The 144179-nt window shown below is 46.7% G+C and overlaps 1 protein-coding gene and 1 long non-coding RNA gene across 2 annotated transcripts; one reads left to right on the top strand and one right to left on the bottom strand.

Annotated features, from left to right (window-relative positions):
- Positions 1-68745: 68745 nt before the first annotated feature.
- On the bottom strand, positions 68746-78824 carry SLC61A1 (solute carrier family 61 member 1). The gene is made up of 2 exons (XM_078687579.1): positions 78711-78824; positions 68746-70413 (listed from the first exon to the last, which is right to left on the bottom strand). The coding sequence occupies exon 2, from the start codon at positions 70367-70369 to the stop codon at positions 68999-69001; it is 1371 nt and encodes a 456-aa protein (XP_078543705.1). The 5' UTR covers positions 70370-70413; positions 78711-78824; the 3' UTR covers positions 68746-68998.
- A 422-nt stretch (positions 78825-79246) lies between these two features.
- On the top strand, positions 79247-128285 carry LOC144773572 (uncharacterized). The gene is made up of 3 exons (XR_013600012.1): positions 79247-79469; positions 126933-127286; positions 127922-128285. It is a non-coding gene; the product is annotated as an uncharacterized LOC144773572 (long non-coding RNA).
- The last annotated feature ends 15894 nt before the right edge of the window (positions 128286-144179 follow it).

Raw genomic sequence — 144179 nt, 5'->3', positions numbered from 1 at the left:
TATATGGTTTTGTTTCCCCATGGAGCCCACTGTGTATTGTGCTACTTACAACTGTTCTATTGACTTCGTATTGTGTGCTTTGTGTTCTATCTTCAGGTAGACGATACTAGAGAGTGTTATATAAATAAATACATATTTTTATATAACTACTGTGTGGTTCTCTTTTCATGTAATTAATGCAAGAGGTGATATTCTGGTAAAACAAGCTGCTTCTTTGGCCTCAAACATCATAAGAGTCTTTTGGACTGGTGCAAGAGGCCCACTTTAGTTAGTGAACAGCATATACCAGGCCAACTTCTCACAGGTATATTTCACCCTATATAACCGTTATAGATTAGAATTGTATAATAGGTACATCTAGCTACAGTGAGCTGGAAAGTGCTCATGCATTGTCTCAACAAATGATGTTAGTTCAGAGAGGAATGGTACCTAGTGGCCGTGGCCAATTAAATGCTGGGATCCAACCCACTGCGTTGTGCGGTACTTCTCATGTGGGCCTTTCTCCTGGTTTCCCACATATGACCCAGGAACGTAGCTACTGCAACAACGAACAGGGGTCTAGTCTCTGTCCTAACGATGCGAAAGACGTCCCGGTAGTTCCGGGAGCCCACTTGCTGAAGATGGGTTTTATCCATTTAGATATTAGCCACTCATATCCTGGACATGCGAACAGCACGTGGGTGGTGTTCGCAGAGTTGCACTACGCGAAGCTATGCAAAGTGCAAAAAAACCTCTGCCGCACTACGGGGAGCTCCGCGAGCTGCGGAGTATGGTAGAAAAATGCAGCTTGCGGTAATTGCATAGTGCCGGATGCTTGTCCTCACTGTACAATCATTGTGAACGGCACCATGCACAGCGCAAGCTTACCTTTTCTGTAGAGTAGATTTTTACTTGAGCGGCAGCTTTATCATGGCGAACGGGCAGTTTCTCAACACGAGCGGTCGCGAGCATAGGCGACCGCTCGCAATGAGAAATCTGATCCCCCACTTTGAGAAATCTCGCCAGGAGGTTTGTTTTCCATGCTTGAGCTCGCCAACTTGGTGTTGGGCATCACGAACGAGGAAAAATCTCGCCGGGAAGTGGATTTTCCTCGCTCGCCAACTTGAAGTTGGTGAACACGAGCGAGGAAAAAAACTCCGCTCCGCTGCTCGAAGCGGAGTTTTTCAGAACCCTGCGAGCTCCGCGTAAAACGGAGTGCCGGAAACTCTGCAAACTCCGCAAGTAGAGTTCACTGCCCAGGGTTACTCTACGGGTGCCTTGCATCCCGGGCAGTGGCTAAAGCTCGGTTTGCTAGTATGCTATTTATCTGTTATCTCGTTAACAGGCAAAGTGCTGAACCTGAATTGTATGTAAAGTTTCCTAACCTTGGGAACCTGGTTAGGTCGAGATAGGGTTCCAGGAGTCTGCTTTGCTTATGCATTGAGAATTCCACAGTGAGATTCCCCTGATCAGATCTAATAAAATCTTGTTGTGCAGCCCACTCCCAGTAGTGGCGCTTTACTATATCTTTTTGAAGTAGGGGTGAGTCTGCTTTTTCCTACGCTTCACATAGCCCTACTTCGCACACAAGCTTTTTCATGTTTCTTATCCATCCCACCTTATTGCAGATGTCCAAACGAGTAACCTTGGACAAGGCTTTAGCATAAGATGGTAGCTCAGGAGTCCTCCGGATTCTTACCCAAAATAATAATGGGCAGAGTTTGGCAATGTCATTTATGGGACGATGTCCCATGTCTAAAAAAAGAGGGACTAATGGGGTACTTTGGGGCAATAGCATTAAGCTCCTCAGAAATTTGTACTCTGCTCAACTCAGCTTGGAGGTGTTGTCAGAGCCCCATAGGTCTGCCCCATACAGGGCAGAGCTAACAGCTTTAAGGTCAAAGACCTGTAGAGCAGCAGCAACAGGTCTACTGTGACAGAAGCGATGTTCTTTCGCTAAAACCCCAGTAATGCATTTGTGGCTCAAAATCATCTTTGTGAGATAGGACTTCCAGGACATTCTCTCGGAGAGTCTAACTCCCAGGTAGTCAAAAGTATTGACTCTTTCCAGGGAAGCTCCTCCCAAGGTTGGTCTGCCTTTATATGACTTATGCGGATTAAAGGCCATGTATTTTGTTTTTGAGGTATTTATTACCAGGCCTCTGTTGCACAAAATATTTTGAATCTGTTTAGTAGTATCTGGAGCCCCCTCGGGGTTTTAGAAGCCAACAAGGTGTCATCTGAAAATAAAAGGGTTACTACCTTTTCCCTACACAGGAATGGAGCATCGGCAGGTTCCTATGATAGAAAAGCTACCACTCCATTCATGTACAGGGAAAAGAGCATAGAGGCCAGGACACAGCCTTGCCGGACTCGCCTATTGACTGGTATATGGTCCGTGAGCTGGCCCTGCGAGCCCCATCTTATCCGGGCAATGTTGTCTTCATGCAGACTGACGACCAGATTAAGGATGGACATCAGAATTCCCATTTATTTTAAAACGTGCCACAACCTCTGTCTGGGAACTAAGATGAAGGCGGTCTTTAGATCGATAAAGCCTAGATATAGGCTGCCCTGAACAATCACTACAGCTTTCCAGTAGAGGAGCAGAAGACAGAACACCTGGTTGATCGTCCCTGTCTTTTCACTGAACCCAGCTTGGTATTGCGATAGAATTGCATTATCTTCCACCCAGGCTTGAATCTTAAAAAGCAGGACTCTGCAAAAACCTTTTGAAGTGCATCTATCAGGCTAATTGGCCTGTAATTGCAGGGCTCACCTCTGTCCCCTTTTTTAAAAATGGGGACCACCTCTGCCCCCTTCCAAGACCCTAGACTGGGGCACCGCCCACTACAGCATTAGAAAGGAGAAGAATATAGCGCGCCCAGTTTCCGATATCGGAAAGGAAGAGATCCCCCGGGATACCATCAGGCCCTGGGGCTTTGGACTGTTCAACCGATAGAGCCCTCCATCTTGCTAAAGGTGAAGAAGTTGCCTCCCGAAAGGTGAGTGGGTCAGACAGCTTTCTCCAGCGAGAGCGGATTGACAGTTTCAGAGTAGAGCTTTTTGAAGTGGTCGTACCAGGCTTGGGCTGTGATATAACTGGGCGGAGGTTGAGCCCCAAATTTTTCGCCCCAAGTAAATAGGGCCCAGAAGGATCTTAAATCTTTATCAGCACAAGCTTCCTTAAGTTGTTGCCAGTGGGACTCATCCCATGCCCTTTTCGCATAATGTAAAGTTGCCTTATACTGATGTGAGAAAGGACCCCTTTTGAGACACCATAGACATGAACTACCTCTCCGGGTGAAACCTACGCCACGGACGCATCAACACCCCAACAACCACGTCTCCCAACCGAAGAGGGAAGACCAACGCTGGCAACGTCACTTAACCCCTCAGGAAGCGAGAAGACCCGAGAAGAAGAGAATTTTGACCCTGTAGAAAAACCTAAATCTGTGTCAACTGACAATAAAGAATCTCCTATTCGTCAATACATCCAGCCTCCGCATCTGTATATCCGCCCTGCCCTCCCACAACTGCCTTCTAGCGACTCTAATTTTGTCCCTGTCTTTGGATTTAATGGCAGGGCTAGGTTTTGACGTTCAATTCTACAGTCCCTTGTGTACCAGGAAGCTGGTCCCCTTTTTGGTTTGCTGACCCTTTAGATGCTTCCGGTTGCAATGAAGTAAGCACTTATTCTATCAAAAAGACAGGAGTTGGACAAATCAACCTTTGCCATTTCCCCTGTACTTTGGAGAAGATGCTGTAGTTCAGATGTACCTGCCATCAGATCTTGCAGTATGGTTTTAATCTTATCTTCTTGTAAGGCTACCTTCCGTCATTTTACCCTGCGGTGATCATTAGATGGCAACATTTCCATGGAAATACTCGAGAAATGGTTTGCAGTTGATTGACCACCCGTAGAAGGCTTCATGCTTAGGCAGAGTGGGTAATGATCACTGTCCATTGTAAAACACACATTCATATCGACCACACTTCTCCAAAGCCTTAGGTCTAAAAGGATGTAGTCTATGCGAGATGGGCTACTTATCCTGTTGAAAGTGTTTGCACCCTGACTATCTGATGGCGTTCTTCCATTCACATCCCTTTGTCCATACTCTAGGTTTAGGGTGTTTACCTGAAGCGACAACTGCGTCCATTTCTTGACTGGGGAAAGATCTTGGGGAGGAACAGCACACTTCAGATCATTTTCACTTGTCCCCACTATGTCATCTTTATCTAAAGATTCGAATGTGGTGTTAAAGTCACTCACTATTATTAATGTAGAATGACCGGAGCTCCTATCCAGTAGCCTCTCCAATTGTGTGAGTGTAGTGTTCCCCTCGCATATATGTTGTAAAACTCATCGAATTTTTCTGGGAGCCCTCAATGCGGATCCCCAAAATTCCTGGGCTGCCGGTGACAAGGGGGTGATTAGGCCTCCCAATGCGATCTTAGCCTATATTATCAAACCCCTGCTGGTCGGCCTGTCCCCCTAGTTGTTGCTGAGGGGGCAATAACAAACATACCATGGCTTTATATAAGGGGACAAGGCTCCAGGTCTCCTGGAAGCAGTATATGTGAAATCCTTCCATAAAGTTGTTCCAATGGGGAAGGGACGATTTACTGACTAACCCTGCCACATTCCAGGATATTTTATTGAGCTGGCAATTGGGTTTGGGGCTACTGTGCAGTATGATACTCAGAGTGACTTGGGAGGAGCAAATAGGGGCCTGGATCATAGCTGTTATGTTTGTACCAGAGTCTGCCCCCGTGGGTGTTTTCTAAACCATGCCCTTCTATTTCATACACCATGCCTGGCTCCCCCTTATGAGTGCCCTCTTGTCTGGGATTAGCGATGACATTTGGAAGATAAATGGAAGAGTACCTCTCCTGCTGGTGATACTTCCCCAAAAGTCAATCAACGGCCGCCAAATGTGAGCTACAAGTTGTCCCATCGATGGTAAGGGGCAAATTAGTATTTGACTAAGCCAGTGGGATGTCACGTTTGAATTGGATAAGGGAGGGGTCTTGAGGGCAACTTCAATATTCTAGGGCAAGTAGATTTTCAGCTAGCTTGTCTCCTTTATGGGTTAATTCAATGCAATCGGTAGGCTGGTCATAAGCTTTACATCTTCTTGCCCTTACAATGTCATCACATATCACAGAGCGACATCCCCTAACATGGCGAATCCAGCGGATTGCTTTGTTGGTTAGTGAATCTTCTCCCTCAAACCCCTTACTCCCATGAAGTTTGGGGATGTTTATCATGTAGATTTTCTGGCCAGGCAACATGAAATGGGGGGCTAATTATGGCATCTGCGGCCTGCGTGGTCGTGGGGGGGTTATCATCCGGTGCGTGTTGTTACTTGATACCCCAAAGTGGTTGTGTCAACCCCTCCCTACCATAATATTGGGGTGGGGGTTAGTTTTAGGGATGTTGTTTTCTAGTTACGCTTGGGCTCCGCCTATGTGAAGGGGGAGCCCTTATAGGTATTTATTTATTTATTTAGAAAGTTTTATATAGCGCGAACAAGATCCTTGCGGATATCAGAGCGCTTTACAGTAGGTGAGGTTCTTTCTACATCAAATAAATGCAAGTTAAACACGTATACATAACATCTTGTAAAAGTAAAGCAGTAAGGTACAACAAAGAACAATCCCTTTGAGTCAGGTATGGTGACGGATGTGAATTTGAGGGGGTATGGTATAATTGATTATCTGCTCTCGGGGCGGACTCGATAGAGGGAGATGGTGGTTGGTTTCTGTCCATGTATTGCTCCAATAGCCTTGTTTGGCCTTCAATCATAGACCTCATTGCCACCACTTCTGCCCTTAACTCTTTAATAAGCTCTTGTGCCAGCGGTGAGAGCTTGATGTAGGATTATTCACTGTCACTAATGGCTGGTTAATGTTGTCAATCGCCGGGTCATCTGTTATATCTAAAAGGGGGGTGAATCTATTGCTACATAAAAGTACTTGGTCAGGCTGGCTCGCAGAATAGGGTTCGGATGGGGGCAGTTGGACCCTTGCAGTGTTACATCGTCCTGTTCACCATGGGGGGATGCTCTTAATCTTATTTCTACATCTTTTTAACATGTCCGGAACGACTGGCAAACATAGAGGGCTTGGCCAAGTGGTACTGATAGAAGTCTGATTAACCACAATACATGGGGAAATTGCTGGTTCGTTGTTTCGGATGCCCTCGCATTCCTCTAGCAGGGAATCATTGTGGGCTATAACACAGTTATGACCTGCATATTTCGCAGATTTCTTAACTTTTTTTCCCTTGCCCACCACTCCGCCCTCCACTGCTTTCCTGGTTTCCATCACTTTTTTTAACCAGTTCGAAAATAAATGATAAGGTATATATTAGTCTGTGTGTATGCGTCGCAATGCGCAGGCCAGCCCAGGGGGTCTTGACCTATTGAGGATCTGTTCAACCTCGACAATGCAGCAGGTATGGGTCCGCCTAAGATCTTATGTAATAGGTCATAGAAGCAGTCCACTTAGACCACCTGGGCTGTGTAACGTTCGCAACATAGGGTGAAAAAAAGAGACTAATGATCAGGAGCATTAAACCACAACATCTGGCAGAGAATGTCCAACTGTCCTTGTGCCGTGTAGGCTACCAGGTTGCGTGGCTACTTAGAAGCTTCTTCGGTATTTTAAAAGTCTACAAAGAGTAGCAGCCCAAGCCCAAAGCTAAGCAAAAAAGGCAAAATTACAGTACCTCTTGTAGCGCATTCTGTGATCCGGGATCTCCCGAAAGCAAGGCGCAAGGGGGTAGCTCGGCCCTGCCTCTTCCTGGCAATGGCGGGCAAGGACGGGCCTGCCCTTGGCCCGGGCTTCACCCAGGCGCGGCCCAAGCGCTTCATGCATATCAGGACCTCTTGATGCCTTAAATCGACACCTGGCGCAGAAAAGTGGTAGAGCCTGGGGGCTGTGGTCTCCTGCCAAGCTCAGGTGTCTGCAATTATGAGTCCCGCGGAGTGGGACCTCGCGGTGCCTTGATTGAGCCTCCTGGCGCTGGAAAACGATGGAGCCTGGGGGCTATGGTTTCCTGCCCTGGCTCTGGTGTCTGCAATTAAGGGTCCCACAGAGCGGGACCTCGCGGTGCCTTAAATGCGCCTTCTGTTGCGGGAAAGCAGTGGAGCCTGGGGGCTGTAGTCCCCTGCCCCAGCTCGGGTGTCTGCAATGACTGGTCCCGCAGAGCAGGATGTTGCAATGCCTTTAATGCTCCTCTTGGTGTGGGAAAGTGGTGGAGCCTGGGGGATGTGGTCTTCTGCCCAGGCTTGGGTGTCTGCAATTACGGGTCCTGCAGAGCGGGGCCTTGCGATGCCTTAAATGCGCCTCCTAGGGTGGGAAAGCGGTGGCGCTGGAGCCTGGGGGTTGTGGTCTCCTGCCTCGGCTCGGGTGTGTGCAATTACGGGTTCCTATATCCAATGCAGTGTCTATCAGCATGGCTCTTCAGTTTTGTCTGCACCAAGACATGCAGGCTGCCGTGGCAGTGTGCATGTGCTTGGTGAGGGGTCTCTTATGGGGGCACAATTTGTGCTGCAGCCCTTAGGTACCCTCTTTAACCACAAGGCTCTTGGTATCAGAGGTACCTTTTACTGGGGACTTATATGTGAGCTAAAGGGGTGACAATTGTGGTATAGTTTTAGGGAAAAAACACTGGTACTGGGTGCCTGGCTAGCAGGGACCCTGTACTCTACAGTCAAGGTTGCATCAAAAGCCAGGTGTAGGATCTACTTCTATGGTTACCCCTACTTTTTGCTTGGTGCTAAGCTGTATTTTGACTAGGGCTCGTTCCTAATTGCGGTCTTTTTGTCACATCACCTACCTGTGGTTCCTGGCAGCCTCTCCTGCAGCGCAACGCTCCCTGACCCTAACGCTGGTCTCCCCCCTCCGCCGCAGCCGATTGACGACCTCGGCGCGGCCGCAGGGAGGGGGAGAACTACATCTCCCAGCATCACCGGCGGCAGGAAGCCGCACCCGCCTGGGACGAGCCCGGAGGCGCATAAAATCAAGGAGAGCCCCGGTGGAGCGGGGGCTCTTTCCTAATTGCGGTCTTTTTGTCACATCACCTACCTGTCGTTCCTGACAGCCTCTCCTGCAGCGCAACACTCCCTGACCCTAACGCTGGTCTCACCCCGCCGCCGCAGCCGATTGAAGACCTCAGCGCGGCCGCAGGGAGGGGGAGAACTACATCTCCCAGCATCACGGGCGGCAGGAAGCCGCACCCACCTGGGACGCACCCGGAGGCGCATAAAATCAAGGAGAGCCCCGGTGGAGCTGGGGCTCGTTCCTAATTGCGGTCTTTTTGTCACATCACTTACCTGTGGTTCCTGGCAGCCTCTCCTGCAGCGCAACGCTCCCTGACCCTAACGCTGGTCTCCCCCCGCCGCCGCAGCCGATTGAAGCCCTCGGCGCGGCCGCAGGGAGGGGGAGAACTACATCTCCCAGCATCACTGGCGGCAGGAAGCCGCACCCGCCTGGGACGCGCCCGGAGGCGCATAAAATCAAGGAGAGCCCCCGCGTCGCGGGACACGCGCGCGGGCTAAGCCCGGGCAAAGGGCGGGCCGTACAAGGCTGGGCTGGGCCACCTCCACAAAGTTAACCTTAGACTGGTAAGAACACAAATGTTTACGTGGTACCCAGAGGGATTCCTGCCTTAAAGCAACCAGTCCTATTGGTCACATTAAACCTAAACATGGCGAACCATGCTGGGAAGGGGAGAAAATGCATACCGAGTATAACTAGGACTCTTGATAATTTCATCACGAGAGCAGCTGTGGTGCTAGAGCGAGAAATAGCCCTCACGGAGAAACGGCTATCCCTGGAACTCATAGGATCAAAGCGATCCTCCCTGGGCGATTTAAAGAATGCTGTTACACCGGATCATGTTGACTGCTAAAGACTAAGCACAACTAGCCCAAGCTCTCTAGGTAAATGAATAGAAAGGGGAACTGGCATAACTTTCGTGAATACATCTTCTTGTACTAGTCTATCTTCTGAGGATTTTCACCCTATAGTTATTACCACCAAGAATATACAGGCTGCTGAAACGCCTAAAAATACAGCCACATGTCCCAAACAAATGGGTAAAAGAAAGAGGGAAGGGGGTCGTCAAATAGGTAGAAAACCAAAAGTTTCAAAAATATCAGACAAACCTGCAAAAGCGGTGCCTACTAAAGTAATCACTACATCTAATACCCCCACCATATATTTGCCTGCCCCAATAAGACTCTCACATAACATGGGTCCCCAGCCTCCAACTAATATTCAAGCTGCACCTGGCGACGTGGAACTCACTGTATCCCATATGGAACAGTTACTTAAATCATTTACGCTCCCTCTCATTGAGAGATTAAAGGTAATTAACGATAAATTGGACATCTTGTATGAGGCTACTGCAGAGAATACTCTTAAACTGGCGAACCTTACATTTAATGGCAAAAATAGGGGTACCTCTGTAGATTTAAGTAATCAGGCTGAAATACCACTATTTACCACTTGCCTGATACCAAAGATCGTAGTCCACGATCTGAGGCCATCTAAAAATAAGGAGGAGCTGACGAAAGAAGGACAAGGGAAAAAAACTATTGATGAGGAAATAAATTTAAAAAATAGACAGAACATCTCTTTACCAACCTCATCATCATAAAAGGGCAAGGAGGTTGGAGACCGGGCCGATTCTATTAAAAATGTGGTCACTCTCCCTGTTATTGACTTACCGCCCCAATCTGCACCCCTGGTATTGGTGTTAGGAAATGTCCCACCACTTGGTGAGGGAGTAAAGGAGGACTATAGCCAGTTAAAAAAATAAGGTGGCCCACTGGCTATCATGTAACACTTCAGAAGGCGGTAGGGTATAGTGTTATAATGGCCCGACGGGGGTCTTGGTTGGGCAGGAAGAGAAAATCTAAAAGTGGCGACTGTATTGTAATCAATTTTAACAGTCCAGCCCCAGTAGAAAGGGTACTAAGTGAAGTTATGTACGGTGAGGGGCCAAGGGGACAGGCTATTGAGATCTTACCACTAGAGTTTTTTATGGGGAACAGAAACGTCCAAGATTTGATAAATGGAACGGGTGGAAACACACCCGGATGCCGCATTATCAAGCACAACAGGCTCAGGGTCAACTAAGGATGAGGCCACCAGGTGAAATTAGCTGGGGCGGTGAGGGGTTTTCTTCCTTCTTTGAAGGGCAAAATAGATTCGCAGCACTCTCTGGTCTGAACGACTGCGATTGACTGTGTGGTAAAACTGTAGTAGCCAATGACTATAACTGCAGTTACGGCCTGTTCTCAAATCAGATGTTAGTACACAAAGTGAATAAAGAAGGAGGAGCCCAGGTAGAAAAGGTCCCATTGGAAGCCCAAAATGTGTCTGATTTAGTATGGCAGAAAGGTCCTTTGCCTACTAAAAGCGCACCAGATCACGACATAAATAGGAATGCTGATACAATTTTGATAAATAGCTGTAATATACTAGCCAGCCCTGAAGCAGATGTCCGTGAGGTAAAGAAGGATGCAGAATGTATGGATATTGCTGTTAATGTGGAGACTTCCATGCTCCCTATTGATAATGTTTGCTCTATACCAGTTAGCCCCCCACCTGCTCGAGGACAAGTAAGGGTTGTCTCATGTAACATTTGTGGCCTGGAGAGCAAGGTGTCTACCAGTGTTTGGGGAGAGTTCATGCAAAATGTTGATATACTATGCGTTCAGGAAACCTGGCTTCTAACCGAAAAGCATCTGGATGTTTATAAGACCTTTCACATCCCAGCGGTACGCTCTGTGCACGTTAGACACAAAGGGGGTATTTGTGTATAATTATCTAATCTGTTCAAGGTCCAGAGAATTGAAAGGAAAAATTGCTCATCTTATTACCAAATGGTATCTGTTATACTATACTCAGGTCTAGAGTTAGTGGTGGTAAACTTCTACAACAATATTAAAAATGCTGATTTTATAGAAGTGTTAAATAACTTGCATGCAGATTTAAACTACCTAAACTCAGCCAAAGGAAGAGATGTAATTTTAGTTTGGGTGGGTGATTTCAACATAAATGTATGTAATTTGGCTGTATGTGGATCCCGGGAAAATGTCGGGGAAGAAAGTGATGGCATGAATCATTTCATACACGATAGAGGGGAAAAAATAAATGATATCATGGCCACTTTTGATCTTGGCTTTGCCAATATGATGTGTTCTCCAGAGGTCAAATTTAGTTCGACCTTTATGGCCAGGGGTTTTCAATCTGTTATTGACTTTATTATTCTCCGCATTAGATATTCTAAATTGGTGGGAAAATTTGTGATCCATCCAAATGGCCTTAGTGACCATTTGCCCCTTAGCGTGTATCTAAATTTACCTGACTGTAATAATTCTGCCACCATCGAGTCCCTGGCTTGGTCACAAGATATAGTATTGGCACGCAAGATTGGGTTTACATTAAAGTGGAGTAGAATGGACTCCGTGAAAACTACTAATGATATAATATCTAAGGCTCTGACACCGATCCTGGTTTTCTTAGATGAGGAAACCACCAACGATGAAATCCTGGATGCCTTTGGGCATGTTACCACTGTCATTCAGGATTTACTTACCAAAACAAACACAAAGAGATGCAATAAGAATAATGGTTGGTTTGATTCCCAATGTACTGAAGTACCGGGTTATTTAGAACCCAGCGGTGCCAGGGGACACACCCGAAGACTTCGGATTCTCCTGTCTCAGACTACAGAAACACAGAAACTTCTTGGTGACGTCAAAGACCAAATGTATTGGCTGCAGCCAGTAACGGGTATCCTAGAAGTACAACACGGTGTATGTTCTCAGGAGACTGCTCAACTTTACAAAGCTAGCCATCCCTTTTTATACCAAATATTATGCTTCAGGCAAACATTCCTTATTTTACAGTTGGCCATTCACATGTTTTCACGACAAAAAAAAACGCAGAATCATGATGACAAGCCCTTTTTTCAGTTTGTCCAGCCCACAATCAATTTTTGCTCAAACCCAACATTCTTCATCAGACAAGTCGATCGAACCCACCATAAAAACGGGCACATCCCCATCGTAAACGGACCATAAAGAAAGGAGCAGAGACAGGTGTGAGCAAGATAGGACATAGCTGTGCGCAATAAAAGGTTTGATGGTGTCTTGTGTCTTGATCAGCAATCTTGATCAGTTACTGAGAAAGGAACTAGCTTAACAAGTTTGGCTTCAGGCAAGAGGGTCGCTCGCTCAGGTCATTCAGAAGTCAGCTAAAGTGTACGTGTGCTTGGAGACTCGTTCGGCCACTGTCATCGGCCGATGTGAGGGCAACCACAAAATGGCTGCCGTACACAAAATGGAAACTCTGATTTCACGGTGATCTCGTCACTCGAATATGACGAAAATACTTGTACACCTTACACTCGCCATTTTTGGTCTGATGCTACCAAAATCGTCATGATACGACGACTTATGAAACAGGTTCAGAATTTCAGTACCTCAGCCCCTCCTTTTGCCCTTACATAGGCAATAATCTAAACCCATGTTAGTCTGAGTCCAGGTCTATAGTCATCAGGTCATCAAGATGTTGCTGTAGCATCATCCTATTACTTAGCATGTCGCTTGATATAGGTTTCCTTACACACGATGTAGCATAGAGGCCACATATAGCAGGAGCACACTGTATGCACAGACAGAACAGGAAAAGAATGGCTAAGATCATCCCAATGACCATCAGAAACCTCCATCCCCACGTGGATAACAGTTCCCAGAACCATCCCATCAACGACCAATCTCCTTTATCCACATGTATAGATTCGGAGATCTTATGCAGTTTGGAAATGGCCTGGTACACTGTCGGAGCATTATCTAGAATGAAAACACATTAACTTGATTGGATCACTTTACATACCCCACCTCGATCTGCAAGTATGACATCTAATGCAACTCTGTTCTGGAGAGTCATAAGACGATCCGACTGGAGCTCAGCAGTCAAGTTACTAAGGGCACCGGCAGTTTCAACTACAGTGGACTCAACCACCCTCGTCAATTGCCGTATGTTCCTGCTGTTAACCATAGGTCCCCAAAACGGCAGAAAACCCTTCAAGAAATCTCTCAATTCTTGTCCTGCAGTATCTTCCTTGCTGAAGACACCTCTAACTACCCTTGTCTTGTGGTAATCTGCCGCAGCTGTGTAGGTGGGAGGCAACAGGAACGAGACAAAACATGTGCCCGAGAAATCAGGGGGCAATCATGTGTATGCTCTGTCATAACAGATGAAATAGGTACCCTTAGCTGCTAGGAACGATGGGGAAGTCTGAGACGCAAAAACATACGTCTCAGTGCAGATACTCTTCCCTAACTGAGCTCTTGGATTCTTGTCATTACCTTGCAGACATAGATGGCCCTGATGGGGTACAATCCAAATCGGAGAGGATCTTTTTGCTCGCTGGTTCTCGCTCAGACTCGCTCCATATCCAGTCACGTTCCATCCAATATACGCTAGTGTTTCATCTTTCGGGATAGCCTCATAGGAACTAGCTCCCTTTATCATGTCGACTATTCCCTTGACTAGAGCACTATTCTTTGGGTTGTCTTTCACAGAACGTAGGGGGTGGACTTCACGAGCATAAATGAACATCGTTTGGTATGCCCACACAGAACCATTATAGCTGAATGGCAGGACTAGGTAAGGAATACCTTTATCAGTAGTATGAGGCATAAAACCACACACCCAACAGTTAGTTGTGTTCACTACTAATTGGTGTTGGTGCAGAAGCTGAACAAAGGAGTTATTGATAAACTCCAATCTTCTAACGGACTCATGTTCAGGTAGAGGGTGAAAAGAATGTGAGGAAACAGTAGAAGGAGGTATGGGCTGTGTAGTGGGTGCAAACGTCACTCGAAAAGAGAATAAAACATATCCCATTAAAAACATCATTACGCTAAGCAACATGAAAATGCATAATATCAGAAAACGTTTTTCTAGTCATTATTGTACACAGTTTGGCTCTAAAATTCATCTCTTTGGCAGGTCTCTCCATCTCGAAGAACTCCATCCTCTAACCTTGCTGCTCGCGGAGGTAGGGTGTTCCGTGCTAAGGAATGCGCCTGTCAGTCCAGGGAACTCCCACAGACCAACCAGAACCGTCGACCTTGTGTCTTTGGCTTGCACTCCAAAGACTTTGACGCCGCGACCCTACAGCTGAACCCGGATGGCGGTTCGAAAAACAAAAATCGGTCAAAACAGTTTCTCAGATGGGAGAGCTGAACTTTAAAAAAAAAAAACAGTAAAAAGAATTTTTTTATTTGTCCATGATTCTTGGTCTCAAATTATAACGGCTTTTTCCAGGTAACGTCTGGTCTTGGAATAGGAGTTCAGGCCCGGTAGTGTCCACTCGAACTGGCGGTGGCACGGCTTCTTGCAAAAGGTCGTCGCTTTCATGCTCAGAACTTGTCCCAATTAAACGTGCATCGCTGAAAGGTAGAAAACGAGGCACGGTCTCAGTTTCAGAATCTGCAATACCCTCCTGGACCCACCGGTCGTACGACAGAGGCAAAGGGACCCTCTTACAGTGTACGCCGTGGATCCAGTTCTTTTTTCCTTGCACTCGCACTGCAGATCTCGTGGACAAAAGTACCAAGTATGGGCCGATCCAGCGGGGCTGATCGTTCTTTGTCCGCTTGAAGTTTTTGATCAACACCCATGAGCCAGGATCGATGACATGTCCTGGATCTTCAGAAGCCTGAGGCAAAGTATCGTGAACCTGTTGGTGTAAAACACGCAATTTAGCCGTCAAATCATATAAGTAATCAAGCAGTACAGGGTGTTCAATCTCGCTGAATTTCGTCGGCCTCGGCACTCCCCATATGTTGGCCGGGCGACCAAACACAATTTCATAAGGACTAAGTCCTACTCGGGAATGTACAGTCATCCTAGTTGACAAAAGTGCTAATGGCAAAGCATCAGGCCATTTAAGGCCAGAGCTTGCTTGTATCTTAGCCAGTTTTAGTTTAAGAGTGCCATTATAGCACTCTACTAGTCCAGCTGATTGGGGGTGATTTGCAGCATGGAACTTCTGGCGGATTCCTAGCCCTTCACACACTCTCTTCATCACTTGACCCACAAATTCACTCCCATTATCACTCCAAACCATTCTCGGCAAACCAAACCTAGGGAAGAACTCTTTGAGAAGGGCTTTCGCTGTGGACAAGGCAGTATTATCTTTTAGGGGATATGCTTCTACCCATCTCGAAAAGGCACAAACAACAACGAGTACGTATTTCAAGTTGTTGCACCTCTCCATGTGGATGAAATCTAGCTGCAAAACCTCGAACGGATACGTTGGAGGCGCAAAATGACCAGCTGGAGTTGGAGTTCCCTTACCAGGATTGTATTTCAGACAAACCATACAATTTTTAACCACATTCTCTGCACACTTAGGAATTCCAGCATTTTGCCATACTGGAGCCAACAACTTACAGATCCCTTTCACACTGATGTGAGCCATTCCATGCGCCATCATAACCACTGCAAGCACGTACGCATCGGGTAACAACCATCGCTGATGCTCTGACAACTCAACCCAACAACCATTCGCATCCAGTTTACCCGTACTCTCTCTCCACACACTCAATTCTTTCTCTGTATCTTCAGCTTGAATAGACTTCACACTCTCTATCGTATCTTCACACATTCCAACGTCACCAATCCATCTTGCAGGGCTCGCAACATACATTCGACCCATCACATCTCTTGCTGTTTCTTTTGCAACTTCATCAGCGAACGCATTACCCCGACCAACATCATCGGTAACCTTCTTATGTGCACTGCATTTCACAATCGTGACTTGCAACGGCAAAGTAAGTGACTCAAGAAGCTCATTCACCAACTGACCATGCTGTATCTTGGTTCCATGCGAAGTCAGAAACCCACTCTCTTTCCACAATCGTCCAAAACTATGAGCCACACCAAACGCATACTGGCTGTCAGCATATATGGTCACTTTCATTCCTTTTGATAATACACACGCTCTTGTAAGTGCAATCAATTCTGCTGCTTGAGCTGAATTATGTGGGATACGTGCAGCTTCAACAATCGTATGCTAAGTCGTAACAGCATATGCCGCAGTCGTATCACCATTCGGAAGCTTGAAGCACGAACCATCCACCCATAAGGTACCATCGCACTTCACAAGAGGAGTGTCCCTAAGTTCTACTCTCGCTTTCGTTTCTTCTTCTGTCCTGAGGAAACAATCATGCTGTTCAGAAACATCTGTCTTTGTTAAAATCGGCAACAACATAGCTGGATTCAACGTGTTGCATCTTTTTATGTGCACATGACTCTCTAAAAGTGTCAACTCATAACCTGACAACCGAGCACTAGTTAAGTGCTGTGTCTTGGTCCTGTTTAGCAAAGTGTCCACTGCATGTGGAACCATTACGATCAACGTATTGTTCATCACCAAACCAGCAGACTGCCGAATAGAAACAGCTGCTGCCGCTGTAGCTCTCAAACAACCCGGCAACGCTCTAGCTACCGGATCCAAAGTCGACGAGAAATACGCACATGGACGCTGCTTGTCCCCAAAAGATTGTGTCAACACTGACAACGCACATCCTTCTTTCTCATGGACATACAGTGTAAAGGGCTTACTGTAGTCGGGGGTACCCAACACAGGTGCCGAACACAATGCATCGCGCAATTCCGAAAAACTTTTCTGACAATCATCAGGCCATGGAAGAGGATTTGGTGTATCTTTACAAGTTAATGCCACCAAAGGTTTGGCCAGTAGGGAAAAATTCGGTATCCATAGTCTGCAATATGTCGTGATACCAAAGAAAGCACGCACTTCTCTCTGTGTAACTGGCACACTCATTTTTGCAATTGCTTGAATTCGTTCTGGGGTCAATCTTCTTCCCTCCTTCGATAAGAAATGACCTAAGTAGGTCACTTCTTGTCGACAATGCTGTAATTTGGAAAGAGACACTTTATGATGCAAATTAGACAAATGACGTAACAACAACAAGGTGGCTTCTTTACAAATCTCCTCAGTATCTGCAGCGATTAACAAATCGTCGACGTACTGAATAAGAGCAGCACCATCAGGTAAAACAATCATATCAAGTTGTGTTTTCAAAGCCTGACTATAGATTGATGGACTCTCACAATAGCCTTGAGGAGCGCGCTTGAACCGGAAGCTTCGACCTCCTAGAGAGAATCCAAAAATATCCCCACTCTCCTCGGCAATTGGGATGCTGAAGAAGGCATTTTTCAAATCAATCACTGAAAACCAAGTGGCGGAAGCTGGAATCATAGTTAATAAGGCAGTGATATCAGGAACAACAGGAAATTGTGGCACAACGATTTTATTCACCTCTCTAAGATCGATCACAAACCTGTAAACGGGTGGCTGAGAAGAGTCAGTGCGTTTTAAGACAGGCAAAACAGGGCTATTGCAAACATTACCTCTTGTTTCTTCAATCACATCCTTTTCAATCAAATCATAAATGATCGCTAGCAACGCCTTTTCACCTTCATTAGAGATCTTGTATTGGGGAATGCGCAGCATTTTACCATTCGCTTTCAACGTCACAACATATGGCGGTGTTTCCAAAAGACCCACATCATTAGGACCAGTAGCCCACAGAATTCTCAGGAAGAGATGACAATTCTGCCGGAAGTTTATCCTTCGACAAATACATCGGGGAGACCACTTTCTTACCCAATGTGAGTTGTACTCCCGAAGGAGAACAATACAATGTCGCATACAATCTTTTCAACAGATCCAATCCTAACAAGTTCTCACCACAACCTGTCGTCAGAATAAGGGGTGCTTCGAATTCACAAGGTCCAACAGAAAGAGACATAGGACTAGAAATCGGGTTCCTAACCGGGGCGCCAGAAAAACCTACTGAAACATTCGTCTCGCCAGACAAAGGTGCGCCAGGGAGTTTAGAGTGCATAATAGAACTCTTCGTAGCACCAGTATCCAACAGAAAAGGCTCTGACACACCTGATGTAATCACCTCAACATAAGGTCCACTCTGATCTACTGGAACTGAAACAACTCCCTCTCTTTGTCTATGGCTGTCCTAGCAATCATCACCTTCCATATTCTCACCTTCTGCATAGTAGTCATCAGCATAGTACTGAGTCGTCCTACCAGACGCGTTATTCTGCTGATCAAAACTATTCATTGAATTTTGAGGAGGAAATGGACGCGCGTTGTGGGGGAAACCTCCACGTCCTCTACCTCTAGAAGCTTGTGGAACGCCCCGACCTCTTGCGCTAGAAACACCATTCATGCGCTGTAACAACACAGGGCAGCTACTTTTAAAATGACCCTCTTCTTTGCAATATGCACACTGATTAGGGCCTACAGGAAAACGTTGTTGAGAATGCTCGAACCTTTGTGAATTGCGCTGAAACTGCTGAGGTTGCTGATAGTCACGCTGGTTACTACGGGGCGGATACGCTTGCTGTAAAAGAACCTTCGTCTTTAACTCTTTAGTTTTCTTGTCTGCTCTGTCCTTCGCATCCTTATCCCTATTTTCGTAGTATTGTGCAGTAGCCAATATCTGTGCTGAAGAGGAAACGGCCCAAGAACTCTCTGAATCTTGCAATTTCTTACACAACTCGGGAAGCAAATTGTGCACAAACTTGTCAACGAACAACCGTTGACCGCCTTCTGTACTCATGTCTTGACCACTGTGGTCGATAAACGTTTCTTCAAACCTAGTGAAGAAATCAGACATGGTTTCCTCTTTCTTCTGCTTGCATGCAGACAATTTATTCCAATTTACACGCATCGCAGGCATTAAAGTCTTCATGTAAGTAACGATCTTACCAGGGAGTTCTGCTACTAAAGGCTCAGGTTTAGCACCGCCTACTTGTCTGTCATTTGCCGCACTAATATTAGCCCATGTGTCCCCTAACTCCTGCGCATGATCCGTGTGACGAATCAAACCCCATAAAGGCTGTGGGACCACATTTCCAAACAACATGTCTATATCAGCTAAATTCATAACACATGAGTCTGCAGTCTGTGATAATTCGTTATAATAACCTGCAGGATTTTTACGGGGGTCAGGTAAGGTCTGTTTAAGAGCCAAGACTTCAGCTCGCTTCCATGGAACATGTACCCAAACACGCTGAAAATGAGGCTGAACAGGTGGATTAGCGGTTAGATCCCCTTCTTTCCAAACTGGGGGAACTTCTCTCATGGGATACTGTCTCATTTTCCTCCTAACAGAGGGATCAGGCTCGAACAAAGACCGAGAAATAGTCTCACTCCTAAAGGACAACAATGTTGCAACTGCTTTCTCAACATCGGAACCCACAATCGTTCCTTTCGCAAACTCGAACCGTACGCGGCACAACTCAGGCGGCTTGGATTCCAAATCATTATCCTCCAATTCTTCACAAAGAAAAGCACACATTTTGTCAAAAACATATCTCTGCTTCGGTGCTTCCCATTGGCGGAAGACATCCATAACAGACTCTAACTCATATTTGTAGGGTCGGTAACCCATCTATGCGCCAAATGATCCAATACTCCCTTCTCTCTAGAATCAGGCAGTTGGCTACGCAACTGTTTATGCTCTGAAACGGGGGTCGTGCTCAATGACCCAAAGAAAGGAGACAGAAGACTAGTAACAGTATCCGTCATTCTCTGTCGGACAGAAGGAGAAGTTGACAGAACAGGAGATAGAGCGGACTGAGAAGAAGCTAATGTAGGAGCAGTGGCAGAGGAGGCAGCGAGAACAGGTGGAAAAGTCATAGGAATTAAAGACGGAACACGTAGCAAAGTCGGCAGCCCTTGAGGAGGCTGCACCAGAGGAGTAGGAGCCAGCTGAGGAGGAGCTGGCGGCTGTGCAATAGCAAGAGGCAAAGCAACCAGAGGTTGCGCCACTAAAGGTTGCGAAGGTGCTGTAGCACTCTGCGCATAAGGGGGTGGCGAACTCAACAAATGTGACATTAAAGGATCTTTCTCGAGTTCCTTCGCTGCATCTTGCTGAAGAAGCGGCAGAACTGGATAGCATTTATCAATTGCCATTTTACGTTGCCTGTGCAACTGCTCACTCGCTTGTTCTTCTTCGTTATCTTTATACTGCATAGCAGCTTGCATTATCGAGATACCCTTCTCTCTTTTATTTCTCTTCGCTAATTTAATTTCTTTCTGTTTGGCTTCCTTTCGCCATAGGCGGAAAGAGTCAAACATCGCCGGCCGGGCTTTCTTCTTAAAAAGTCTGACCTCCAGATTAGCTAGAATTTCTGTGTCAAAACTACCATATCGGGGCCATTGTAGGACACCGTCCTTTTTTGTGTAACGAATCCACACTTCGGTATATGTGATGGGGCCCACGCCATGCTTCACATAGAGTTCATAGGTTGGAGTTCCAATTGGAGGAACCGGACACGAGTCCTCCAATCGGGAATCCCTATTTCGACCACAACAAAACAAATTTCCAAGTCTGCTAAGACCAGGCATCTTCGCTCTCTAGTCTAGCTTCAAACTTCAAGGGAATATCAAGAAACGATTGTCTCGTGAATACACGAGTCCCTCGGCTTTGGTACTTGCAAGTTCCAAATCAAAGATCCCAAGGGGATACCCAAAAACTAAGGACTGGGAGACCCTCCACTCATACTTAACTGAGGTATCGATGACGTCACCAGAAGACTCGTCTATCGTCTCACTCTACAAATCATCAAAGGCTCCAAGACAGGGCGATAGTCAGGGCAGCAGTCCTTCGTAGCCGTCGGAAAGCGGGGAACCTCGCAGCAAAGACTTTCGGACCACGACGACATACAGGGGTCGATGAAGTGGTTGGCCTTCCTCCAGAATTTTCACACGAAGCTCCTCACGAACCTTAGGCTTGGACCGGTACCGCTGAAATCGCCCCACGTGGGGCGCCAAATGAAGTACCGGGTTATTTAGAACCCAGCGGTGCCAGGGGACACACCCGAAGACTTCGGATTCTCCTGTCTCAGACTACAGAAACACAGAAACTTCTTAGTGACGTAAAAGATCAAATTTATTGGCTGCAGCCAGTAACAGGTATCCTAGAAGTACAACACTGTGTATGTTCTCAGGAGACTGCTCAACTTTACAAAGCTAGCCATCCCTTTTTATACCAAATATTATGCTTCAGGCAAACATTCCTTATTTTACAGTTGGCCATTCACATGTTTTCACGAACCAAAAAAAAAACGCAGAATCATGATGACAAGCCCATTTTTCAGTTTGTCCAGCCCACAATGAATTTTTGCTCAAACCCAACATTTTTCATCAGACAAGTCGATCAAACCCACCATAAAAACGGGCACATACCCATCGTAAACGGACCATAAAGAAAGGAGCAGAGACAGGTGTGAGCAAGATAGGACATAGCTGTGCGCAATAAAAGGTTTGATGGTGTCTTGTGTCTTGATCAGCAATCTTGATCAGTTACTGGGAAAGGAACTGGCTTAACAAGTTTGGCTTCAGGCAAGAGGGTCGCTCGCTCAGGTCATTCAGAAGTCAGCTAAAGTGTACGTGTGCTTGGAGACTCGTTCGGCCACTGTCATCGGCCTATGTGAGGGCAACCACAAAATGGCTGCCGTACACAAAATGGAACCCGAGGGTTCAGAACGGAAACTCTGATTTCACGGTGATCTCGTCACTCGAATATGACGAAAATACTTGTATACCTTACACTCGCCATTTTTGGTCTGATGCTACCAAAATCGTCATGATATGGGATATGGGAAAATTCTTTCGTAAAATTAGGCTCCACTATCTGTTTGCTAACAAACAGGGTTGCCTGCAAAGGGAAGAGACAGAGAATACTGGACTTAAGAGACCCTCTACCTTTAACCCGACAACTATTGGGTTAACAGCTAAAGTCTTGACTTTTGAGGAGGCGGTAGATCACGATCTGAGACAATTGTATCACCAACCATGTAACTATTTTGTGAACCTGTCTAAACAGGAACAAGAGGCAGTGAAGACCTTGGCCAATCTGGAGTCTTTGACAGTCAAGCCAGCCGATAAAGGCGGGGCGATTGTATTGATGGATTCGGACTCCTATCGAGACAAATGCCTGTGCCAACTTAATGACACTAGGGCTTATTGCAAATTGGACAATGATCCTACGGAGAGACTCACCACTGTCATTGGGCATATAGTGGAGGAAGCACTGGCTGAGGGGTGGATTACCCAAAAAGAATCCAATAGCTTTGTACTGTGAACCCCAAAATGCCGTACTTTTACATATTACCAAAAGTACACAAGACCCAACGACCCCCACCTGGTAGACCTATTATATCAGGCATTGGTTCATTGCTTGAACCCTTGTCTACCTTTGTAGATTTTTTCTTGCAACCAATAGTGAGGGAGATGCCTACCTTCCTAAAGGATACAAAGGATGTCTTGAGGATTCTCCCTGACATGGAGTTCAATGAAGACTTGGACCTCTTAGTGTCATTTGATGTGGAAAGTCTCTACACTTCAATCCCACAGACAGAGACGTTGGAGGTAATTGAAGAACTGCTTACCAATAGAGACCTTAATTCCATCACGCCTGTCAGATTCATTATGGCCTTGGCCACTGTGGCCATGACTGAGAATTTTTTGCAGTTTGAGGATTCGATCTATCTGCAGGTTAGCGGGACCAGCATGGGCAGTGTTTTTGCTCCGAGTCTCGCTAACCTGTATGTTCATAAATTTGAACAAACGTACATACTCGCAGACACCAATCCCCATCTTCGGTGTCTGCGAGTATGGAAAAGGTATATAGACGACATCCTGGTGGTGTGGCGTGGCATGGCTGATGAACTCCACCAATTTCATGCGTGGTTAAATGATAGGAATCGATATCTTAGATTCACTATAGAATTTGATAAACATCAACTACCATTTTTAGATCTACTGATCTCTGCATCTGGAGGGGGATTACAATCGGAGTTATACCGTAAGCCAATGGCAAGGAATTCCTTGTTAAACTACGAATGTTTTCACCCAAAAGCACTTAGGGACAACCTGCCCTTTGGGCAATTCCTCCGTATTCAGAGGAATTGTTCCACAAAATCTGCTTTCCATGAACATTCACAAGTACTTGAGAAAAATCTGCTGGTCAAGAAATATCCGAAACATCTGATCCGACATGCCAAGAAAAGGGCCTCCAATAATAACAGGGAGGGTCTCTTGGAATTGGCACCTCCAAAACCCAAACAGGAGAGAATCACTTGCGTAAATACGTATTGTACTTACTCCAACAAGATTAAAAAAATTGTAAAAAAAACATTGGAAAATTCTAAACACGGGCGCGGACACGTTGCCCCTCCCTTTGTTTGCATTTAAAAGAGGGCAGAATTTGAAGGACCAGCTGGTACATACCAGACCAAAGACAGATATTCCACGAGCAGTCAGTACCTTATGGGACTTGCCTGCTGTTATGGGACATCATCCATGTGGTAACTGTGCGGCCTGCCCGCAAACGACCAAGACACTCACAATCGACATAGGCACTGGCCGACCGTGGCAACTCAGAAGGTTTACGAACTGTAACAGTTCGAATCTAATTTACTTAATTACATGTCCTTGCAAATTGAACTACGTAGGGATGACTACAAGAAAAATTAAGTTGAGAATCTCTGAGCATAAAAGCTCTATTCGCTGTTGTAAACAAGCGACAAAATTGACTAACCACTTCTTGCAAGTAGGTCATCAACCCTCTGATCTGTCTTGGACAGTACTTGACCAACCATGGATTCCTCCAACAATCACTGATGTCTCTAAATTTCTTCTTAAATGTGAACAAAGATGGGTTTTTAGACTCAAGACAGACAAATCAGGGCTGAATGAAGATATCCCCTGGATGTCACTCTGAAGATCTATCATATTGTTTGTCATCCTAGCATGGCGCTCAGAACTGTTTGCGTATTTGATCTTTTGGGATCCAACCATTTAGTTTTGGATCACCAGTGTTACAATCTATACATCAGAATTGACATCTTTTCTGTATTGTAGAAACACTGATACTATGTCATGCGGAGCGTGGATTGGAACTTAGTGTTTCTATTGTAAATATGGGCACTACAGCTATTACATGTCATGACGCCATTGCAGGGCGTTTAAAATGAAATATATTAATTTTATAATCTTACGCACTGTTGCTCATTCAAAAAATATGGTCTTAAATGTGGGACATAGCGGGGATTCGAACCAGGTCTCTGCTTGCCAAAACGGGAACTACACCTCCCGAAGGCCGCTATATGTCACGACGTCATCACGTGCCGTGTACGCATGCAGCACCCGCCCAACACGGAAGTAATGAACTTATTTATCCACCGCCGGTACACCGAGTCGGTACCTCCCCACGAAACAGCTTCAGAGGGACGACCGGTGTACCGACGGAGAGGTAAGGGGCAAACAATAGCAGTGCTGTGCGGGCTTTGGAATACATGTCGGTGGAATTCCAAAAATGGGGGATGCTTGCGACTTATAGTGTGAGCTTGCTTAGAGATAGGAATATCGGACTGTGAGCACGATTTCTCTCTAAAAACGGAGCCTTTGATCCTTTATTATATCACGCTGTGCTTCTAAAGCTGGATGATAAAGATCAAATTAGTGAGAGAGTGCAGCGCCGTATGCGGCGTGTGAGAGACTGGTGGAATGCGGAACGGGAGGTAGTACATACCTATCCAAAACATTATCTTTTTGTTTTACTATAGCGCGGTGCACCCACTACCTGAGCTGGTGCCAGGTGAGGTGGGGCTGTTCCTTCCCAGCAAATGGGTAAGTGAATTTAAAAATTATATACTTGTGACAAACAATGATTGTCCAGCACCGGTCGATATTTCAGAAACGGCTTGTGGTCTATTTAGAAAATAACATTATAATTAAGACACAGTGTCACCATTATTGACTGTGCTTTTTCTGTTTTGTACTTTCTTTTATGTACCCATATATTTCTTCTTTCTGTCCAGGTTGGGAAGATGAGTAGATTTACACGTATCAGGTGATATGGTTTACCTTTTTAAATAGCAGTAGCACTAATGGTCCTGAGGAAGCAGCAGGAGACCTATAGGCTCCAGTGACTGCAGAAACATGTCGACCTAACATCTTTGCTAGTAGTTCTTTGTTACACTACTATTTGCACTGTTTTTATTAATTTAGGAGTGTGAGGGTGTATATTGAAGTTGTTTTCCCCTATCACTACCTAATTTTGGAGCCTTTTTCTCTTTTCTTTTTCACTTACACACTTTTCAGCACTGCTATCCAGTTCTTCACTAGACACACCTTGTTCACATCTGTGGAAATTTGTTTGGGACACCCTTGACTTGGTTACTAATATCTGCGAGGTCTGTTGTGGTTTCCCTACCTTGAAATGAACAAGAGATCCCAGATGATGAAGGGCGGTCTCAATGGTGGACTGATGGGAACTCGTTCTAATTGATAGCTTTTCCCTTTCTTGTCCATTGGGTACATGATTTGATTGGCCATTCCTGACTCACTGCTAATTTTTGTTGGTGTCATTTATAGTCAGGGGGTTTAGCAGTCAGGGTCTTTAAACACTCCCCTGGGACCTTCCTTTGTGTTTATTCACCTTACACTCGCCATTTTCGGTCTGATGCTACCAAAATCGTCATGATACGACGACTTTTATGAAACGGGTTCAGAATTTCAGTACCTCAGTACCAAAGCATATACGCACCTTAAAGCTGCACTAAGCACAAAACCGAGGGATCTCGAATTAATCAGAGCCCGTAGAAAGGCTTATAATCTAGCCCGGATCCATCGGAAAAAAAAAATTAAAGATCTGGCTTGGCAAAACCTGTTGAAGACGTCGCAATGCAGAGACTCTAAATTGTTTTGGCAGACAGTAAATGCTCCCTACTTTACCAAAAAAAGACATTGCGAGAATTGAGATCGTTATAGATGAAAATACATGGCTAGATTTCTTCTCTAATGTATATAAAAACGTAGGTGGGGAAACGGGGATGCCATTAGAGGCAAATGGGTTGTCTAGACATGAGCATGATCATCTTCCAATAGCCATAGACTTTCATATGAGGAAGTCCTACTTGCAATAAATAGTAGCAAAAATAGCAAAGCCCCGGGCCCTGACGGGATCCCAAATGATATTTATAAGACGACTACTGATCTTTGGGCCCCACTCTGCACACGTGTCCTTGTGGCTTGTTGTGCTAAAGGTTTTATTAAAACATGGTCTGAATCGGTAATTATACCGATTTACAAAAAAGGGGATAGGGAGAGTCCAGCAAATTATAGGCTCATATCCCTATTGGACTCCCTTATGAAGATTGCTGGCAGGGTGGTTCTACAGAAATTACAAATTTGGGCTGATGAAAATAATATGCTGAGCCCTGTCCAGTATGGCTTCAGGGAGGGGATGGGTACCGTGGAACAGGTCCTTAACTTTTATGATGCTACAAGGGAAATATACCCGGGCAAAAGGAGGTTGTCTTTATGCCATTTTTGTCGACCTCTCAGCCGCTTTCGACTGTGTAGATCACGTAAAGTTGTGGCATATACTGAATGAAATGAAGGTGGAGCCTGCCTTAGTGCACTTCCTACGACAGCTGTATTTAGGTGCAACTGCTAAGGTGCGATACAGGTTGAGGGGAGAATGCACTCGGTCTTTCCTCATAGAGAAGGGCGTCAGACAAGGCTGCGTGCTGGCTCCTTTCCTCTTTTCCCTATATACGAACGACCTGGAGGTGGAATTGGAGGCCAGCACAGTTGATTCCCCGATGTATGGTAAAAAGCAGGTTGTCTCCCTTCTCTATGCGGACGACGCAGTGCTAATGGCCAGAACTAGGATGGGCGCCCAGAAGGCACTCTCAAAATATGTAGAATTTATCGAAGCAAGGGGTTTAAAAATTAACGCAAAAAAATCCTTTGTGATGCTATGTGGGAAAGGTCGGGCCAAATGTAAGCCCATTAAGGTGGATGGCCTTACAATTGAACATACTAGTACCTTTCCATATTTGGGGGTACTATTGGAAGGCTCTGGTTCGTGGGGTCCGGAGGTCAAGAGTAGGACCTTATTGTTTAAACGTTCTATTGCGGCATTGATGAATTTTGCAAAGAAACTAGGGAAAAGACCTCCCGAAATTCCGCTAAAAATATATGTGGCAAAATGTAGAAGTATCGCACTTTATGGGGCGGGCATTTGGGGCTTGCAGAACGTAGCGTCCTTACAAGTAGCAGAAAATCGTTTTTTAAGATACTTGCTAGCGCTCCCTCAGGGCACGTCTGTTTTTAACTGTCATGCAGAACTAGGTATGGATTTTATCTCCGACCTTATAAAATTACAACCAATTTTAATTTGGCAGAGAATATGGGCCTCAGAAGCATTGGGCCTAAACCGGGAAATCATTAAGGATGTTATGGCCCTAGAAAATGCAAAACAAATTCTATGGCTTGAGTATGTCAGGAAAAGGTTAACTGACCTGCAGAGACCGGAATGATTTAGAAATCCAGAATTGTTGTGTGGGTTATCTAGGAAAGAACTAAAAAGCCTATGCATGAACCATTTTGAGATTTTAAGATGCACGGGGGAATTCTCGAAAAAAAACAGTAATTCAACATCAAATGTCTTTGGCCTGTTATGCAATTCAACCCTATTTATATGTTTGTACTAAGGGCTTTGACCGTTTCATTTAGACCAGGTTTAGATTCGATTTATTCCATCGCCTGGTAACTTTTCCAATAAAAAATGATTGGTCCAGAAATTTGGAATTATGCCCATGTGACAACCTATCATTGCAATCCACATTTCATGTGATTTTATTTTGTAAATTTTACGAGAATGAACGCAGAAGATGGATTAAACAATATTTGAGACAGGGTTTTTGGCGGCAATGTCGGCCTGCGTATCTAAGCCTACAGCAATTGGAAAATGTAACATGTATCATGACCATGACTGGTTTTTTAAAAAATGTCCTGAGGAAACGGAATTCTATGATTTGCTAACTTTTATGAAATGCCATAGATTAACAATTGTGTCAATTTAATACTATTTTTAATGTTATTTATTATGAAATGATGTATATATGTATTTGTTGCTTTTATGATTTTATATATTGTGAAAATCGAATAAAGCAAATCTTGAATCTTGAGTAGGGCTCCTGGTTTTATGGTATTTTTTTTTTTACATTTCCGTCTGTATTTATCCATATTTATTTTTGGCCCATTGTATCTGTATTTATCCAGATTTATGTTGTGTTTTGTGTATAAATGAAGTTGTAAAACTGTACATTTCCATATTTATTTACCCGATAGACATGCACTCATACTTTAAGGTCTGTCCTGTTTTAGCTATTTAAGCTGCCAAATATTACATAACAGTACATCCACATGTAAATATTAGTATTATAACACAAATGTATGCTGACACATGCAGTTATTTAAAGAAATGTCATCCTGTTTTTAATTTCCCATGCTGTCCATCTGCTCAGCTGTTGGGCTATAATTTATTGAAAGACAGCACGAAAAGTCACTTATTAGAAGAACAATTTTCTGTTTTTATCCACTTTTAAAAATAAATGCAGACAGAATTGTTTTCTGTCTGTATTTATCTGTAAAAACGGAAACCAGGGAGCCTTACTTTTGACTAGTCTGACTGGGATCCTGGTAATCAGGACCCCAGTCTATCTACTTTCTCCCTAAATTGCATCCTCCATAAGATATTCAAATGGATCCCCCCGGAGGCAAGGAAGACAGTCACCCACGCACTCATCACCAGCAGGCTGGACTATGGAAACGCACTCTACGCCGGCATAAGCAAGTCCCTACTCCGCAAACTCCAGACGATACAGAACACCGCCGCCAGACTCGTTCTCAGTATCCCTCGATACGAGCACATCAGCCAACACCTACGGAAGCTCCACTGGCTCTGCATGGAAAAGAGAGTCCCTTTCAAGATCCTCACCCACGCCTACAAATGCCTACACAACACCGGACCCAAATACCTCAACGACAGTCACCCTCCATGTACCCCAAAGAAACCTCCGAACTGACAACCTCGTCCTCGCCAAAACCCTGCACATCCACAGAGCTAAAGCAGGTGAAAGATCCTTCTCTTACATCGCGGCCGATACCTGGAATGAGCTCCTCACAGACATCAGATGTGCCCGCTCCCTGAACACCTTCAGGGAGACCCTCAAGACTGAACAGCACTGCTGACCCACACGCCCAGCGCCTTGAGACCCTCACGGGTGCGTAGCGCGCTTACAAACCCCTGATTGATTCATTGATTGTTGTGTTGAGCACTTAGGTACACTCCAGATTGGATATTGGGGTACCCTTATCAGTCCCTAGTATATGGTACTAAGGTACCCAGGGCATATGTACCCCAGAGGACTCCCATGGGCTTAAGCATGCATTCTGCCACCTATAGGAGACCAAGCAAAATGGGTCTACAGGCCTGCCATTGCAGCCTGTGTACGTTGGTGCTTGCACCACTTACTTAAGATATAGGTTTCCTATATCTAGGGTCAGTGCACTTAAAACCTATAGGTCACCCCTATAGCAGGCCTTTGCAATCCTGAAGACAGGGTGCCTGGTTCTAAGTGAGAGGGTGCCCCTGCATGAGTAGGACACCCCTGCAGCCTATGGAGTCCATTCTTCCGGGATTGCCATTGAAGCAGCCATATACTATATCGAGGGGCACTGTGTAATTGCGCGATGAACATCTTGAAAATGGCTGCAACAAATCCCATCATGCTTGGTATCAAACATGTTGGAATCATACCTCCCACACCATAAACGGTATGGAAGGTATGATTCCAAGCACTGGAAGAGCCCTCCGTTAGGCTCTCAGTGTTCCTGGTTTCAACCTTCTAGTCCTGGACAGCACAAAACGGTTGCTGCCGACCAGAAACACATTTCTGCCCTCCTGCTGCTGACCCAATCTCGAGTAGAGGAAGGTGGAACAATAGGCATTCTGTCACAGGGTGGTGTGACCACCTCCCAAACCGGAGTTAGTGTATTGGGACCAGGTGGGTGCACTTTCCATTGCCAGAAAGTCAGCATGAGGGGCACACTTGGTATCCCCGTGCATTGTCCAGTTCAAACTAGTTCTGGGAACCGTTGGCTCCCACACTGGTGCGAAACATGGGAGTAACCTCCTCCCTAATCAGACCCTCCCTTGGGAGGGTCCCCTGAATCTTCCCAACGGTTTCCCTATGGTACTTAAGGGCATACCTGGACGTAGGTCCCTAGATTGGTCATGGGATAAGATTCAGATCAGACACCACTGCACATCTACCGTCTGGGCACTCTGGACTACGCTGGATTTCGTTTGAGCCTGACTTCGTCTCCCTTCCAGTCTGCTGCATCGTCTGTGCCGGTGCATCACACAGGGAACATCCAAGGCCTGCAAAGCATCAAAGACGCCTGAAGAAATCTCCCTTGGAGTGAAGGAGTCACTCCCCTGCATTCGCAGGCACTGCAACTAAGTCGACTGGTCTGCAGATCCTGAGCTCCTCCGGACTCCGTGGGCTTTGCAACACAGGTGATGGTCTTCCACAGCTCTCGAGGCCTGCCCTGCTCTCTCACCAAGTTTGAGGCCTATATCCCTCGTGGGGGTTGCAATAACCGAACCCCTGTGTACAGCATACAACTTGAAGATCCAAAGGCTTGTTGGCTTCTTTGCAAGAAGAGGTTCGGGCTCCAAGTAGCCCCAAACTTGAGCACCTCCAGTGACCAGAATCTTCAGCCACACCACATTGTGTGTATCGTGGCCTGCATCTTTTGGTGAGCTCTTGGGCTCCTCTGATTGCTCAGGGCCTGCCCTGACTCCCCTGTCTTTGGCGAGTCTCCTGGACCTAGCTGGTCCTGATGTTGCTCCGTCTTTGATTCCTGTGTGGCTTGCCTTTGCCAAGGCTTGTTGGTGCTCCTGCTGGACACCGACCCCTCAGCACTCGACATCCTTCGTGGGACAGCTCGTGCAGTGCTCCTGGTCCTCCTCAGCGTCGCCTGGTCCTCACGAATGCAGAGTCAAGTTCATTGTCATCCATCCTACAACAACTGACATCAGAGCGCATTTGTTTTCCAAGTCTCCTGGTCACCCGTGAGTGGCATAGACTCTGTCCCGTCTGCTTGCAGGTACCTTTTATCAAGAATTTATCCTTGGTTTCATGCGGACACTTTCTCCTTCTTCGCCAGCAGCACTTTCCCAAAGTCCTCCATTGGGTTCGACTGCGGTTTCCGACACCACTTCACACGTATGCACCCGACTTCCCTGGTGTAGGTAACATCGGTACTAGGGTATCCACGGGTGGGGTGGCTCTCCAACCTTCTGACTTCCACTGGGTTTCTTCAGGGTCCACTAGGAAGGGTCCTTAATTTTTCAAAATCCAACCGTGACTTGCACATAGAGTTGTAAGGAGCACGCTGCCGTATTTACACACTGATCACGCTCTCCGTGGGGTCCCTATCTACTCAACTTGGGTGGTTCCTTGGTGTCCCAACACTTCTACATCCTCTCGACACTGACTTTACTAGAGTCATGGTTTTTATACCACTTTCTTAGTATATGGTTTGGTCCCCCCTTGGGGCCACTGTGTATTTTGTGCTATTTACTGTTTCTTTGCTAAAGTTTTGCATGCATTGTGTTTATTTCCTTGTTGGAGATATTGGAATGTACTAGGGAGTATTATATAATAAATACATTTATGTATTTACTTATACAGTTTTATATAGCGCAAACAAGATCCCGAGGGATATCAGAGCACTTTACAATAGGATGGGAGGAAGGACATAGATGCAAAATCAACATCAAGTTGGAGTAAAAAAACCAGGAATGATCGACTATTCAGGGTCAGTTGCACAAAAAAGAACCATACCAAATGATAGTCCAATGGAAGTAAGAGCGATTTCTTTGAGCAGGTGCGCCTAGCCCAATTACGGTAAGAATTTATTCATAAAGAATTTTTTGGCTTCAAATTTGAATGCCGTTGTTGAAGATCTTTCGCGTACTTCTGGTGGAAGAGAGTCCACTTGGTGTGGTACTTTTTCACTTGATCTATACTATAAGATTGCATTCTGGTAAGACAAGCTGCTTTACACTCCTGGACTAATTCCTGAAGGCTGCTCTCCACAGCTACCACTTCGAGAGCTTTCTAAGGTTGTCTTAGACCTCTTAAATCACCCTAAGGGTTGTCTGGCCTGGTGCAAGGTGCCCACTTACATTAGTGGACATCATATACCAGGCCAGCTTCTCACATCAGGCAAAAAGTGGGAGGGGGTATGTAGGAAGCTGGCTCTGTATATACTATACCAAAGAGAGGTATAGTGTGCACAGAGTCCAGTGGAACCCCAAAGGTAGGCAGAGGTAAAAGTGGATAGCACCTTACCATCTATTTGTGGTAGTGTGGGCGAGCAGTAAGGCTTAATCAGAGGGTAGTGTTAAGCGTTTATTGTACACACTCAGGCAAGAAATTATATAACACACTCAAAGACTGAACTCAGACCAATTTTGTTTGTAAAAAAATATTATTTAGTTATTTTATTTCTAGACCCAAGCCAGGCCCGGTGTAGGTAAGTGAAATAATACTTTGAATGTATATTGCAGGTGAAATACAATTGAAATGCAGATACATTTAAAGTAATTTTTTCTACTCAGTGTGATATGCCTAGATATCACACTGGGGCATTTCCTAGAGAATAGGTAAGTAATTCAGTTTTTGTACATTTGCTGTTTTTTAGGGTTTCATACAAACAAACTCCACCCGTAGAAGATTTTTCACAGAAAAGCAGTCAATGCAATCCTATGGGAGGAAACAAAGTTATTGGATTGCAGGAAAGTACCTGGTTTTGGGAGTTGGGTTTCTGGGGTTAGAGCAAGGGCTCCACCAGGATCAGGGATGCACTCTCAAAGCACCCACTGCGGCACTAGGGTGGCCGGGTGCAGAGTGCTGAGGCCCAATGTTATCCAATTGGGGATAGGGGCCTCTGGTTGGTGGCTGCTCACGAGCAGGCCACAAGGATGTGGGAGCAAAGCTCCTAAGGTTTAGCTCAGGGCAAAGGGGGAATCCGTGTTAGCACACAAGGTGAATCCACAGCGGTACAGGGGTTGCCGTTTGCAGAGCGCTGATTTGGCGTCAGGTGCCCTGTATTCACTGGGAGTAGCCAGTTTTGGATTTTTGCTGCAGGCTCGGTCCGGTAGGATTTCTGGAAGGAACCAACAGCTGGGCAGGTAAGTTGGAGTACTCGGGACATATGTGCACCTCGGGTTCTCTTCTCCAGGGCGACTGGATGCAGGGGTGTCTTTTGAGATCGGATTTCCCCTTACCATTTGTCTTGCGGTTGGGGGGGTCTCTGTGCAGAGGCTGCAGGCAACATTGGGGAGTCCTGGAGGAGCCAACCCACTGTGGACTCGGACTCTGAGGGACCTTGCTGGGACCAGTGGGCCACTCAGATTTGGGCCGTAGGCGTCGGATGCAGTGGTGGTTCCAGGCACTGGGTTACCTTGTCCTCAGAATGCTCAGAGTCTGTCTTGGGAGTTTCTTTTGAACAGAGCTGCTGTTCACAGGAGATCTGGTCTTTGTTGAAGGCAGTCAGTCCTCCCTGGGTTTTGGAGGTCGTTGGCTGCAGGACAAGGCAACTTTTGGCACAGGATATCTGGAAACTGCAGACGGGCCCATAGGGCTGGGGCAAAGTCAGTTCTTCTCCTGTCTCCTCTGCTGGATGTCATCTTTCGTCCTTCGTAGGTAGCAGGAATCTGTCTTCTTGGTTCAGGGCTGCCCCCTAAATACTGTATTTACCGGCAGTTTAGGGGCCTTGAGGTCAATAGCCAATGGGCTACTGGCCTTAGGGTGACTACATCCTTGGGGTGCTCACCCCATGTGGGGGAGTGGGCACAATTCCTAATCCTGATTGGAGAGTGCCTGTCATCTGCAAGATGGCGGGCACTGAAGACTAGGCTTCACCTCGCCTCCCCCATTTGAGGGTTAGGAATGGCAGAGGTGGGCATACCTTCTGGGTTGTGCTATTTGTTTCCCACCGAAAACGAGGGGGGACAGGAAGGGGGCCTGCTTCTGATAGCAGGAGAGGCTGGGGGTCACGTTACAAAGATGACAAGGCCTTTGAAGCTCCCCTGCCACATGTTGCCCTTCCTGACCTGGGGTGGGGGGTGTGACCACCTCTGCCCAGGAAAGGCTTTGTTTCGGGGTTCAGGGAGCGATGGGTCCCACTCCAGGGGTCCAGAAACATGTCTCATGGTGGCAGGCTGGTGTATACTAGTCAGGGAACCCACCAGAGGCCGGTCATTTTTCAGGGGGCATCTCTAAGGTGCCCTCTGAGTGCATGGTATAACAAATCCCACACTGGCATCAGTGTGGGTTTATTATGCTGAGAAGTTTGATACAAGAATTCAGTAAAGCCATTATGGTACTGTAGAGTTTGTAATGACAATCTCCCAGACCATATACTCTTTATGGCTTTACTGCACTTACAATTTCTAAGAATGGACTTAGACACTGTCGGGGTACAGTATTCTTGCAACTGTACCCTCACCACTGGTATAGTGCACCCAGCTGGAGGGTGTCTTACTATACAATAGGCAGTGGGTTTCAGGCATGGCACACAGAAATGTGTGCAATCTCGACTCTTCACTTCTCTCTGCACCAAAACACACAGCCTGCAATGGCAGTGTGTGTGTGTTAAGGTACAGGACCTCTAAGGGTGGCACAATATGTGCTGCAGCCCTTAGAGGCCTTCCCTGGTCAAAGTGCACTTGGTACCCAGGGGTACCTTTTACAAGGTATCTACAGGTGTCCAGAAAGGTGCCAATTGGAGGTACAAGGTACAGTTTTGGGAAAGAACACATGCCCTGGGAACCTAATTGGCAGGGACCCAGGGCGCACATCAAGTCAAAGTTCATCCGAAATCTGGCTAAAAGTGGGGGGTTACTGCAACAGAAACCCAGCTTCCTACAGGGTGGTACAACAGAAACCCACTATCCTACAACATGTATCGGCTGTCACATTTGGTACCCACTGCAGCCCTTAAAAAAACACTTTTATAAAGTTTTTTAAAACCTCTGCAGCACTAGACATGTTAAACATAAGGCATCTGTACCATCTCAGGCTAATATGCATTGAAAAAATCATTATGTATCCTGAGTGTGTTACCACACTTGGTGTTAGCCTGACTTTAGATAGCTTTTGGGAAACTACTGGGCTCCGTTCACTTCAATGTTTATGTAGTCCACCTTTGGTGTGAGATGATGTTCTTGTGTGATATCCTTGTTTGTCATCCTCATGTTGGCACACATTTGCAGACCTCCACCGGCTGTTAGGGTTTTCAGGTGACTACTACTTGTGAGACCTATGGAGTGGATCCCTCAACCCTTTTTGATTATCTCTCATTCCTCTAGTTCAGTTTTTCAACAAGAACAACGTCCTCAAGTCAACACTCCAACCTGGTTCCGCATTCCATGCTGCAGCTGGGCAAATTCAAAGAAGCAGACTGGCTCGGCACCCTCAGCACAGATCAATGTAGCCACACAGACAACCTTGACAAGGACAACTGCAACTAGATCAAGAAATGTGTGGACACCCTTGCACTCATCAAACCCAACAAGCCTTTTAGATCAAACAAGCAGGCCAGCTGGTACAGAAAAGACCTCTGAGACACCAAACAATACGGTAGTGAGCGAAAAAGGAAACGGAGAGCCGGCCATGACACCACCGACAGAACTACCTCAGTTCAGTTCATACTTCTTTATTTCGATTTTTTTTGCATCATAAAAGACAATTTACAAACAGAATTAAAAGAGAAACCAGTTAATATGTACACATAAAATATGACAACATCATAATTCATTCAGAATTCATTAAGACAAAGATTAAACAGCGAATATTAAAGACTCAGTATGAAAAGAAAGACCATATTTAAAAGTGAAATCACTGTGCAGGAAGGTGTCTAGCTCTGATGATCCAGGCCCACCCTAGGAACTTTGCTACTCCTATAACCACAATCTCTGAAGTATTTGTTCTTAGAGCCCACAGTGCCTCAGCACTCCCTCCAATGTTCAATTTGCGACATATGGGCCCAATCCATTTGTTCCTGGCGGCTGAATAAGCCGGACAGGCAAAGAAAAGATGTCCCACACTCTCCTTTTGGTCCTTACACCATGGACAATACTCAGTTGTATGACCATCCCATTTCTTGATAAAGGACCTCACAGGTAAGGAGCCCACCCTAAACTGGTGGTATAATTTTCTTGTCCAGACTCTTGGTGATGACGTCCCAATAGTTCTCAAGTAAGGGATCCAGTGTGTGAGCCAAGAAACAACCAGTTAGAGTGGGAGTATCTGACAATACAACAGAATGGGTTCTAACTGAAGCCCAGAAAAGCATTTTAAATTCTTGTTTGGATGGAAACACAGTAGACTACAGGAGCCCACAGTTGGCTAAGACCCATACTTTCTAGAATTGTTTTCACTTCCCGGAGCCATGGGATATTACCTGAGCCCATAATTGATCTCACATCTGCTAGTTCATTAGCAAAGAGACTTAGATCCGGAGACGTCCAGATCCGTCTCCACAGTGCTACGAGCCAATATCGTGCCATTTCATTTATTGGTTTACAACCCATATCTAACAAAAGTGGTTTATTTGGTGAGGATTTGGGTAAACCTACCAGTTTGCACAAACATTTATTTTGGGCTGTTACTAAGGGTGTTAGGTCCTTATAGCCCATAGATCGGCCCCATACAAAATTGCAGAGTTCATTTTTGCTTCATAGATCTTTAATACTGGTAAGACCCTTTTAGTCAGAGACAATCTATGTTCCTGGATCAGGCAACCCATTAGGCGGACAGATCTTAAATGGAGTGCCTCGACCTGTGGCTTCCAGCGTAAGCGATAATCCAAGGTCACTCCAAGATAGGTCATAACATCCACTTGTTCAAGGGCGACTCCATTCATGCTTACATGACTTTTAATGGGACGATTTTTAGTTAAAACCATAAATTTAGTCTTGCTCACATTGATTTGCAATTCATTAAGTTTGCAGAAATCCTCAAATCTATAAATCGCCTTTTGGAGACCGCTGCGAGTCTTAGAGAGGATTAATGTGTTATCTGCGAAGATGAGCAATGGGAACTTAGTCCCACCCAAAATAGGTGCGTCAGTTGGGGTATTTTCGAAAAATTTCACCACCTGATTAATAAATAATAAAAAGAGGATGGGTGCCAAAACGCACCCTTGGAGAACACCCATCGTGACAGGGAAGCTGTCCGTTACCTGCCCCTGTCTCCCCCACCTCACTGTGGCAAAATTATCCTCATGCAGTCTAACCAGGATCCCAAGTAGTTCTGATGGCAATCCGATCTTATCCAGGACAGCCCACAATTTATTCCTGGGCACAAGATCGAAGGCGGACTTCAGGTCCACAAAGGCGGCAAAGATAGTCCCTCCGCCTAGTAGCACCACCTTCCAAAAAATCAGAACAAATCGGAAGACCTGGTCGATGGTGCTAGTACCTACTCTAAATCCTGCCTGTAATGGTGAGAGAATACACTCCATCTCCATCCACCCTTGAACCCTGGCAAGAACCATCCTAGCGAAGATTTTCTGCATGGAATGTATTAAACTTATGGGGCGATAATTGCCAGGGGTCGATCGGTCCCCTTTTTTGAAAACGGGCAGAATGTCCGCCCCTTTCCAAGAGTCTGGAATCCTTGCTCCCTTTGCAATAGCGTTAGCAACCTGGGTGATATAAGGAACCCATAGTTGGAGATTTAGTTTAAAAAGGTCTGCCGGGATGCAATCCATACCTGGCGCTTTCCCTGCTTGAACTAATCGGAGAGCGGACTCAGTTTCATTATTTGTAAACATCAAGTGCTGGCAATGAAGAGGCTGCAATAGGGCCCGAGTCACAGAGGTATCACTATTTTCATGTTCTGGCCCTTTAAACTGGGACGAAAAAAAAAAAAGTTCACCCATGTTTCCGCCGAAACACGGTTGACTGGAATCTGTGAATCAGGGTTTCTGCCCCATTTAACAACTTCCCAGAACTTGGTACGATTAGAAGAGAGACTAGCCTCATATAAATCAGACCAGTAACAATCGTCCCACTCTCTCCTCGCCTCCCACTGGGCCCTTTTGTACCTTTGCCTTGCCAATTTAATGTCCGTGGTTATTCTTGTTTTAATAGCTTTTTTAAGACCACTAAAAGCCTCCCTACATTCTCTATTATACCATTTCTTTCTGAGGCAAGGTATTTTCCCTTTACTAAGCTTCTGGGGAAGTGTAAGAAGAGCCTTTAGTTTAATAAAACACTGCTCATGTAGATCACTAATCTGGTAAACCGATTCCATATTGGAGGATAGGTTATGTACGGCATTCAATGCAGAAGAAGCTTCCTGGGAAATACCATCTAACATGGCGGGATCCGCCAGGACCCTACACCATCTAACCCGCCTTATATCGTTTGTTGATACGGCTTCTGCAGTAGCACACGTAGCTGCAGGAGATGTACCTACACCACCAGAGAGTTTCAGACTTAAAAACAACGGATTATGGTCACTCTCCGGGCGGTCCACAACCACCATGTCTTCCACGAGGGACCAATACTCAATTTTTACCAGAATGTAGTCTATTCTACTTTTGCCCCGTTATCAAAAGTAGGATGGCCAGTTTTATCAGACACCGTACGACCGTTAGTCGCTCTCAAACCCCACTCTAAGCATAGCCCTAACCAATGTAAAGCAGCCTCTGTACTCCTATTGGTATAATTTAGTGACAAATTCGGAATATTCCACATAGCATCTTCCTCACAACATCAACCCTCATCCTCAATCCTCTGAGGTTCAAAGGTACAATTTAGGTCCCCTGCTATAAGTATGGGGTTATCTCTCCCAATCAATTCTAGGTAAGAGTCCAGGTCGTCTAAAATGGCCGGACTTCTCCCACCAGGGAGGCCTCGTGCATAAATATTAATAAGAAAAATATTCTGATGGTTTTCCCTACACAGCTTAATCCCCAAAATATCGGGGTTATTCACAGGGATTTCTACCGGTCTACAGTTAATAGTCTGTCTTACCCAAATTACTAAGCCTCCTGATGCTCTACCCTTATTACCCTTAATTGACGGTTTATAAAAATTCAGAAAACCTGCACGAAAGATTGGTTCAGGAGCCCAACTCTCTTGGAATAAAACATCAAATGAATCGACAAAAACAGCCCAATCATCTGAGGTTAATCGCCCTTTAAGCCCTGCGATATTCCATGAAGCTATTTTCAATACCGAATCCTCATGAGAGGGGACCGCTTGGTCTAAAATCATCAACTCTCGATTTGGCACCCCCACAGCACTAGGTGCGGGTTCAACAAGAGAATTCCCCTTTAAGGAGCTCTCATTTGCCACATCCATGTTTAAAGACCCCACCTCCTGTCTAGCTGAACTTAATGTACTATGTGAATCATCTACCCCTTTTTCAGGATTGTCAAGATGACTCTCTCCACTAGGTGTAGGAGAGAGTCAGTCATTACCCTCCAAGCCAGAAAGTGCTTCAATGCGATTAAACAGGTGGGGGATAGACGGGGAATAGGTATTCCTATCAATTGGAACTCTCGCGGATGATCTACTACGCATTGGGGGATTAACAAAGGGAACATTATTTCTTTTGGGATAGAAATAACTAAGACCCAACGACTGCACATCCCCCATCCTCCCAAATCTGACTTCCCTACTTATAAAGTTCACCACTCGAGGGTCCCTAAAGTTAATAATAATGCAATCACCTTCCAGATCTTTCGGGCAGGATCCTATCCAATCTACACGTCTAACACTCAAAATCTCCGGGGAAATAAAATGGAGGAAGGGGTCTGTTTTTATTTAACCAAAAAACAACTTTGTTTCTGAGGTCCCCATACGATTCGGTTGTATCATCTTTAAGGGATGCCACACCTGTTAGAATAATCGTAAAAGGAGAAGCCTCAGGGGGTAGGTTGATGCAGGGCAGGTCCCGTTTGTGGTCTTTCTGGGCCAAGGCATGGGTGTTTTTACCTTGTCGCCCCATTGCTATCGGGTAGGTTTAGTCAAAATAGTCGATTTAGTTGTACCCCTAACAGTGTTTGGGGATTGGGCAACAGTAGAAATGTTAACATTATGCCTTGTGTCAGCTGTCTTTTTGCTCCCACCCCTAGATGTTTCATTAGCCAGACTGTGTGTTCTAGATTGAGTGCTAGATTGCTTAATGGGAGCCTGTGCAGGCCGCTTAGATGATACAGCGGCACCCAAGGGATTGGGTATACTAGCTGAGATAGGTGGTATGGGATGAACGTTTACTATCTTTTTTAGAACCCCGGTATTCTCTTTAACCAAATTTTCCAAAAGGTCGAGCTTCGAGTTCATAAGTCTAGTACGTTCAAGTAATGGAAGCATGAGTGATTTTACCAACAATTCCATTTTTCTCAAAAGACCATCATCATCATTATTAAAACTCTCAGTACAAATAGCCTGATTTGTCAATGATAATTGGGAGGGGGATGAAGGACACGTTGCAGCCATAGAAGGTAGGGAACTAACAAGTATTATAGGGGTAGGGATTAACTCGGGATTGCCATTAGTTTTGGGTATTTTAGAAGTACCCCCCATCTGAGGGCCCTTGCTTCTCTTCCTCTTACAGGGAATATTCCGTTGTGACACTCTAATGGAAGGATCGGGGTGGGCAGGGCTCACATTTAATAAACTTTCTCCACTACTGCTTCCTATAGAGGCACTAAGTTGAGATACGCTCCCAGTAGAGATCAGGAGCGACCTCTCTTCCTCTGGATGGACATCCGCCTGTACTGTGACCAAAAGTTCAGTGGGTATCGTGGAGAGGGGCTGTGGACTGGCCACTGTTGCAAGGCGACCAATGGAGGAGCGTTTCCCTGTGATGAGATCTAACGATAAGCGTTTCTCCACGAAGGCTATCTCCTTTTCTAAAAAAACCAGTCGCCCTGGTTATGAAAGCATCGAGGGGACCAGTTACCACCCCACTACCCGTCTGTACATGCACAACTCTTTTCCCGAGCGTAAAGGCATGATTCACAACAAGAATGAGGACTAATAGATGAATGTGAGTAGGGGACCGGATAAAACCACAATAACGAAATTGCCCTGAGTAGACTCTAACAGTTAAAACGATACAAAGCAAACACAAGGGGGGTGTCCCAACCCAACCTCGGCCGACCTCAGACGGCCCGCCCTTTGCCCGGGCTTAGCCCCGCGCTCAGACCCGCGTGCGCGTTGTGATTGCTCCTATTGTAGGAGGAAACACAGGAGGGGGCGGGAAGAGGACCAGCTGCGGCCGATCAGCGCCGCTGAGCAGGCTGGTCCTCGCAGTCCCGCCTCTGTCCGTGCGTGGTGCAGGCAGTACCGGCAAAGTCCTCAGGGTCCCAGGCAGGCGGAGACAGCAAAGTTCCTGGGCCGGCGAGCGGCTCCCGCGAAGCGGGGGCCGCGAGAAGTGGCAAAGTGGCCGGAATAGCAGTACAAAGGAGCAAGGTCCGTGTCAGCAGCAGCCCTCCGTCGAACACCAGAGGCACCCCTACCTACAAGGCAGCACTCTAGTGGACTGCATCAAAGGAAGCTCCAAGGAGATAATCTTGGTCATTTAGAATTTCACCTCACCCTCAGAGGCTGTCAGCAACATCACTTCCTGCCAAGAACTCTGTGACAACCTATCCAACTTCTTCCATCGCAAAACTGCAAACATCTACAGCAACTTTATACATCAATAAAACCCCAGAGACCTACCCAGTACCAACCAAGAAAGACGGCCACCTGACCAAATGGATAACCCTCACCAGAAATGACAGATCAGCAATCATGCGGACCATACACTCAGAGGGCCCAACGGACCCATGTCCCTACCACTTCTCCACCTGAGAATATCACCAATCAGCACCACCTAGACCCACATCATCACCACCTCCACAACTTCCCCGGATGAATGGAAACTTGCAGAAATCAACGCCCTCCTCAAGCCCGCAGCTCAACATGAAGGCTCAAGTCAACGCAGTGTGCACCTCCTGCTGCTGTGAAAGATCTTCAAATGGTTGCCTCAGAACACCATGCAGACATCATACAAGCACTCATCACCAGCAGGCTGGACTACGGCAATACCCTCTGCGCTGAAATCTCCAAACAACTCCTACACAGAACACCGCAGCAAGACTAATACTCCACCTCCTATGCTCCACCCACATCACACCACACCTCAGGAAGCTTCATTGGCTCCTCAGTCACAAGCGCAGCCAATTACAATTTCTCACACGCACATACAAAGCCCTACACATCACAGGACCAGAATAGCTGAAAAGCTGCTTACACCTTCACCAACCCACCAGACACCTCTGCATCATTCTCAATCGCACGCATTCTTCACATTTGCAAAAGCACAACTGGAGGTTGCTAATTCTACATTGCACCCAATACATGGAACAACATCAGTGCCTCCTTCTCACTTTCTGAGTTCCGCAAGAAGCTGAAGACCTGGCTGTTCGTATAGGGTCCTTGGGTGCGAAACACTTATACGCCGGTCCAACCACCTGGATACCTTGTCAGGTGTTTACTGCACTATACAAATCAAAATAACATAACTTTCTGTTGAATGTAAAATGGCTCCATTCTAGATCTCACAGCATCTGGCTGTGTGGAGTGGCCGATGTGCAATGTGGTGCTTTTTCCTTTTACACTCTGTGGAATGTATTGGTATCCTTCAACATATGCTCCATTGTGTGATCTTTCGATACCGAAAGCATATTCAACTAACTTTAACGTTTCGGGTGCTTTGTAACTGATGAGCATGCATCCTCCTGTACCTATGACAAAGAAACAAGTGGTTTTGACTGGACGCTGGTGGTGGACTTTGGTGAGGAATGTTCCTGCTATGTCTTGCACTGTTGAGTTTCTGTAGGCATATACATTTGTGGTTGACAGCCGGAGTGAGGGAGTGAGATGGCGTCTGATGTAGTCAACCCATGACCAGACATATCGTGTCACCTGTGTGAATGAGGACCCACACCAATGAGGGTGGGAATTTTCATACCATAGATTGTCAGATTACACTTGGTTTGAGCCCTTCCTTTCTCATGTCTCAAACCTCCTACAGCTATTCTTGGTCGGATCCAGTATCTTCACTTATACTCTCTCTTACACACTGCACTGTACCTGTTCTTAGTTGCTTTACTGACTTTTGTTGCAGTTGTATAGGTTACTTTTGCAGTTGTTTGACACCGGCCACGGAACCCGCTGACTTTTGCAAAATGAGTTGCCTTTCCACATGTTGAGAATGTTTTCCCTTTTGCTGGCAATGCCATGTCAATGTGTGGTGGCTTTCTACAGCAGCCACACATTTTATTCGGCCTCCTTAATGACGGCGTTCTTACCATTCCACTCACTTCTTTGTGGCATCTACTAGCTCTGTCTCAATGGGAGTTTATTTTGTGCTGTCGTTGTATCTCTTTGCCTGGTTGTGATGAGTGGCACCCTTGAGTTCTTTATGCTCAAATTTACTACCCTGGGCTTCAAAATCCCAGGTGCTGGCCAGGCCTCCGAGTCAGACGTCAAACGTGTCTATATGTTCGCTCAGGTCCTGCTTCGCCTGATGGAGAATGAGTCTTTTGTAGTCCCAGTTCGCTTGGCTGCTGAACTGCCTATCCAGATATGGGTGGGCAGCATTATAATCGTCAGTCTGGCCTGTCTTTGGTAGTGTTAGGAACATGTTTTGTACTTCCTCTCTGACAATACGAAAGAGGAAGGGTGGCTTGATGGGTGGGTGGGTTTGTCTCATGAGCCGCTGTCAGGTAATCCCTGCAATTCGCAACCTATGTTTTCCACGGGCTACAACCAATGGCGGTGCAGGTAGCATATCAAATGTCCGAATGGCATTAGTTGTATTGTTGAGCATTGCTTGCTGCTTTTCTTGGCGTCCAGCGGTGTATCCGTCTGTGTGCAGTATTGTCAGGAAACTGTGCTGCTTTGTTGTTTAGACTTTATCTTATATGAACGACTGACAAATGATGTTGACTCTGCTTGCTCTGGACAACAAGATACTTTTGCTCTTAGGGAAACATATCGATTGGGATGGTGCTGGATTTTATTCTGGCTAAAAATGTGGGTGTTTTGGATTAGTCGGTTCAGAGTGTTATGCTTTGTTCTTGATAACTGGGAATATCTATAAATGGAGAGCAAAATTAGAGAGAAAACTAAGAAGTTGTATACAATGCCTGTTGTGGTACGTACATCTTGGAGACTGTGCTTGTGGTAGTAGTGGGAATTATCACTATTGGTGATTTGTTCAGCTGCTCATCTGTATTGTTTATTGTTAGGATGTGATTTTGAGATATTTTTCACCAAAGCCTCCCAGTGATCATTGCTACAGCCTTGAATAAACTTCATATGGTCTCAGATCCTCTAGAGATTCATTTAGAAGTGGAACTTAACTTCATCTAGAGGCCCAACAGAAGCCCCACAATTCATATATGTAATATCTAACTATCCCTACTATCACTACCCCGAGTCCTTTAGGGACAATGGGGGGAGAGGTCAAATAAGTCCAAGGATGCATGGAAAGTCTTTGAGGGGATGCTTCAGAAGTAATTTCAAAAAGCACCACAAACACAAAACTTCTGGAAAGATATCCTCGGTGTCTGGTTTGAAGATAATCTTGACTTTGGAGTCAGTGCACAGCTGCAGAGTTGAGCCCAGGCACAGGAACACAGGTGAAGAGCACAGCCCAAGGAGAGGCCTCATTTTGGCAACTGGTAGGAAAAACGAGGAGGAGTGAGGAGCTAAATTGGGGCAACACTCAGCTTCCCTTAAACGTTGCTATCTGTACAAAAAAAGAGGGAAAGCCTTACGACTGATGAACTCCTAACATTTTAAGAGGTCAAATAAACTGATTTCCATATATATCAAAGTCGAAATGGATCTGCACCCAAGTGAATCGGTGTGACCCTTGCATCACATGGATATATTAGTAGGAACCATACCCACTAGTATCACTAGTGGCATGCTTCACCATCGGATCCTCACTTACTACACCTAGTGTGAGTGGGCTCAACGCGGTTTGTAAGCGGAGTTCTTACTAAAACCTAAGTGCAAGTTAAAAAAGCCTTCAGGTTCCTAATTCTTCTTTATTAATAAGGTCCTTTAGCTGGGGGAAAAACAGTGTGATTGTTATAATTGACTTGTGTCTCTCTTTTCCCTGTTGCTCAGATAGTGTGAGTGGTAGAATGCCTGGTGACACCATGGAATGTTTGGTGCCTGGCCTGTGTGGAATGGCAGTTGATGGCAGGCAGGCTAAGCGCCAGGGAGGTCGCTCCTGGTGGGGTTCACATTTCCATCTATCTACCTTTCCTGAAGAACTTAACCTGGAACTAAACTAAATAAACCTATCCTGTTTTATACATCTGGCTCAAGGATCTTCTATTTACAACAATGATGTTTTATCAGTGCCATGACCCCTAACAACTATAGCTCATTAAGGTCGTCATGTTTCAGCCTGTTACAAGTGCCACTCAGGGTCAGCAGGTTTTCTTCAGGACTGACTAAATCTGTAGATTTAGTAATGATATTGGCAAGAGCAGAGAAGCAGATTTTGCCCCTTGAAAATCCCCAGTTTTTCCTATTTCCATCAGTACCCACCTTATGCAAATAGGGTACAGACTATGTACAGCTTACACATGAAAATGCATGCACGCTAAGCAAGAAACATAGTTTTCTGACTCAAGCTGACACCTGTGCATATATAGCAAGCACTGCGGCAGACGATGATTAGATAGTATTATAAAGTGCAACTTTTTACCCTAAGAAGGGTGTCCTAGCGCTGAAAATGCCAGAGCATTTATGGAAACAGTCATGGTATTAAACCTTAATGAAACCTAAGGTGATCAACTTCAACCCTCATTCCATAATTTGGAGAATAGGAATGAAAAATATCTACCACCCTTCGAGGCAGTATTAATTTGAGAGACTGTTAAGAGAAGAGCATTCGCCAACCCTAAAGGTCTGTGAGGGAGGTACTCTGAAAATTTTCTGATGGAATTTCAGGGCCCTTTTAATAAAATGCTTGGCGAGTCATATATGCAGTTTTGAACAATACCATCTTACTAACAGGTGGCCAGTGCAAAGTGTTGAGTATTGGCATGTCTGAGTAAACACCTTTTGCAACCAGGAAGAGTCCTGCATTCAAATTTTGGACTCTGTATCCTGGCGACAGTTTTTATTGGTAGCCCTAACTATGGTACTTTGCAGTAATCCAAACGAGATAAAGTCAAAGCCTGGGCTAGATTTCTGTGTGTTTGTTTGAGTAACATTGGGAAAACTTTATGCAACATCCTCAGGTAAAGGAAGCAGGAAGCTGAGCCCATATTTATTTGTTTGTCCATGTTAAGATGTTTATCGCTAACCAATACTTAGATGAAATCGGTAAAGCCTGTAATTTCAATTTCAAAATACTTTATTTGGTAACTGAAAAAGTTAACCATAAAAGTTCTCATGTACAAGACAAAACAATTTAAAAATAGTATTATCCTATATCAGCACAATAAAGTTAAGATCATGTCAAAATTGATTTACGATATTTAAAAACATTTTTTTAAACGCAGTAACAGAGGCAATAGTAAATTCATTATCTAACAACTGCAAAAATAGAAATGCTGGACGACAGTCTCAAACTGGATCTTTTTAGTACAGGGATGATCCATTGTTTTCTCGGGGTTGAATAAAATTTGCAGAAAAGCAATATGTGTATCTTCGATTGTGTCGAGACGTCGTCACGCGGGCAATTATTTAAAACTCTCGACCAATCATTCTGTACAGGGAAACTCAAAGATCTATGTAAAATATTCAATCTAAAGCGGGTGAACAGAAACCTATTGTAATCATTAGTTATTAAAACAATGTACGGTTGAATAGAGGTAGTTGCCAGATCCATATAATGTGATTGAACCGTAGATTTCTTTAGTTCTGATGTGTTTCTGATATCGCCCGGTTGGAGTATACAACTTGCTTTAAGATCTTTCCTAGACACATTACTCATTGTTTGTGGGTCTGTATAATATTCGTGGCGGCCTAAATTAAACAAGAACATTTTACATATTGTAGCCATCTTATCTGATTTACTCCATGCATCGCCAATACATCTTTCAAGAAGTGGCGGTTAAAATCTGTCTCCTCTGAGGTCCAGACTCTATGCCACAGGAGGATTGGCTGGATCTATATTATAAGTATGGCATGCTCAGTTCTTGGTGGCAAATGTAGGTTGATGTACTGTCTGGAACAGCCAAGAGAGACCTAAGAAACTTGTTGTCAGCAGATTTATTTACCTCAGCGTAGCCCCACAATCCTGCTCCATTGGTGGCAATAGCCACACTTTTTGCTCTATAAATCTGTAGCAATTCAACAGGGGAGCGTCTTCCTAATGTTCTGCTGAAAGTTAACAACGCCGTCAATGATTTAATAAATAGCAGTCTTATTGCCTTAATTGCCTGACACCAGGAGCCTGATTGATTGAATAAAATCCCTAAATAGGAGAATGTTTTAGTGCTTTCTATTGCCTTAGAATATATATATAAAGGGTTTTAATCAGTTGAAGTGATCATTTCCTTTAAATTTCCTTTAATCAGTTTCTGATGTGGTTCTTTTGTAACTATATCTGTGTAGTTCTTTGTCCCTTTTTACATACTTTTGCTCTTGGAAAGATGGTTTTGTGCTGTTTGACTCCTTACTTCCACTATAACTAGAATGTAGGTGATATGCTGTATTTAGACCTCCTCCAGCGAAGCATTGACTTCCCCAGAGGTACTGGGAAGCTAAGGTCATGAATGAATCCAGTGTTGGCCCTAGAAGGTAGACAGGGTTATTCTCCAATGTTGTTCTTCAATAGTTAATTATCTATAGATAACTGACTTTGCTAACCTTTGCTACTAGTTTTAATGCATTAGTTCAAGCTCACTATTACTCTATTCTTTCTCGCTGCGGTTTGTGCTCTGGCTCTCTTGGAGTCGTTATTTTCTTTACATTTGACCTTCCTTATTTTCAGAATGTAATTTTCTTTAAAAAAAAATAAATGGGCACCATGACTTGGTGGCAGGGATATGTCCCTGATTATTGAATTTAGCATATGGAGTTATACAAATATTGAGGACAAAATATCAATGATGTCATAGAAGATGTCATGAGTGATGTAATATGTTGGGTAATTACCAGTAAGTGGTGAGGGCGTGAGTTAAAGTTACCGTAGGCAGACCGTCCAGGATTTCGCCCGGGGAGGATTACTTTAGATTTCCAGGTTTGTTTTTGGATATGGCTGCCCATGACTGGCAGTGATGAAATCATTAAATTATTTCCTCCCAAAATCCACAGAGGCTTTAATAATTTGAAGTTTGAATTAATAAATAAGGTTCGTTTTTGTAATACATTAAGTCATCTTTGTCAGAGCTATGTAGTCGTAAAGCGCCAAAGACAGAGCACCGTCATGGAGAGACAGACACTCATTACTGCAATTATTGCCCCTCCCTTCTGTGCACCAGCAGTAATAGATTTTGACAAACAGAACAAGGCAAAGGGAGTCATTGATGGGATAACAACGTTGCACCCTGGCAAAACAAGAGCCCACCATACACCTCAGTATTCTATATTCACCCCAAGCTAAATGATCAAATAATCCTACTAGCAGCCTAGTACTGCTATAACCTCGGCACACCTCATGCACCCCAAATATCTGAGACACCCAATATTCTACCAACCCCTTGCAACTTAATAATCAAATTATGACCATGAATCCCTAGCGTTGGGTAACCTGTGGCTCAGGCAGATTGTGATTTTCGCAGTGATTTACTACAGAAGAAAATAGCTTCTACAGTCTTCCACTAGGCCACATCTCCTTCAACAGATCACACTACGGTGGATCGCATATTATTCTTTCCTGCCTCAATCAAAAGGGTGACTGCGCACAGTGCCAGATAAAATATTCCAGAGACTTCAATGCCCGAGCCCTCTTTTTCCAGACATTACTTAAATCTTCGCTTCTCCTGCACGCCCTTGTTTCTACCCCAGGGTAGACACAGGCCGTCAAAATGAAGGTCTGTTGATTACAAAACTGTTGATGAAACTACCCATCCACGTCCTATGGTAACTTTTTAAACAATCTGGGACCCGAAATAGAGACAGGTGATAAGTAATACTGAATGCAAACATAAACACTCTCAGACACTTTAAACATGCCTATTTCAAAGTGGAATACTCTGCTAAAACAGTTTCCACTGATTTAAGGCTGAAATGGGATTATTGCGAGTAAAATAAAGTGCTGCAATAATGCCGCTAAATTTCAATTTTTGTGCGCAAAATTTCGTTTTTTGTGCCGCAAAATCTGCAAATCTATGCCGCAATATCCTGGGGGGTCTGGCCAATGTACGCTTAGGCATGCCTCAAGATGCTGCAGAAAGCTGAACCTGTAGCACAAGATGCCTCAGAAAGTCTGAACTTGTAGCATGTCAAGGGGAATGTGCAGCCTCTTGACTAGAGCATTAGACCAAGAGGCCAAGGCCCATCTGAACCCTGCACAATAAAGGGAGCATGGAAGCTTACGCAAGCGAGAGGCAGCTTGAAGGCCACAATGGAGCAAAGCAACACGAGCATGAGGAACAATGATATACAGATGAGGCTCCGGAATAGTGACTCTGCCTTGACATGCTTCTCTGCCTTATGTGGAATTAAGCTTAGCACCTGTGACCATGGGAAAAGAATCCAGAGTGTATCCTGAACAAAACTTCTGGTCCTTCTCTGTTCTCTAATACGCTCCTGGTGTTGAGGGCAATTGAGAGATCTTGTGTAAAGACATCTAGCATTGGCTCTAGCAAAAGTAAAGAGACCCTTTACAAGAACTTGTGGTGTGGCATCTCTTGGCTAGTGCTGTGTGTTTCATTCCTTCATTGCTGGAATTTAGGGACTTCCACTCTGCAGAAATAGGCAGCTAAACGTTTGGTGCCTTAAAAATCTTGAATCTTGGGTAAGTCAGTGGTTCACCCGTGCACTGTTAAATCTTCACCTCAACCCTCACAAACCAAAATATAGATGTGATAACCTAACCAGAACCTTTTGGTGCGAGCCGCAATGTGGCAGCCCAAACTCAAGCCTCCAGACGAACTTTTTTTTCCACAGGAACCAATAGCTCCAGAACCAGGCATTCTATGAACCAATCGATATTTTTAAGGGCCATCAATTTCTCTTCCTTTCTCCTTATGCTGATCCACTACTATTGTCTCTCTTGGACCCTCCCCCTCTACCCACTTTTTAGCTCCAAATACATGCACTCGCTTTATTTTCCATTCTTTCTCAACCCATGAATTCTAACTCCAACTCTCTTGACAAGCAGCTAGAATCATAGCTGCATTCTGTATCACACACTGTCCCGTTTTTCTAATTTCCCACTCTATTGCCACTCCCACCCTGTGAAATAATTAGGAAAATAATGAGTTCATATTTTTCACAAAATTAAACAAACGTATAAGGCAGTAAGAATCAATACCTATTCAGAATGACTGGCAACGTGTTTTTCCTTTTGACAGTATGGAACTTTGAAGAACTGCTAGAGGGATTTCCTTTGTACTTAAGTAGGTCAAATAAATAAAGGAAAAGTATCTATGCCAGAGTGGGCAATGAAATAAGAGAGCACTCACCTCTGGATTCTGGACCGAACAGCAGCTGCTAAAGCTTTGATTTAGGAGTACTGGTTAACAAAACAATGTCAGTCAATCCACAAATAGGATAGTCCTTTTTGATCTCACACAGTCTAAAAAACAGCACAGAGTCCCTCTGAGACTCTGTGCAACATTAACCACAACCAGTTGGTGGCAAGACTGTTCATATACTGATGTTTATTATAGCCAACAAGCCAGGTAGCTCTAGGAAGACCAACAGCTGAACTTGCTTTAGGTGGTCTACTGCAAGTGTCACAACACCCAATTCCATAAGCTCTTGAGTGCATTTGCCTATACCAAAGGGGATGATGGACGGAGCGGTTGAGCAAATCAAACACTAACCCACAGTCAACTGATCTGGGTTTAATCCATCATCATTCTTTAGCTCACTTCACCACCCCAGTTCAGACATGGCCATATGCAAATCAGTCTGACCCTTTGCCTCATGGGAACAGTCCAGCCCAAACTGCCAAGCCATGTCTTTCCTGGACCAAAAACAAGCATCCTGGGACCGGTTTGCGTTCATAACCCTCATCAGCCAGGCTATCTTGAATCCAGGATTTTGGTGCACTTCCCCGACACTGCCAGAGCCAACCTACACGAAGGGATGACAGACGTAGCCAAGTGGATGATGAACAGCCGCCTGAAACTGAACTCGGACAAGACGGAAGTCCTCATCCTGGGATCTTCACCCTCCGCCTGGGACGACTCCTGGTGGCCCCCCGCCCTGGGCAGCGCACCCAAACAAACAGACCACGCACGCAACCTGGGCTTCATCCTGGACTCCTCCCTCTCCATGACCAGACAAATCAACGCCGTCTCCTCGTCGTGCTTCAACATCCTGCGCATGCTACGCAAGATCTTCCGTTGGATCCCACCGAGACCAGGAAGACGGTCACCCAGGCCCTCGTCACCAGCCGTCTGGACTACGGCAACTCCCTCTACGCCGGTACCACCGCCAAACTCCAGAAGAGACTCCAGCGGATCCAGAACGCCTCAGCACGTCTCATCCTGGACATCCCCCAGCGCAGCCACATCTCCGGACACCTGAGAGACCTGCACTGGCTCCCGGTCAACAAGAGAATCACCTTCCGTCTCCTCACCCACGCACACAAAGCCCTGCACAACCAAGGCCCAAGATACCTCAACAGCCGCCTCAACTTCTACACCCCCACACGCCAGCTTCGATCGACCAGCCACGCCCTCGCCGCCGTCCCCTGCATCCGAAGAGCCACCAGATGGGGAAGGTCCTTCTCCTACCTGGCCGCCAAGACTTGGAACTCCCTCCCGACCCACCTCCGCCTGACCCAGGACCACCTCGCCTTCAGGAAGCAGCTCAAGACCTGGCTGTTCGAGCAGTAGCGGACCCCCCCTCCCCTAGCGCCTTGAGACCCTCCGGGTGAGTAGTGCGCTTTATAAATGCTTTGATTGATTGATTGATTGATTGAGCACTCTTTCTGGGATAAATGGACCTAAATGCAGTTCTGATAGGCATTTCCAAAGGAAAACTGATGCTCAAGTTTAAGCACTTGTGACTGCCCATCAAGCAATGGTCCATTTCAGCAAGTGGGTCACAATAAGCGTTTCTACAAGAGTGTGTTTGCTACAAAGTGTATGTGTTATATTAATGAATATTCTTGAATATGTGCAGTTAGCCTTTCAAGATGTCCAAGAACTGTCAAGTACGTTTCTGAGTTATGACTGGTACTGGTCCTGGTTATGACCCTGCTGAGCTTTAAAAAATGTCTTGTGTGCAAATAGGCAGGAGAAAGAAGTTAGATAAGGCAGCACACCGAGGTCAAAACAAATGACAATTATATAAATCCATTCAACTTGCTAGAAGCTGAGGGTGCTGATCTACACAGGTGGAAAGTGTAATGGCTTTAAAAATCCCAAATGTTTTTCATTAACATGTGGAAGCTTTGACATAAAAATGTCACATTAAAGCACATTTATTAAAAGTGCTAATGTTTAAACATGAACTTAGAACCATCCTGCCCCAGCCCCCATCCTGGTGACAGTGCCTTTGGTGAACTGAGAGGCAAGACAGTAGTCGTGTGAACCCTGTATGTGGTAGAGATTGCAATAGAGAGAGCAACATTATAGTCTATTAAATCGAACATAATAGGTTTTTGTACTGACAGAATTCTGAACTCACACATTTCAAGCTGCTTTCATTTGCGATAATGAAGAAAAATTAAGATTAGTCAAATTAAACTATTTGCCTTAAATCTGACAATTTGGTTAAGTGGGGAAGCCACATTTAATCCATTTGTTTATGGTGACAAATCAGCCACTAAATTGATATCTGTTTCCTCATTGTTACCTTTAATTGTTAATTCTCCTCTGTGCATGATGGTAAAGCGAGGGTGTGGATAGCAGGCAGAAGAGGCCCTATGAAAGCGTGGCTTGTTTTTTATGGGCTCCAAATAAGCACCGCTTCGGAGGAGCGAAAGAGCGCCGGCAGAGAGAGGATGCTCTGCATGTATTCCTAATGGTGCTTAAGCGGTTAAAATAAAATAACCCCTCCCGTTCCCAACTCGTCACATAGTTGAGTGAGATCAAATAAGCTTGATGACACCACCCCAACCAGTTACGACTAGGGAAAGGGCAGTGTTTTCTGAACACGTTAGAAACAGGCAGCCCCTAGAAGTCCAGGGATGATACAGTCCCAGGCCAAGGGCTGCTTGAAAACACTATGCTTCCTCGCTTCATTATTGGGGGGTCTTTCAGGGCCCTAAACCTTGTAGCGGTTCTCTGTTGACAGATGACATGGTAGTGAGAGTCAATGTGTATGTAATAGATGTATTTTGAAAATTTTTCTTCTTTTGTTTTGTATAGACACATTATGTATATTGTAAGATTTGTATTATTGTTTATATGTATTTTATATTGCAAATAAGAAGAATAACATTTATGAATTAATTGTGCATATATTAAAGTAAAAAACGTATTACATCTGTTGCGAATAGCACGCACGTATATGTCATCTAAAGTATTGAATGAGCATCCCACCCTGGACGGGGGTTAAAAGAACCGGAAAGTAATATAAATAAGCCCTTTCTTTGTTATTTGAATCATCATGACAAGCTTGCAGTCCCCTTTCTGTGTTTACGCGCCGTGCCAAGTGAAAGGTCATTGGACAAAATAGCACACGTGATAGTGTGGAAGTAGCGTCTGGGGCTGCTTGAAACAGTCTGCTATTCACCCTGAGCCAAGTTTAAGGCCATTGGTTGATAAGGCCACGTGTGACTACCACCACTACGCGGCAGTAGCAACAGAGTCTGGACGCTTTACTCGTCCCGTTCCGTAAACGGCAATCACCGTTCTTTTCTCTGAGAGAGCCTGAACTCAGGTGAGATATATTCGGAAAACAGGGCGTTTGAAACTAGTACCCCCGCGTTTCTTTGCGAACTGACACGGCATGACTCGAAGCAGCCATGTAAGTAATGCGTCTGCCCTTCAATTTTTCCATTTAGATATCGGCTCGTGTAGAAAAATGACGGCCATTTAGCCAGCGAACATACGCTGAAACCTGACCAGCTACACAGGAGTGGCCCGTCAAAACTAAAACCGGACTGCCCGTGGGGGCGCCGGTAATCCACAGCCTGCAAAAGGAAATTACATTGGTAAGTGCATGTCCACACCTACCACTAAACCTCAAAGTTACATGGGCTTCATGTCCTGCTTGGAACTAATCAGGGGGTTCCTTTCCCACAGATTGCATCTCCAGGCTGTCTGAGTCTACTCACCGGCAGTTAAATTGTTCTGCAGATAGGTGAGTTGTCGGATACTCCATACATGGAGTTTTTACTAATTGCAGTCAGTGATTTTTAGGGAGCTGATCACTGACCAGTATCCCACCTTGTACCCAACAGGTGACCCACTAAAATTGACGGAATCTGGACCAAATAAGCCCAATTGGTAATGTACCCCCCCAAATTTTTTCGTTTTTAAATAAACCTACCTTTGAAGCAGCATTTGGGCTAAAATCCACCTTAATTCTATCTTACAGGTGACCATCCAGAACCCTAGTGAATTGTGGCCAAGTCTTTTCTCTCTTCCCCCCCCGTTTTCCCCCCCCCCCCCATGTCCTGAAGAAGACCCGCAGCCGAGGTAGTAAACTCCCCACGTGCAATAGGGTCGAAACGTCGACGCCCATTTTGTTAATTGCCTGTATCATAGTCTAGCCCGTCCTTTCCCCCCCCCCCCTTCCATTATTCACCCTGGAAGGAAGTGAACAGGTTTTTTGTTTGTATTATTAATTGCGGAAAGCAATCGCTTGTTTATATTGTTGTAAATATTGGAAATGTTTTTTAGCATGATTTCTTTTCTCCTTACTTAAACAATTGAGCACCCTTTTCTTCTCCTTTCTTCTTAGCACTTGCGCCGGATATCAACAGTACTGTTCCTGTTGGTATTGTAAATAAATGTGATTGTTTGTTTTTTGCTGATAAAATCTGAAATTGACATTGTACCTTCATTTTTTGGTTCGTTTTCTTGTAAATATAGCTGTTCACCTTGGGTACTGTCTCTGTAGGTCATACAGAGAGCCTAATAATAAGTTACATTTTCTCCCGCACAGATTCAGTCTTTATAAATGCAGATCGACTCGCATTACTTATTGTAAATTGGTTTACTGATGAACTCAATTTAAATCTATAGTCAAGGACCACTGTTATTATACCCTAAACCTTGTACGACAGGGATGACACTATTTCAGCCTCAATTCCCCAATAACCCTTATGCCTTGCGTGGAGCAGCAAAACCTTTCCATCCGACACATGTGCAGTAGCCCATGTGTCCCAGGAAAGCTGCCTGACGACCATTCCTGAGTGTCATCAATCATTAGGCATACAGCAAGTGTCCGAATGGAAGATGAGTGATGGCACTGGCGCAAGGCATCCAAATTTCTTTTAGAATGCTGAGGAGCGTCACTGGCATTACTTATCATTCTAAAAGAAATGTCTGTGAAGGCCAGTAATTGCTGTTTGAAATAACCATCCAGGGGTGGGTGCCGCTCTAGCGCCCTCGAGGCGAAACAGCTGCTGCATTTGTCCTATGGCCTAATGGCTTTGAATAACAAGTTTGTGTAACCTCTTCCATGCTCATGCAGCTCCTGGCAATCATGAGTCACGGTGGGCGTGTGCGCACGACGGCCAGGGGCCGTCCGTGCCACGCCCAAGATTGGAATGTCCCAGCACAGCGGTAGAATTTGCGCCGCAGCGAAGCTGATATAGTTCAAGTTCATCATTCCAATAAACTAGATCTTTTATCCATTCTTCCATGATAGGGATTGTGCCATGCCCCCACCTTATTGCAACACGTTTTGCCATCAGCAGCGCAATATCTTGAACTTTTCTGACGTCCATTGTTAAAGTACCTGGATAGACATGAGTTTAGAATAACAATACTGCAAAAATCACCCCTCACTAAGTTTACTGTAATAAACATTGCAAAGAAGAGGACATCATAGTTATGCTTCATTTTTTTGTTGTACTCCAGAATTGTAATTGCATTTATATAGTGCTTATCTCCCCAGACTAGGTGTCGAAGCGCTTTTCAGTGTGTAGCATACTACTCTGAAACCCAAAAAGGATTAGTGGTGAATTAGTATAGGGAAATATGAAATTAATTTGAGTGGTGGACATGTGAGTCTGTTAGTTGGATTGAAAAGGATCGTGGAGGGTTAGAAGAATGAACGGACTAGTAAGCGTTTTTTTGGAGGTCATTGCAGCAGGAGGAGGTTTGGGATGAGTAAAGGAGAGATGGGAAAGAGTCTCTAGAAGTGAATTAAGGAGAAACATGAGGTATTGTATGAGTCTAGGAGGTATACCCGAGAGAAGGGTTTAGAAAGGCTTGTTTGGGAGATCTGAATAGAAAAAGAGGTTTGAGATGATGCAAGGAGGGAAGAGCCTAGAAGGGTTACTTTTAGATCATAGTAGTAGAATGGGATTTGCCAGACAGTGGAGGGAGAGGATATATTGAGAGAGGTATAGGGTGAGAAATAGGGTAGTGCACTGGAGAGAGTAGTAGAATGAGATTTCAGATTAGTCAGAGAGTGGAGATAGAGGATATATTGAGAGCGGTATACGGTGAGATATAGGGTAGTGTATTGGAGATGCCTAATTAGGAGTAAAGTAATAAATATAAAGATACATAAGTACATTGAAATTATATATGTACAAGAAAGTTAATATATCTAGATTTAAGATGTTTTTAATAATCTCAGACTTTTAAGTCTTGCTGTACTTTAAGCTAATTTATGTTTTATATTTTTTCCTTTTAATAATTCAATAGTGAAACAATTGTAGATAGTTATGATAAAAACTTACTTATTTATGCAGTTACCTATATACAAGTTAAACATAGAATAATATAACCATAGGTAATATGTACATTTGTTAAGCAGACCAAATAAATATCTATATATGTTTTACATTTATGTTTGAGTATGGTGGTTAAGTGGCGTAGAGCCAACACTTGAGTAATCTGCTGAATATAAGATAGTTATCCATGAATATTATGTTTGTGGGTAGAGTTACATATTTTGGCTGCTTGGACTGAGGAGGATGGGCAAGTTATGTGTTTTTTCTCATATGGTGGGACTTTGAGGCGAGTTGGCCATCTAGAGTGGAGGTTCCTTTGTTGAATGTATTTGGTGACTTTATTCCCGATGACGAGTGGCCCTGTTCTATGTATTGCTTTGTGGGTGATACAAAGCAGCTTCATCTCCTGACAATCGGTAACCAATGTAGGGCCTACAGCGGAGACGTGGACTTGTGGTTTTACATGTAGGAGTAGTCTAGGAGCAGAGTTCTGAATCCGTTGTAGTCTTTTCATAGTTGTTTAAGATGATCTGTGGCAGAGGCTATTGGGGTAATCAAGTTTAGACAGTACAAGAGAGATAGAAGCCTGGACCTTGTGTGGAAATCTCAGGTGGGGGAAGATGTGTTACAGAGTTTTCATGGTAAGGAAGTTTGATCTTGCTAGTTTGTCCACTTGGATTTTCATTGATAGCTTGGAGTCCTTGGTAATTCCGAGGTTTCTTACTTCCTTAGAGTCTTTAGGTGGTGCTCCCAGATGATCAGACCATGCAGCTTGTGGGTCATAATTTTTCCAATCGCCACATATCAGTATTTCTGTTTTCGAAGCATTCGAGTTGGCTCCATGTCATCCACTGATTAACGGCTCTGAGGCAACTGAAAATTTGTGAGTTTCCAATGTCTCTGGGGCTTTCCAGTTTACGAAGTATTTGTGTGTCATCTGAATAGTTATAGCATGTGAAGTGAAATGCATTGATCATTGCTGGTAAATACTTCATGTAGATGTTGAAAAGCATGGACGAGATGATAAAGCCTTGAAGGTCCCCTGCTTTTGTGAAGTAAGGTTTGGGTGAGAAAGGGCGGTATGGATGACACTTGTTCTGTTTTGAAGGTAGGTTGTGATCTAGTAGAGAGCAGTCCCCTCTATGTCGGCTTCGTAGAGTCTTTGTATTAGAGTGTCATGGTCAACCATGTCAAAGGCAGCTGAGAGGACCAAGAGAAGTAGGTCAGCAACCCAGTTCTGGTCAACTGTGTTCTTATGGTCATCCTGGATGGCAATGAGGGCAGATTCTGTGCCTCTTCCTGGATGGCATCCTGTTTGGAAGTCTGAAATTATCTTCAATGAACTGTGACATCTGGGCTAATGCTGCTCTTTCGATCAGTTTTCCCATGAAAGGTGCATTTGTAATTGGTCTGTAGTTGTCAGGGTGAAGCGGGTCCAGGTTTGTTTTCTTTAGTAATGGGCATATGTATGACTTTTTTAGGTCTTCTGGAAATAATGCTGTAGTTAAGGAGTTGCTGATGATCATTCTTACTGGTACGGCAGCAGAGGTAGTTAGAAGACTTTTCTTGAATGTTTGTGGTGGACATGCGTCAGAAAGGCTGGGTAGGCCTGCATGCTTTGACCAGATCCATAAATTAAATCAGTGATAGTTGTTGTAAGGAATGCAGAGGCTGGTTTAGCCTACTCTTGGAGTTTGTGCTGGTGGTTTTCCTTTGTTTTAAATAGGAGTCAAGAATGGCTGTTTTGGTTGTGTAATGATTTATCAGTTTGTCTGTGAATTCTTGAGCAATGAGATGAGCTCCTACTAGGCAATTTGGTTTAGAAAATTCAGTGAAATTTTTTTGATTTCTTTATTTACACATTTAGCATTTGAATTCTGTGTGAATAGTATTTTTTTTTAGCTTTTTTGATTGCTGACATGTATATTCGCTTATGTTTCTGTAGGTGAAGTTTGTCTTGATTGTTTTTTTCTTTTGAGCCAGGTGCGTAGCAGCTTTATCCCTTTTAGCACCGTGTTTCTCCAAGGTGCCTGTTTTCTTTTGTAGTTCTGGGATTAGGATATAAAAAGCTTTCTGTAGCCACTCATATCGTTTTTGAACAGAAATGAATGTGCCTAGATCTGTATTGGATGTTAGTTGTGTTTCAAAGTGTTCAAAATCGAGTTTGTTCCACGGTCGATTGGTGGATGCATGCAATGTGGTTTCAGGTTTGTTGCTTTGAGTTGTTTATGTTGGAAAGCAAACAAATGCTCATCTGACCATGTGACTGGAGTAATCTTCTGCAAGGGAACTAAATCTGAACTTGCAAAAATTATATCTAGGATGTGCTCAGCGATGTGTGTGGGTTTGTGGATGTTCTGATGTTAGTTCAGTGCGTCTAGGCCATTGATGTTTTCAGATGAGGCATATTGGGTTTTTCAACCCAAATGTTTAGGTCAGCTAGAATGCATATTTTAGATTGTAGTGTTATCAGGTTTGAAACTGAGTCTTGAAGTGTGTCTGGGAATGTTGCATTGCTAGTAGATTTGTAAAGGAGTATGAAGTTACAGGAGGAAGATAATGTAGGGTTGCATCTGATGAAGAGGGCTGCACAACCTTGTATGAAGACGTTGTCAGTGTTAGTGATATTTAATGTTTGCTTGAATACAATAACTAGGCCACCTCTTCTTTTCCCTATACGATTTTGAGTGATAGTTTGATAGCCAAGAGGAACGGCTTCATGCAACACTGAAGCCATGTTATCGCCCAACCATGATTCAGTTATGAAGAGGAAGTCAGGTTGTGTGTCTGTGAGAAGATCATAGATGTGAAGTTTATTTTTAGAGAATGATCACTCATTTATCAGTAGGCAGTTTAGAGAATGTGTTTTGGTATAACTGTGGGCAGCATTTTGTGGACTTGTAAGAGGTGTGTCCTTAGTGCCGGTATTAGCTGTATGAAGATAGCAATAGTGTAGCTTTTCTGTATTGTATTCCTCATCCAGAAGTCTAAGAGGGCATTTTTATGGCTCTCCATGTGCAGGTAGTGAAGATGGTGGATGAGAGTGAGTTGGTGAGCTATGTTAATTTTGTAGTCTAGCCTTGTTGTGCAGTAGACATGGAGATGTGAAGAGTGCTATGTTGTTTATTTTGTTTGCGTCTGTTTAGGGTGGAAGGTGTATGCGTTAGGGTTGGTGAAGCAGCATGTGGGTCATGTTGTAAGGTTCTAAATTGTCAAATGGAAGCGAGGCAGTTAATAGAGCATTGCTGGTATTGCTGTATGTGTGTTAGTTGTCGGGGAAGTGAGAAAGCTTGGCAGTAGAGTTTGTTTAGGGTGTGTATTATTTGTGTTGTCCGGAGGGTGGGAAAGGGTGTGTTTCTAATTTGTGACAGAAACTATTACGAGATAGTGAGTGTGTGAGGTTTTGTTGTGTGTATGTTATGTTTTGATTTTGAGGAGTAGTGATAGGAGATGATGTAGTTGTTTTCTGAGAAGTATTTGTAAGTAAAGTATTGTTGGTGAATGGAAGCTGAAAGGTAAAGGGGGTGGTGATGTGTTTTGGAAAGGAGTGTATGTGGGGTGTGAGATTAGATGGTCACGAGTTAAGAGTTTTGTGTTAGATTTGAGTGCTGAAAGAGGTAATATGGTGTGGTAGAGTGGAATGTAAGAGCTGTGTTTCTTTAGTAAAAAGAAGAGGAGAGTGATGGTGGATGATTTGATGGTAGGCTGCGAATAGGTTTGGTTGTGACAGAAAGTGGTCTGTTAGGAATACGTAGAGGGTAGAGTGGTGCTTTGTATGAGGAGGGAATATGTGTCTGGGTGGGATATAGTTATGTATAGTGTGGAATTGGGTTGTGTTGGCGATGTGTGGATTTCTTAGTGATAGAGGATAGAGTGGTATTTTGTGTGTGAGGGAAGGTGCCATTGGGTGGTAGTTTCTGGTAGAAGGGTGTATAAATGTGGATTGTGGTGTTTTTGGTGGTTGTTGAGATGGTGAACTGTGGTTAGTGTATGTTTGTACTAAATGAGCGGAATACATTTTCTGTGAGTGGGTTAATAGGTTTGTGGATGGGTTAAGGTGCTTGCTGGTGACTGGAAAAAGGGCAACATTTCTGGTCCTAGGCCCAACCAGTCCTGAACAGGCCCATACAGGCATCTGCCCTTATCCTTAACCTCGACGCCCGTAGGGGAGAGGAGTTGGCCTAACGGCTAGGGCGCTCGACCTCGGACCTGGGGATCTGGGTTCGAGTCTCGGTAACGACGCCAAAACCTCCTGCGATTCTGGGCAAATCACTTAATCTCCCCATGCCTAAAATGAAAGTGTGTCCTCGTGTAACGTAACTGGAAAATATGTAAAGCGCTCTGATACCTGATTCGGTTCAGGTCTAGTTCACGCTATATAAAACTCTGCAAAAAAAAACAAGCATTTACAATGCAACGGTCTCGCCTTTGCAAAAGTTAGCGCTTTTGGCATTGTAAATGACAAATGTTTTATTTATGTGTTGGTTTTGGAAACAGATAAATAAATGGCATTGTCATGAGCAGTAGAGAGTGAGTAGTAGAGAGTGAGTAGTAGAGAGAGTAGTAGAGTGAGTAGTAGTGAGTAGTAGAGAGTGAGTAGAGAGTAGTAAGTGAGTAGTAGAGTGTGTAGTAGAGAGTAGTGAGTGTGTAGTAGAGAGTGTGTAGTAGAGAGTAGTGAGTGTGTAGTAGAGTAGTGAGTGTGTAGTAGAGTGTGTAGTAGTGAGTGTAGTAGAGAGTAGTGACTGTAGTAGAGAGTGAGTAGTAGAGAGAGTAGTGAGTAGTAGAGTGTGTAGTAGAGTAGTGAGTGTGTACTAGAGTGTGTACTAGAGTGTGTACTAGAGTGTGTAGTAGAGAGTGTGTAGTAGAGAGTGTGTAGTAGAGAGTGAGCAGTAGAGAGTAGTGAGTGTGTAGTAGAGTGGTGAGTGTGTAGTAGAGTGTGTAGTAGAGTGTGTAGGAGAGTGTGTAGGAGAGTGTGTAGTAGGGAGTGTAGTAGAGTGTGTAGTAGAGAGTGTGTAGTAGAGAGTAGTGAGTGTGTAGTAGAGAGTGTGTAATACAGAATGTGAAGTAGAGAGATTGAAGTAGAGAGATTGAAGTAGAGAGATTGAAGTAGAGAGATTGAGGTAGAGAGATTGAAGTAGAGAGATTGAAGTAGAGAGTGTGGAGTAGAGAGTGGAGAGTCTGTAGTAGAGTGTAGTAGAAAGTAGTGAGTGTGTAGTAGAGTAGTAGAGAATGTGTAGTAGAGTAGTAGAGAGTAGTAGAGGGTGTGTAGTAGAGTGTGTAGTAGAGCGTGTGTGTAGCAGAGTGTGTAGTAGAGTGTAGTAGAGTGTGTAGTGTAGAGTGTGTAGTAGAGAGTGTGTAATGTAGAGTGTGTAATGTAGAGTGTATAATAGAGAGTGTAGTAGAGAGTAGTGACTGTAGTAGATAGTGTGTAGTAGAGAGTGTGTAGTATAGAGTGTGTAGAAGAGAGTAGTGGCTGTAGTAGTGAGTGTGTAGAGAGTGTGTAGTAGAGTGTGTAGTAGAGAGTAGTGACTGTAGTAGAGAGTGTGTAGAAGTGTGTAGTAGAGAGTAGTGACTGTAGTAGAGTGTGTAGTAGAGAGTGTGTAGTACAGTGTGTATTAGAGAGTAGTGACTGTAGTAGAGAGTGTGTAGTAGAGTGTGTAGTAGAGAGTGTGTAGTAGAGTGTGTAGTAGAGTGTGTAGTAGAGAGTAGAGTGCGTAGCAGAGAGTAGTGACTGTAGTAGAGAGTGTGTAGCAGAATGTGTAGTAGAGAGTAGTGACTGTAGTAGGGAGTGTGTAGTAGAGAGTAGTGACTGTAGTAGAGAGTGTGTAGTAGAGAGTGTGCAGTGATTTGAGTTTTACATCAAATTAAAAACGGGAACGGAACAAACTCATCCTATACATTTTTGTGGTAGGTGCCCACGCATATAGGGTTAAATGATGCGTTAGATGCCACAGGTCCCACCAACACGCTTCCTTTATGATAGGAGAATGCCCAACATCACGGAGATTTGCTCTCTGCTCTTCCCGGATATTTGTATTTTCAAATATATAATGTTATCCTGCTAAACGAAGACGATGCTCAAACTATAAAAGAAGAGGGTTTCACAGATATGTTAGTCCTTCCGGGCAAACGAAATGACCCAAAGAAAGATCAAGTGACAGTTTAGAGCTCCAAGTGAGTCTTAGTAAAATCAGTGTCTGGAACGCATAGCATCAAAGACGAGCGGGGCATCAAACTGCAGTGTCATTCAATCAAAGCTTCAAGGCTTCTGAGCGCTAGCCGAGAATAATTTTTTGTGAAGCACTAATCACTGTGGAAGGTGCCCCTGCTATCCCAGATGTGAGAAGTCAGTCTGATATAAAAATAAGCAGTATTTGGAATGAATGTATTTGGCAGGGGGAAGGTGGGGCGGCGCAAGACCGTACTGATGAGTGAACAGGAGCCATTTTGTACCGAGTGATTCTGCCTGTGTGCATGTAGACAAACCAGGCAGCAGCATGAGCATGTGATTCGGTAAATAACGAGAGTTCGTCAAAATATGACGGCCTCTTTAAAAAAGGTGTCGTTCTTTAAAATGTGAAGGCTTGGTGTTAATGCTGCACGTTATCGCTCTGCACTGAGAAGGTTTTCTACAACTGGTAGCGCACATATTTCAAAGTGTTTCATACACAAAAAAGAAAAAAAAAAACACTTTGCGTTGTTGTAGCTGCTGCTTGCTTACATGTTGGAATGTGTGTTCCAGCGGAGTTTCTTCAAGTTCCCGCTTCCCGCCGGGCCGCCGGCCAATCGCAGCGCGGCCCCAACCGGAAGTCCCACCCCCATCGCGGCGCGAGAGAGAAGCCACTGTCCGAGGAGCCCCGAGGGCTCCTGATCGAGTCCCGGTCCCGAGATGGGGGACCGGGTGAAGAGCGGCCGGGCGCATGAAGAAGGCGGGGCTCTCATGTGGTGAGAGTGCCCCGCAAAGCGCAACCGCCGCCCGAGAGGCACGCCGAGCACCGCCAGAACAGGTGAGTGTGTTGCGGAGGAGGAGGGGTGAGTGGGGGTGGGGTGTGCGCGTGTGTCTGTTGTAGTGTGTCTGTGCGTGCGTGTGTCTGTCTGCGCGTGTGTCTGTTAAAGGGGGGGTGCGTGTGTGTGTATGCAGTGTGTGTATGTGCGCATGCGTGCGGGAGCCTTTCTGTGCATGGGAATAGCAGGCACGGCGACGCGACGTGCGCGCTCACGAGCTACAATCTCCAGGAGGACAAGCTCGTCACAGTCTGCTGTCTACATTCCCCGGAAAGTGGCGACATAAGTTGTCTCCCTAGACAGCAAAAGCTTCGCTTTTGCTTTCGTCTAGGCGAGACCTAAAAAAAGGTGCCCTGAGCCCTAGGTTTAAATAGCCCTAGCAGTCAAGTGACACCATCAGCCAATGGGAGCCCTAACCTGTCACAACACTAGCCCTAAGCCCATTAGGAGACAACGCCCTTGCAACCAATCAGAAACCAAACCCTAAGTCCAATAGAACCCCTAGCCCCAGGGATCAATCAGAGCATCAGACCTATCAACCAATCAGAAACTTAAGCCCAATAGAAAAAAAAAACAACAGGAACCAATCGGAAAACAGATTTAACGTCCACTAGCAAACTTATATAAGGAACGTGTGACCTCAAGCACAAGCTGATGGCCAGGGGCAGTGAGCTGTTCCCGAAGAACAGAATCTCTTTGGATACAGACAGGCTAAATCCATATTTTGCTGATCCTAGTTCACCCTGCAGGCAGGCCCAAATCTAAGACACTTAAACACTGCTTTTTGAGCACTTCATCAAATCCCTTTTTCTAGCCAAAAACAAGCGTTTTATACACTTTCCAAACACCGTTTCAAACCTTAAAGCAGATTCAGTAGTCTCAAACACACACTGCTCCGTTTTTGGGTGTGCAATTTGCCTATTAAAAATGTAAAAGACCCCAAAGGATGGGTGTGGAGGCTGGGGGTTGCATCTGCACGCTTAAGCACAGTACAGGGGAAACTAGGACAGATTTTCAGTCACGGGTGGAAAAACAGCAGTTCAAACATTACCAAATTTACAAGAACTAAGAGTTCAATTCAAACAGTCACGGGTAAAAAAAAAACAGTTTTTAACAATACCAATTGCACACAGGACAAGAGATTACATTCAAACAGTTACGGGTAGAAAAACAGCAGTTTTAAAGATTCAAATCACAGCACAAGTCTATGTTCTTACCACCTTCTCTGTAGTTTGTTGACTGCGCTCTATAGGGCAAAGAGTGGCTAGGCCTACAAGATGGGGGTGGCTGTCTTGGGGTGCCCTGCACACACCTTAAGGGATACTGCAGGGGGAGGCTCAGGGTTGCTTGGGAGCTAGAGGGCTAATCAGGAGGCCCAGCCTAAACGCCAGGGGGCGGTGAGCTGCTCCTGAAGGACAGAATCTCCTTGGCTACACACAGTTTCAATTCATACTTTGCTGGTCCTGATTCACCCTGCAGTCAGGCCCAAATCTAAGCCACTTAAATACTGCTTTTCACGCACTTCAACAAATCCCTTTTTCTAGCCAAAAACGAGGGTTAAATACACGTTCCAGAAACAATCTAAACCCTTAAAGCGGACTCTATAGTCTCATAAACACACTTTGCTTAGCCTATGGGGGTGTAGTTTGCCCTTTTCAATTTTAAGAGACCCTATCGGGGGGGAACCTGCGGGGTTGCCATGAAGAAAGTCACTCCTTTTAGACAAATCAACTACATTTCCGATGACATGGGGAGATATATAATTGTGCAAAGAATGTTATATGTTATGCAGGATATATATAACTGTAATAACAACATATGGCCCAAATGTGAGGACCCCAAGTTTTAGAAGGACCTCCAACCACAAACAACTTATATGTGGTACTTAATCAGTCAGACGGGTACTTTTCAATGTGGTACTTAATCTAAGGTTAGATAGATAGCACGTGACCAACAGACACAGAGGTCCCAGTACAGCAATTGTGAATCATATACTAAAAGAACATGATATGCTAGATATATAGAGAATCCGGAAACCTGAAATAAGAGAGGGAACATTTATGGCTTCTGTACATAGGTCTTGGTCGAGACTAGACAATTGGATAGTTTCCAAGGATGCGAATGGGTGGACATAGGAGGCTCAGTATCTAGCCAAACACTCTCTGATCACTCACCTCTTTAGCTGAATTTGGATCTCCCTAGAAGGCACCATCTGCCCTTGTCATGGCGTATAAACTATCTTGCTTACTGATGCTGTGATAAGAGATGAAATTAAAGAGCAAATCACTTAAAACTTTATAAAAAAACATTGTATATACAGGTACTTTAATACCGGATATTGATACCGGGGGTCATTCAGGCCCCTAATATTCCATGTAATGATTTGCCTGACTCTAGTAGCTAGTGTGGTCTTGTAGGCATACTTGTGACTAAACTGGCTGGGATGCACGTGTTTTATCTTATTAATTGCGTGCCTGTGTGTCAATTCTCCTAATCTCTGTAAATTGACAGTGATGGTCATGCAAGAACAACCTCCAACATCCTTCGCCCCACCCAAACCAGCTTCCTAATTTCGCTAGTGGTATTTTACCCTCCCAGTCCCCGCTCTAAAATGTTTCTTCGAAAAACACTCTTTTTCTTTATCTTAAGATTCCACTGGGTATTTCCGATAGGGACTCCTTCAGCTAGCGGTGAAGATAGCCTGTGTGGATTTCAGTATGTCTGACATCTTCCATAGATAGACTTCAGAAATGTAATTACATCATTATATTACAAATGCATTGCTAGACCTTAAACACTTTACATCAGTGTGACCTATATCTAAAACCACATGTTTACGTTTCTAGTGCATCCATATCACCCTGCATGATTACATGAGCTCACTCAATGTCACTTCTAGTTACTGATAGAAGGCATGCTTCTGGACGTCTTCTTTGGAATGGGTTCAGCAAGTTTTCCTTTTGAAAGAACAGCTGTGCCTGCTAAAGGCTCATGAAAATATGCTGGTTTCCTCGTGTAGTGATTTTTAGGCATGCTGGGTACAGCAATTCATGCAAAATTTTAGCTTCCTGGAGTTTTCTTTGAAGAGGCAAATGCTCACGCCATGCTGGCTGAACAGCCATGCTCAAGTCTAGTAAGACTTGAAGCGCGAGTTTGCCATGTATGATGTCTCTGCCTGCTCATGCCTCAATGTGGCTCCAATAGCCCTCTGTTCCCAGCAGGCCTGAGGCGCAAAGATTGAGCCCGCCTTCCCCTTCCTGCACACACTTATGAGTCCTCCATCGGCTCCCTGCCACCAGTCCAGCACCAGGACACACATCTCCGATCAGCTGTCTCAAGGGGCGGCGGATACTCCTCGCGCCATGCAGGTTTGGTTCTCAGCAAGGTCCAGCTCCTGGTAAGGCTCAAAGATGCCGCTGTCAGCTTGTAGCTTATCACTCTCAGGCAGCATGGCTCCCTGGGCTCAGGACCTCATCCACTGCTGGACTCAAGGCGCAGCTACGTTCATCAACTCATCGCTTCAATGTTACCCGTAGATTCGGGCTCCTCAATACCTCCACAAGTGGCACAGCAGTAAGGAAGAGGTATCCCCATGACCAATAAATACGCCCACAGATTCACCTTGAATCCCTATTTAAACACAGGTAATAGCAAGAGCAAAAAAGTGGCAAATTAGAGAGATGAAGAGAACATGACAAATGGGAAAGATAAAAGAGGTACACAGTAAAGGTTCTATGCAATGTGTCCTGGTTTACTTTCGAAGCCAAATGCTATTAGTAGAAGCAGGCATCTTTTTTCCAAAAAGTTTTCTGTTATCAGAATTGACATTACACCAATAGCCGCCAGTAGGTTTTGGAGGGAGGGGGGCGAGTGGGCGGGTTACACAAACACATCCATTCACAACACTCATTACCAAACATTCTTACATACACGCATGCACACACCAAACATTCATTTAAAAGAAAACACACTTAGCTGCAGCTCTGCCTCTGAGGTTCCAAAAGGCTTGGGACTGCTGCCTTCCCTCATTGTTTGACATAAGGTCAGCCAATGAGGGAAAGCAGCAGTCGCAACATCATCACAGAGTGGGATGGGGTCAGTGAGACTGCTGACCCCACTCCACTCTGTGATGAAGTGTCATTGATTGACACTCGACCCCGTGCACTTCAGGGCTTAAAAAATGAATCGCCAGGGTGCGAGCCCATCAGTGACGCTACCCATCGTCATTGAGGGGAGGGCCATAGGGAACTTTGCTGAGCTGAGGAGGTCACGCCCACATGAGCTGTGCCTTCCTCATCCAAGCAAAGTTCAGCTCAGGCAGCCTGGAGCCTGCGCATGTTTGGCTCCTGGCTGCCTGGCCTGAAAATGAACAGTGTCAGTCAGGCTGACCTTTGTTCAGCCTGACAGACACGGTTTGTGAGGGGCAAAAGGTGGAGGGACGTGAGCCTTCAACCCCGATGGACCGGCCGAGGTTGCAGGACATGTTGATCACACCAAGTCAAGATGCAAAGGCAAGACTCAAGTGAAAAAAAAACAAAAAAGTGTATTGGTCCTTGTTCTTCACCTTTTTAGCACCTTTTTTAATATACCATATTTAAAATTTGAGATCAAGCAGAAAGTAAAGTTTGCTAAGGGGTAAAGAAACAATAAAGCAATGTGTAATTATAGAAACTGTATCAAGTGCTTTGTGAAAAGAAGTAATCACGCTTACATCTATCATACACTTTATTGCACCACTGCATGGCAATGGGAGATGGGAGAGAAAATCCTGCCAGAGATGTATGCCGTCCTCAAGAAGCATTATGCATTAAAGGTACCACAGAATGCAATAACAAAAAACACCTTTAAGTCTTTATTACCCCAGGACCAAAAGTCTAAGGCTCCTTAATCGCTTGGACTCCAGCATTAACTGGGCCTATTAAGTGTCCCAGAAGTACTTTGTCGCATTTGTGAAGGAAGCCTATAACTCCGGTACTGGGGATTCTGATGCAGGCTGGAGCTCACCGCAGGCAGGTGTCACCCGCAGCTCAGCATCGTTCCGCACCACTGTGAAAAGGCTAACAACAGCCAGCAGGGCCATCACCATCAGCATGGCACAGATGCTGAACATGTTCCTGGTGCCAGTCTTGTTGTCGCTGTCATAAAGGATGAGCATGCCCAGGCATGCCAGCAGGTTCAGGGGCACTCTGAACCAATTCAACACACCCACCTGGTCCTTTTCTGGGATGACCTTCTGACGCAGAAAGCCCATTGAGGGGAAATAGAGCCCACAGGCTAGTTCAATAAGCAGGAAGGCCAAGAAAGACTCAGATGGGTTTTCTTGACCCGGGTAGGTGGAGAAAGTCAGCATGAAGAGAGAGAAGAAGACCATAAGGACTGAAAGAGATAAAATATGTATTGGCTGCAAGTGGTACTTCTTGGAAGTCGCCACTCGGTATAGGGAGCCTCCAATCATACTTGCCGCCATGAAACTGGAGAAGACAATTCCCAGAGGGGCACCATAGGGGTCGAGCACAGGAGTCCAGAGGAAAATAAATATATAAATGACACTCTCGAACAAGGCCTGGATGGTCCCCAAAAGAAGTATTCGTCTGTCTGCCATCAAGCACCGGAGGCCTTCCATGCAGGATCGGGAAAATGAGCTTTTCCTACCATAATTCTCATCCCAGTTCTTCATGAGAAAAACACCAACCAGAGCAAGAAAAGGGATGGAGACCATGAAGGGGGATACCGGACCAAAGCCGAGCCATTCCGCACAGATATTTGCTAACACCCCAGCGTTAATGGCGATCACGCTGTTCCAAACTGAGGCCCGAGTGAAGGTGTCTGCGACCCATTCTGGTGGAAAATCATGCTTCTCCACATGCTCATGCACATACCAAGCCTCAAAAGCAGTAAAAAGAAGGGCGGTGGACAGGCCTCCAAGTATCCGCCCAACGATGAGGACAAAATAGTCAGTTGAGAGCTTTGTAATGCAGCAGATGGAATAAGTCAGAGAAAAGAGAATGCAGGATTTCTTGCGTCCTAGTCTGTCGGCCAAGCAGGTGGAAAAGAGACCGAAGATCACACTGGAGGCAAAACCGCACACGTAGATGATGGCAATTTGACCTTCTAAGAAGTGGTAGTGCTGGTAGAGTTTGTAGAGGTAGGGACCCTGTAGCCAGTCTGCAGCAAGAGCTAAGAAGTACACTTGATAGTAGTCCACCTGGAATTTCAGGAATGCAGGGTTGGTGCAGGTTTTGCTGGACACTTTGGACCTGCAAGCAGACAGTTCCAGGCCCACACATAGTGCAAGCAGGGCCACAAAGGCGATGTAAGCAGTGATGAGCATCCTGCTTCACTCCCACATTCTGCACGTCCTGCAGCTATTTGTCACTATGAGGCAAAAAAACAAGTAAAGGTGTTATTATGAAAATGCCTACTGCATCATTGGTCCTTTAGCCTCATTCTAGTTCTTGCCTCCCATTTCTCCTCTGCTTCTATTCCAGTATACCAAATCCAGTCCCATCTGAAATTCCCACAACCATTCACATACCAGAGTCGTACCTTATCTGAATGTCAAATACTTTTTTAGTGAGGTTCTCCCCACACCAATAACTGAAGTGTTACCTCTTCAGTTTGAGCTCACAATATTGCTGAATCTCCATCCACTGCCAAATACATTCTCTTGCACTTGTCCCTTTTCCACCAACAGTTCCCCACTTTAACATTAGCCACTCCAACCAATAATAAAGCATCTAATCTCAAGATACTCTCAAGTATCTATCACCAGAGATAACTCACCCTATGCCACCCCACAGACTTTCACTATCTGTCACTCAGACATCTCAACTCTGATACCAGAATCCTCTGCCAGCCCAGGATCCCTGTCACAGGAGTCTGTAGTCCACTGACCGTAAAGCACTCAAGCTTCTACCAACCCAGAACAGACCACTCTCTCCCAAAATCTGCACTTGAGTCCATCCATCCTCGAACCACAAACTGCCCTGGGCTCACTGCTGTTCCAGAGTCCCCAACCAATTAACTTGCATCCTCTGCCACTCCAAAGACAATATGCTGTGCTACTCCATGCTATGTCCCACTCACCTGTCTCCTGACAGTCAATGTAGTTCCAAACTGTGTCCTTTGCCTTCTACCATCCACAAGCTCCATGTTACCAAAGTATCCCACCATATGTCACCCCGAAGTCCTTTGCCTCCTCAGAACCCCCACATGTTGCTACCTGACCCACACAGTCGATCACCAACGTTCAACTCGTCTGCAACCAAAGGGATGCCTGACTATTACACACAGTCCCTCCATCTCAGAAGTAACACACTCGGCAATCCGAATGCCCAAGTTCTTAATGATCCACCCCTGTATAATACTCTCCTGAGTTCCCACCCTGATTTGCCTATTCTGTATCACCAAGTAGTTCGCACCCTATTCAACCTCAGACTTCTGTACCACTTTGCCACAAGGGGGAACCCCTGCATTTTCTGCTATGACGTCCCCTGCCATCTGTCACTTGTAAGTCCTCCACCATATGTCACTCCAGAGTCCCCAACCCCTTGTCACCTCAGAGTTCACTCATTGCCATCTCAAGACGTCCCACCACTTACCACTAAAACTACTCCTCCCTTGCCATACGTGAGCCCTGAACCTCTACTATTTGAGAGACCTACGCCCTACTCTATACCAATCTAAAGCCCTAACATCCCTTTGCCAGCATATGCAAATATACTTTGTAGATCAGTGTGTGTGTGTTAATGTATGAACTATAACTGGAGGCTCATGGTTATGTGAAAATATGGCAGTAGCCAGCGGCATCAAGGTAATACAGTGATCTAATTCTTGATGGTGATGAAAACAGACAATAAATAAGACTAGTATTGTAGTTTCATTGATGTAAATCTGTCCGAACCCAAGAAGTAGGTCCACCAAACGATCTTTCAAGATTTCTTTGTGCATTAGGCTCAGAGTCAAAAACATACATTTTTTAGGAACGGGTACCACATTAGTGAGTTTATGTGAGTAAAATTTGGAATAATCCCAATCTGCAACCAGGCGGACTCTAGGATGCATTAGAATCCTCAAGACCAATGTTAGAAAGTGTCACACTCCATTAGTGCTGCAAGGCAGAATGCATGCCATATACATGAGAGTAGCATAACAGGTAAGCCTGAGAACACTGCTTGGAAATTAGGTTGTAGTCTTACCAGTTGGAGGTAGGGGTGTGGTATTAAATAAACAATCTACTTGTAAAAGGATTGGGGTGCTTTAGTAAACTACTTGTCTTGTAATAAATCCACTTGTCACTTTTGGAATGATGCAGTGAGGTGACACCTTATGGCAGAGTTGTCATAGTATCAGAGCTCTGATAATAGCCTATCGGATTATGTTAGACTTATGTCAGGGTTTGAATTCTAGCACGGCTCTTAATTAACCACCATTCTGCAAATCTACATACAAGGGCTAGAAACAGGAAGGACGCAATAGTTCCAGGCTTGGAAATCCCTGTACGTTTTTGCAGATTCACAAACTAGCATATTTAATGGTATTCCTCAAGTTCTTTCCAATCTTTTACCACACTAAAAAAGGTTGGAAATGTATCCCTAACAAAAGGGGGACTAACATTTTCTCGAGAACGTAGTGTAGGGAAAGTGAATTTATAATCTCATACCAAATCTTCATGTCAGCAAATATATAGGTGTATATTAGGGCTCTGTGGAGTTGTTATTAAGAGAGTAATCTTGCATACAACTCCTTGAAGGGCTTTATGTCATTACAGTCAAATAATTTTTTTCTACCTGTTTTTTGCCTGGTCTATTCTGGTGCATATATTTATTGCAGAGGTGATACTTGTGTCGCATGTGCAACATCTTTTTTCACCAGGTTTTGAATTTTGATGCCAACTGTATCCTTTTGTTTGTTGCAAATAGTTCGGCAAAGTTTGCAACCTAAAATGTTGCAAACAACAGATTTTATTGCAAACACACTTTTTTATGCTAAATACACATATTACTCGTAGTCCTAGTGTAAACTGAGTAAATAAAACTACACAGTTTTGCACAGCACATGCTTACATTTGCTCATGCCAAATGGAATTCACAACAGTTTACTATATGTATAGATTCCAGGTATCCCCTTGTAAACGCTTGTGAATACCTCAAAATCCTTTTTCACAGATCAATCCTGTGGTACTGTAATCTGACAGTCAAGAGTTGTGTGCAACATGGATTAGGCCTACCAATGCACTGCGCACAAAAAACCTCAAAACTTGTGGTTCTGGACAACAAACAATATGTCCTGGGCAATGGGGTAAAGGAATTCTACATCACTGTGGAGGTGAAATTAAATTACTTATTTTCCGCATGAACACTGAACAAACTGTCCCCAATGTAATGGTCGTTTGGCCTTTTCATTTAAAAGTATGTAAAAAATGTTTTTTTATTATAAACAAATGTTATGGTATTAATGACAATGTATCAGAAAAACACCATAAACATAACCATTGCTCCTTGATCCCGTTGCCTCCCCACCCGCTCCCACTAGCAACCCATCACACTTTTAGGTCAAAAGTTCAAGGCATAGTTCCCAATATGACAGACAATCCCTAATAGCCCCACCATTTACCCAACATTACAGAGAATTTCAGGGGAAACCCTTGGGCAATATATATAGGTTCCTCCTGTTTGTCAGTGTGCCACACACAAGTTCATACCAGCTCACCACAACTTTAACCTTGTGGGTCCCGCGTCCCCCAAAAATAATCCATTATCCCCAGCAGAGCCACTTTCGGAGTCAGTATGATTGGTTTATCAAGAATCGACAACAAAGCGGTACTTATATGAGTCCAGTACTAGGAAATCTCAGGACATTGCCAGACCATGTAAAAAAAGGTCTGCCGCTGGAGACTGGCAGTGGGCACATCTGGGATTTGAGAGGATGCTGATGTCACTAATTCTCTAGGAGTCTTGCAGGGCTCTTGCGATGCAGCCTCCTCCATCGCCCTGACCCCTCCCTCCCATTTACGTCGGATCAGATCCAGCGCCTATGGGGCGTGAAATACAAGGGTTCGGTATATAGCTGTGAGACTGTCAGGGGGTCCCTGCCTGACACGGCTCGGGGGAGGACTTTAACCCATGTTCCTTTCCGCCCCGAGTACAGAATGGATACGGCCCCTTTAAGGCAGCGTGGGCCTTCCCAGAGGAGGGAATGCCGCCACTGACGTCATCGTTCTCCCTCCAATCGGGAGCCACAGAGGAGCAGATAGCGCGGCACCCGGAAGAGACTAGCGCGACCGGGACAGGAGAGGAGGAGACGTCCAGCGGGCCTCGTGAAGACTTCGGTGTCCAGCGGAGGGAGAACACAGAAGCGGTATCGCCACAGGAACCGAGGACTTGGAAGCCGACTCACCCCAGGAGGAGAGAAAGCCGGGAGGCCAACGAGACCACGCTCCGCCCGCCACACTTCAGGAGGAGAAGTGTGGCTCCACAAGGTACGGGCCAGATTAAGGGGACTGGTCTTTTCACAGGGGGGGAACGGGAAGGGGTGGTTGAGGGTGGTCACGGGACATGCGTGTGTGTCTGAGCCGTTTTTCGCACCCCCCGGTTGAATGCACACGAACGCTGGCCATTGCACATTGTGGTATCGGTCCCTGGTGGTCCCCTCACTCCCCGCTTCCCCTTCCTTCGTTATCAGAATACCGGCAGCGCCAGTAACCCCGGGTTTCTTTTCCTTCTTTTGAGTGCCTTTGGACCCTGACATCTTCCGTTGTATGAGACGTGGACCCCTGATGCAAGAGGATCTACACGGCTCGACCCGGAGGCCATAAACGTCCAGAATTGAGGACCATGTGTGTGTTATCTCGGAAACCCGAGAACCCTGTTGTTTCGGATGGACTTTTTGACATGTACAATAAAACGCTCATCTATATCAACCTTTCTGATTGAAGCTCCTTCTCTTCTACGGGTTGCCCCCCCCTCAGTGCATCCCTCACAGAGACCTGCCCTCGACCCAATCCCCCCCCATCAACAGTTGCGCCTCTAAGGGGCTAAAGTCTGGCAATTTGTGTAAGCAAGCGCTGTAGTGACCCAGAGCATGACACAACTATAGATACTTGAGGAACTGAGTGTGGGAGATAGTAAAATGAGCTTGGAGGATGGTGAAGGAATATATGGTAGATCCCTACCCCACGTCGCCCAACACTGTAATTCCTATTGAGTCCCAGCAACAAAATCCCTCCAAGCGTGCCACCTGCTCCATCTCCCTCTAAAAAGGGGAGTCTGCTGAGAAAGAAGCTTGTCCCAGCCTGTGAATGGTGTTCCTCTCTCCACACTAAGATCATCAGTCCGGTGACCTCCGAGATAGTAAGATGGACTGGTCGACCATATAAATGATGAATTACCCCATCAATATTGAGGCTGGACAGTTCTAGTTGATACGCTGAATCATCCCAACCACCTGTCATTTATGATCGCTAGGTGGGATGCCCAGTAGTACAGATGGATGGCCACCGCCCCAATCTTATAGCGTCCAGCGACACTTAGTCCTTAGTCTGGGCGATGCTGGGGTGGCGGCCCCACCACTGAAAGGACTGAAGCAACAACACTTTCTTGTTATACTACATATTGGGAATGTGGAGCAGGAAGTTATGCAGGACATTAAGAAAACATGGCAATATCATTATCCTAAATCAACCCTACCCAAGATGCTGAGGGGGAAGATGTTGACATGCTGCCAGACTGGTTCTAGTTCCCGTTAAGAGGGGGCTATGGTTGAGGGCGGGTGAGGTCCGACAGAGTTGAAATGTATATGCCCAAGTATTTGAACCTGAGGCGGTGAATAGGAATGCCTGGCCGCCAGTTCATTAACGCCGCCCTGTCTCCCTGTAACAGCATGAGCAGTGACTTTCCTCTGTTCACTCGGAGGCCAGAGGCCTCCTCAAAGAGACAGAAGAGCTCGAGGGCTCATGAAGCAGAAACCGCAGGATCAGCGAGGAACAGGACCACATCATCTGTAAATGATGTAATCCTGTCCCTCAAGGCTCCATCCCATTTTCATCCCCGCGTAAGTGCATCGCAGCAGACCATACTGGCCAGGTGTTTGATGTCGGGACCACATTGAATCACGAATTCCTGAGACAATGAACTATGACATGGGCAGTCGGTTGGGAATACAGAAGTGTCACCATCTCACGAAAATGGGACCCAAACCCCATCAGGCGCAGCACCGTTCCAAGATAGTCCCAGTCAATGGTGTTAAATGATTTTTCGAAGTTGATGAGCAACAAGGCTGCCTCCTTGACCTTGCCAACATGAGCCATAGCTATGTGTAAACACTGAATAGTGTCTAGTGCCGCAGCCCAGCATGAAGCCACATTTATGGGTGGAAAGGGAATGGAGGACTGGCTGAAGTCTGTTTGCCAGGTTCTTGGTGTATATTTTGATGTCTACATTGCCGCACAACTCAACAACAGCCGGTCTGTTTTGGGAATGACGACAATGGTTGCCAGGTTGAGTTCCGGAGGGAAGGACTGTTTTGCAGCCTCCGAGTAAAGCCGGAAAAGGTGGGGTGTCACAAAGACACGCCGTTTAGTGTAGTACTCGAGAAGAAAGCCATCCAGGCCTGGGGTTTTCCCAGTTTTCAAGCCTTGAATGGCTGCATGAATGTCACCTTCAGTGATCGATTCCTCCAGGGCCTTTTGCTGGACCCGCGTCAGACGGGGGAGGGGCACGTCAGAGAGCAGCATTTGGGCAAGTTCAGGAGGAGCCCACAGCTGATGGGCACATAAATGTTTGTAATAGTCTACGAAAATTGGCGCAATTTCTTTGCCAGTCATGGCCAGGGATCCTGTTGCGTCAACCAGGGCAAGTTCAAACCTAGAACTAATGCTCCTATTTGCCAGTCGATAAAGAAGCATGTTACTTTTATCGCTGTATTCATATCTTTGTTGGGAAGTGGCATGCCAGCATTGCCGGGCCTTTTGGAAGATCAGTTGACGTAAAGCTGCCCTATCTAATTCCAGTTGTCGGGTCAACGCTTCAGTTGTTTGAAGCCAGCCTAAGACTCACACTTAATTATGCAGTTTTCAAGTTCTTCTATGCCTTGTTGCTTATCTTTTTGTCTGTTTGATTGAGTTATGCCTTTGCTCTTCCTCCAGTTGTCGGCTTACTGGTTGACCAGAGCGCATCAGATTTCTGAACAGCCCTTCATTGGTTTCAAAATAGGAGTAAAGCTCATCGAACAAATGGTCCACAAGGAAGCCGGTATTCAGATGCTTATGGCGCTTTGGGGTCCCAAGCCAAAGCAGCGGTGGGGAGTGTTCTGAAATGCCACAGGGGAACATGATGGCTCCCACCGCAGCGGTGACGTACACAGCTGGGAGAAATATATAGTTGATGCAGGACATAATTTTGGTAGATGCTGAGGTGTGTATGTGTAAGCTCATTCTCGTGGGTTCCATAACCTCCAGACATCGCAGAGTCCTTAGAAGTCTGTCCAAGAGTTGAGGGATTTGAAGAGAGCCCGTCTGTCACGTGTGACTGGGCCTGAGACATCTATCATGTAAAATAATTTGAGGACAGAATTAAATCAAATCCGGTATCTATCATATTTTAAGAAATGGATACAGGCGTAGAAAAAAAGCAAACATTTCTAATACCACGCCAGAACCGTTAAGTTTGCCAGCAAGAACAGCAGCATGCAGAAATACATCGATTTGATTGCCAAGTCTGCAATATTACCTTACAAAAAAGTCTAAATCAAATCAAAATCCACATAAATATTATAAGCATTGCTGTAGGAGACAACGCCTAGAGCAACAATGCCTTCAGACTTGCCCATTTTTAGTTAACCCTAAACAGATTCATCCTCTGTAGCGAACTTGCAGAATCCGCTTCAGAAGACCTACTTTAAATCCTTGCTTCTCCAACTATTTAAGCTGTGGACCTAGGCAAATAAGTTGCGTCTCTATGCTTCAGTTCTCCTACCTCAACGAAAACCCAAAAAGGTTACTCAGAAGTATGGAATACCATAACCAGATAGCTACATGCCACAATGACATCACGTTTACATTTTTGGAACGTCAGTTAACTAAACACTGCTTTTTGAAGGTTTCAGTTCAAGCAAAGGTACGAAGACCCATATTTTGATAAGGATAGCTCGGGATGGAAACAGCTATTCTTGTAACTTAAAGTCGTCTGGTCACTCTATGCTGCACAAAATATGAATGAAGTCTCCACAGTCTACTGGCTGGTAGCAGGTAACATACGTGGCAATAGCCCCGTTTCCGCAGGGAGACACCTGGTTTTCGAACCTAAAACGGCTTTATTTGAGCACTCTCACGCACGAAATCTATTCTTCCTTTTTTCCCAAAACCCCCACTTTCTTGGTTTAAAATGTTGCTTTGTGCGTGGTAATAAAAACAAAATTACGAACAGGAAGCAAATATATTGGACTAGTGATTACATACTTTTATTAGGTAAATCGAAGCCTCCGTGTCCCATACCCCCAGTCTCCCACCATCAGCAACTTACGTACGTCCCAACCACTCACTGACAACCCAGACCCATCGTACCACAGCCATCTACAAAGATATCTAACCATAGCGATTTTTCGTCCCAATCTCATGTTAACTGGAAGCCATGTATCTTTAACTCTTTCACATCTCAAGCGATTACCATACTCACCAACCTCACCCCTTCCCAAGGATAGTGATTCTTCTAAGCTTAGCTTTCTCGTCTCTCCCCACACCCGGAAGTCAGAACTTCCGCTTCCGGGATCCGACTCCACCCCTCCTCGCACCCAACCTACCAACTAAAGACAACGTCGCAGCCATCTTTGAATGGTGATAGTTGTTGTGTTACTTAAGGTATATAAAATACGGCCTCAATCGCGATATTTCCTTAAAAGTCTCCGTGCCCTCATACCAGCGTGATTCTTTGTACCCAAACACCTCACCCCACTCCCAACATACCTCGCCTAATAAATGTTCATATTACGACAAATTGCATTTCACAATGTACAGACAATCTGCAAACGCGTCTAGATTCCACTTTACTGATTGATCTCACCCATGCTGGAAATGGAAAAAATATAGTAATTGAGCCATAAATTTGGGTGAAACAACCCATACATTGGGGGTCTGTTATACCTGCTGCTCAGCCAGTGTGACTGTGGTGAGAGAATGTTAGTGAGTGGAATATTGGTGAGTATGTGTCAGTTGGTAGATGGGCTGAGCAACAGGAAGACTGCTCCTGGTGGAGCTCTGCTTAACAACTTATCCTGAATAAGTCTACTTACAAGAACCTACATGGATTGGACCATCTTTTATTTATTATAATTTGGCGACGAGTTTGAAAAGAACCTGCGTATGATATCTGGATGGTGTAAGCCTTGACAATGGGAAACATTTTCTACAGAGATTTGAAGCCTGAAGCAATTTCCAGGTAAAGGAACTTCTATTAAAACTAACAGCAGTGTATTTAACAGCAATGTGGCACCCCTAAACCCCACCAGTGACCTGACGATCGGTCGGCCCCCAACCCAAGCGTGCCAGTTCTTGCTGTTTCTGTGTCTATGGATTGGAGCTGCAGTCTTTCCTTTCTGGCTCTATGTTGACCTTTTGCCCGTTTGCCGCAGTCACTATTTGGGTCATCTTTCTATGTCCCCATCTCAATTTGGACCAGGTTCCCATGTATGGATTTGGGTGAGGGAACTGGTTCTACTGTGTTTCCTGCACACATCCTGTGCTGGGAGTGTTAACTACTGAGAGGACTTCCCAGAGCTTTTGTTTGGAGGTGCGTTTAGAAAGAGGAGCTCGTTTGTTCGTGCTTTAGAGAGTGTCCCAGTTTCCGTTTCAAGTGTACAGAGTAGTGTGTGCGACATTGACTAAAAGCTTTTACACTCAAGTATCAGATTGCAACCTGACTGGTTCGCTGCATTGGAGCGGAAATCGATACACACAGGGACCTTTTTCGTTTTAAAGTTAATTTGACAGAGCCGTCTGCCCTGTTTTCTCGCCTGTGTAAAGGCAGGTAAAACTGTTATGCTATGTTTTGAAATTTGCTTGCGTACCTTACCGTCTTGTTGGTGCCGCGTGGAGGAGTCGAGGAATCCTTGATGACGTCCTTGCTTCTACGTTCCTCTCAGCAGAGGCACCCCCCACATGGTCGCACCACCCGAATCCCAATAACTTCAGACCACACAAGTTTTTGTTTCATGGAAGAATTGAGGCCGCAGTTTATTAGGCATTTCCAACTTACAAGCGATCCTTTACACACCATTATTTTGTCTGGCGAGCCTGTGTCCTTACCCCATCCACTCTGCACTGTGCCCTACATCCAGTGCAGCTACATTCGCCAAGGTGACCTCTCACCGTCCTTAACCCCATTTGCTCTGCACTGTGCCCTACATTCAGTGCAGCTATCCTTGCCCAGGTAACCCATCACCCCTGTGGACGCACCCTTTCCTTTCACTCCGGGCAAGCTTCCGCTTCCAGCCCGACCGTGTAACCTTTTACCCCCGGTTGCCACGCACTACTTGGGTAAGCGTCTGCTTTAACCCAACCGGACGGCCCCTTTTGCTTCCGGTGTCCACTCACTCCCGGGTAACCATTGGGTTCCCACCCGGCCGGGTGACCTTTCACTTCCGGTGTCCACACATTCCTTCCGGGTAAGCGTCTGTCCCACCCCCGCCCATTTACTCTTCGCTTCCGGTGTGTACCCTTTGTTACCTGGGCAAGCCGATGTGCTTCCCGCCCGTCCAACCTGCTTTCCTGTTCCCCCATCCATCTCTGCGAGGTGACCCGGTAATCGGTCTCCCCACTTCCCCCATGCCACAGGCTCCGCCCTCTGTTCCGTAATTAATCGTTTACTTCCAGTTCACCTGAACCCAGGGGAGCTCGGGGAGCTTGCCAGTGACCCCCTGAGTCCTGACGGCCCTGTTTGCGGTCTGTGCCCGCTTCACAGCCTGCTTTTGTATTCCTCTTGGATCTCTTTGTACGTCCTGCCTGCTATTTCTTCCTCCGACCAAAGGACCTCTTGCAAGTCCACTATGCCTCTGCGACAAATCTAACCACCTTGGCCAGCCCCCCCCGAACTCTTGTTTTTTCACGGGTGGGTGGGCGGGTCTTCTCCTGACACAATTCCCCGGAGAAAGAGGGCCTTGCGCCCGGTGCCCACCCTTAAATACCCCTACCCCCTGCCACATTCCTAACCCTAGATTTACAGCTGAGCTGGCCCAGCCCATTCTCTGGTGGGCCCGCTCTTTCTCCTTCCTTATCTCCAGCCAATCCTTATTGGTGCCCGGGCTCTGCTTCCCGGGGGAGGCCTCCACTGAGACCCCCGGTCCAGCCACTGTCCCCCTCCCCCTGGGGAGTGGGGGGCTGAACCAAGGGGCACAGCAGAGGCACCCCCCACATGGTCGCACCACCCGAATCCCAATAACTTCAGACCACACAAGTTTTTGTTTCATGGAAGAATTGAGGCCGCAGTTTATTAGGCATTTCCAACTTACAAGCGATCCTTTACACACCATTATTTTGTCTGGCGAGCCTGTGTCCTTACCCCATCCACTCTGCACTGTGCCCTACATCCAGTGCAGCTACATTCGCCAAGGTGACCTCTCACCGTCCTTAACCCCATTTGCTCTGCACTGTGCCCTACATTCAGTGCAGCTATCCTTGCCCAGGTAACCCATCACCCCTGTGGACGCACCCTTTCCTTTCACTCCGGGCAAGCTTCCGCTTCCAGCCCGACCGTGTAACCTTTTACCCCCGGTTGCCACGCACTACTTGGGTAAGCGTCTGCTTTAACCCAACCGGACGGCCCCTTTTGCTTCCGGTGTCCACTCACTCCCGGGTAACCATTGGGTTCCCACCCGGCCGGGTGACCTTTCACTTCCGGTGTCCACACATTCCTTCCGGGTAAGCGTCTGTCCCACCCCCGCCCATTTACTCTTCGCTTCCGGTGTGTACCCTTTGTTACCTGGGCAAGCCGATGTGCTTCCCGCCCGTCCAACCTGCTTTCCTGTTCCCCCATCCATCTCTGCGAGGTGACCCGGTAATCGGTCTCCCCACTTCCCCCATGCCACAGGCTCCACCCTCTGTTCCGTAATTAATCGTTTACTTCCGGTTCACCTGAACCCAGGGGAGCTCGGGGAGCTTGCCAGTGACCCCCTGAGTCCTGACGGCCCTGTTTGCGGTCTGTGCCCGCTTCACAGCCTGCTTTTGTATTCCTCTTGGATCACTTTGTAAGTACCGCCATGCCTCGCTGGGAGCTATCGCTGCCAGCGAGAGCCCCCCCCATGCCATTACTGCGGCCCCATGCTTGCAAACTACCAACAGCCCCTTGCATTCAATGCTGCTAACACATTTCGTAGCAGGACATCTGTTCCAGTGTCCGATAAGTACACCCCATCTGACCTGTAATAGTGCGGCTGCCGCAAGTTAATTAGTGTGTGCCTAATGCTACCTAAACCTACCCCTTTTAAAAACTTGGCCATGAGGCTATTTAGTCTCTTCCTTGATAACTCCATGCCGTTTTGGGAGTGCACACCAGCCCATACCCTTCTAGGAATTATTTCGGACCATACAACCTCTGTGGTGTCCATGCTCCTGGCTAAATTAGTGAGATCCCTCTTTAACATGTGAAACAGTTCCCCCGCCCCATCACTGGGAGGTCATTTCCCCCTAGATGAATTACTAAAACATTTGGGTCCTTTGCGCAGGTGTGGAAGTCTTCAATGACGCTCCCCAATTCTCTCCAGTGCAACCCTGGCTTGCCAAACCATCGCACCCTTGTCCGTTGGAACGGGAACGTTGCATTCCACCCAATGCTGTGGGCCCTGTTAGCGGCCATTGACATGTAAGAGTGCCCGATGACCCACACTGTTTTGTATTCTGTGGAGTAGAACAGAAGCACAGAAATGTTGGTATCAATCTTCTATCCGCCTTTTATTATACATTTAAATTGCAGTACATAAGTTTAGTCAAGACCCCTAACACTGAATCGCCGCAACCCATGTCTTCTTCCCTCCTCTACCCGTCGGATGTTGGGCGAATGTACACCCGAAACCTGTCTGATTGCCATCTTCCTATTTGTTTTATTGCATTTGCCGACATGCCCTCCTGGAAGGCTGTGGTGGCTGCCCCAATGCGGAAGGAATGTGTAGTGTAATGACACCCTTGGAGCCCAAATATAACATAAACAATAGGAGAGAGTTAAGGGATTTTATCCACCGAAGTGGACGGAACAATACTCCTAGTCCCCTGGGTTAGGTATCTAAATTAACAAAAGTAAGGAGTACCACCAGAAAAAAATGCTCAGAGAGCGATTTCTGCGGGATGGTTCACTATCAAAGAGAAGAAAGTCCTTCTTTGTTTATTAATAACCCCTCACTCACCGACCTGGTCGGTGACATGCTTCATCATCGGGGCCACCTTGATGGCCGAGTGCCATCAAGGTGTGCTTCAACACCTGAACTACAGTGAAGCTGGTATGTGAGTGATGAATGTGAAAAAGAAGTAAGTGAGTTAAAAATTGTCCTGGTATGACTTGTATGAAAAAACTTTATTCTTAAGACTACTGGACAATAGTAAAATATAAGTGTCGATACAATTAGAGGTTTAGTTATGACCAAGTGTATCTGGAGAATATGTGGTGGGTCTACATGTTTCAAACCGTACTAGGAATTACCGGTTTTTCTTCAGGACCAGATCAAGGAAATGGGTGGTCAGGGTACACTAACACCCTGCCGTGCCTGCATTACCTTGTGCCTTGACATCAAAATTCGTGATGCCAGGCGAAAAAACAAAATAAAGGTATAACCCTTGGAGCCCAGCCACTTGAACCGTTGCTGCTAACACCCTTTTGAACTGATACAATGTTACCGGGGTCCCATCCTCGTGAGTGAGGAGGTAGTTGTCGCCATTGACACCTTCCAGTTCCTGTATGTACCCTGCCAAGAGCGTTACTGGGCAATACGAGCTGAGCCCTTCCATCCTATTCAGTGTAATGAACTGTCCCCTTCCCACTTGATCTGTTTTAGAGCGCCGCACCCGTAGGGATACCTGCTGTGTGCCTAGTGATATGTCCTTCACCAACAAGGCCCTGCTGCTTTTATCCCCTTTCGACCTGGCTACTAATTCACTAATGCGAAATGCCCCGAAGAAGGCCAGGGAAAATGTTACTCTAAACAGCGCACTTTCAAACTCTGAGTAGCACACCAAAGGGAGGTGGTCCATTAGAATCTTTAGTGTCCTAAAGTCAATTGGGGACCTGTGATCCTGCTTTTTACCTTCCTCTTTTGCCCACCCTTTCAAGGCTGCCCTAATAACAAAACCTTTAGTAGGATCGTCAAAACCCTTCAGCTTTGAATGGTATGCTATTGCTGCCAGGTGCTCTCCAACCCATGACCTAGATTCGACGGCTCCCCTGGCCCACACCACAAACTGTTTGACCCGCCTCCCCAGTTGCTGAACATTGTCTGGAAGCTCAGAATCATCCGCTGTAAAGTTCCGAAAAGTGTCCACACAACGTCGATACCGGTGCCTTGTCCCCACCGCTAGAGCCTCCTCCGCCATATTCTGTAGTAGACCTTCTAATGCATCAGTCTCCAATATTCCTCTTTGAAGGGCGTCATTTCTTGCTGCGCCTCCGGCCATTCTGCCCGGAATCTTTCCCACTGTAAGCGAGAAAGAGCATCAGCTGCCTTGTTCTGAACCCCTGGCACATGCTTGGCTGTTATCTGAATATTATACTGGAGACACCTGTTCACTAAATGCCTTAATAAGCCTAATACTATGGGACAAGCCGCAGCCTGATTATTTATTGCCTGGACGGCTGCCATGTTGTCGGACCGGACGACCAAGCACTTGTTGGCCAAGGTGTCCGACCATATGGACAATGCCACCAGAATCGGAAAGAGTTCTATCGCTGTGATATTGTTGGTGAGGCCACCTTATCGCCAGGCCGGTGGCCACTCCTTGGCACACCACGCAGAACCCAATATTGCACCAAAACCCCCTTGCCTGGAGGCATCTGTGTACAGTTGCGACCTCTCATCAGCTGTCCATCGTGCAGGCCATATTCTAACCCCATTGAACCCTTGGAGAAAAGACAGCCACATCTGCAAGTCTTGCTTCAGCCCCTTCTTCAACCTGACAAAGTGATGTTTCTGAGTCATGCCTGCCGTAGCACCTGCCAGCCTTCTAGAAAAAACTCTCCCCACCTGAATGACCCTGGATGCAAAATTGAGCTTGCCCATTAACTCCTGGATATCTTTTAAAGTTGCTTTCTCTTTCGCCAATACCCTTTTGATAGCTGCTGCAAAGTCCTGTACTTTCTCCACCGGGAGGCGTGACTCCCCTTCCTCTGAGTCCAACTCTATCCCCAAAAAAGTTAACTTAGTTGTGGGGCCTTCTGTTTTTTCCGCTGCCAATGGGACTACCAAGCACTGCGATACGAACGTGAAGGCTCGGGGGAGTTCGCCTCGCCTACAAACAAGAAGTCATCCAGATAATGAAGCTTGCCCCCCACTGGCTGGACCTTGTTCGTTGCCCACTCCAAAAAGGAACTAAATGCCTCAAAATAAGAGCAGGAAACGGAACAACCCATGGGCATACACCTGTCATAGTACAGCTTATCCCTGAACTGGAACCCCAGCAAATGAAAGCTGTCGGGATGCACTGGTAACAGCCTGAAGGCTGATTCTATATCAGCTTTTGCCATGAGAGCTCCTGTCCCAGCCTGCCTGACTAACTCAATGGCTTCATCAAATGTTGCATAGGAGACTGTGCAAATATCCTGGCTTAGCCAGTCATTCACTGAGTTTCCTCTGGGATAAGAGAGGTGGTGGATCATTCGGTATTTGCCTGCCTCCTTTTCCTGACACAATTCCCCGGAGAAAGAGGGCCTTGCGCCCGGTGCCCACCCTTAAATACCCCTACCCCCTGCCACATTCCTAACCCTAGATTTACAGCTGAGCTGGCCCAGCCCATTCTCTGGTGGGCCCGCTCTTTCTCCTTCCTTATCTCCAGCCAATCCTTATTGGTGCCCGGGCTCTGCTTCCCGGGGGAGGCCTCCACTGAGACCCCCGGTCCAGCCACTGTCCCCCCCCCCCTGGGGAGTGGGGGGCTGAACCAAGGGGCATTGCTGCCGAGTGACACCTCATGCAGCAACGCGCTGTGAGCCATCCGGCTCACCGTCAAGTTTGTGCCGCCATCTTGGTGTCGCAGTCTGCGTCTAGACCGCACTGCTGAGCCTCAATGGTGTTTCCTGGAAAGCTAGAAAGGCTGGTACTGTAGAGGCTCCTGGCAGTTTTTAGGTTTCGTCCTGGGCGTTGCAACTGCGTAGCAGTTGCAACGCCCACGGCGAAAGCTCATGATCCTACATATCGACGTTGGTTCCGCCTCTGTCTCTCATTGGCTAGCTCCATAAATGGAGGCTAGCCATTGGGAGACAGAGGCTGTCAATCACGCTTTCTGGTGAAAACCCTCGGCAGAACCCAGCTTAGTGCTTGCCTGCGGTCTATCCGTCTTACGACTTCAGCGCCTTCCTTAGTTTCGATTCTTAGGAAACTAAAGGCGAAACAAAACTGAAACTGAACCGCTCAGACAGGGCTCGGGCAGCCAGGCGACTGACACTTGCGGCTCATCGCGTAGACACGCCGTGTGCTCCTCGGCAGCGCCGGGAGCGGTTTCTAGGCACCAGTCTTCCGTGGCGCCCTGAGGAGCGGAGGGATCGTTGCATGCTCCGCATCTTGGGATCTGTCGGGGCTCATCCGCTAGTTCATGACAATGGGCGTGTGAGCGGATCCCTCTCAGGGACAGTGCAAGGGGGCCACGCTTGGACCCTCGGCGGCCTCCTTCGGTTCAGCGGGTGAGATGCCAACTGGGCCCTCCTCGGTGGGCAGAGAGGAGAGGAGAGCCGCGGTGCTGAGGGGCACCGCATCTGAGGCTGGCACGGAGCAGCCTGCTGGCCGTCGCTGGGGTCTGCCCTCTCCACAGATGGCATAGGGACCGACCCACCCAGAGAAAAGAAGAGGGCCCGAGTGGCTAGAGCTGCAGCCCCTCGCAGGAGGCGCTTGAATACACCCCAGTGTCTCTGGGAGTCGGTGTCGCTTGTCGGTACCCATGCGAGGAGGGGACAGGCATCCCGCGCCCTCGTCCCGCATCTGATGCTTCGGGGCGCGCTCCGGGGCCTCTGGGCTCAACAGATGGGATAAAGACCAGGCTGCTGGGGAGAAGGAGCCGCTCTGCTGGGACAGCACATCTGTGCAGCTTCAGTCACCGCGCTTCACTCCGGCGCATTTTCCCACCATGGATATTAACAAGATGGTAAGGCGCTCGCAGCTGTTCGCGCAACTTTTGTGCATGCACCGGCCCGTGGGCGCTACTTGTGCATAGCAGTGTCTGTCTTTCCACTTCCAGGGGCGCGTGGTGAGCGGTGCGAGCCTCCAGTGTGGCTTCCATCCGGTGTAAACTTACTCAGGAATAGCCAGCTGTGAGTTAGGGTCTCAGCCTGAATAAAAAACGTCTGTTTTCAACAGGTTTGTAGCTGTAGAGAGGGGGACACGACCCTCTGGTTTAGTAGCGACCCCCGTGTTTGAATATATTATGTACTGCCTATTTGGACATAATTTACTTGATGTAAAGCGCTCTGATACCCTCGGGTCCAGCTAGCGCTATATAAAACTCCTAAAATAAAATAAGTAGTGGGGGAGGGGCCCGTCTAGGAAGGGTGCTTCTACTGTCAGTGATGGATGGTCAACCCTGAGGTCACATAGCTGCGCTGCCACTGCATTGTATGCATTGTATTTTATCAGGGAGGGCTGCAGTCTCGTGGGTCAGTGATGCACCGGAAGAGGAGCCAATAGGGAAGCGAGGCTATTGTGATTGGTGCTCTACAGGTTATATTACGAGGGGCTTTTTTATTTAAATTATTTCTTATTTAAAGATCCGTAAATAGTGCACTATGTCAGAAAGAAAATTCCATCACCATCCGGAAGAGAAAGAACACGGTTTTACCTTTTTCGCGCGCGCGCCTACTTGGACTTCAACTCGTGTCAAATATCCTAATGGGACAGAAGGAACTGCAGCTCTGGTCGGAGAAAAAGTTTGCAGTCTTTCACATCATTGCTTTCTGCTAGAGAGACGGGCAAGCCAGATAATAAATGTCTGGTTTGGGAAGGGAAGAGCCAGTGCACCACCCTAACTTATCAAAATCGTTGGCATGTAGACTGTGCAGCAAGCGTCATATGAAACAAGCATTTACAATGCAACGGTTTCGCCTTTGGAAAAGTTTGAGCTATTGGCATTGTAAATGACAAAATTTGTATTTATGTGTTGGTTTTGAAAACAGATAAATAAATGGCATTGTCCTTTACATTGCCAATAGCTCTAACTTTTCCAAAGGCGAAACCGTTGCATTGTAAATGCTTGTTTCTTCTTTGTGCACCACTGTGAATGATACGCTCCAGTGTCTCGTCAGCGGCCATAAATTTCAGGGAGTTGCCGTCTACATGTAATATTCTGAGGACATCTTCTGTGGATAGTGTGCACCCCACACAATCTCCAATTAGAAGACCATGTTGTGAGGTCTCCGAACTTCATCACCATCTTGTCCAAGTGCAAATCTCGTCAATTTCGTCAGCTTACGTTCGGTGCAGACCACGATGACCACTTTATTTGTTTGACCTTTTGTTTGTTGTGGCTTGGAGGAACTTGACTTCAGGTGACCATGGTTTTATTGTATAAGGACATTTATTATTTAACTTGTGTATGGAAAATGTCATTCGAGTGCAGCAGTTTCTCCCTTTCATTGGGGGTGTGGGTCTGCGTCCTGTCATGTCAGTTAGCCTTTATATTATTATTTTTGCAAATTGACCAGCTTACTGTTTACTGCATGCTTTACTTAGTGACATTAAGTTCTTATGCTTAGTGTCATGCATTGTGTTTTCTTCTACTTTCTGGTTTGTTGTGTTTGCCACCGCTGTCTGGTAGTGTGGCAGAGGTATTTTACAGTGTTGTGATTGTGCTGGTGTCTCCCACTTTCTTTGTGGTTGTGGGTTGGTGCTGGAATACCACCCATCGTAGAGCTGATTGTTGAAGAGTGAGTGTTTTTTTTCATATTGATGTTTTTTTCCTTATTACTTTTTTGGGTGTAGCACTGTGCGCTGTTACATGTTTGGTGTGGAGCGACTTTTCACACACACCATCCTAACTTTGGGTTTGGTTGTAGGGCTTAAAAGAATTTTTATGCTTTCTTAAAGAGTTTTTTTTTCTTATGCTTGGAGTGAAGCCTACTTTTTTTAGGGTAGTGCTTGTATTAGTGATTGGTTTTTCCTTACTACTTGATTGGATGTTGAGTTGTGCATTTTTCACCTGTTCCGTGTGGAGAGCCTTTCCACACATACCACCCTTTCTTCAGGTTTGGGTGAAGGGCTATGCTAAAGCCAGTTTTGCATAGAGTGTGCGTTTTTGCTTGTGTGTGCTTTTTACTTTCACTACTTATTTGGAAGTAGCGTTGTGCTAGTGATTGGTGTTCTTTTCTGTGTTTGTGTGGATTTGTTTTCCACACTTTCCACCTATGCTTTGGGCTTGGGTTAAGGGCATCTTTGATGTCGTTTGTTTATCACTAGTGATTGATGTTCATATGTTTACTAAGAGGATGGATGTGGAACTTTGTTGTTCCTTTCTTGGTTTGTGTGGATTGTTATACCGCACTTTCCACCCATGCTTCGGGCTTGGGCAGCTGTCATACCGTTGGTTCCGTTTGGATCGTCTTTCCACACTTTCCACCCATGCTGCGCCTAGGTGAATATTTTGTTGCTGTTGTTGGTTGGTTTTCGTCTACACCTTGTGGTTGGCACCTTAGTTACTTTTCTTTTGTTTGCATAGCCAGCTAGCATGTTTTAGGTATATGGGTTTGTTTGTGGTTTGCTGTGTAGTAGTGCTTGTATTTTGCTATGGTAGAAAGGGAGATGGTGCATGAGTGTATTCTTAGCATAGCACTTGTGTTCCTTTTTCGGTTTATTTCTTGAAGCAAGATATTTTTCATCTATTATCTTCATGCTGACGTTTCAGATCGATGCTATCTTGCTTATGGGTAGCAATGGTTCTGATGCATTCTTTTGTATGCTATTCTTCCTATGTCATTCTTTTTATGTATCAGACTTCATTATTATTCTATTAGAGTATTTATGTAATTAATATGAAGAAAAGAGATGTGTTATACCTGCTGCTCAGCCGGTATGACTGTGGTGAAAAAATGTTGTTGAGTGGGATGTTGGTGAGTGTGTGAGTCAGTTGGTGGATGGGCTGGGCAGCAGGAAGGCTGCTTCTGGTGGGACTCAGTTTAGCAACGTATCCTGAATAAATCTACTTACAAGACCCTACATGGATTGGACCATCTTTTATTCATTACAGGGTCAAGGTGTGGCAGCCAGCAGAAAGGGGGTGAGTTTAGGAGGGGCGAAGTCATAAAAAGCAGAGTGAGTATGAAAGTCAAGCAGAAAAAGGTTGCATTTTAAAATATTTTATGGGGTTTAGGCATCTGCTGTAGAGATCTTGGTGTGCCCAGCAGCTGTGAGGGGATAATAATAATATTGAGATAATTCTGGAGGTTGATACATGCCTTGGAAGGCTCTGTGGACTATCTAACCACTGTTTTAACTCTTAAAGTAGCATTAAGGGATAATGTGCCTGCTGCAAAGTACATCTGTAACAAGAAGATCACAGAATTTTGTTTTATGTAGACAGGTAATTGAGCTGGCTACTGCTTTTAATACATGGATCTTTTTGTTACTTGCAGTTCATAAGTTGAAATACTTTTATTATTACATACGGTACTATGCTGTGAACCGGAATCAAGTATCTGTATGTGAACCACAAGATGTTGGTTTACAACCATATTGTCTTTTTTCTCAAACTCTTGGTATTCCAAGGTTACTCAAAAGCCTCCCTTTGGATAGTATTAAAGTCTTTTTTTAGTACAAACAACCCCAATCACTGTGTTCCATTTACATTTTTGACTTTGTGTTTCTCTTGACCATGCACTCTTAACATATGATGCCTATGAGGGGTTATTTTTGGTAGTAAATTTTTGCGTTATCATACATACAGTCATATTCAGAAACTCCCTACAATTCAAGGTTTTTCCCAACAGCTCCTTACGTTCATTCAAATGCCTTTCTATGGAGATTCAAGTTTCAACACCGCTCCCCAGGGTACGAGTCGGGGGTACACTGGGGTACACAGCGTCCACACACTCTTTTCACAGGGTGGACACCGTCCCCCCTACGAAGAAGGTGGGCCCCATAGAAATATGCAGAACGTGTCCCGCTATAATATTCAGACACCAAGACACGTTCAGCAACGACTGCACATTGTCTGCTTTCGATTCCCAGCAGCAACGTACAGGCAACGAGAGAGCTTTACTTTCATCTCATCTGGGCCGAATTTATGGGGCCATCAGGCCTCCTTTTGTTTGAAACTCCTGACTGAAGGCGGCCTGGAACCTCACACTTAAATGTAAATGCCATGGAGGAGAAACACAGGTACACAGCTTGCTATCTCTTCACAGGTACTAAGAGAGGCAACTTTTGCCTTTGTTCAGTCCTTGAATATAAGAGATGCATGCACTGTAAGAATGTCAGGTGTGGGGTCTGTCCCAGTGTTTACACATATAATTTAAATAGCACTATTTTATTTCTTTTGTAACATGATGTGCTTCATAGGAGACACCTTAACCTTCTATACTATTTTGATTTGAATCTGGGTCTACACAAAACACAGATTTCTCCAACAAATGCATTAACCGCCAGAGTTATCTCATCATGATTATTATTATTCACTGAGATATACTGGGCACCTCTGCAGCAGATGCCTTAACGCCATAAAATATTTTTTTAAATCAGGACTTTGCAACCCGTTAAGCAGAACAGATCTACTACCATGCTTCTCCTTGCTGCTAATTTCTTTATGGCAGGTCTAAAAAACCAGAATGTATTAGTTGAGGCTAAGAATTTGCGCCAGGATGGCGTCACTTTTTTGGCACAACCAACGTTAAATCTCATTTGTTAAATTTCCTAATGCACTAACTCATGATATACCTGATAAACATGTGGGAGGTCTTAATATCTGATTTCACTTCTTGTGATATCACTTCCAGTGAGGTCACTTCCTGTGAAGCCATGTGTAATGTCACGCTTCGTGAGTCATGCAAAATGACTGCAAAATCCATAATAACACTTGCATACTACCTAACTTGGTTAGTCCTCCCACTTCTTTTTATAGGAAATGTGCCCTGCTGCTCCCCTTTCATATTTCATGCCATGTATCACCCGCCTGGTGGATGCTCCTCCTTCTTGGAGGAATTCACAGACTTCGCCAGCGACCAATACTTTTAAAATGACAGACAGATTTTTCTGGTAGACTTTTATCTTCACTTGGGCTCTTTGGAAGACTCAGCTGCCAATAGGCTTGCCACCTTTCTCTCAGCTAATGATCTTATCCAACACTGTTCGGTACCAACACACTCTAAGGGCTCTATTCTTAACCTTGTTATATCCAAATCAGATATGCTAACTCTGAGAAGTTGGCCTGATATGTGTTGTCCACTATTCTAGTGGGCACCCTGTATCAGTCCATGTAGGAGAGTAGGGTCTGCTTTCCTATGGTCCCCCCATTTTTTGCTTTTTGCTTCACTGGTTTTCGACTTAATGTGGCTGTGGGCCTGCTAATCAGACCCACAGCCCTGCTGTTCTCTCTCTAAATTCACACCATGTACTTTAGGTAGATCACCAATTGGGATTTGGGTCACTCTTATGAGTCCCTGTACAGTGTACTATAGGTACCCAGGGCATAGGTGCACCCAAGGCCTACCAGGGACTGCAGCATATCTTTTGCCACCCCTGGCTGGCCATCCAAACTGACACAACTGGCTGATCACTCAGCTGGGGCAAGGTCATGTAATCACCCCTTGCTTAGATATAGTATACCTATGACTAACCTTATATCTGGACACATATACACCTATAAGTTACTCCTATGGCAGGACTTAACAATTCTGAAGGCAGAGTGCTTGGTTTTATGTGAGATGGTGCTCTAGCATGAGCTGAACCTGTCTGCAGCTTTCGGAACGATGTCCTTATAGCTGTTCTAGGATAATGCCATACCATATACTCTTAAGTGCATTATGAACCTCGCGGTTAAATGCTATCTATGGTTTGGCTTTATCAAAACATGTCCTGTAAGGTGTCATATGCTTTGGAATACTACCCCCTCGCCAGTCCTGGCGACGGGGGTAGCATTCCACCCTTCTAGAGGGAGAAGACATGTTACTTCCATTAATCCCGGTTAAAGTTAACCAGAGCCTCAGCATCACAAAATGGATGCTGCTGCCACAGACACAAGTCTGACCTCCTGCTGCTGGGAGTCCTTCCAGCGAGGGAGGCTTGGACAATAGGTTTCCTGTCACAGGGAGGTGCTGGCACTACCCCAGACAGGCTATAGTGTATTGGGGCAGGGAGGGCTGAATGAAATGAGATACTGCCTGGGGCACACAAGGTGTCCCATGCATAGTCCAGTTGAAACCGGTGCTGGGGCACTCCAGCCCCAGCTCTGGCGCGAAACTGGACAAAGGGAAAGGAGTGTAACCACCCCCTTCCTGGGTCCCACCCATAGGAGGGACCTAGCAGGTAATCCAGCCCCTAGATTTGGTATATAGGTAGGAGCTGTGTCCTTAGACTTTAGATATATCCTGACTGAAACTCTGATATGAAACTCTGGACCTTCGACATCCTACTCGACGTAGAAGACTGAAGAATCTCCCTTGTGGTCAATGAGTGACCACCCTGTGCAAGCAGGCACCATCAAGCGCTCAATGGTTTGCTTTGTCTTTGCTCCCGCCGGAGCTTGAACACAGAACCTGACAAGACCCGGACTTCCAGACATCCAACAGCCCGATCCACAGCCACAGCAAAGCTGAGACCCGTGGAGGTGACGAGAAACGTGGGACCGGCCATCTTGGAAAGCCAGCGAATTGCTTTCCGTGCAACTTCTGAGGCACCCTCGAAGTTGTGCATTGGGGATTGAGAAGCCCCAGCCCCGAGCACCAACTGCACCGAAGATCACCTCTCCACACTCACCGAGTGCTGCGTGGGGCCCTTTTGCATTTTCCTGCTCGACGCGGCTGTCCGGTCACTTGCCCGTTGGCTAGTGGCCTCTGTGACGACGAATCCCAAAATCTACACCGCTGGTCTGGTTGCTCCAGACTGGCCCTTGCTTCCCTGCGAAGGAGAAGCCCCTCAGTCCTTGCTGGCCTGAGTAAGAAGCCATCTTCGATTCTTGCGTGGGTTTCATTTGCCAAGGCCTGTTGACTCCGAATCGAGATCCGACACCGCCAACAGCGAGAGCCTTCGTGGGACAGTCCGTATCAAGCTCCTGGTCGTCGTCGACACCTCCTGGTCCATGTGGCTGCAGAGACAAGCTTCACGACATCACCTGATTGCTTCCTGACATCGCCTGGTTCCTTCCTGGTTCCTTCCTGGTCACTGGCTAGTGACCCAGACTCTGTCCCCTCTGCTTTCAGGTACTCTTCATCTTTGATCCACCCTTGGATCCAACCGGACTCTTCTCTCCTGGTCGCCTGCAGCATCTTTTCTCCAAGGCTCCATAGAACTCCACGACGAAACCCGACACACTTTGACACCTATGCACCTGCTTCCTGTGGGTGAGGTAACGCGAGTACTGCGGTGCTCCTGTAAAGAGTAACTCTCCTAGGGTCCTAGTTTCAAGTGGTTAGCTTCTAGTCCAGTCGGAAGACTCCTAAACCTTTAACTTTCTAACTTTTATGCACCCATTGACTTCTTTGTGTGCACGTGTGTGCATTTAGACGCTGCACCCGCATCCCGTGGGCCTCCTGCTCCCTAACTACTGTTAGTTCAGTGTAGCCCCAGCGATTCCCAAGGCCCTAGGCCTTATCATTGTTCGTGACGTGGTTCTTATACCACTATTTTAGTATATGGTTTAGCGGGCCACCAGGCCCTATCCATATTTGTGCAACTTTTGTATGTTATATTAAGTAACTTGTTATGCGCTTTTGCTTCTGTTCTCATAAAGAGTTCAGGGGATTGATTTAGAAATAAATACATATATATTTTGAATATATAACCTGTGTGGTGTCCTTTCATTTGGTATTAAAGGGATTGCATATGGTAAAACAACTGGCTTCACATGCCCTCTTGAGTTAAGCCTGACTGCTTTTGTCCATGCTACCACTAGGAAAGCTGGTCTATAAGGTTGACTTTACAACCATCACCATAAGGGGTGTTTGGACTGGTGCAAGGTGCTCACTAGAATAGTGAACATCATATACCAGGCCAACTTCTCACAGTCCAAACAACCCGTATGGTGATGGTTGTAAAGTCAACCTTATAGACCAGCTATCCTAGTGGTAGCATGGACAAAGCAGTCTTAGGCTAAAACTTCAGAGAGCATGTGAAGCCAGCTGTTTTACCATATGTAACCCCTTGAATACCAAATGAAAGGACACCACACAGGTTATATATAAAATATATATGTATTTATTATAAACACAACCCCTCTGAACTCTTTATGAGGTCAGAGGCTAAAGCACATAACAAGAAACGTAATTATCTTACAGTAAGTTGCACAATATACAGTAGGGCCGTAGGGGCACGTAAAACCATATACTAAAATAGTGGTATAAGAACCACGTCACGAACAAAGGATAGGCCTAGGGCCTAGGGAATCGCTGGGGCTACGCTGTACTAACGAGAGTTAGGGAGCAGGAGGCCCACGGGATGCGTGTGCAGTGTCCTTACACACACGCGAGTTACCATAGAGTTAGAATGGGAACGAAAGAATTACAAACTAGTTCTTTTAGGTCACTTCCGGATGGACTATGAGAAAGCTACTGAAAACTAGGACACTAGGATATTTAATACCCACAGGAGCACCGGAGTACTCGCGTTACCTCACCCACAGGAAGCGGGTGTATAGGTGTCAAAGTGTGTCGGCTTTCATCGCTGAATCCTATGGAGCCTTGGAGAAAGATGTGGCAGGCGACCAGGAGAGAAGTGTCCGGTTTGATCCAAGGGCGGATCGAGGATGAAGAGTACCTGAAAGCAGAGGGGACAGAGTCTGGGTCACTAGCCAGTGACCAGGAAGGAACCAGGAAGGAACCAGGCGATGTCGCGAAGCAATCAGGTGATGTCGTGAAGCTTGACTCTGCAGCCACGTGGACCAGGAGGCGTCGACGACGACCAGGAGCTGGATTCCGACTGTCCTACGAAGGATCTCGCTGTTGGTGGCGTCGGCTTCCGGATTGGAGTCAACAGGTCTTGGCAAATGCAACCCACACAGGAATCGAATATTCGCTTAGGTCTAGACCAGCAAGGTCTATGGGGCTTCTCCTTTGCAGGGAAGCAGGGGCCCACCTGAAGCAACCAGGCAGGTGGTGTAGATGCAAAGGTTCGTCGTCACAGAGGCCACTAGCAAACAGGCAAGCGACCGGACAGATGCGTCGAGCAGAAAAATGCAGAAGGGCCCCACGCAGAACTTGTGGAGTGTGGAGGGCTGATCTTCGGTGCAGTTGATGCTCGGGGCTGAGGCTTCTCAATCCCCAATGCACAACTTCGAGGGTGTCTCAGAAGCTGCACAAGTAGCAAGGAGCAGGCTTTTCAAGATGGCCAGTCCCACGTCTCTCGTCGCCTCCACAGGTCTCAGCTTTGCAGGGACTGTGGATCGGGGTCAGAGAAGTCTGGAAGTCTGGCTCTCGTCGGACACTGTACTCGGGCTCTGGCAGGAGCATCGACAAAGTAAACTGCTGATCGCTGGATGGTGCCTGTTTGCACAGGGTGGTCACTCCTTGACCACAATGGAGATTCTTCAGTCGTCTTCTGTGAAGGAGATCGTCGAAGGTCGAGAGTTTCATTTCAAGTTACAGTTCAGGATAAATCTAAAGTCTCTAGACTCAGCTCCTACCTATATACTAATCTGGTGGGCTGGATTACCTGCTAGGTCTCTCCTATGGGTGGGACCAGGGAAGGGGGTGGTTACACCCCTTTCCCTTTGTCCAGTTTCGCGCCAGAGCTGGGGCTGGAGTGCCCCAGCAACTGGTTTGAACCGGGCTATGCATTGGACACCTTGTGGGCCCCAGGCAGTGTCTCATTTCATTCAGCCCTCCCTGCCCCAATACACTATGGCCTGTCTGGGGCGGTGCTAGCACCTCCCAAGACAGGAAACCTATTGTCCAAGCCTCCCTCGCTGGAAGGACTCCCAGCAGCAGGAGGTCAGACTTGTGTCTGTGGCAGCAGCATCCTTTTTGTGATGCTGAGGCTCTGGTTAACTTTAACCGGGATAAACAGGAACAGCATGTCTTCTCCTTCTAGAAGGGTGGAATGCTACCCCGTCTCCAGAACTGGCGAGGGTGTAGTATTCCAAAGCATATGACACCTGACACAACATGTTTTGATAAAGCCAAACCAAAATTAGCAAAAACCTCAAGGATTATAATGCACTTAAGAGTATATGGTATGGCTATATCATAGAACAGCTATAAGGACATGGTTCCGAAAGCTGCAGACAGGCTCAGCTCATGCTAGAGCACCATCTCACATAAAGCCAAGCACTCTGCCTTCAGGAGTGTTAAGGCCTGCCATAGGAGTGACTTATAGGTGTATATGTGTCCAGATATAAGGTTAGACCTAAGTATACTATATCTAAGCATGGGGTGATTACACGACCTTGCCCCAGCTGAGTGATCAGCCTGTGGTGTCAGTTTGGATGGCCAGCCAGGGGTGGCAAAATATATGCTGCAGCCCCTGGTAGGCCTTGGGTGCACCTATGCCCTGGGTACCTATGGTACACTATACAGGGACTCACAAGAGTGACCCAACATCCAATTAGGTATGTGCCTAAAGTACATGGAGTCCATTTTACAGTGAGAGCAGATAGCCTGGGGCCCTGATTAGCAGGATCCCAGGCCAACTAAGTCGAAAACCAGCTAAACTCTAGGCAAAAAATCTGGGGTAACCATAGTCAGTTATCCACCTTCCTACACTAACTACTGCTGACCCTATTCAAGTAGACTGTCAGACCACTTCCTCATCCCCTTCTCTCTACACCTATATCACTCGGTAACTCTTGGCCAACCTAAAAGGACTACTACCTGGATCTGTAACACCAGAAACATTGACCTTGACACTCTTTGCAATTCTGCTATGCTATATCTTCCAATGTTAGAGCCTAATTCTGATGTCAATGTTCTTACCTCCCAATGCCTCTCCAGTCTTGCAGTCAAAATTGATAATGTTGCTCCTCTTCAAAGCAAAAGGAAAAGGCCTATGCCTTCTGCACCATGGTTCAATAATTCCCTTTATGAAGAAAGCAAGAACTTGAGATGCCTGGAGAAACAATGGAGACAATCTCCATCCACCACTAATCTCTCTAATCTACGTTCAGCAAGATCAAAATACCACAAACACATTGTCACCTTTGAGGGTGCAAGAAGGAAGGAGCCAACACTTGGGCGACAGTTCTACAGTTTTTTTAATGTTTTTAACACAGGGTTGCAGGTGTATAAACGCAGGCAAAGTCCAGGATCCTAGGCTTCAGGCGTAGTTTCCCCTGGGTGGAGGCATCCGGACTCCAGCGTATGCAAAGAAAAAGAGAATAACGGGCTTTAGTGGACTGTCCTAATGTCTATGGTTACAGTCAGGGTAGGGAGTGAGGGAACAGGCAACCACCACCGCTTAGCAAGGACATCTATATAGAGCGACCCGTGAGTATGTGCACAGGGAGTTTGTAGTGCCCCAAACAGCGCCTCGCTGCCTACCCGGTCCCTCCCCTCTTCCAATGAAACAGTGCACGCAAACGCCCACGCACCTGAAGAAGCCACGCGTCCTCCTTCGCGTGGCTGGGCGGAACACAGAACCGTTGGCCTCCTGGCTTCCTTGCTTCTGCTACGCCGTCCGTCGGGCTCCCGTCTCCGTCGTCACTCAGCAGGGGCACCTCCACGTCCTCTTCAGGTCCTTCTGTGTCCTGGTCGGCTTGCTTCTCCTGGCGTTGCACGTCGGATTCCCACGACGTGATCCTCCGCGGCTCACAAGCGCTGGCGTCTTCCGCATCCACCTCCTTAAGCCGCGAGGCCGGCCCTGATAGGCCGACAAAGTCAGGTGGTCCGGGGAACTGCAAGGCCAGGCTGTCCTTAAAGGGCCCGTAGCAACCGCTCTGTGGGGAAGACGAAGAGTCGGTTAGCTCAGCCTGCGCCGAGCAGGGGACCCCCTGACACACATCTTCCGTAAAAAAACATCACACTTCAGAACCCTCCTTGACTAAACTATTTGACCTCATAAAAAATACAAATTTCTGGGGCGTGGCCAAGATGGAGGAGTGAGTGGATGTGCTTTCCCTGTGCTCCGCTCCAGTAGGGCCTACAGCATCTACAACGGCACACCTAGCTCTCAGGTCCCCCCGACGGAGGCAATGTTCCTGCGGGCTGCACGAACCGGAGAGCAGCGGGCTACCTTGCTCACCCGTGGCGGCCCTTCTGCATGTCCCCCGGCCAACTCACAGCTCCGTTGCCGGGAGAAGGAAAGGCCGCACCTGTTGCGCAGCTCATCGAAGCGCATCTGAGCTGCGGCGCGGCTACATCGCGCCGGCTACCGGGCCCACGGAGGACATCTCGCCACAGGCGTCACCAGAGTGCCCTGGGGCAGCTCCCACAATTGCACCCTGCCTCGGGTGCCACTCGAGAGGTGGCATTGAGACTCAGCCCCGGATCAGAGGCGTAGTCGCGAGGGCCAGCAACGTACGCGGGCCCGCCGGGTGTGAGAGATGTGGCCTGCAACGACGACGGGAGCCCATCTGGGCCACTGCAGAGTAAGGCAAGTGCCTTGCAGAGTGCCAACCACCCCCTGCTCTGCCCGCGGCCCTGCTGAAGCCTCTGAATTGCCTGCTGTCTGGATGTGGCCTACCTGAGGCCTGCAGCACCGAGAGAGCCACTGGTGATCCGTTCCCATCGGCCGAGTTGTGAGGCAGTGGATCTCGGGCAGAGGAGAAGAAGGTGTTGTCCACTCCCTGCGATCGGGAGACTCTGTTGGGCCCTCGTGTTGGGGGCGTACAGGAACCGGCCCCTCTGCAGCGCCCCTTGGTTTGCCTACGCCATTTGCCTGAGGGCCGGATACGGCGGACGACACCCAACGTGGCCTGGTGCGGTCCCCCTCCCTGCCTGGTGGTGCGCGGAGGATGGAAGACGTAGGGTGCAGGTACTGAGGTGCAAACTGGGGGGGCCTGCTTGCGGTGGTCTCTGCGTGAAGTCTGGGGGACTTGCCTGCCCTCTGCTTGGTGTCGTGTTGTGGGGCCTTGTGGGGAGTCGGGGTACGTCTGGGACTCTTGCTCACTGGATTATCCATACTGCACGCCCAGCAGATCCTGGCTACGGGTCTTTCCAGACACTGAACCCGGCGGGGTTTTGGTCCCCTGCAACCAGCTGCATGGCCGGTGCCCAGGCCCGTTTCTCATGTCGCACCTGCCTCAATCCTTTACCGGGTCTGGTGGCTCCAGGCGGAACTTCTGGGGCTAGGCGACGCATATACCGGGAGTCTGCAGCCTCCGTCTTCGTTCAGGCCTCCCTCCCCGGAGCGTGCAGCCTCCCCCCCCTTTTGGCTGGCTCTCAGCTTGGACTTCCGACATGGCCGCCACCAAGGGCAGGAAGGAGCGGTCCGTCTGGGACCTTCTCCTTAAATCAGCTGGAGATGCCTCAGGATCTACATCAATGTCGGGTGGCGACGGCCCAGACTCTGCGGTCACCAATGGAGTTTCTGGAGGTGTTGTTTGCCTCTCAGAGGGAGGATATTCTGGCCATCAAGACAGATCTACAGGCCGACTTGCGAGAGGTGCAACATGATGTTGACGCCGTGGGTGAATGGGTGGCCTCCCTGGAAGATTCCACACCCGCCAGGGACGAGGAGGTGGCGGCAATCCAACAAGAGGTACTATGGCTCCGCGACCAACATTTGGACCTCCAGGCGCATGCCGAAGACCTGGAGAACAGTTCAAGAAGGAATAATGTCCGCATCCATGCGGTCCCCACCGGGGCGGAGGGGGAGGACCTCGTGGGATACGTCCAGGACCTCTTCCGCACAATCCAGAATGCGTCAGTGGATTCCATCATCAAGATCGATCGATGTCACCATGTGGGCCCGCTGCAGCTGTCGAACTGACCTCCCGCAGACATTTTAGTCCGTGTACATAACTTCACGGTGAAGGAAGAGATCCTCAGAGCAGCCCGTTCTAACCATCAATCAATCAATCAATCATTTGTAAAGCGCACTACATACCCGCGAGGGTCTCAAGGTCCTGGGGGGGGGCGCTACTGATCAAACAACCAGGTCTTGAATACCCTCCTGAAGGTCAGCAGGTCTTGGGCCTGTCGTAGGCTCAGTGGGAGGGTGTTCCATGTCTTGGTGGCGAGGTGGTAGAAGGATCTCCCACAGGTGGTTGTTCTTCGGATGCGTGGGACGGTGGCGAGTGAGAGGTCGGTGGAGCGTAGCTGGTGGTTGGGGATGTAGAAGGAGAGCCGTCTGTTGAGGTAGGCTGGGCCAGTCTTGTGGAGTGCCTTGTGTGCGTGGGTGAGGAGCTTGAAGGATATCCTCTTGTTGACGGGGTGCCAGTGCAGGTTTCTCAGGTGGAGATGATGTGGCCGTGGCGTGGTACGTCGAGGATCAGTCGTGCCGAGGTGTTTTGGATGCGTTGTAGTTGTTTGATGAGCTTGGTCGGGGCTCCCGCGTAGAGGGCGTTTCTGTAGTCGAGTCTGCTGCTGACGAGGGCCTGGGTGACTGTCTTTCTTGTATCTGTCGGGATCCATCTGTAGATCTTGCGGAGCATGCCGAGGGTGTTGAAGCAGGAGGAGGAGACGGCGTTGACTTGTTTGGTCATTGAGAGCGTTGAGTCGGGGATGATTCCCAGGTTGTGTGCGTGGTCGGTGGGTGTCGGGCTGCCCCCAGTGCCGTCGGCCACGAGGAGTCGTCCCAGGCTGAAGCGTTGAAGTGGAGGATGAGGACCTCCGTCTTGTCCGAGTTCAGCTTCAGACGGCTGGTCTTCATCCAGTCGGCGATGGCCTTCATTCCTTCATGGAGGTTAGCTTTGGCTGTGATGGGGTCCTTGGTGAGGGAGAGGATCAGCTGAATGTTGTCGGCGTAGGAGATTATGCTGATGTCGTGCTGTCGGGCTACGTGTGCGAGCGGGGCCATGTAAATGTTGAACAAGGTCGGGCTGAGGGAGGATCCTTGGGGCAGCCTTTAATCTTTCCCAACCACTCTCCTGAATTATCACCAGGATTTGTCCGCCAGTACCTTGCAAAAGAGAAGGGACTTTCGCCCCATCACCAACCATTTGTGCTCTCAGAACATTTCTTTTGCGTAGGGCCACCCTTTCCATCTCATTTTCCGCACTGACGGGAGCCTGCACCAGGCCTCCTCCCTGGCCGTCACTTGCAAAATATTGAACCTCAGCATCGATGACCTACCCTCCCAGCCGGAGGCCCAGGAGTCGGCTCACAGAGATCACGGTGGCGCGGGCCCCGGAGGTACAGAGGTGTGGACTGCATTCGTCCGACCCCGCCACAATTAGCAAGGAGCAGTCTGCTGATCTACGGACCCTGGCAGATACAGCAGGGGACAGCCTGGACTCTAATGATTTATTGTTAAAGTTTGAGGGATATGGTTACTCGCCTTTGGCCCATTGGGTGCTGGGGAATCCTCTCTTCTCTTCCTCTGATAGGCGCGTGCTCGCTCCCTTGGTTGACTCCAACCCTTATTGACCGATCTTCTGATGGACTTCACGACCTTGTTCAGGTTATTGTTTTGTGATTTCATTGTTTGCTCTTCCTTTTCTGGGGTGGGAGGGGTCCTCTTTCCGGTGAGCTTTTTCTTTACTACTTTTTTGTCAAGCTACGTTTTGGTGCTCTCGTCCCCGGGACTTTCCACAAACTTTGCTTCTCACCACGCTCCCAGCAGCCTTAGCTTTCGCTTTAGTTGGGCCGTCTTTCACAGATGGAGATCAAGGTAGTTACCTTCAATGCCTGAGGCCTTAATAACCCTACTAAGCAGAGGGCAGTCCTATCGCTGCTCGAACCCTCGGGGGGTGATGTGTGCCTTCTTCAGGAAACCTCCTCCATAGCGACACTCACCGTATGCAACATAGGGGAGTTACCTCTGCAGTTTTGGTCCTCTGGGAGAAGTAAGCGTGGCGGGGTGGCTATCCTACTCTCTAAGCGCTTTAGGGGGTCGGTGGTGAATCCTGTTGCAGAGATCAAGGGGCGCCTTCTCGCGCTGCGGTTCCTTATTGGGTCCACTCACATAACTATTGCCTCCATCTACTCCCCAGATGAGCACCAAGAGAAATTCCTGCTAGAAGCGCTGGCTGAAGTCCTTCACACTCCCGACTCCATGGTGGTGGTGGGCGGTGATCTTAATCTAGTTATGGATGCTGGGCGGGACCTTTCTGGCTTGAGTTCTGGAGATGCGGGAGCCTTGTCAGGAAAAGGTGGCGAATGGCTGAGCGATGGAGGAAATCACGGATGCCTGGCGGGGCATACACCGAGACACACAAGATTTCTCCTACTATTCAGCTGCCCACAAGACCTATGCCTATCTGGATCATTTTCGCGTCACTCAAGCCGCCTGGGCCTGAACTATACACTCTACCATTGAGGCACGCTCCCTCTCAGACAATGCACAGATTATATTGACTTTACGCCTCCCACTCACTCAGACACCCGCCTCGCATTGGCGCTTGAGGGACTCGCTGCTTCGGTCACAGGCGGTGGTGGACGAGATCCGGCGTTGCCTGACTGACTACCTGACGCTTAACGATGTTGGCACTACACCACTGTCCTTGGTCTGGGAGGTACTTAAACTGGTCGTGAGGAGGCCCTTCATCACTAAAACGGCTTACGAAAACAAGACTCGGCAGGCCAAGTGTGCGGAAATAGAGGCTAAAGTACGGGAACTGGAAACCATTCATAAACGTTCCGGGGCCCCCAGAATTTGGCACAAATTAGAGAAGGAGCACCTCCAACTGAAGCATTTAGATCTTGATAGAGCTGAACATGCCGTGGTCCGGCTGAAGCACAAATATTACGTGGGCTCCAATAAAGGTATGTTGGCCCACTGTCTCTGCGGTCAACGGGCAGCGCAGGCTATCAAAGTGATCCGAGGTGACAACGGGTCCTCCGGGACAACCCGTTAGCGGGCGGTGCCCCGTTTGGGTCAGACCGGCATCTCATCAGCCTTTACACTGACAAAGTTATTTTCTCGGAAGGCCACCCTCTTGCTTCATTGCTGGCAATAGTGGACAATCTGCGCGCCTTTAGCCTGGTCTCAGACTTCAAAATAAACATGCAGAAGTCCCAGGTGCTCAATCTTACCGCCGTCCTGGCGACAGTCGACACCTTGCAGGCCCGCTTTGCGTTTGACTGGGTGACGGAGGGTATCATGTATCTCGGGCTGGTTTTTTCCAAAAGCCTGGCACAACTACAGAGGTGAACTACATTACCCTCCTCTCGTGCATCCACACAAGACCTGACCCGCTGGCGGCGCTTACCTTCGAGCGTACTTTCTCAGGCTCTATATCTTTTTCAAATGCTTCCTTTGCAGCCCCCGAAGCACACGATTCAACACATACAAGCCGAGATTGAACGCTTCGTCGGTGCCCAATTTCTTCCTGCCTACAGAAGTCCCTGTTGCAGCGCCCTAAAAAGGAGGGCGTCCTCGCACTGCCCAACATCGCTCGCTATTTTCAGGCCTCATTGTGGCGATACCTTGTAAAGTGGAACTGTCCCATGACGGAGAAGTTTTGGGTCTTCATGGACCAGACAGTAGCGGGCCACCATATCTGGAGGGAGGCTTGGCTGTCGCGGCCCGTCCGTGCTTGAGGACTATACTCCTCACCGGTTACCCGCCCTACTTTGCTTGCTTGGGATAGGGTTTCCACAAGGGCTAATCTTACCACCTTCCCTTCTCTGATGACCCGGGTCATTTTAAACCCTGATTTCCCGCCTGGGATGGATAGGGAGGTTGTTCAACACTGGCTGGAGGGTGGGTGTAAGCGCCTGGGACATCTGTTTGACATACAGGGCCTCATTCCTTTTAAACAGCTCCCAGTGGACTATAGCCTTGCTGACTCAGATCTTTTCTTACATACACAAATGATGCACTGGATATCTGGCACCACTTGGCCATTAGGTCGAGCCGACCGTTTGAGATGTGGCTCCTTTACAAAAAAGATGATCACAAACTTTTCTTCGAAATATATGCGTCCCTCTCCCAGAGCGCTGAGAAGACTCGATCGGCAGGTCAGAGGTGCTGGGAGGCTGAGTTGGGGTGCACATTATCAGACAAGGAGTGGGAGGATGTCTTCTATAGAGCCCACCACACCGCACACTCCATGGGGCATGCAGAAACTGCATTTAAAATTGTATCCTACTTGTATCTCACCCCGCCAGGTGGAACCCTCATTGTGATGGCCTTTGCTGGCATGGCTGCGGTATCCCTGGTACCCTCCTTCGCCTGTTGTGGAACTGTCCGAAGCTCACGAGATACTGGGAGAGTATACTTGATGATATAGATAGGGCCTTCGACACCACCATTCCTAGGCTTCCTGCTTATACACGCCTAGGACTGCCCAACGCCGTGACATTCCTCTTGCACTCTCTAAAGGGTTAGCAGATGGCGCTAGCGCTGAATGCAGCACACCGGGTACGGTTAACCAGGTGGAAAACAGATAGGATCCTGGAGCATATGCAGTGGTTGCATCAATTATGGTACCTTTTAGGCATGGAGAGGCTGTCAATGGATACCTTGGCCATAAATCGGAATATGCTAAGATCTGGGCCCCCTTTATTTCCATTTTATCCACTGAATTCTGCGAAATGTCCTGTCCTAACTATCTCCGGATTTTTAAATTGATTCCCGAGGATGGTGTGGAAGCATAGTGCGGCTCCCTTTGAAGGGCCCTTTGACCCTCTCTAGCACTCTAGCACCAGACTCATTAGCTACAGACTAGTGTGTTTTCTCTTTTATTTTTGCTCACTGGAGAGGGATGGGGTGGGGGTAGAGGGTGGGAATTGTTTTTGTTTTCCTGATGGTCTTTTCTTCTTCCCATTTAAAGCAGACTCACTAGCACTTAATGGTTTGTTTCAGACTTCGGTAGGCTGCGGTTCCAACTCCCAACACCGCACTGGACTTTACTGTTATCCACTCCTTGTGGACGCTAGACCTGCCACTTATCCCTTTTACCTATGTGACCGGCCCTGTATGGGTTGTAGCGCACTGGACTTTACTGTTATCCACTCCTTGCGGACGCTAGACCTACCACTTATCCCTTTTACCTACGTGACTGGCCCTGTATGGGTTGTAGGCGACATGCTGTGTATTTAACTGATTGGGTGAGTTTTGATCTCCCTGCCAGCTTCCCTGGATTGAATATGACTCTGCCGACCCGCTGGGTTGTAGGCGATACTGTAATGTATTTTTGCATTGAGTGTTCTGCTAATAAAAAGTGATTTAATACTAAAAATACAAACTTCTCTCCCTTAAGCATCAAGCCTGATGATCCTCCAAAGAAAGCATCAGAATTCGCTATATTCTGTGATAAAAAAGTGAAATTACTGGTGGAACCGGTCATTCACCCTAGCCCCCTAGAGGAGCGCAAATCCTTAGCCATTTGGCAGAACTTTGACGTCATCTCTGAAGATGACCTCCTTAAAAGCATTCTCGAAACAAAACCTTCTAACCATTTTTTCGACCCCATCCCTAGTGACATCGCCATTGACTTCTACACCTACACTCTTTCCTATTGGACCAGTCTGGTTAACCTCTTCCTCAGCCAAGGCTCTCTTCCTGTTTCCCATAAACAGGCCAGGTTACCCCACTTCTTAAAAAGTCCTCCTCTGATGTGAACGACCTCAACAACTTCCGCCCCATCACCAACCTCCCTTTTCTTGCGAAAATCACAGAAAGATGTGTAGCAAAACATCTTTTCCTACATATCAAGGATAACAATCTCAACGAATTCCAATCTGCCTTCATGCAAGACTGCAGCACTGAAACAGCCCTGCTGCAAGTGAGCGATGAGGCCATGCATGTTCTTGACTTGAGGGAGTCTGGTCTTCTCATTCTTCTAGACCTTTCTGCAGCATTTGACACTGTTAATCACAACACTCTCCTGAACACTTTAAAACAGAGAATGGGCTTGGAAGGCAAGTGCTTAAATGGTTTGCTTCATTCCTCTCGGATAGATCTCAAGTGATTAAAATATCTAACAGCCTTTCGTCTTCAATGGTGGTAGGTCAAGGCGTCCCTCAAGGATCTATCATCGCACCCCTTTGTTCAATCTTTATTCGTAACCTTTGGGAAATCTGGGATTCTTTACCACCTCTATGCTGATGACACTTAAAATCTACCTTAAGGTGTCTTCCGCACACAAAATCTCTATCCTGAACACCACTCTCAACTCTATCCAAAATTGGATGTCCAAAACTTCCAAAACTGAATTCCTCCTTCTCTCTACCTCACTTTCTCCTCCTCCTGTTCACTCTTGGATGGATAAGCTACATTTACTTAACAACAAACGTATCATTGTTGACAGCGCTAAATCCCTTGGTGTCATACTTTACAAAAGGCTCAATGGAGAGGAGTTGGCCTAACGGCTAGGGCGCTCGACCTCAGACCTGGGGACCTGGGTTCGAGTCTCGGTAACGACGCCAAAACCTCCTGTGATTCTGGGCAAATCACTTAATCTCCCCGTGCCTAAAATTAATGTGTGTCCGTCCTCATGTAACGTAACTGGTGCTATGTAAAGCGCTCTGATACCTGATTCGGTTCGGGTCTAGTTCGCGCTATATAAAACTCTGCAAAAAAAAAAATTCTACACTCCCACATCAATTTCATTGCTAAGAATGTACGTTACGAACTGTGCCTTCTCTAGGGGATTCAACGTTTTTTTCCGGAGCAAGACCTAAAAACCTTGGTCCAATCTATGGTTCGCTCTAGATTTGACTATTGCAATTCTCTCCTTGCTAGTCTCCCAAATCCCACCCTTCCCCTCTGTCAGGGGGCCTCCGCCGAGGACGGACGGGGTGGGGACATTAACAGCTGTTCGTTTCTGCCCCGTCCACAGGACACCTGCGGTCGCTTTAACGCGGCTTGGGCTTCCCCAGAGGCGGAGTCCCCAGTCCTGACGTCACCGGCTGCGAGCCTGTCAGACCCGGAAGAGGCGGATAAAGAGACGTCAGCGCAACCTGAAGCTGCGAAAGCCGGAGGAAGAGTCGGAGTTTATGAGCCGGAGCGAGAGACGAATTGTGAAGAGAACGGAAGGAGAACGGACCGAGTAGGAGACAGAGAGGTCAGGAAGACCGAAGAGCCAGGAGGCCAATGATACCGTGATTCGTCCCGCCACGCTTCTGGGGAAGCGTGGCTGGAAAAGGTACAAATTTGTATACTGCGCTTTGATTTTTCACGGGGAGGGACAGGGTAGAACCATACGGGGAGGTCATGGGGCTGTGTGTGTGTTTTCTTCCTTGGTTCTTTGTGCACTCACCATCCTTATTCTCTACCACCGTTTTTTGGGGGGATAAGTGCATGGTGGTAGCCCCTGGTGAATCCTCACACCCCGTCCCCCTATTAAAAACCAATGATCCTTGAATCCTTCCCTTAAAGCCATCTGGTCTTTCTTTCTTTCATATCACGCCGGAAAGGAAACGAAGACCACTTCCCTGGAGAGACGAGCCCTCGCTGAGGCCGGGAGAACAAGGATCGCCCTTTCCTCAAGACCCGGAGCAAGTCTGCTGATCCCTCCCAGTTTTGGATGGATGTTTTTCTTTATTTTGTTTGATCCCGAATTAAACCCCTTAAATCTATCATTGCTCGGACATTCGTTGCTTCATCACCTACCCCTTCCCATTCGTACAAGTGGCGATTCAGATAGGAGAGCGGCGAACTGCCATCCGATAAAGGATGGAAAACCTCATCCATCAAATGAAGGAGGGCCAAGCGAAGCTAGAATGGGCCATAGAACGGACTTCCAGCCAAGCAGAGGCAGACCGGACGGCATTTACCACGGCTATACAAAACCAGGCCGATAATATACTCAAGCTGGCGGAAGGGCAGACCCAGCTCATGACTGTCCTGGGACAGGGAAGGACCGCTGCCCCACCTCCCGGTACTGTGCTCCCCCTACAGAAATACACACCAGGAGATGATCCCTTGGCATTTTTTTTTACTTTGAGAGGGCTGCTAGGGCCAGCGCCTGGCCTGGTGAGAGGTGGCCGTTTTACCTCGCCACCCTCCTAACGGGAGAGCCTCAAACGGCCTACCAGATGGTGAACAAGGCCGGAACCAGCGCGTACGCCCTGGTAAAACAATATATCCTGGATCGTCTGGGAGTGGACGAAGAAACACACAGATTACGGTTCCGCCAGGAACGTGGGGCCTCCAGAGACCTCCCCAAGACTTTATTCTACAAACTCAAAGAAGCGGCAGATCTATGGCTCAAGCCGCAAGAGTGTAGCATGGAGGAGGTCATGAACAAAATCTACCTGGAACAGTTTCTAGAGGCCCTTCCCTATGGCACCCAGCGTTGGCTAAAACAACATGCAGGCTTAACACTAGAGCACGCCATAGAGATGGCCACCTCATATGCACGGGCCCAAGGTCGGACATACCTAAGGGAACCTGAGAAAACCACAAAAAATGCAACTCCAGGGAAATCTGACAAGAAACCCCAAAAAGGGGCAACTGAACCTCTACGTCCCCGTTTTTCACGGCCTGAAACTCCCACCTCCTCAGGACCCCAATGCTATGAATGCAGAGAGTGGGGGCACATAGCACGGTATTGCCGGAAGAAAAGGGAAACAGATGAAGAGCCAATGGATGTGAGCTATGCACCCCACTCTATCCTATACGCCCAAGAAACCAGGCCAGTGTTTTATGTGAGTGTGACTATAAATGGGAGGTCTGTAATGGCTTTTCTGGACTCTGGTTGTAAACACTCTGTGGTGAGACAGGAGTTGGTCACCCCTTCTTGTCTTGTGCCCGGACGAACTGTTCACATTGGGTGCATACACTGGGATATCAAGGAGTACCCTATGGCTAAGATAACTCTCTATAGCGATTCAGGGTTGGGGACAGAGGTCATGGTTGGGGTTTTAGCAACTCTCCCAGAACCAGTCATCATAGGGATCGATAATCCTTGCTTCAGCTCCCTTATGTTTGAAGCCCTTAAACACATAAGAAAGACACATGACTCCCTTCTTGTCTCTGAACCCTGGGCTAGGGATACTCATTTCAGGACGGCCCAACTGAATGATGCTAGCCTCACCAATGCCTGGCAAAAAGCCTGTGATGGACAGGACCCCCTATCCCGAGCTTACCCCACCTTTGTAGAAAAAAACAGACTACTCTACAGAGTGGCCAAACCAGATGGGGTCCCTCAGTTGTTGGTTCCGGCCGGGTTTAGAGAGCAGATCCTTTTTTTCGCTCATGCCCATCTACTGACAGGACACTCCGGGGCTGAAAAGACAGGGCAGGCCATACTTCAACACTTCTTCTGGTTAGGGGTGTATGCACAAATCCAAAAGTACTTTCAGGAATGTCGGATCTGCCAGAGACGCAACCCATACATTCCGCCCCAGTCCCCTTGAATCCCTTGCCCATCATAGGTACGCCCTTTGACAGGTTAGGGATGGATCTTATCGGGCCCTTACCTAAGTCTGGCCGGGGACACCAATACGCCCTAGTGTTGGTAGATTATGCCACTCGCTACCCGAAGGCCTCTCCCCTCCGGGCAGCCACCTCCTCTGTCATAGCACAAAGACTAGTAGAGGTGTTTTCACGCATGGCGTTCCCCCGGGAGATTGTTACCGATCAAGGCACACCTTTCGTGTCTCGCCTGATGAGACAAGTGTGTGAACAGCTACGGATCACATAACACATAAAAACCTCTGTCTACCATCCCCAGACAGACGGTCTGGTTGAGCGATATAATGGTAGTCTAAAGCTCACCGTAAAAAAAATTGCTGTCCGGGCATGGTAAAAACTGGGACCAGTTATTACCACTGGCCCTTTTTGTTCTCCGTAGCCAGACCCAAGCCAGCTTAGGCACCTCACCTTTCGAGTTGCTGTTTGGTCGGAGCCCTAGGACCTTGTTGGAAATTACGAAAGATAGCTGGGAAAAAGAGGGGGCGCAGGAATCTGAGGCTTTATTGGACTATACCCGCCAACTCCAAACACGGCTCCACAAACTTAGAACCCTGGCCCACGACCATCTAGCCATAGCACAAGTAAAACAGAAGGCGTTCTACGACAGAGGGAAAAAGTGGAGGGAGCTAAATAAAGGTGACTGGGCTTTGATCCTGCTACCCACTTCCAGCCATAAGTTAAAGAAAGAGTGGGAAGGACCATTCAAAGTCATACGAAAGATATGACGCACCACCTACCTGCGACAGTTATCAGGAAACAAAACCCAAATGTACCACATTAACATCTTAAAAAAATGGCCAAAACCGGATGGCAGCATCTGGTTTTGAATAGACTTCAGGGCCATAAATAGAGTCTCCAAGCAAGATGCTTATCCCCTCCCGCGAGTGGACGAGCTGCTAAAGCGCCTTGGTGAGGCAAGATATATAACAACGATTGACCTCACCAAGGGGTACTGGCAGATCCCCCTAGCCCCCGCTGACCGGGAAAAAAACGCATTTTCCACTCCTTCGGGCCATTTCCACTTCACCGTACTGCCTTTTGGGTTGCATGGGGCCCAGGCAACTTTTCAAAGGGCCATGGATACCTTGCTATCTCACCATCTAGAATATTCCTCGGCTTACCTAGACAACATCGTCGTCTTCAGTTAGACGTGGGAAGACCACATCAAACATCTGGGCAGCATTCTCTCTAGTCTCCAAACAGCAGGCTTACACATTAACGCAAAAAAGTCCCGGATCGCCTTCAGGAAGGTTAAATACCTTGGCTATGTCTTGGGGGACGGTCTTGTTGAACCCCAAATAGAAAAGATCGAGGCCATTCAGGCCGTTCAATACCCCAAGACCAAAAGAGATCTCCGGGCATTTTTGGGTCTGGTGGGATCTTATCGCAGATTCATAGCCCAGTTCGCTGACCTAGCAGGACCCCTCACTGATCTTCTGCGTAAAACACACACCTCACCCAGGTTGCTAGCGCCTTCGGACAGAGAATCCAATGTGTTCCAGGCATTAAAAAACGCTCTCACATCCTCCCCTGTACTCGTGTCCCCGGACTTCCAGAGACCCTTCATCCTCCAGACGGACGCCTCGGGGGTTGGGATTGGGGCGTTTCTCTCACAGCAGGACGAGGGGGGACTCGAACGACCAATTCTGTATATCAGCAGAAAAATATTTCCCAGAGAACAGGCCTATTCGACCATAGAGAAGGAGTGCCTTGCGGTCAGATGGGGGGGTGGACAAACTCCGGTACTACCTAGAAGGCAGACCCTTCATACTGTATAAAGACCACGCTCCACTGACCTGGCTCCAACGTAACCGCGGTCACAACAAACGCATCCTCAGGTGGTTCTTGGCTCTTCAGCCATATCAGATAGACGTTCGTCATCGGAAAGGTGTGAATCAGGGGAATGTTGACTTTCTCTCTCGCTTTCCGTTTTCCCCCGATCGGGGAAATCCCGGGGGAGAGATGTGTCAGGGGGCCTCCGCCGAGGACGGACAGGGTGGGGACATTAACGGCTGTTCGTTTCCACCACGTCCACAGGACACCTACGGTCCCTTTAACGCGGCTTGGGCTTCCCCAGAGGCGGAGTCCCCAGTCCTGACGTCACTGGCTGCGAGCCTGTCAGACCCGGAAGAGGCAGATAAAGAGACGTCAGCGGAACCTGAAGCTGCGAAAGCCGGGGGAAGAGTCGGAGTTTGGGAGCCGCAGCGAGAGACGACAAGTGAAGAGAATGGTAGGAGAATGGACCAAGTAGGAGACAGAGAGGTCAGGAAGACCGAAGAGCCAGGAGGCCAACGATACCGTGATTCGCCCCGCCACCCTTCTGGGGAAGCGTGGCTGGAAAAGGTACGAAGTCGTATACCGCGCTTTGCTTTTTCACGGGGAGGGACAGGGTAGAACCATACGGGAGGTCACGGGGCTGTGTTTGTGTTTTCTTCCTTGGTTCTTTGTGCACTCACCATCCTTATTCTCTACCACCGTTTTTTGGGGGGATAAGTGCATGGTGGCAGCCCCTGGTGAATCCTCACACCCTGTCCCCCTCTTAAAAACCAATGATCCTTGAATCCTTTCATTAACGCCATCTGGTCTTTCTTTCTTTCATATCACGCCGGAGAGGAAACGAAGACCACTTCCCTGGAGAGACGAGACCTCGCTGAGGCCGGGAGAACAAGGATCGCCCTTTCCTCAAGACCCAGAACAAGTCTGCTGATCCCTCCCAGTTTTGGATGGATGTTTTTCTTTATTTTGTTTGATCCCGAATAAAACCCCTTAAATCTATCATTGCTCGGACAGTCGTTGCTTCATCACCTACCCCTTCCCATTCTTACACCCTCTTAAATCCATAATCCATTCAGCGGTTCATTTTGTTTATGGGGCCAAAAGAAATGATAAAATCACACCCATACTGTTTTCTCTTCAATGGCTTCCCATCGAAGCAAGGTCAGTCTACAAGACTGTCTGTTCCAAAGACACATAATTAATACAAACCTTTTCATGTCCTTCAAGGCTGCTTGGCATTCTCCTGATGTTGCAAATTCTTACAATGTTGTAAATATATATACTATGCCTGTATTAACCTAATCCTAATGTTTTTAACTCCTTGGATGCGTCGGACGCACAGGAGCCGTCCAACACTTAAATACTCATGTGAGTCAGACGGCTCCCGCGCGTCCGACACCATGGCACAGGAAATCCCTTAACCCCCAACAGCCTCGGGAGCTGGGGAAGAGCTTCCCCACCACCCGAGGCCCCCCTGGTTTCCCTGAAATGACGATCAGTGCTGACGTCATGCTGACATAATTTCAGTGAACCAAGGCTCATTTCAGTTTCGCTTTCTAGGTGCTCTGGGGGCTATCTTACCCCCATGAGCACGTAGAAAGACGGGAGAGGTATCGTAGGAAAAGGGGAGATTCTCCCCAGTGGATGCCCGCTTGGGGTTTTCCCCAGGAGGGCTATCCCCAGCAGGGATCCACCCACTAGACAGGGGGGAGCGGCCCCTTGGGCAAGAGCCTTTGCTCCCCCATCATAATTGGCAAAGTTCAGTCTTTCGGCCCCCCTGGGGGCAGATAGGGGCAGTATTCCCCATTCTGCCCCCCGGGGGGCAGAAAGCCCACTAGACACCAGGGATTTTTTCCCGTCATTTTACCTAGGGTGGGGGCTGCCCAAAACAGGCATGCTAATGCCCCACCCCCTGCCAACATTACAGCCTTTCTGCCACCCAATGTGTCCCCCTGGGGGGGGGGGAGCAAAAAGCCCACTAGACGCCAGGGATTTATTTTCGGCAATTGTAATGAGGGTAGGGGCTACCCAAAATGGGAATGCCCCCCAAAAAAGTATAATCTTTTTGCCCCCTCCCGGAGGGGCAAAAAGCCCACTAGATGGAAGGGATTTTTTCTGTAATTTTACCTAGGGAATATGTGAAAAATGTGTATTTTTGGCTAAATTTGTGGTTTGCAGGGAATTCTGGGTAGGAAAACGTTGGGGAATCCACGCAAGCCATACCTCGCTGGACTCCCCCGGGTGTCTAGTTTTCAGAAATATGTGGGTTTGGTAGTTTCCCAAGATGGCCGCCGAGCCTGGGGCCAAAAACCCAGGCAACCCCCCTTGCAAAACCAGGTTGTTTTGTGATAGGTAATTTTGATGTCTCCTCAATACGTTTTGGGCCCTTGCCTGTCGCGGGTAGTTGACCCACCCACGCGAGTGAGGTATCATTTTTATCGGGAGACCTGGGGGAACGCTGGGTGGTAGGACATTTGTGGATCCACATAGATTCCAGAACTTTCCCACAGAATTTTGAGAACAATTTGATTTTGTTCAGCTAAATTTGATGTTTGCAGGGCATTCTGGGTAGGAAAACGTTGGGAGATCCATGCAAGTCATACGTTGCTGGACTCCCCCGGGTATCTAGTTTTAAAAATGTGTGGGTTTGGTAGTTTCCCAAGATGGCCGCCGAGTCCGAGGAAAAAACCCAGGCGACCCCCCTTGCAAAACAGAGTTGTTTTGTGATATGTAATTTTGATGTCTCCTCAATATGTTTTGGGCCCTTGCCTGTCGCGGGTATTTGACCCACCCACGTGAGTGAGGTATCATTTTTATTGGGAGACCTGGGGAAATGCTGGGTAGTAGGAAATTTGTGGCTCCAAGTAGATTCCAGAACTTTCACACACAGAAATTTGAGAAAAAAGTGATCTTTTCAGCAATATTTGAGGTTTGCAGGGCATTCTAGGTAGGAAAACGTTGGGGGACCCACACAAGCCATACCTTCCTGGACTCCCCTGGGTGTCTAGTTTTCAGAAATGTGTAGGTTTGGTAGGTTTCCCAAGATGGCCACCAAGCCCGGGGCCCTAAACCCAGGTGACTCCCCTTGCAAAACCAGGTTGTTTTGTGATAGGTCATTTTGATGTCTCCTCATTATGTTTTGGGCCTGTCAGACCCGGAAGAGGCAGATAAAGAGACGTCAGCGGAACCTGAAGCTGCGAAAGCCGGAGGAAGAGTCGGAGTTTGGGAGCCGCAGCGAGAGACGAATAGTGAAGAGAATGGTAGGAGAATGGACCAAGTAGGAGACAGAGAGGTCAGGAAGACCGAAGAGCCAGGAGGCCAACGATACCGTGATTCGCCCCGCCACCCTTCTGGGGAAGCGTGGCTGGAAAAGGTATGAAGTCGTATACCGCGCTTTGCTTTTTCACGGGGAGGGACAGGGTAGAACCATACGGGAGGTCACGGGGCTGTGTTTGTGTTTTCTTCCTTGGTTCTTTGTGCACTCACCATCCTTATTCTCTACCACCGTTTTTTGGGGGGATAAGTGCATGGTGGCAGCCCCTGGTGAATCCTCACACCCCGTCCCCCTCTTAAAAACCAATGATCCTTGAATCCTTTCATTAACGCCATCTGGTCTTTCTTTCTTTCAAATCACGCCGGAGAAGAAACGAAGACCACTTCCCTGGAGAGACGAGACCTCGCTGAGGCCGGGAGAACAAGGATCGCCCTTTCCTCAAGACCCAGAACAAGTCTGCTGATCCCTCCCAGTTTTGGATGGATGTTTTTCTTTATTTTGTTTGATCCCGAATAAAACCCCTTAAATCTATCATTGCTCGGACAGTCGTTGCTTCATCACCTACCCCTTCCCATTCTTACACCCTCTTAAATCCATAATCCATTCAGCGGTTCATTTTGTTTATGGGGCCAAAAGAAATGATAAAATCACACCCATACTGTTTTCTCTTCAATGGCTTCCCATCGAAGCAAGGTCAGTCTACAAGACTGTCTGTTCCAAAGACACATAATTAATACAAACCTTTTCATGTCCCTCAAGGCTGCTTGGCATTCTCCTGATGTTGCAAATTCTTACAATGTTGTAAATATATATACTATGCCTGTATTAACCTAATCCTAATGTTTTTAACTCCTTGGATGCGTCGGACGCACAGGAGCCGTCCAACACTTAAATACTCATGTGAGTCAGACGGCTCCCGCGCGTCCGACACCATGGCACAGGAAATCCCTTAACCCCCAACAGCCTCGGGAGCTGGGGAAGAGCTTCCCCACCACCCGAGGCCCCCCTGGTTTCCCTGAAATGACGATCAGTGCTGACGTCATGCTGACATAATTTCAGTGAACCAAGGCTCATTTCAGTTTCGCTTTCTAGGTGCTCTGGGGGCTATCTTACCCCCATGAGCACGTAGAAAGACGGGAGAGGTATCGTAGGAAAAGGGGAGATTCTCCCCAGTGGATGCCCGCTTGGGGTTTTCCCCAGGAGGGCTATCCCCAGCAGGGATCCACCCACTAGACAGGGGGGAGCGGCCCCTTGGGCAAGAGCCTTTGCTCCCCCATCATAATTGGCAAAGTTCAGTCTTTCGGCCCCCCTGGGGGCAGATAGGGGCAGTATTCCCCATTCTGCCCCCCGGGGGGCAGAAAGCCCACTAGACACCAGGGATTTTTTCCCGTCATTTTACCTAGGGTGGGGGCTGCCCAAAACAGGCATGCTAATGCCCCACCCCCTGCCAACATTACAGCCTTTCTGCCACCCAATGTGTCCCCCTGGGGGGGGGGGGGGAGCAAAAAGCCCACTAGACGCCAGGGATTTATTTTCGGCAATTGTAATGAGGGTAGGGGCTACCCAAAATGGGAATGCCCCCCAAAAAAGTATAATCTTTTTGCCCCCTCCCGGAGGGGCAAAAAGCCCACTAGATGGAAGGGATTTTTTCTGTAATTTTACCTAGGGAATATGTGAAAAATGTGTATTTTTGGCTAAATTTGTGGTTTGCAGGGAATTCTGGGTAGGAAAACGTTGGGGAATCCACGCAAGCCATACCTCGCTGGACTCCCCCGGGTGTCTAGTTTTCAGAAATATGTGGGTTTGGTAGTTTCCCAAGATGGCCGCCGAGCCTGGGGCCAAAAACCCAGGCAACCCCCCTTGCAAAACCAGGTTGTTTTGTGATAGGTAATTTTGATGTCTCCTCAATACGTTTTGGGCCCTTGCCTGTCGCGGGTAGTTGACCCACCCACGCGAGTGAGGTATCATTTTTATCGGGAGACCTGGGGGAACGCTGGGTGGTAGGACATTTGTGGATCCACATAGATTCCAGAACTTTCCCACAGAATTTTGAGAACAATTTGATTTTGTTCAGCTAAATTTGATGTTTGCAGGGCATTCTGGGTAGGAAAACGTTGGGAGATCCATGCAAGTCATACGTTGCTGGACTCCCCCGGGTATCTAGTTTTAAAAAATGTGTGGGTTTGGTAGTTTCCCAAGATGGCCGCCGAGCCCGAGGAAAAAACCCAGGCGACCCCCCTTGCAAAACAGAGTTGTTTTGTGATATGTAATTTTGATGTCTCCTCAATATGTTTTGGGCCCTTGCCTGTCGCGGGTATTTGACCCACCCACGTGAGTGAGGTATCATTTTTATTGGGAGACCTGGGGAAATGCTGGGTAGTAGGAAATTTGTGGCTCCAAGTAGATTCCAGAACTTTCACACACAGAAATTTGAGAAAAAAGTGATCTTTTCAGCTATATTTGAGGTTTGCAGGGCATTCTAGGTAGGAAAACGTTGGGGGACCCACACAAGCCATACCTTCCTGGACTCCCCTGGGTGTCTAGTTTTCAGAAATGTGTAGGTTTGGTAGGTTTCCCAAGATGGCCACCAAGCCCGGGGCCCTAAACCCAGGTGACTCCCCTTGCAAAACCAGGTTGTTTTGTGATAGGTCATTTTGATGTCTCCTCATTATGTTTTGGGCCCTTGCCTGTCGCAGGTACTTGACCCATCCACACGAGTGAGGTATAATTTTTATAGAGAGACCTGAGGGATCGTGGAGTGGTAGGAAATTCGTGGATCCACATAGATTCCAGAACTTTCCCACACAGAAATTTGAGAAAAAGGTGTTTTTTTCAGCTAAATTTGAGGTTTGAAGGGCATTCTGGGTAGGAAAACGCTGGGAGATCCATACAAGTCATACCTCGCTGGACTCCCCCGGGTGTCTAGTTTTCAAAAATGTGTAGGTTTGGAAGTTTCCCAAGATGGCCGCCGAACCCGAGGTAAAAACCCAGGTGACCCCCCTTTCAAAACATAGTTGTTGTGTGATAGGTTATTTTGATGTCTTCTCAATATGTTTTGGGCCCTTGCCTGTTGCGGGTACTTTACCCACCCACGCAAGTGAGTTAACAATTTTAATCGGGAGACTTGGGGGAACGCTGGGTGGTAGGAAATTTGTGGATCCACATAGATTCCAGAACTTTCCCACTCAGAAATTTTAGAAAAAAGTGATTTTGACAGCTAAATTTGAGGTTTGCAGGGGATTCTGGGTAGGGAAATGTTGGGGGACCCACGCAAGCCATGCTTTGGTGGACTCCCCCGGGTGTCTATTTTACAGAAATGTGTGGGTTTGGTAGGTTTCCCTAGATGGCCACCAAGCCTGGGACCAAAAACTCATGGCACCCCCTTGCCAAGCCAGGTTGTTTTGTGATAGGTAATTTTGATGTCACCTCAATAGGTTTTGGGCCCTTGCCTGCAGCGGGTACTTGACCCACCCATACAAGTGACGTACGATTTTTCTCTGAAGACTTTGGGAAATACAGGGTGGGTGGAATTTTGTGGATCCACACATGTTCCAGAACTTTCCACCACAGAAATGTGAGGAAAATTGTTTTAATTATTTTTTTTTTTTTACAAATTATGAGGTTTGCAATGGATTCTGGGTAACAGAACCTGGTGAGAGCAATACATGTCACCACATCCTGGATTACCCTGGGTGTCTAGTTTTCAAAAATATATAGCTTTGCTAGGTTTCCCTAGGTGCTGGTAGAGCTAGAGTTCAAAATCTACAGCTAGGCACTTTTCAAAAAAAGGGTCAGTTGTGAAAACGTGGTGTATCCACGTTGTGTTTTGGGCCGTTTCCTGTCCCAGGCACTAGGTCTACCCACACAAGTGAGGTACAATTATTCTCGGAAGACTTTGGGGAATGCGGGGTGGGTGGAATTTTGTGCATCCATGCAGATTCCAGAACTTTCCACTACAGAAATGTGAGGAAAATGTGTTTTGGTGGACAAGTTTTGAGGTTTGCAAGGGATTCTGGGTAACAGAACCTGGCGAGAGGCAGTCAAGTCACCCCATCCTGAATTTCCCTGGGTGTCTAGTTTTCATAAATGTATAGGTTTGCTAGGTTTTCCTAGGTCCCGGCAGAGCTAGGGTTCAAAATCTACAGCTAGGCACTTTGCAAAAAAGGGTGCGTTTTCACTGTGAAAATGTGATGTCTCCACATTGCGTTTTGGTCCGTTTCCTGTTGCGGGCACTAGGCCTACCCACACAAGTGAAGTACCATTTTTCTCAGAAGACTTTGGGAAATGCGGGGTGGGTGGAATTTTGTAGATCCACGCAGATTCCAGAACTTTCCACCACGGAAATCTGAGGAAAATGTGGGGTTTTTGGACACATTTTGAGGTTTACAAGGGATTCTGGGTTACAGAACCTGCTGAGAGACAGCTAAATCACCCCATCTTGGATTTCCCTGGGTGTCTAGTTAAAAAAAATATATAGGTTTTCTAGGTTTCCCAGGGTGCCGGTAGAGCTAGGTTTCAAAATCTACAGCTAGACACTGCAAAAAAGGGTCATTTTTCACTGTAAACGTAAAGTGTATCCACGTTGCATTTTGAGCCGTTCCCTGTTGCGGACACTAGCCCTACCCACACAAGTGAGGTACCATTTTTATTGGGAGACTTAGGGTAACACGGCATTGTAGAGAAACTGTTATTACCTATTGACTTTCGATGCATTTCTGCCTTCCAAATGAAAGACAATGTGTAAAAAAGAAGTCACTTTGAAAAATGTTCTATAATTCTCATGCTAGTATGGGTACTCAAAATTTCTGAAATGTGCAAATATCTACTGTTTCTAAACTCTATATTTTGTTCCAATTTCAGAAATACATAGGTGTCTTTCATACCGATTTTTCCATGCATATATTTTCCCAAACTATTTGCCATATAGCCGGTACATAATAAAAAACCATTGCAAGACGCTGCTCAATTATTGGCTCAAGGTTCGTCGGGTTCTTGGTGAACCTACAAGTCCTATATATCCCCACAACCAGAAAGGTCCAGCGGATGTAACGATATATTGTTTTCAAACAGCTGTCATAATTAGAAGAAATTACAGGTGAAAACGTTTTCACAAATGGCTGGTTTTTTTCAACTAATTTTCATTTTTTCCTATATTCAACTGTTAGTTTCGATAAAGAAACCTTGAAGGATCTACACAAATGACTCCTTGATGAACTCAAAATGTTGTCTACTTTTCTAAAATGTATAGCTTTCAAGGATCCATTATTGCTTTCATACCCATTTCTACCATTAACTGGAAAAAGGTTGAAAGCACAAAAAATTGCAAAAATAGGCTATGTCCCAGTAAAATGCCAAAACTGTGTAACAAAATTTTGGTTTTCTGACAAAAGTCTGCTTGTCCCTAAAAGCTGGGAAAATGGTGATTTAAGCCCCACAAACCCTTTGTTGATACCATTTGCAGGAAAAAAACAGATGCTTTCATTCGCAGCACTTTTTTCCCATTTTTTCCAAAAAACGCAAAATACAGCTGTATTTTGGCTAATTTCTTGGTCCCCTCCATGGGAATCCATAAACCCTGGGTACCTTTAGAATGACCATGATGTTGGAAGAAAAGGACGCAAATTTGGCGTGGATACCTTATGTGGTCAAAAAGTTACAGAGGCCTAAGCGCAAACTACCTCAAATAGCCAAAAAAGGCTTAGCACAGGGGGGAAAAGGCCTAGCAGCAAAGGGGTTAAAATATTTTTTGTTGTTGTGAGTGCCACCTCTTATTTTATTTCACTTCTTCAACTATCCCGTTTGTATCTGTAACATGGAATTTCTAAATCTCCTCATGCATCATACTTGGTTCTATTGTAACGCTCTGACACCTCTGGGTAAAGGCCACACTATGTAAAATTGCATTAATAAATAAATACATGCCAACCTTCCCGATTCAGGCAGGAGACTACCGATTTCAAGGCTAGTCTCCTGCCTCCTGATTTCCTGCATTCAAAAACCTGATTCCTCGGTGGGCTTCTGCTGACTGGGACTGGTCTAGTGAGACTCGTAGTATTCACTGGAAGTAACCTGTAGGCCAGTGCACAGCGTTTTTGTCACATGCTCTCTGTCTGCCATAGCGATTTCTCCATGTTCCTGACAGGTAAGGGAAACATACATGTATCTGCATTTCTGAAATCCTGTACTGCAGCAGCACACTTTCAAGGCCCATACATGACAACGGCCCCGAATCAGGACTCGATATAGTCAATGGGAGAAATGCATTCTCCCGATTCTTTTTCTAAAATTTCCCACTTTCCTCTTCTATAATGTTGGCATTTATGCATTATATTGACATTAACATTTAACACACAAATGCTATTAACTATGGATTTTCCCATTTAATTTGAACTTAGGTAATGTAGGCCTGTGTTTAACATGACTAACGTTTAGAAGCTATCTTGTTTCATATCATATGTGTTATCTTATTTTCCAGGAGAAGCTAAACTCACAATAAATGAACGCAATATGTCTTTGCTTACTTTTTCATGTGAAATGTTTCCCAATATGCGATACTTGCAGAATGCATAAATTAGGCACTACAGTACACATGCAGATTAAAGGCTGGTCCAATGTATCTTGTTGGTGCAGATATCGGTATGTTTGAAGGACATTTAGAGAAGCTTAATTGTGTAAGATCCTGAGAAACTAATGAGCTTAGATTTCATCTGTGCTCTTAAGGAAAAAAGTGCAAAGTGTCCCAAGTGTTTTTTTGTGAGAACCAAGGAATAGTTGAGTGACAGTACGTGAATACATACAGGGTTTCTACTCGGGGTATTTACAGGAAAAAAGGAAAACGACCATAACAAAGATGTAAGCAATAATTTAAACAATGGCTATCTTCAATCATAGGCACTATTAGCGTGGTTCATTTCCTATGGCGTCTATACAGGGTTTCTACTCGGGGTATTTACAGGAAAAAAGGAAAACGACCATAACAATGATGTAAGCAATAATTTAAAAATGAACCACGCTAACAGTGCCTATGATTGAAGATAGCCATTGTTTAAATTATTGCTTACATCATTGTTATGGTCGTTTTCCTTTTTGTATGTACTGTCACTCAACTATTCCTTGGTTCTCACAAAAAAACACTTGGGACCCTTTGCACTTTTTTCCTTAACACTATGTGTACAGAATGTATATATTGATGGAAACTCTTGTTTCAAAAATACAAAAAAACTTTTGACCTTGAGCCTTGCTTCTCCTTCAATCATCCCTTCTAAATCCCTCAACTACTGTAATTGCTATTATGCTATGTACTAACTGGGTATCATAACCGCAGTGTACCACTGGAACCGTTGTTTTCTATATAAACTAATCGCCCTGGTTCCGTTGTGAGTAGGGTTCCCTTGTTTTTGCTTTGGGGGTAGGTAGGAGGCTTGTCCCAGTTGAGTGGGGGTTGCTCCAAACTTGCCCTCGGGGAGGGGAGTAGGAAATCACCTAACACCAGGGATTTTGCCTTTGGGGCAAAACAAAGTGCTGCGGCTGTCGCACTCTGGGATTGGACACACCCGCACCCTAAAAGGGAGAAACCAGTTTTCCCCCAGAAATCATGCCTTTTCATATTTCTATGATGGGAATGTCCGGAATCTGCAGGAATCCACAAAATTCCTACCACCCAGTGTTGCTCCAGTTATGCCGATAAAAACACAGTATCACTTGTGTGGTTTGGCCTAGTGCCTGCAACAGAAACAGATCAAAACAGGCAGTTCTACCAAGTACCACGCATCAGGCGTTAGGCTAACACATTTCAGTGTGGTGCTCCGCATCACTGCACAGAAATGCATTGTCACTCATTATAAAACTGTGGAGTGGCAGCGCACACCGTGGCCTGCGCGCACTGCTCCTCAGGCTTGGTGCTCACTCTGCTGGCAGGCTGCAGTGCTTAATGCTACAATGTACCATGAGACGCTGCGGGGACGGACCAGATGTCATGTCCTGCTTTTGGAGTTAACTTGTGGGAGAAAGGCGTTCCTGCAAATCATCATGATGGGCGCCGGCAGCGCTGCCTGCTCGCACCACCCGCTGTCGCCTTTTCTGTGTGGCTCAGCTGTCTCAGTCTGAGGAGCAGCTGCAGTAAATTTGACCCCCAGCCGCGCAGAGGCAAATTCAACTGCTGGGAGAGACACTGGGAGACTGACTGGAGTGACCGGAGTTGCAGCGCATCCAGAGTCGCACTGCAAGTGAAGTTGGTGAGAAAGAGTGGAGTGCAGCTTAAATAATTAATTTCCTTCAGGCTGGGAAATGCGAGGCTCTATTCTCCAGGAGCCGCTTACTCTATTCAATATCCAATAACCTGATCACGTCTTGTGAAGGCCACCAGGTAACACTTCAGTCTTGTGCCCCTTGAGACCACAGGGACAGAGTCAGCTGCCTGGCAAGTGCATTTGGAATGTGCCTGCTGATGCGCCGCCTATTTGCATTTCTGCAAATAGGAAGCATTTTTTTCATGGGCACATTAAAGCTGGGGCAAAGCACGCATCTTGTCTCAGACTTAAGGGTCAGGTTTGTGACAAGCATCCTCTGGCATTGAGATGTGGTGCAGGGGTGTCCTTCTCACTGGAATGCACTGGGCTGATTTAATACTTTAGAGGTTTGTGGAAGAAAAATGTATTTAATTTGAGAAAAAATGAGGCAAACTTGAGTCAAACATTCACGTTTTGTGTCAGCCGAAGTTACAATTTGATCTGCTGCATGAGTTGCAGAGAGATGGAGGAAGGGAGACACTGGGGTAGTAAAGAGAGAGGACAGAATGAAAGGTATGGAAAGAGGAGAGAAAGGCAAAAGGAAGGAGGGGGAAGAGAAGAGGGAGGAAGGAAAGAGAAGAGGCGGTGAAAGGAAAACGGCAAGAAAAAGAAAGGTGAAAGAAAGCGGATGTGAGACCCTAAAAAGACCAGATATAAAAATATTAAGGAGAGAAGAGGGGAAGAAGATGAAAAAGAGAAAAGTGAGAGAGAGAAAAGAGAGAGGCGAGGATGGGGCATGGATTGATGGAAGCCAATGTTTAATTCCAGGATTCAATCTATGATGCTGGCTCTGCTGAAACTACCAGTGATAAATGAGCTGAGGATGGAACCGCCTTCTTCCCAATGTGAAAAATTATCTTTTATGAATTTTATCAAATTATCATAAATCGCTTTCGTGGTGCTGCTGCCTGGCTGAGAGATTGTTCTCTCTTAAAGGGGTATCCTCTGAAGAGAAAGCAACAGGCCTCTCCTGCATCACTAACAGACACCACCAGTAAGCATTCCAGAATGTTTCCTTTGATGACTTCTGCTTGGATGTTGATACCTATTGTGACATTCACTAGATGGCCCATTTAATGAATGGTCTTGGGCAGCACATACCGTATGATTCAGACAATCTCGATGATCAAATGGGTGATGTCTGATAGTTATATGTGTCCCTCGTATTCATTGCTTGATTTTGCTCACCAGAAAGTGTCACTCATAGTCGTTAAAATGTCAATCATAATTACACTAAAATATGAAAATGTCACTCATAGGAATCTGAAACCTTGGCAGCTATGACCAGGATCCTCCCATTGACCTTTGCTTGACCCGCTCAAACCAAAGAACCCAACCCTGGAATCCCTGGTTGTCTAGTTTTAAAAAATGTCTGTGGTTCGTAGGTTTGCAGGGGTGGCTCCACAGCAGGTCCCCAAATACGGCAACTACCCCTATCTATCAATGTAGCGCTTTAGGGCCTTTTGTGTCATGGTCTTTTGACTCACCCACACAAGTGGGGTACCATTCTTATCAGGGGACATGTGGGAACTCCGGGTAGTAGGAAAGTTTTGGTTCCCATCAGATTCTAGAACTTTTCGTCACAGAAATGTGAGGAAAGTGTGTGTTTTTTTAACAAAGTTTGTTTATGTTCCCTGGGTTTCTTTATTTCCACACTTGGAGCCATATGTACACAGGCATTTTGCATTTCCTAACATTGCGATTCACAATTTCCTGACATTAGGAAATGCAGAATGACAATTTAAAATGTACACAAGGCTGTTTCGGTGTCTCAAAATGCGATTTCTATCCAGTATAAATTGCATTTTGGTAAAATGCTAAATAGGAAATGGCAAATAGGGATTTCCAAATAGCGATTAGCTAACAGCATGTACAAAGGATTTCCTAGTTGTGAATAGTTGCAAAATGGCCATTTAGAAAATTTAATTACCATCAATCTGGATCAGGTGGTAATCAGGGGCCAACTATAAAAGGACACCCAAAAAACATCAGACTGTTTCAGAATAGAAGCCCTGTATCTTTTGGCGTGGAGGATGAGAATTTTGGCTGGCAGGTAGAGGAGGAGACAGGAGAGGATATTAAGAGTGAGGCTCACCCTGTTTGAACAGACAGAGGAGGAGATATATGAAAAGTACAGACTCAGTAGTGAGGTAATCCTGGAATTAATTGCTAGGTTACAACCTCATAGACCCCAACACTCAAAAGCAATTAATTTCCACCACATATGCAGGTATTGAGCTGCCGACACCTCTTAGCATCTGGCAGTTACCAGGGGTCATATCAGTAGCAGGCAGAGTGTCACAAAGTGCTTTTCCAGGTTCTTTCACAAGTCCCTGGTCATCATGGTTACCATTGTTAACTATTACATTTATTTCCCAAATAGCCCCAATATCTGCAACAGACCAAACTAATGTTTTTCTGGGTAAGAACAGTTCCCCGATGTCATTGGCTGTGTTGATGGAACACATATTGCCATATGCCCCCTCATCAAATGAATTCCTATATAAGAACAGGAGAAGCTGACTGTCACTCAATGTGCAGGTAGTGTGCGATGCCACATGTATCATAACAGACCTCATGTCCAGATTCCCAGGCAGCATCCATGACTCCTTCATATTCCTCCAAAGTGACCGACTCTCACAGGGTGAATTTGGCGATGGTTTCTTTCTTGGTAAGAGAACATATGACTCAATCAATACATTGGGCAAAACTGTTTGTTTAATGTGACCTAATGGTATACCTCCCCATGCCCTTAAACTTACAGTGCATATTCCTTGTGGCCCTAGATCCATTCCTCACACTTTACCTGACTCCTAGAACAAGAAGTGAGAGGCAGTACAACAGGGCACACAAGACAACATGCTCCATCATTGAGAGGACCTTTGGGATACTGAAATACAGGTTTCCAAAATACTGGTGGAGCCCTGCTGTACAGACCTGAGACGTGCTATAAGATCAGCCCTACATGTGACATGTGCCATATTACCCAACATCGCCATGAGGAAGGGTCTGTACAACATCACCGTTGAGGAGGAATCAGACTCCGATGATGACTTATCACCACTGCAGGCGCAGCAGGATGGGACACATGCAGCAGGGTTGTGCACGATGTACAGAGATCACCAACAACTATTTTTGAGGTAGGAGTGATTGTAACATCTAAGAAATTGACATCACACAGGATGGTACTGCATGGTTCATAACTGAAAGTTCACCTTTTATTCACTTTGTTACAGTAATGTATCTCTCCTAAAGTAACTGTATCCAATGTGGGTGTAACATTGTGTCAACTAGGCAACAAAGTATGCCATTACAAAAAACACAAACAGTGGACTTATGATTCTGAGTGTTCAGTGTAGTCACTTTTTCTGGCCTCTGGGGTTGGGTGCCTTGTCAGCAACAATGGCCTGTGAGAGTGTGGACATGTCCGACCCAGAAGTGTTCTGCTGTGTAAGCCTGGGACAGCATACCTCCTGCATTGTTCTCAAGGGATATGGTAATTCGAACTAGCCCACATGCAACATCCTGACAGCAGTGCCCTATGTCATTCTGTATGTTAACAGTTCTCCTGGCAAGAGCTTTTATGGCTACTGCCAATTGATTGATTGAACGTGTGAAGGCATCAAAGAGTGCCAGGTGCTGCTGAGTATCTCTCTACACATTGCTTCTTCTTCATAACAGCAATCCAACGGTCCTGCTCATTTTGAAATTGCCACATTGACCTTGACATGTGTAGCAGATGCCTATTGACAGTCTTTATTTGTTTATTTTGCAGGTGCTGCATAGAAATGATGGACTTCTCCAGGCCCCCAAACACAGGGGAACTGTCTGCCATGTCATCTGACACATGCTCATGTGGACTGTAGCTGGCTGCCCTCTACGGTGTCTGTCTGTGCTGTCCACAGATGTGCTGGTGTCCCTGATTTTGGTTTTTCCCTTATCACTGTCCACACAGTCTGGTAGTGGAGGAACGGTTGCTCTCCTAGCAGTTGGAGTTGGACTGATGGGCACAGAGATTGCTAATGTGCTGGCCTCCACTTCTACATGTCAGTAGCTTCTTCAGCCTCAGTTATTTCAGACACATCATGGTTGTGATCTGTGAAAATGAATGTATATAGTTAGTGTAAATAAATGATTAATGTCTGTTCACAATATTGTTGTAACAGTGCTTCATGTGTGTGACATGTTGGTGATGTACAGGTCTGTGTAATCTTCAGCCCACATTACAACATGCAACTATGGTGTACTGAAATTCTCATGATGTATTGCAAGGTAGTGCAAGCATCTCAATGGAGCCGGATTCGCTGTTCACGGTTTATTTGAGGAATTACAAACATTAAGTTATGTTAAGTAAGTAAAGGGGAGTTGACTTACTCTGGCTGGTGCCTGCAGCATTAGAGGTATCAGTGTCAGACACTCCCCCCACATTTACCTGTTAGATGTCCCCATGGGAGTGGGAAGGGGTTGTTTTGAGTGACCGCCACCAGTGCCATGACCCTCAGCAATCCTACTGACCACCTTCTTCTTTGTGCCGCATCTTGGGTCAGACCACCACTGGGAAAGTCCTCTGTTTTACACTAAGGGAATTCACCTTACTCAAAATGCTGTTCCATATCTTGGTCTTCTGGCTCTCAGGAACAGTGAGAGAGGTCTTCCCGAATAGCTGGCCCAAATGAGCCACACATTCTTCTATTAGGAACTCCAGCTCCTTTATCGGGAATTTTACCTTCCGCTTCCTGCTCCCAGATTCCTTGTCCCTATCTTCCTTGGACATGGTGCAGAGCAGTCAGAGGTAATCCCTTGCCAGCAGTCGGACAGGCGCACTGCTCCCTTCTAGCAACTTCCTAGGCTTCTGGGTTGTGCATCATCATCTTACATCCAGAATGAGAATTTTCCTAAATTGCGATTTCCTAATTGTGCTTGCAAATCCGTAGGAATTGCTATTAGTGCAATCTTCGGTTATTTATATCTCTTTTTGTGGTTTCCTAATAGCGATTTCTATGGATTCACTATTTGGAAATTGCAAATCCTGAGTTTTGTACATATGGCCCTTAATGTTTGGGGAAACCCTTTAGGGATCATCACATATGATCCCTTGCTGAATTTAGAATTGTGTCTACTTTTCATAAATCTATAGCTTTCCTGAATCACCCATGGGTTTCACACTGGTTTGTACCACAAACTGGAAGTATGTTGAGAGCACAAAAATAGGATAGCTGGGCGACCTCTTAGAAAAATGGCAAAACTGTGGTGAAAAAAAACCTTTTTATAAACTCAGCTCTGAAAGTTTTTGAAAGCTGGGAAGATGGTGACTTTAGCACAGCAACCATTAGTTGATGGCATTTTTAGGGAAAAAACAGACCCTTTTATCCTGAGCACTTTTTTCCTATTTTTCCCCAAAAACCCAAATTCAGCTATATTTTGCCTATTTTCTCAGTCCCCTCCATGGGAATCCACAAACCCTGGGTGCCTTTAGAATCTCCAGGAGGTTGGAACAAAAGGATGACATTTTGGCATGGATACCTTATGTGGAAAAAATTATGGAGCCCTGAGCGCGAAATACCCCAAATTGCCAAAAAAGGGTCTGCACTGGAGTGGGGGAGGGGAAAGGAAGGGGTAGAGAAGGCCCAGCAGTTAAGGGGTTATTGTATTCATGTATTGATGATTGATTGACACTAATTTGATGATTTTTAATCTGTGAACCTTTTGACTTAATAAACCTTTATGGTTGGGATGATCGTAACCATTCTTTGTTTTCCTTTCAGAGACTAATGTGCTTCACAGAAATTAAAGTTATTAATTTGATGACTAGCCTCAATTGTGGTTTGCGATTCATCAGGTAGCACTTTATGGCCCCGAATCTACAATAAAAAAAAAGTGCTAGCAAAGTTGGTAGCAGAGGATGGTTTCCATTGAGATTAGGAGGATTTAAATTTTGTCACTGAGATTTAAAAATTGGCCTGACTCAATCTGCGATCCCAATTTTCCATGGTCCCATTCTGATTATTGACAGCATTCCAGTGTTCCTTTCATTTTTTTTGTGTATTATTTATTTTATAAAGAATACAATCACAACCACTGTTACAGGGTTAAGCGGTTGCAGTGTCCTAGGAGTGTGAGTGTATGTAGCGTTAAGCAATTTTGATTCGGAGTTGTCAAGAGTTGCGTTTTTTGTGTTTTTTTATGATTTGCAATGTTTTGAGGTGTTCTGCGTCCAGAGAGGGCTCTGCTTTAAAATCAAGAATTGTAGTCTTTTTTGGTTTATATTGCTTGTGCTTATGAAGATACATGTGCTTGCTGCAAAGACTTGAATTTTGGTTATCAGATTTGTCGTAATCCAAGATCTCGGGATAGATATAGAGATATATTAATAGGTATTTGACTTGTCTGTTAAGAAGGAGGTGTTTGACCGCGAGGCACTATCAGCCACACCAAGATAGGGACATATTAAATTGCTATAGTGAGATTGTACTTACAGAGATTGGTGTCACATGATCCTTTATGCACAAGTCAGGATGAGGTCCCGCTAGTCGAGAACATACTTTTTGTGCTTGATTGGACCAGGAGGGTACTATTTCCTATTACCCTAAAGCGATTGTGGGTTCTGTATTTCTTTAGGTAAACAGAAAAGAGTTATTTTTTTATTTTTTAGCTTATAACTAGCTGAACAGAGTGAAGTGAGAGTCGCTCTGTGGTGCTCCGAGTTACGTCATTAAATGTTGCGCTGGAATTATTTGTTCACCTTGTGCACCATACTGGGTTTGGTTGTTACGTCATTGGATGCCACCAGTTCAGTGGTGTTGCTCTAGGACTGGGGGTTTGTGTTGTTGAATATTGTGTTGTGATTCATTTGGAACTGCCAGTTATTTCAGTTAGAGGTTACAAGGCCTGTGTTGCTTTGTGTAAAGAGCGAAAATTATGTTCTTCAAGAAAATAAGAGCTAGGGCAGGTGTAAGTGCAGACTCAAGGTGGCGCTCATGTGAGGAGGTCCGATAGAGACCGACACTGGCATCAATCCATCCCCTACCCGCCTGAAAGTGCAAGAGAAATGAAGATTTGGGTGCACTAAGCCATGGTGATGCAGTGGTTTGGGGGGAGGCAGCATAAATATTCTGGAGATGTGTTAGAACCGGGGTCTCTAGTTGGCAGGGGGATGCATCCTAGTCCAAGTAGGGACCACCGCTTCCAACCTGGTAGCTTGGCGCAGAGCAGCAAAGGCATAACTTCAGAGGCAATGTGTAAAGTATTTGTGCAACACACAACGGCGATGACACAGTAAAAACACTCACAAGAGGAACACCACACCAGTTTTGTATAAGAATTTCTTTATCTAACAATTATGCGAGAACCAAAAGCAGGTAAGTCCAGCTCTAGGCAAGATTAATAATAAAAAGGATTCCAGTTTCCAAGCAAGATCAATAATCAATAAGAATGAATCCAGTTCCCAGGCCTGATCAATAATAAAAAGGATTCCAGTTTCCAAGCAAGATCAATAACCAATAAGAATGAATCCAATTCCCAGGCCTGATCAAATCACCAAAAGCTCATGTGTGCCAAGGGCTCCTGGTGGTAATGTCTTTCTCACAGTGTCCTTGGATGGCAAAAGTTCACTTGAGGTAGGTTCTTATGGTCAAAATTCACTGAAGGAAGGTTCTTAGGACAAAGTTCCCTTGTAGCGTAATAAGTGTGCTTCTCATAGAAATGATGCTCCCAGCGTAGGAAGTGCGGCTGCCCAGGTGCTGCTGGTAATGCTAAACAATGCCCCAGTGTCAATTACCAAGTAATTATGCCCCTGTAGGCCGGTCAGTGATGGACGGTTCCCAGCCAAGCACAAAGCTCACACTCCAGGTACCCGGCCAACCCGCACCCCGCCCCCTTGCAGCAGCCTGGTTGAACTGAGGCGTTACCTGGGGTGGTGGTTGCGGGCGCGGGTGCGTGGCTCCTCTCCCCCTGGGGCCTCGGGCTCAGCAGGCGCTGCACGGGTGGGGGCGCGGCAGCCCCTCCCACTCTTGGTCGCGTCCCCGGTCTTTAGCGGCAGCACTCCCACCAAGGGAATCCCGTTGCCAGGCGACGCCGGCGGGCGGGAACTAATAGCAGCGCGGCTTTCCCCTGACGTTGGGGATGACGCGCCCTAGGCTCCCGAAGCTCCCGGGCCACGGCGGTGATTACAGGGTGGCCAATATGAATATCCCTGAACTGCTGGTGCTAGTACACACACAGCGTTTCTTTCCTCAGTCCGGGGGTCACGGCCACACAGCGCTCCCTTAGCACAGTGCTTAACAGTGCCTCCAAGTCCGGGGCAACGACGGAGCCTCCTGCCACACAGCGCTTCGCTTCTCAGCGCTACACAGCGCGCTCCGGTCCCAGTGGCTGTGACCTCAGAGCCAGTTTCAGTCAGCAGAGACAATCACAGAGCCCTCGGGAGGATCACAGGGCAAGCAGTGCTGAGGGCAGGCACAGCGTTGCAGGGAAAATCTTGAGAGTGTTGTTGCTGTTCCAAAAGGCAGTCTTTAAAACACTGTGGTCCAAGGACAGGTAGTTTCCTTTAGCTTAAAAAGGGTGCAGTCCCAAAAAGGCAATCTTTAAAAGGTTGAAGACTCTTTAAAATGTGGTTCAAAGAAAAGTAGTTCCTTTGGGATGTTGTGGAGACACTCTGGTGGTGATGTTACAGTCTCCCATGCAGGGCAGGATCAGCAGATAGTAGGGCAGCTCAGCAGGTTGTGGGGCAGCAGTTCCTTGAAGCAGTCAGCCTCCTTCCCAGTGGCAATCCTCTTGCGCAGCAGTCCTCATTCCAGCAGGGATATTTCCAGGTCCAGCAGTGTAACAAGAATGTGAGGCCAGGACCCTCCCTTGTATATTCTACAGTCCAGGGGCTAGAAAGTGGTGGAAGTCTCTGGAAGGGTCTGGGGGCTGGGGCTTCTGGAAGAGTCCAGGTAGTTCTGGTATGTTCCCTGCCTTCCCTGACCTAGCTGTCACAGTGACGAGAGACAGGCCGTTAAGGCTACAGTGGCCAGCCCATCACAGCTCATCCCACGGAAGAAGGTGTGAATCACCACTCCCACCTCCCAACCCAGGCAGGCTATCAGTATGCAAAGGGGAGGGGGGAGTCTGCAGAGCCTAATCTAAGTGTAGGCAGGAAAAGGCCCACTTTATAAAAGTGGGATCCCTAGCGTAGTAGTGCCCAAACCCCATATATCATTGGAAAGGGTTCCCCTCCCCGAGTCCAACAAGACCAAACATGACAGACTTATTAGGTCCCTGTCAGAAGTTACCCCATAAGGGGAGGTTCCCAATATTAGCCTATGGAGGATTAGCCTTACTGCGGTAGCAGTGGCTTGTGGCAGATATGCCAGCCTCACAAGGTTTTAGGGGAGAGCACCTGCCCCTCAGCACTGTTTAGCAGTGGTGAGGCGCCCAGAGTCCTAAGTCCAACAAAAGGTAAGGTCAAAATGAGAGGCAAAAGGTCAAAAAGGTAGGGGAAGACCACCCTAAGGCTGACAGGTCCAACAAGATGCCAGCACAGTGACGGTGCCCAGAGAGGTAGCAGTAACTCTACACTGGAGTGTTGTTTTTGTAACAACAGAAAGAGAATGTCACGACGGCCGCAGACCTCAAAGAAATTCCTCCCCCCAACACGGCCCACACTCCGCCTGCATGTAATAACCAGCAACAAATCAAAAGACGCCATATGAGGAGCCAAGGGGTGTGAGGCGGCAGTGCTGGCAGCAATGCAGCATGAATGAATGGTGAACAGCAGAGGCATAAGGATCTGCATAAAGAAGCGGTCCTTGGATGCTTGATTCCGGTCTGGGAAAGACATGGCTTGGTAGTTCGGACTGGACTGTTCCCATGAGGCACAGGGTCAGAGCTGATTTGCATATAGCCAGTGTCTAACCCAGGGTGGTGTGGAGTGCAAAAAAACGATGGATTTAGGCCCAGGTCCTTGTACTGGGGTGAATGTATGACATTGTTCTACATTCTGTCCATCAACTGTGTTTTTTGCAATTTTCACCCCGAGTGGGCTGGGTATGCTCAGACGTGAGTCCCAGGCTCTCCACACCACTGGAGTCAAGCTATCCAGGCCGATGAAGGCTGATAGCCAGAAACCGGTCCTTGGATGCTTGATTCCGGTCTGGGAAAGACTAGGCTTGGTAGTTCGGACTGGACTGTTCCCATGAGGCACAGGGTCAGAGCTGATTTGCATATAGCCAGTGTCTAACCCAGGGTTGTGTGGAGTGCAAAATAACGATGGATTTAGGCCCAGATCCTTGTACTGGGGTGAATGTATGACATTGTTCTACATTCTGTCCATCAACTGTGTTTTTTACAATTGTCAGCTCAGTACAGCAAGAGAAAGAAGGGAACAGGACATGGACACCAGACAATGGTCCGCAGAGGAACAGGAACCGTCACTCAAACAACCGGTTCTAGCAATCAAAAAACACAAGGTCAGTCTTCAAACTTAAAATTGACGCAGTGGCAATTGATATTAGCTTACTCCGCACCAGAAAATGGCAACAAAAGTTACAAATATGGAAGCTAGATTAAAGGAACACAATGACGAACTTAGCACGCTACAAGGAGAGGTCAAAATGCTTAAAGATGCCACACAAAGAATACAGCTATGGGCGGAGGATGTGGAGAGCAGGTCCAGCTGTAACAATGTACGATTTGTGGGCTTCCCTGAAAAAGTAGGAGGCAACAACACAGAACACTATGTAGAAAATGTCATACTTACTGCTCTTAAACTGGGCGAACTCTTGAACCATTTTGTAGTTGAGAGAGTCCACTGTGTGCCTGTTTTTTTCTCCAACACCAGGAGCCATCCCACTAATAGACAAAATTCTTAACTACAGGGACCGCAAAGCCTTTCTGCTGGCAGCTGCCTACATGCCCAAATGATGTTTGAGAACCATACGATAATGGCATTCCTTGATTACACCCAGGAAGTCCTGTAAAAAAGGAGGTCTTTTGAGAGAGTGAAAGGGGAACTCCGCAAAAGAGAGTTTCAATATGCAATGATTTTTCCAGCCAAACTATGAGTACTTGTAGAGGGGCGGACCTGGTTCTTTTTGTCCCCAGTGGAAGCAGTAGAGTGGCTGGAGGGATGGTGACCAGTTGAAAACCGAAGAAACTGAGAGATATGGATACACCCTAACACCACAGATAGATTGGAGACAGAGGTGATGGAGAGAAAAAACGACTTGCACATCGGCGCTAATGACAGGACAAATGGCCTGCCACCATAAAGATCAGGAGCAACAGGAATGGAGTGTTTCCTATTTCTATAGGGAAGGAGGAACTTGGGGTAACCAGATGGCTGGTGTGGGGCAAAGATATCAGACCACAAGAACTAGACTCTGTACAGCACATGAAAGTGCAAAATTGTCGAACTTGTTATGTAGGTTTGATGCCGCAAGAGGGGGTGACAGAAGTCTCAAGCATTGGGGTGGTGAATAGTTCTATGCCTGTAGCATGAGGCAGTAGGGAGGGGAATGGAGGGGCATAGATACTCGGATACAACAAATACCATTGAATGGCGACAAACATAAGTAAAATGGGCACACAGGGATGATGTCTCTCCTTCCTATCATGGAATATAAATGGAGTGGGTAACCGATTGAAAAGGGGGTGATAGCAAAATTTTTGCCACAACACAATCCATATCCTAACTTTTACAAGAGACGCACTCGGTAGGGAATAATTGTGGCTTCATGGGCAACGAGAAATACAAAGTCTTTTTTAATCGATTTTTAGTAAAAAATTTCAAATATCAATCACGCGAGAACACCCCTAGGATCCCCGAGCATAGCAGGGAGACACATTGATAATCCACTCTATGATTTCATGGTGGCCGGGGATTCTCCTAAGCAAATTCTATAAAAACCTGAAGGATTGTGTCCCAACAACCCACTAGGGGGCACCGTCATAGACCCCATTTCTCCACCCTGCGGATTGTGGTGTCCTCTGCCTGCGCCCATTTTAGGGCATCAGACCTCCACTGTATGACCGAAGAATGTGTACACAGCTTCCATTTAATCACCACTGCTTGTTTAGCAAAAAATAGGGCTAGATCCACAAATCGTGTCTTGACTTTTTTCTTCTTAGGGGAAAGGGTATATGCCCAGAAGGCAATGTTGTGCTAAGGAGATCTATGGGAGCTCTGTGGTGTGTGTTATGTCAGACAACACTGTTTCCCAGAAGAAGTGTAGTTCCCTACATGTTCAAAAATATTTGCAGCATGTCGACAAATGCCGCCTGGCATGCATCTGTGGCAGTTGGCTATATGAGATGGAGACACCAAGGGGTGAGATATGCTCTGTGTAGGATGTAAAATTGGATACATTTAAAGCCCACATTTCTGGAAACATTGCTGGGGTATTGAGTTTGTCTTTGAATATCTGCTCCAGGGTGTCTTCCCATTGATTTCTGAGGTGCACCAATGACTCCATGGGATTCTGTGTAAACACTCTATATAGCCCTACAATCATGTATTTGCAGTGGCCTACATTGAGAAGTGTGTGTAGGAGTGGATTAGAGGCAGGTTCTAAACCCCTAGTGGCCCAGTTCGTGATCAATGTTTGTATGATGGTGCCATGGATCAAGAAGGCCTCTCCATGCAAGCCATATTGCTCCTTCCTGAAAGCTAATAAAGGGCACCACCGAAAAGAAGTCACCAATCGTAGTCATCCCTGCTTCCTTCCTAGCTCCGAAGGCCAGTCTAATGATAACACCGCCCCCGGTTGGAAATCCCATCAGTTATAAAGCCAGGGAGTAAGGATGTGGTATTATAAGACATGGGAATCACTGCTTCAGGCATTCCATGCCCGGGAATAAAAGCCTATGTAGATAATATTCTCTCAGTCGCACTCACAAAATCCCCATTCCCCAACACTGTTGTTTAGCCAGCCACAAGTTCACCCACTGCAGTTGTGCTGCCAAGTAATACTGAGAAAAGTTTGGGGCGCCCGTCCACTCTCCCCAGCTGGGAGTCTCAATCTAGATAACGCCACTGTTCTCCTGCCCTTCCTCAAATTAGTTCAAGTAGCAGAGAATCCAGTTGTCTGAACACTCGGATAGGGGCAACTACAGGAGGTTAGTAAAGAAATAAAGAAGGCATAACAGCATCACCATTTTTGACAAGGTGATTCAACCCACTACAGACAAGAAGAGAGTAGTACAAAAGAAAATCTGAGAGTGTAGTGATCAGATAGCCTGGTCCGAGTTACCCCTGAGAAGGTCCTTCCTTTGAAATTTGAATTTGAAATATTTAGGCGTATTGGGGGCCCAAGGGAGGAAGTCATCACCAATCATTATACACCACTCCCGAAGATCCTCCCAGAGGGAAAATGCACGGGATTTAGAGTAGTTTCCCATGAGTCCTGACAGACTGCCTAATTCCTCCTGGATAGATGCGATTTGGAGTGTCATGGACACCTCAGATATAAAGAAACATGTCATCAGCATAGAGAGAAATTATATGGGCCTGGTTGCCTGGTGGAATTCCCCAATTCCAACCGCTCTCTTGGAGCCTGGCTGCTAGCAGTAGGAGGGCTAAGGCAAATAATTAAGGAGATAAAGGGCATCTTGGATGTGGGGTTACAATAGACCAGGCAGATCCATTTGAGCCGTTGTGAACCCAAACCAAAGGGTTTAAAGGCCCAAAACAGGTAGTTCCAGTCTAGCCAGTTGAAAGCCTGTTCCAGGTCTAGAAAAGGCAAAGAGTCCCCTCGAGGGGACCCTTGGGCATTGCAGCGCCGGCCCAACGAGGAGCTGCCCGATGTTGAAGCATGACACCCCTCAGGGTGTGTGAGCGCCATTGCTCCTAAAAGGAGCACTCCTCTCCATTGACCTCTCTCTTGACTTAGATACCCACACAGGAAAAGCACACTTGTTGTTTTCATGGCCATTGGTATCCACCACTGGGACTACAGACACAACACCCACACTTAAGGAGAGGGGAAAATGGATAGCAAACACACTAGTCAACAATATTGATCATTGGAGGAGTAATCTAATCTTGAACGCCGGATATGCCACAGTTACTGGTAACACACAGATGGGAAGGAAGGACAGGTGTCTGGGAAGTGCAAAGGCGATGGGACTACTAGATTTTTGGAGGGATGAGCTTCCAACTAGGAGACAATACTCATGCGTGTCGAATGCTATGTCGAGACTTGATTACATGTTGGTGCTGGCCACACAGGAGTGCTTACATAGATGTTTTCTGGTACCCGGGATGTCGGATCACTCCCCACTGATCATGACACTGGAGATACTAAGGCACAGGGGCAGAGAGGAGTGGCCGCTTGATGCGTGGCACATAATAAGTTGGAAGACTAGAAGCTATATAATTGAGTCGACCAAATCTACTGCACGGAGGCACTTTGGCTGTTGTATCCTAGTCCGTTGAGGCATTTTCAGGACTTTTCATCACAACTCGCCGCACCCGCTCCGCGGGTGCCGCGTCGCCTCACAGACACCGGGGTAATCGTTGTTTGACCGCAAGCGAGGCACCGGGTGAGCGTGGTCAGCGGGGCTGCGAGCGTGCAGGGGACTCCAGTGCCCAGGAGCCCCTGCAAGACCATTTGAGAACTTCCGGTCCGCTCTCCCTGCTGCCCGCCCCCCGCCCCTCTCTGGTGTTAAAGGCTTCACTCATCCACTCACCTGTGGGACGCAATCTACTGCACGGAGGCACTTTGGCTGTTGTATCCTAGTCCGTTGAGGCATTTTCAGGACTTTTCATCACAACTCGCCGCACCCGCTCCGCGGGTGCCGCGTCGCCTCACAGACACCGGGGTAATCGTTGTTTGACCGCAAGCGAGGCACCGGGTGAGCGTGGTCAGCGGGGCTGCGAGCGTGCAGGGGACTCCAGTGCCCAGGAGCCCCTGCAAGACCATTTGAGAACTTCCGGTCCGCTCTCCCTGCTGCCCGCCCCCCGCCCCTCTCTGGTGTTAAAGGCTTCACTCATCCACTCACCTGTGGGACGCAATCTACTGCACGGAGGCACTTTGGCTGTTGTATCCTAGTCCGTTGAGGCATTTTCAGGACTTTTCATCACAACTCGCCGCACCCGCTCCGCGGGTGCCGCGTCGCCTCACAGACACCGGGGTAATCGTTGTTTGACCGCAAGCGAGGCACCGGGTGAGCGTGGTCAGCGGGGCTGCGAGCGTGCAGGGGACTCCAGTGCCCAGGAGCCCCTGCAAGACCATTTGAGAACTTCCGGTCCGCTCTCCCTGCTGCCCCGCCCCCCGTATCATACGTCCTCTTATTTAGTGTACCAGCACTCCCGCAGCGCGGGACGCAGCCCGGGGCGAAGACCGGGCAAAGAGCGGGCCGTTCGAGGCCGTTCGAGGACTAAGAGGGCCGGGCTGGGCCACCCCCCCTTGTTGGCACATTATACAGTTTTATTGATTTGTATGTATTGTTATTTATTCACTTGTATCCTGTAGAATGTGCTCACGGGGTAGTCGGAGCAAAACCCTTATGGCTGCGAGTAATTCCAATAGAACCCTGGATGATTTCCTAGTCAAAACCAATTTGGCTATCGACGAGGAAATCAGTAAAATGCAGCACAGGGTCTCCCTGGACCTTGAAGCTGCAAGAAGGCTGTCAGAGCATATAGCTAGCACAAAAAAATCCTCCCTGGGGAATATTGCTTCTGCCCGTACCCCTGATCGTATAGCCGCTCCTCGACCTCTGTTAATAACGGCAGCTATCCATTCTGCACCCCCAACTATTCTTCTAAATTCCCCTCCTAACCCCCAACCTACTCCAGTGCAACAAAATATGGGCCCTGCTCCTCTAATTAGTGCTGCAGGCTTTTTCTCTTCTCCCAAAATAAATTTAGCCACGAGATCTTGTAGTGCCAAGAAAGCAGCAACCTATAAAAAGAAATGCCTTGCGAGATCCATTTACTCTAGGAAAAAAGCTAGAATTGCAAGATCACAGTTTTTTAACAGTAGACGGGCCATGGGTTCCCTTGGGGTGAAAGATGACAGCTCTAAAACCATTCACAGTGTCTCGAATGGGGAAGCCGCTCCTGATTTACATAGTCTGGTGGAAGATAACATCCTCATCACCTCCCCAAGTAAGAATAGTGTGAACAAACTGGAGGGTCGGTTGAGTGGACCGGTGCACGATAGGGAGGGTGATAGCGAATTCCTTAAAATAGTTTGGGGCACGCTAAAGCAATTACTTTCCCCCTTGGAATTGAGGCTTTCTCGTATAGAGAATAACCTTCTTGAAATGGATAGGACCATAGTCACCCTGGCTAGCTTGAGCCTAAAGGAAATGGATGCCAAGCTTTTACGCGAGACCGAATCCACCCCTCAGCCCAAAGCAACAGAACTTGTACAACCCCCTCCACAACTACCCCAAAGTATTCCTGTGACCTTACCAACACCCAAACCCATACCAAAGCCCCGCACCACCATTGTAAATTCTATTATACCTACTCCTAGCTCAGTTGTACCAAAACCCTTTCCCCCGCACAAACCAGTCTATAGGCAGAACTCTAACTCAAGAGCAGTAGCCCACCACACCACAAGGCCAGAACCGGCGCATAACCTATTACGACAGGCCAGTCGCCCCAACTTCTGTGGAGGTTTTATCGACCTTCCGCCAGAAGCGGGGCCCTACGTTATTATTTTAGCCGGCGTCCCAGAGTTGGACCAGCATTCCCAGGAGAATGATCTTTCCTTGAAAAACAAAGTCATTCACTGGCTTAATTCCAATAAACAGCTCCCCGACCACCAAAAAAGTAGTGTATTAATGGTTCGGAGAGTCCCTTGGATCGGCCCCACGCATAAGTCCATAGCCGGTGACTGTGTGGTGGTATCTTTTTCCGATCCCCACACAGCTCAGCATCTATGTGCATGGCCATCCTTTGAAGTTAATTCCACAATAGTGGTGAGACCTCTTACTTTTTTCTATCCTCCTAGACAACAACCTGCGAGAGAGGGGTCATGGTCAATTGTTCAGAATGCTAGACGACCGACTCATAGGTTTGAAGGACATAGTCAACATAATTGGTGGCATGGGGCTCCCACCTCTAATAGGTTTGGCTGCCTGGAGGAGGTGGATTGACTTGGGGGGTCTGGCGATATATCGCCCATAACGATTTCTCCTCACTCACGGAGGATTGCACCACCAAACCCATCTCCTAACGGTCTAATCTCGCCTAAAAACGTGGGTGTACCTTTAGATCCTGTAAATATTCCTGTTACGGCTTTGATTGATGTAATAGGTGTGGTACAGACACCCTGCAACCACAGTACGGATTATCCACTAAGAGTGGCCTCTTGGAATATTGCAGGGCTACGGGGACGCTTGGACAACGACGATTGGGCCAATTTTATTGACTCATATGATATCGTCGTTTTCCAGGAAACATGGTCAATAGTCCCCTTACACAGGCTGGGTTATCTTAATTTTTCAAAACCCGCTATCAAGAGTCCCAAGGGTAGGGCCTCTGGTGGCCTTACCATCTGGATTAAAAACAATCTGGGCTTCCATGGCAAGGAAATATTGGTAGAGAATGTGGACCTCTTATGCATCATTTTGAGTAAACCCAACACTACAGATCTCCTCTTGGTTGATGTCTATGCCCGTGGCTGTCAGGGTGGGAGAAAACAAATTGTCCTGGATGACCTTGATCTACTATTTAAGAATTCTAAAACAAATCAGACTGTTATTGTAGCGGGAGATATGAATACTTCCATCGAGCCCATTTTTTCCTTGGCAGAGGATGTGGGTTCTGAGGAGGACACTGTCTGGACCATCCCCCCGCTTACTATCACCAAGGGAGTTAGGGGCACCGAGGCAGCCTTACATTGGTTGGGCTTCTGTTTAGATTGGGGTCTACGGGCCGTAAATGGGCGTACACGTTCTGATAGCCTTGGGTCCAACACTTTCGATAACGGTTTGAGTTCCAGCCGTATCGATTATATACTGATCAACATTGAGTGTTGGTCTATTGTACAAGACATGGTCGTAGAGTCCCGACCAGAGAGTGATCACAATCCCCTTTCACTCGAGATTTTGGTCCCCGGCTTGGGGGCTCCAGTCAGGGGAACCAATTGCTTAACGTCTGATGTAGTTTTGTGCGACAACAGGCGTCGAGTAAAATGGCTCAGGGTTCTGGATGACCCAGCGCTTATTTCCAAGATTGAGGAGAAGGTGCGGAGTGTGTGGAGTAGGATGCCTCCGTTATCCCCTTCAGGTGATGCTGATTTTACAATCACTAATCTTCACGAGGAGTGTTTTTTGGGCCTTAAAAACCTCCTCACGAAACCTTCGAAGCTTGTTAACGTTAGAGTGTATAAAAAATGGTACAATAAGAGCTGTAGAGATGCTCACAGCAACCTAATAGCTGCTGTGAAGGCCCGGAATTCAGATGATATAAGGACAGCTAGGCAGTGCTATAAGCGTACCCTCTGGGCTGCTAAGCGGGACTGGGATGACTCTTACTGGCTCGATCTTCTTAGAGCCTGTGAATCCCCCAACCTAACTGATTTTTGGCTGATTGTTAGGAGGGGAAGGGATTCAGTTGCCCAGAATCCAGAAAACCATGTCTCCGCCCAATCTTGGGTGGAATTTTTTACGGCACAATTCCAAGACCCAAATAAAGCGGAGGAACGGATGATGACAATTATGCCATCGTGTCCCCTCCCACAGATAGGAGACAGACTCATATTCTTGGAATCCGATACTGTACATGCCCTTGAGTCTGTTCAGCCAGGTAAAGCTCCTGGCTTAGATGCAATTCCCGCTGACCTTTTTAAGCTTAAACCTGACCTTTGGATTCCTTATATTACGTTACTGGCAAATAATATAGCTGCAGGGGCTGAGATTCCTATCTCATGGAAGGGGGCAGAAATGTTGCCAGTATATAAGAAGGGTGATCGCTCCCTCCCAAACAACTATCGGCCCATTAGTTTGATCGATTCGATCCAGAAAATTGTGTCGAGAATGATCTTAGCAAGAATTCAGGGTTGGATCGATTCAAATAACATACTTTCCCCTATGCAGGCAGGATTTAGGTTCGGTACCAGCACTATTGATCAGGTCTTCCGGTTCACATTACTTTTCTGGAAGGTGGTTCTTTTGGGCGGCGGTATGTTATACGCCGCATTTGTCGACCTTAAGTCGGCCTTTGATTTAGTCCCAAGGAAGAAGTTATGGGAGGCTCTTAGACATATGGGCTTTCCACCAGAGCTCTTGAGCCTAGTCCAGCGATTACACGAGGACAATTATGCCCAGGTAAGGTGGGGTAGCCAGGGGCAGGTGACCAAAAGTTTCCCTGTACAACGTGGGGTACGCCAAGGCTGTGTCCTTGCCCCCACCCTGTTCCTTCTGTTCATTAATCAGGTGGCCCTACATTTTATTAACACACAGTCTGATGCACCAACGCTGGGTGGTCGAAAGTACCCCATGCTAATCTTTGCAGACGATACCCTCCTCCTTTCTAAAACTAGAGCTGGGCTTCAGGTAGCCCTGAATAGATTTTCTGAGTTTTGTATAATGAATGACTTGCAAATAAACGTAGATAAAACCAAATTTATGGTTTTTTGCAAGAAAACCCCCCCTAAGTGTTTGGTCTCCCTAAACGGTGTTCAAATTGAGCAGGTTAAGGTCATGACATACCTTGGTGTGACTCTAGATCACCAACTCAATTGGAACCCCCAACTGGAGACGTCTAAACTCAAATTGAATAGGTTGGCTGGATGTCTGGTCCGCGAACAAAAGAACTCTCTAACAAAGCGTATTACTCCTGCCCTAAAAATCTACGAGGCTAAGGTCATCTCTGCAACCCTTTATGGAGCCGAAGTTTGGGGTCACAAGGACCTCTCATGCTTGGTCACTGCGCAGAATAGGTTCCTACGGAACCTGGTAGGTCTTCCGCAGTCCGCTCCCACAAAACCCTTGATGTTAGATCTGGGGTGCAGACCGATCGACGAGATGGCCCAGTTTCGCCTGGTGGCATTTTGGCGCCGTCTCTGGACCACTCCCGAGCTTGGTCTGTTTATCCG

Source organism: Lissotriton helveticus, chromosome 1_1 (genome assembly GCF_964261635.1).
Source record: "Lissotriton helveticus chromosome 1_1, aLisHel1.1, whole genome shotgun sequence".
Classification (NCBI taxonomy): domain Eukaryota; kingdom Metazoa; phylum Chordata; class Amphibia; order Caudata; family Salamandridae; genus Lissotriton; species Lissotriton helveticus.
The sequence above is the reverse complement of the archived record's forward strand: the minus strand, read 5'-3'. Positions and strand labels throughout refer to the sequence as shown.

What these genes read in the sequence shown, in the direction of transcription:
- SLC61A1 (XM_078687579.1), bottom strand. Translation starts at nt 70,369, where the DNA reads ATGCTCATCACTGCTTACATCGCCTTTGTGGCCCTGCTTGCACTATGT.